Genomic DNA, 104,477 nt, shown 5'->3' on the forward strand with positions numbered 1-104,477 from the left:
CCTTAACAAGAACACAAGTTCAAGGAGGGCAAGGATTCATATTATACCGTACACACTGCTCTGCAGCAGCTAGAAAAGACAACATGCGTTCTCGTTGGTAAAGACACCAAGGGCTGCAATTAACTGAGTGTCTCCCGTGTATTTGGTGCTGGGCTAAATGTTTTACATGTACTTTCCTGTGTAAGAACTAAACTGATTGATGGATTGATTGCTGGAGCTCAGTACATTTCATAGACAAGACAGTTCAAGAGCACTGAATAGTGACCTGTGATTCGTGGAGGACGAGGGAAAGGAGGAAGAGATCACAAAAGAATTGTGGGAAGCTGCTGAGGGCCCCTAGCCAGCTCTATCTCCCAGGCCTTCACTATTCTCCTCGTTTCCATCCACTTTCATACCAACTTATCATTTAATTAGGAAACACCTGTGCTCAAGGCCCCTCCCTTCTGCCTCTTCAGGCACTTGTTCCATTTATTATTCCCCAAATCTTCACCCTCCTGCGCTGTAGTTACTACAGCTCTATACTTTCAGCGTAAAGCATGTTCGAATCCTTCTCTCTCTCTCTCGTAAAACAGGGTCTCACTGTGTTGCCCAGACTGATCTTGAACTCCTGAACTCAAGTGATCTTCCTGTCTCAACCTCCCAAAATGTTGGGATTACAGGCGTGAGCCACAGTGCCCCACCTGAAATGAATCTTGAAGGAATTATGCAGGCAAAGAACAAGGAGAGCATTAGAGCAGAAAGAAGGTCTAGCATATGCAAAGGCATGGATACCTACGGGAGCATGGTACCTTCTGAGAACAGATAGTAGTGGGCAATGGGGAACATTAGAAGATTTAGACAGGTGAGTCATAGGATAAGATTTAGTAGACTGATCACCCTAGCTGCAACGTGGAGGATGGATTTAAAAGATAAGTCCTGGGCCGGGTGCAGTGGCTCACGCCTGTAAACCCAGCACTTTGGGAGGCTGAGGTGGATGGATCATGAGGTCAGGAGATTGAGACCATCCTGGCTAACATGGTGAAACCCTGTCTCTACTAAAAATTAAAAAAATTAGCCCGGCGTGGTGGCATGCATCTGTAGTCCCAGCTACTCAGGAGGCTGAGGCAGGAAAATCGCTTGAACCTGGGAGGTAGAGGTTGCAGTGAGCCGAGATTGCACCACTGCACTACAGCCTGGGTGACAGAGCAAGACTCCGTGTCAAAAAAAAAATAAAATTCCAGCACTTTGGGAGGCCAAGGCAGGTGGATCATGAGGTCAGGAGTTCGAGACCATCCTGGCCAACGTAGTGAAACCCTGTATCTACTAAAAAAATACAAAAATTAGCCAGGTGTGGTGGCACACGCTTGTAGTCCCAGCTACTTGGGAGGCTGAGGCGGGAGAATCACTTGTACTCAGGAGGCAGAGATTGCAGAGAGCCAAGACCATGCCATCGCACTCCAGCCTGGGTGACAGAGTGAGACTCCTTCTCAAAAAAAAAAAAAAAAAAAAAAACAGTCCCAAAGCCAGGAGATCCATTCAGAAGGTTAATAACAACAGAGAGGGAGACAATACAGTTGAAGAACAAGGAATGGAGACTTGTTAGGAAGAAAAGTGAAAACATGAGGGGCCAGTGGCAAAGGAAAGAAAGGCATCAAGAAACTGGAAGTCTCAACAGACTTCAAGACCAGGCTTCCTGAGAGCAAGGGAAAGAAAGAGCTGTTAGGCTATGATGTTGTGGTCAGAACCCAGGGAGCAAGATTTCAGTCCAGCTCTCCTGCAAGAATGTGGTACAGGTGGTGGCTATGGGAGTGAGTGGCTACAGCAACAGAGAGGTTAGTCATTGCAGTCAAAGAGAACAAGGAACCAAGAGGCCAGGGTGTTGGCTGGACTACCGGCATGAACACTGAAGCCATGTGGCTTTGTGGAAAACCTGAGGTGGATAGGAAGACAATGAGTCAGCTGCTAAAGTCTTCACGGAAGCCCGGATGCAGTGGCTCATGCCTATAATCTCAGCACTCTGGGAGACGGAGGTGGGCAGATTACCTGAAACCAGTTTGAGACCAGCCTGGGCAACATGGTGAAATACCGGCTCTACAAACAATACAAAAATTAGCCTGGCATGGTGGTGTGTGCCTGTAGTTCCAGCCACTGGGAAGGCTGAGGTGGGAGGATCCCTGAGCCCAGGATGTGAAGGCTGCAGTGAGCTGTAATAGCACCATTGCACTCCAGCCTGGGCAACAGAGTGAAAGCCTATCTCAAAAAAAAAAAAAAAAAAGATAAAATAAAATAAACAAAGTCTTCATGGAGTAAAGTGACCAGGACATTGGTGGATAACAGCAAAAACACTTAGTGGGGCTTTATGTGTTACTTCAATTCCCACTCTTAGTTGAAGTACTGTACTTTTTATTCTACAGTAAGAGTATGAGCTAGAACTATATGCCCAGTACAGTAGCTACTAACCACGTGTGGCTATTTCAATTTTAAAATTCAATGCCTCTGATGTGTCAGCCATATTTCAAATGCACAATAGCCCTGGATGACTTGTGGCTCCTATATTAAAACAGATATGGGGCATTTCCATCATCACAGAAAATTCCACTGGATAGTGCTAATAACCTTCATTTTACAAACGAGGAAACCATGGCATGGAAAGCTCAGCAACTTGCTCAAGGCTAACATGAGAGAGCTGGGATTCGAATCCAGTTAGTTTGGCACCAGAACTGTTGCCCTGAAGCCTTATGTTATACATCTCAATGGAAGGTGAAATTGCTGGCTTTTTTTTTTTTTTTTGGTTTTGAGACAGTTTAGCTCTGTCACCCAGGCTGGAGTGCAGTGGCGCAATCTTGGCTCACTGCAACCTCCGACTCCCAAGTTTAAGTGATTCTCCTGCCTCAGCCTCCCGAATAGCTGGGACTACTGGCACATGCCACCATGCCCAGATAATGTTTTGTATTTTAGTAGAGACAGGGTTTCACCGTGTTAGTCAGGATGGTCTCGATCTCCTGACCTTGTGATCTGCCCGCCTCGGCCTCCCAAAATGCTGGGATTACAGGTGTGAGCCACCGTGCCTGCCCTTTTTTTTTTTTTTTTTTTTTTTTTTTTGAGACGGAGTTTCGCTCTTGTTACCCAGGCTGGAGTGCAATGGCGCGATCTCGGCTCACCGCAACCTCCGCCTCCTGGGTTCAGGCAATTCTCCTGCCTCAGCCTCCTGAGTAGCTGGGATTACAGGCACGCGCCACCGTGCCCAGCTAATTTTTTTGTATTAATAGAGACGGGGTTTCACAATGTTGACCAGGATGGTCTCGATCTCTCGACCTTGTGATCCACCCGCCTCGGCCTCCCAAAGTGCTGGGATTACAGGCTTGAGCCACCGCGCCTGGCCTTTTTTTTTTTTTTAAAAGACAGAGTTTCGCTCTTGTTGCCCAGGCTGGAGTGCAATGCCGCAATCTCAGCTTACTGCAACCTCTGCCTCTCTGGTTCAAGACATTCTCCTGCCTCAGCCTCCCAAGTAGCTGGGATTACAGACATGCACCACCATGCTCAGCTAATTTTGTATTTTTAGTAGAGATGAGGTTTCTCCATGTTGGTCAGCCTGGTATCAGACTCCTGACCTCAGGTGATCCGCTCACCTTGGCCTCCCAAAGTGCTGAGATTACAGGCATGAGCCACCATGCCCGGCCAACAGCTGGCTCTTAAAGGAAGATGAATTTTATATGACTATTGAGGCAAGCACTGGCAGTGCCAATTCAGCAGCCAAGCTTTTCTCACTTGCTAGGAAAGTCCGGATTTCGTACAGGTGTCCCCGTCCCATGTAGTAAGGGGATGAATCTAATTGGCCTAGCCAATCACGGTATTTCTATTCCCTTGGCCAGTGACCCAATCCTGGCCAATAGGACTTAAGGGGCTCCTGGGAAAGATTTTGTTCTTCTTCAGTGCCATGTTCACTTTTAGGATTGGAATAGCTGCAACCATGTTGCAACTGGGAGGGGAGATACCACTAACCAATGAGGATAAAGTCTCAGTGTGAAGAGGTGGAAAACTCTTGATGAATCAAGCAGCCCTGGACTTGCTATAGAACTCTTCATTGTTCAGTCTGTTATAATTGGATCTTCCATTACTTGCTGCTGAATGCATCCCTAACTAAGACCATAGTGAAGCCACATGGCTATAGGAAATGGAGAGTCCAAGGTGGGCTGCCTGCCTATCCTCTCACCACCACCCAGCCTATACACTTGGGAGAATAAGGGATACCTCATTAAAGGAAGAATGTTCTCAAAGAAGGACCAAGTTCCAGACAAGCCAAGAGGGGCAAGGATAGTGTGAGCTCAGGGCTTTGAGCAAGGAGAGGGGTAGAGAACAGTACAATAGTGTTAGGAAGAGGAAGCAGTGGGCTTAGTGGAGTAGGGTGGGTGCCCATCAAGGCCTGCCAAGGATGACAGGATGTGAGCAATGGTAGAGTCAGCTGATCTCAAGGCTTCAAACGGAGCCCTTGGGCTGTCACAGGCTTACTGTGGCCAACGGACCTTTACTTCACAGAAGGATAAGTTAGCAGTCCTGGTGAGTGGGCAAAGTCAAGTAACCCTGGATGGAGTCACTGTGGTCAGGATTGTGCCTCTGCGAGGAAATCCCAGCCTCTAATTACTGTCTTGCCTCTCTCCCTTCCCCTGTGCAGCCAAGCATCTTGGGAGAGTTATTCATATTCAGTCATCCCTTCCTCACCTCCTCATTACACTGCCAGCTGGCTGCCGTCCCCACCAGTCATGAAACTGTCCTGGCCCATGTCACATATAACCTCCTAGGGGCCTTGAATGGTGGCACATTCCTGTCTTTCCCTTGCTGGACCTCTCGGCAGTACTCAACACTGTTAGCCATTCTTGAGTAAGTTCTCCCCCAACTACTTTCATGATTCCTTTCTTGGTCTTCTGCCTACCTCTCTGGGTGCTCTCTTTCAGTCTCCTGTCTTCACGGGCTACTCTTCATGTGTGATCTCATCCACATCTGAGGCTCCATAGCCTGGGCAAGGCTATGTAGTATGGTGATTAAAACCGTGGCCGCTGGCAGACCACCTGTGTTCAAATCTCTGCCCTACCAGGTGGTTGCTTTGTGACACCTAAACTCCTATCAAGATGTGGATCATTACCCTCACCCCAACCCACTAGGGGAAGCCACTGTTCTGACATTTTTTTAAAGTAGGGTAATATGGGATGTACTTTTATGTCTGGCTTCTTTTTTAATTTTTTATTTATTTATTTAATTTCATTTTTTTGAGACGGAGTCTTGTTCTGTTATCAGGCTGAAGTGCAGTGGCACAATCTCGGCTCACTGCAACCTCCGTCTCCAGGGTTCAAGCAATTCCCCTGCCTCAGTCTCTTGAGTAGCTGTGACCACAGGCGCACGCCACCATGCCAGCTAATTTTTTATATTTTAGTAGAGACGGGGTTTCACCGTGGCCGGGATGGTCTCGATCTCCTGACCTCATGATCCTCCCACCTTGGCCTCCCAAAGTGCTGAGATTATAGGCGTGAGCCACCACGCCCAGCTATTTTTTTGAGATGGAGTCTCACTCTGTCACCCAGGCTGGAGTGCAATGTCGAGGTCTCGGCTCACTGCAACCTCTGCCTCCTGGGTTCAAGCGATTCTCCTGCCTAAGCCTTCCGAGTAGCTGGGATTACAGGCACCCACCACCACGCCTGGCTAATTTTTGTATTTTTAGTAAAGATGGGGTTTCCCCATGTTGGCCAGGCTGGTCTCGAGCTCCTGACCTTGTGATCTGCCTGCCTCAGCTTCCCAAAGCACTGGGATAACAGGTGTGAGCCATGTCTGGCTTCTTTTATGCAACATGTTTTTGCATGTATCCATAGTTCTTTCATTTTTATTGCTGAGTAGTGTCCCATGATGAACTATACCACAGTTTATCCTTTTTCAAATGAAGGACACCTGAGCTATAGCCAGTTTTTGGCTACTGTGAAGAAAACTGCTATGAATATTCTGTGTTCAAGTCTGTGTGTGAACATACTGCTTTCATTTCTCTTGGATAAATAACTAGGAATAGAATTGCTGAGTCATAGGGTAGGTATATGTTTAGTTTTATAAGAAACGGCCACATATTGTTCCAAATCGATGGTACATCTTACATTCCTTCCAATGATGTATGAGAGTTCCAGTTGCTCTATAGTCCCACTAACATTTGGTATTGTCAGTTTTTAAAAATTTGATCATTTTGGTGAGTATGGAGAGGTATCATACTGTGGTTATAATTTGCATTTTCTTGATAACTAAAGATGTTGAGTTCTTTTTCTTTTCCTTTTTGAGACAGGATCTCATTCTATTGCCCAGGCTGGAGCACATTGGCACAATCACTGCTTACTGCAGCCTCAGCCTTCTAGGCTCAAGTGATCCTCTTGTCTCAGCCTCTTGAGTAGCTAGGACCACAGGAATGCACCTCTATATCTAGATAATTTTTTATTTTTTGTAGAGATGGGGTCTCGATATATTGCCTGGGCTGGTCTGAAATGCCTGACCTCAAGTGATTCTCCCACCTTGGCCTCCCAAAGTGCTGTGATTACAGGTGTGTGCCACAGCACCTGGACTTGAGTACCTTTCATATGCTTATTGTCCATTCATTAGGTTGTCATTTTATTACTATAAGAATTTTTAATATATCTTGCATTCCTTTGTCCCTTCTCGGATCGATATTTTGCCTATCTATTTGGCTTGCTTACTCATTTTCATAATAATGTTTTTTTTGTTTTGTTTTGTTTTTTGAGACAGGGTCTCACTCTGTCACTCAGGCTGGAGTGCAGTGGCACAATCATAGCTCACTGCAGCCTCTAACTCCTAGGCTCAAGCAATCCTCTCTTCTCAGCCTTCAGAGTGGCTGGGACTCCAGGTGCACACCACCACACCCAGTTAATTTTTTTTTTAATTTTTTGTAGTGACAGAGTCTAGCTCTGATGGCTAGGCTGGTCTCAAACTCTGGGCTTTAAGCAGTCCTTCTGTGTCAGACTCCCAAAGGGCTGGGATTACAGCATAATGTCTTTTGATGGGCAAAAGTTTTTTATTTTGATGTTTCATTTATCAAGAAATTTATTTTATGTTATTGGTTTCTATAGCTTAAGAAAGGGCTACTTTCCTCCAAGTTATGAATTCTGTGTTTTTTCCTGAAAGCTTTATTGTTTATGCATTAATGGTTTGGGTCTATAATCAATTTTTTTTTTTTTTTTTTTTTTTTTAGTCAGAGTCTCTGTCACCAAGGCTGGAGTACAAGGCATGATCTCAGCTCACTGCACCCTCTGCCTCCCAGGTTCAAACAATTCTCCTGCCTCAGCCTCTTGAGTAGCTGGGATTACAGGCACTCACCACCACACCAGGCTAATTTTTGTATTTTTATTTTATGTTTTTAATTAATGAATTTTTTTTGAGACAGAGTTTGCTCTGTCACTCAGGCTGGAGTGCAGTGGCATGATCTCAGCTCACTGCAACCGCCACCTCCTAGGTTCAAGCGATTCTCCTGCCTCAGCCTCTCAAGTAGCTAGAATTACAAGCATGTACCAGCACACTCTGCTAATTTTTGTATTTTTAGTAGAGACGGGGTTTTGCCATGTTTGCCAGGCTGGTCTCAAACTCCTGAGCTCAGATGATCCACCCACCTTGGCTGCCCAAAGTGCTGAGACTACAGGTGTGAGCCACCATGCCTGGCCTGTTAATTTTTGTATTTTTAGTAGAGATGAAGTTTCACTATGTTGGCCAGGCTGGTCTCAAACTGCTGACCTTAGGTGATCCACTGGCCTCAGCTTCCCAAGGTGCTGGGATTACAGGTATAAGCCACCACACTCAGCCTATAATCAATCTTGAATTAATTTTTGCATATGGTGTGAGGTAGGGGGTCAAGGTTCATTTATTTCTCCCATATGGATATTAAGTTGTCCCAGAACTATTTGTTGAACGTACATTCTTTTCTCCACTGGCTGCCTTTTGACATCTTTATCAAAATCAAATGACCTTTACAGTGAGATCAGCAAGTTGGTGAAATAGGAAGTCCTGCCTCTCGTCCCCTCACAGAAACACAGATTTAACAATTTACTGATCAAAATACCTTTATGAGAAGTACAGAATCCAGTTGAGAAGTATGGTACCCCAGACAAGTAGAGAGCTGAGAACAGCTGCACTGAAATGGGTACTGGATTCCTGGGTCTGGGAGTGGGGCTTTCTCAGAGCTACCATCCTCCAGCAGTAGGAGACCTCCAATAGTCTGGTCTCAGACAGGTTCCAGCTCCAAGTAAAATCTCAGATCAATGGTGAAGAGGAGTTTAAGAATGGATGCTGAAGCCAGGCATGGTGGCATGAGCCTGTAGTCCCAGCTACTCGGGAGGCTGACGGGGAGAATAGTTTGAGCCTAGGAAGTTGAGGCTACAGTAAACTATGATCATACCACTGCACTCCAGCCTGGGCAACAAAGCAAAACTCTGTCTCAAAAAGAAAAACGAAGGCTGTACCTAGTCAACATTGAAGCAAGAATGCAGAAGTTGCACAGGGTGAGATAGGGAGGAGCACGGTGGAGTGGTGGTAAACACTAAGGAACTAGAATAAGAAATCGAACAACTGTCTGATTTTTAAAAATTATATTGAAATATCTGGGGAAAATGATAAATGCATAGAAAACTAATCAAATGAAAAATAATAATTTCAAGATAAAAGTGCATAAAAGTATCACTATAAAATAATAAACACATACAGAATTTTTTTTTTTTTTTTTTGAGACAGAGTTTCGCTCTTGTTACCCAGGCTGGAGTGCAATGGCGCCATCTGGGCTCACCGCAACCTCCGCCTCCTGGGTTCAGGCAATTCTCCTACCTCAGCCTCCTGAGTAGCTGGGATTACAGGCATGCGCCACCATGCCCGGCTAATTTTTTGTATTTTTAGTAGAGACGGGGTTTCACCACGTTGACCAGGATGGTCTCGATCTCTTGACCTCGTGATCCACCCGCCTCGGCCTCCCAAAGTGCTGGGATTACAGGGGTGAGCCACCGCGCCCGGCCCACATACAGAATTTTTATTTAAAAAGTCAAATGACTGTGAGTCTATTTCTGGTTCTCTATTCTGTTCCATGGATCTGTTTGTCAATTCTCATGTTAGTACCACATAGTCTTGATTACTGTAGCTTACAGGTCTCGAAATGAAGTGGCGTAAATCCTCCAGCATCGATACATATATTTTTCTTTTTGAGACAGAGTTGCACTTTGTTATCCAGGCTGGAGTGCAGTGGCATGATCATGACTTACTGCAGCCTCAATTTCCTGGGCTCAAGCGATCCTCCCACCTTAGTTTCCCAAGTAGCTGGGCTTACAGATGCATGTCACCACAGCACTGGGATTTTTAAAAACTCTCCAGGTGATTCTAAAGTGAGCCAAATTTTCTAGACTGAAATTTCTCTGTGACTATCTCCAGGTCTACACAATTAACTGGTTAGTATACTAGATCATATCTTTCATTCAGATCTTTATTGTTTCTGAATCCTCTTCCTCTCCAGCTCCATCATTGATGCACTTAGGACTTCACCCATTGCTCAACTGGCTCACACTACTTCTAGAAAAAAAATTCTAACTTCTTACTGTAGCTAAAATCATGCTTTGCGATTAGGCTTTCTGATACTTCATCCATCATCCTCCCCAAAAAGTACCTTAAACTTCAGCTGTCATACCATATTTGATGTTCTTCATTTTTTAAACTTTTCATGCCTCCAATGCCTTTGCCTACCCTCCAGCCTAAAGCACCCTTTCCTCTTGTTATTGGTTGTCATTTTCTTCCTCTCATTCAACATTTAGCCCAGTATCATATGCCCCTCTCTGTCTTGACCAGCTTGTCTGGAAGAGGTATCCTTCCAGGGTTCCCATGGCCTTCTGTGCATGCCTTCATTATGGGTGTTAAGGTACTGACTGTGTTGTTATTGTCACTTGTTGAGCACCCAGCTAACAAACAAGCTTCTTGAAGACTGAGACTGTGTGTATCCATCTCTTGTCCCTAGTGCCTAGCAATGTGCTTGCTAATATGAGGCACCTAATACATTTTTATTAAGTGAATGAAATCTGGGCTTGGATCTGCATCATTATTTGGGACAGATTCCTTAATCTCTCAGAACATTCTGTTTTCTTTTTTTTTTTCTTTTTTAAAAAGGAAGAAAGAAAGAAAGAAAAAAGAATGAAGGAGAGGAAGAAAAAGGAAGAGAAAGAGGGAGAGAGAATGGGAGTATTGCTTTATTGCCCAGGCTAGAATGCAGTCTAGAAATGGGAATTGAAAACCTCTTTTATGCCAATAATTGTGCTTAACAATGGAGACAGGAAGGAATAAGGGAAGAAAATAACAAACAAGCAGCCAACCAATATTTTATTTAAACCTATGAAATGCTATGCAATTACTGAGGAGTGATTTACTTCCAATTATGTAGTCATTTTTGGAATAGGTGTGATGTGGTATTGATAAGAATGTATGTTTTGTGTATTTGAAGTGGAGAGTTCTATAAATGTTTATTAAGTTTACTTGTTCCGGGTCTGAGTTCAAGTCCTGGATATCCTTGTTAATTTTCTGTCTCGTTGATCTGTCTAATATTGACAATGTGATGTTACAGTCTCCCACTATTATTGTGTGGGAGTCTAAGTCTCTTTGTAAGTCATTAAGAACTTGTCTTATGTATCTGGGTGCTCCTGTGTTGGGTGCGTATATATTTAGAATCGTTAGCTCCTCTTGTTGCATTGATCCTTTTACCATTATGTAATGTCCTTCTTTGCCTCTTTTGATCTTTGTTGCTTTAGAGTTTATTTTATCAGAGGCGAGAATTGCAACTCATGCTTTTTATTTATTTATTTATTTTTGCTCTCCGTTTGGTTGGTAAATCTTCCTCCGTCCCTTTGTTTTGAGTCTTTGTGTGTCATTGCATGTGAGATGGGTCTGGATGCAGCATACTGATGGGTTTTGGCTTTTTATCCAGTTTGAATAATAATATATATGAGTTTAATACTGCCATTTGATGCTAGCTGGCTGTTTTGCCCATTAGTTGATGTAAATTCTTCATTATGTTGATGCTCTTTACTTTTTGATCTATTTTTGGAAAGGCTGATACTGGTTGTTCCTTTATATGTGTAGTGCTTCTTTCAGAAGCTCTTGTAAAGCAGGCCTGGTGGTGATGAAATCTCTAAGTACTTGCTTGTTCGCAAAAGATTTTATTTTTCCTTCGCTTGTAAAGCTTAGTTTGGCTGGATATGAAATTCTGGGTTGAAAGTTCTTTTCTTTAAGGATGTTGAATATTGGCCCCCATTCTTTTCTGGCTTGTAGGGTTTCTGCTGAACCTGACCTTTCTCTCTGGCTGCCCTTAGTATTTTCTCCTTCATTTCAACCCTAATGAATCTGATGATTATGTGCCTTGGGGTTGGTCTTCTTGAGGAATATCTTTGTGGTGTTCTCTGTATTACCTGGAGTTGAATATTGTCCTGCCTTACTAGGTTGGGGAAGTTTTCCTGAATAATATCCTGAAGAGTATTTTCCAACTTGGATTCATTCTCTTCATCACATTCAGGTACACCTATCAAATGTAGATTAGGTCTTTTCACATAGTCCCATATTTCTTGGAGACTTTGCTCCATACTTCACGAAGTTCTCGTATTGTGTTTTTCAGCTCCATTAATTCACTTATATTCCTGTCTAAATTGTCTATTCTTGTTAGGATTTTGTCAAACCTTTTTTCAAAGTTCTTAGTTTCTTTGCATTGGGTTAGAACAAGTTCTTTTTTTGGGGGGGGTTGGAGATTTAACATTTAAATGTACTACAACTAGGTCATAAATGCAAAAAGGTGATGCTTAGGGCATAAATCCAGGATGTGTGCAGTCTCAGGAGACAAGTCCCAACTGGCCTGAAGTTGGCAGTTGTCCAGGAAGAAGAGGTCTTTGTGGTCCAGGGTGGGGTTGGAACCATAGACATGAAGATGGTGCCGGGTGGTCAAACGTATTAAGCCAAGGAGTCTTCTGGCCTTTTGTCATCTTGCAGTCAGCCTTTGACCTCATAATAATTAGTAAAGGAATGGAGACAGCGGCAAGTGGACATGACCAGTCTCTGTCCTGTCACAGGTAAAGGCTATGAACTTTGAGGTTTCTCAGCAGCAGAGGTCCTGTCAGTCCATTTAAAGGGCCACAGGACTTTTTAAATCCTCATGGATGAATATGATGCCACCAATCTCCTAGTCTCTGGAGATTTCATGCAGAGTAAATCAAGGGGGTTTTCAGCTTTCTTCACTATCAGCTTATTTTTCCATCTTCTTGAATCTGCTCACCCATTTACCATCTATCTTGCGCTTCCCAGCTTCCACAATTTCGTTGCTGTTGAGTCCTCTGTTCTTGACTTTGTGGATTTGTGTCTTTTTTACTTAATCCCCTTAAATGTCATTTTAATGGCATTTAGACAGAGATCTAAGGTCGATGTCTGTATGTATTCCATCTGGCATCTCTACCCAGAAGTGACATCTCCCAGCCAGGTGTGGTGGCTCACACCTATAATCCCAGCACTCTTCTATTTTTTTTTTTTTTTTTTTTTTTTGAGGCGGAGTTTTGCTCTTGTTACCCAGACTGGAGTGCAATGGCGTGATCTCGGCTCACCGCAACCTCCGCCTCCTGGGTTCAAGCAATTCTCCTGCCTCAGCCTCCCGAGTAGCTGGGATTACAGGTGCGCACCACCATGCCCAGCTAATTTTTGTATTTTTAGTAGAGACGGGGTTTCACCATGTTGACCAGGATGGTCTCGACCTCTTGACCTCATGATCCGCCTGCCTCGGCCTCCCAAAGTGCTGGGATTATAGGCGTGAGCCACCAAGCCCGGCCTAATCCCAGCACTTTTTGAGGCCAAGGTGGCAGGATCACTTGAGATCAGGAGTTGGAGACCAGCCTGGGAACATGATCAAACCCCATCTTGCCTCTGGGCCTCCAGGTGCACCGCGATGTGGAGGCACTGAGCCTGGATGCGCTCCTGAGGGTTGTCGGAGTTCACCGAGGGCTTGAGAATCTGCATGGACAAGCGCTCGTCCACGTTCTGCTCCAGGCCCTCTAGGGACCCCAGCGGATTCATGGCAGGAGCCCCCAGGCGGCTCCCTCCAGTCCACCTCCGGACCGCAGGCTGGTTCAGAACAAGTTCTTTTAATTCACAGAAGTTTCTTATCATCCACCTTTTGAAGCCTACTTCTGTTAATGGAATGCACTCGTTCTCCATCAGGCCTTGTTCCGTTGCTGATGAGGAACTGTGATCCCCTGTAGAGGGAGAGGCGCTCTGATTTTGAGTATTCTCTGCCTTTTTAGGCTGGTTTCTTCCTTTCATTACAAATTTATCCATCTGTCATCTTTGTAATTACCGACTTTCTAATTAGGTCTCTGAGTGGACATCCAACTTGTTGATTCCCAGCGCCGAAATCTGAGCAATCCACTGCACCGGCCAAAACAGCGGTGCTAAGATTGATGGTGCTTTTCTACCCGGGAATCTCCGGTCTGGCTCCCTTCCTGAGTCCGTCCTTCAATCAGCTGAATAGGCGACTCTGCCTTCCCGGAGCTCCAAACGTCGGCCAAAAGGGGACCCAGTCCCAGCTACTCTGCACCAAGAACCGCCACGCCGGCCACAAGAGTCACACTGGTGACCTGTGGGGCTCCTCCGCTGGGAATCTCCTGGTCTGTGCGCAACAAAAATTCGTCTAAAAGTGTGGCATCCTCTCGTTCTCTGTGCTTTCACTGGGAGCTACAATCCTGAGCTGCTAGTGATCAGCCATCTTGGATCTCTCTCCTGTTTTCTTATACACACTAGAAATAACACACATGACACAAGGTAGACATAAGTGAGCTGATACTGTAAATGAAGTCCACTGCTTGGGCCAGGGACATGCTACGCGCTCAATAAATACTGGTCTTTTCCCCTCTCTCTGCCTTCCACCAGAGCTTTCTGAGATACCCTTCTTACGCACACTTCCTTAACTGACCACTAGGTGGTGTTAGCCTCTGACTTGACATTCAGCTCCAGAGTTGCCCAATTAATGCCCCAGCCCAGGCCCTGTTATACTCAGATAGAAAAGGGAGTATTCTGTAATTTGCCGAGCCATCCAAAAAAGGAGATACCCTTTCCCTACACTAGTTTCTTTGCCCTTGTCATCATTCCAGGTATTGATCATGAATTTCAGAGAATTCCTCCATGATTCCCCACTATTTTGGTTATAATCTCAACCCAAGGATTTGAAGATGAAAGATGCCTCTTAAGAACAGATGTGGGGAGGAATAGAAGGTGCTGAGGCAGAGAGGGATTAAACAATGAATGCCATAGGAGAACTACAGGGAAGAAGATGCTTAGAGTCACATCCTGTTTCCAGAGAAGCCACCTCTAGTCCTAACATTCCTTTCACCAATCAAGAGCCCCACACACTGGGTGGAAACAAAGAAGAACAAGACATGGTCCCTGCCCTCAAGGAGTATATGGTCTAGTGGTGGATACAGAGCCTACAAAATAAAGTGCTAAACTCTGGATACTGAAGCTATCCTGAATACAAGTTTGGAACAGGAGAGATGGGCAAAGCGAGAATAATAGGAGGGCTTTTCTGAGGAGGGTAGAGAGGAGTAGGGGAACTGTATAATTGATAGCTCAGATAGAAATATACATTCTCAGCTGGGCAAGGTGGCTCACATCTGTAATCTCAGTATTTTGGGAGTCTGAGATGGGTGGATCACTTGAGGTCAGAAGTTTGAGACCAGCCTTGCCAACATGGCAAAACCCTCATCTCTACTAAAAGTACAAAATTACCCAGGCATGGTGGCGAGCGCCTGTAATCTCAACTACTTGGGAGGCTGAGGCAGAAGAATCGCTTGAATCTGGAAGGTGGAGGTTGCAGTGAGCTGAGATCATGCCACTGCGCTCCAGCCTGGGTGACGAGAGTGAAACTCCATCTCAAAAAAAAAAAAGAAAAAGAAAAAGAAAAGAAAGAAAGACTGAAATATGCATTCTCTCACCTTACAGAGATACCCTCAGCAGTTCACCTGCTGGAAATAACCCAAATGCCCAACAATTCCAATAGACTGTGGGGCATCCAAGTTAGAAGATTCCAAGTAGCCAGGATAAAAGGATGAACTAAATTATACGTCCATGCAATGTGGAAAGGGATCAAGCTAAGTTAATTGAAAAAATGCAAGTTACAGAACAGTATATATCTTATGAGTTCCTTTGTGGTTTTAAAGGATATTCACTTATATTCATATGTTACTGTTTTATTTATTTATTTATTCATTTATTTGAGACAGGGTCTCCCTCTGTTGCCCAGGCTGGAGTGCAATGACACGACCTCAGCTCACCACAACCTCCACTTTCCAGGTTCAAGTGATTCTTGTGCCTCAGCCTCTGCAGTACATGGGATTACGCAGTACATGTGCCTCAGCCTCCGCAGTACATAAGCCACCAAGCCCAGTTAATTTTTGTGTTTTTAGTAAAGACAGGGCTCTGCCATATTATTGGCCAGGCTAGTCTCGAACTCCTGACAAGTGATCCGCCTGCCTTGGCCTTCCAAAGTGTTGGGATTACAGGTGTGAGCCACCACACCTGGCCTGTATGTTACGGTTTTAAAAACTCTCCTGGTCCGGCACAGTGGCTCACACCTGTAATCCCAGCACTTTGGAAGGCCGAGGCGGGCGGATCACGAGGTCAGGAATTTGAGACCAGCCTGGCCAAAATGGTGAAACCCTGTCTCTACCAAAAATACAAAAAAAAAAATTAGCTGGGCGTAGTGGTGCTTGCCTGTAAGCCCAGCTACTCAGGAGGCTTAGGCAGGAGAATCGCTGAACCTGGGAGGCAGAGGTTGCAGTGAGCCAAGATCAAGTCACTGCACTCCAGCCTGGGAGACAGAGCAAGACTCCATCTTGTGGGGGTCAGGGAACACTCTGCTGGTAGAGGAGACCTGAGGAATTGCTGATAGAAGTTACTCTGAGGGTGCAGATGAAAAATGGGGATGTGGAGAGCAGCAAGTTTCCTTTTACTTTGATACTTTTTTTAACCACTAGGTATTACCATTTTTTTTTTTTAACCATATGAAGTTAATAAAAATACCCATTCACATTCAGGAGATATCGGGGCTGGGATGTTGCAAGTGGGAAGTGCGTGCCGACTGAGGCCAGGTTTTGGAAGGCCATGACCGAAGCGGAGTTCACATTTGACGCCAGTCTACAGACATTCACCCACTAGAAGTTCCCCAGCAAGGAAGAGACACGAGGAAAGCAGTTTTTGGAAGATTCACCTGACAGATGGGGGGTGGGAGGGAGGAAAGCCCCTTCAAGCCCTCTCAGGCTACATATGGTTGCTCCAGGTACCATTTTCCTTTCAAAGCTGTCAAACTGTCCAAGGTCCATTTCACCCTGATTTCACTTGGATCTCAATACTGGGAGGAGCCCTGGGTGGAACCTCGCAGGCATTTGGTGAGTCGCTGTAGTGCCTCTCACACAGTGTTGGGCCATGGGAGCGAGCAGGAAAAGAGGAGAAATAAGACCTCATTCCTGCCTGGAGCAACTCTCTGGCAGTGGAAATGGAGGAAATCTGAGATATATTTCAAAGGAAAAAAACGACAAGCCTCGAGCACAGGCTGGCAAGATTGGATATAGGAAGGAAAGGCCCCCGTGAGTTGGCAAAAAGTCTGAGGTTTCTAGCCCGGGAGACTAAAGGCAAGGCGGCCACCCTGCGCTGAGCAAAGCCGGTTGGAAGAAGCTAAAGGTTGAGCTCACTGTCATTAGGAGGCGAGTCCTCCGTGCTGCTCCTGTTTCTGCCAGGGACAGACTGGAGTGGGGACCTTTCCGTGACTAGCACGTAAAAGGGAGAACCGTCCCTCATCTCCAGCGTCAGTTTTTGGCAGCCGACGTCGTCTGCCCGGCTCCTTGAACTCTGACATGCAGACACCCAGAAAGTCAGACACTAAGGGAACGGCCATAAAACGCCGCCCAGAAGGGGGCAGTGGCCAGAAGCACGTTCACCGGCCCCTGGAAACCGCCCGGCGCCTGCGTTCGGCAAAGTAACATTCCTGGGTGGGCTGAGCCTGGGGACAAAGGTCCGGCACTCAGCAGACACCTTGGAACCCTACCTAGGCCTGGAAGAGGAGGTCCAGAGTCCCTCATCTTATTCCAAATCCTAGTGCTTGGAATCTAAAATCCTGACCTGGTGGCAAGCCAGTCAGAAGGTATTAAAAAAATAATAATAATAAAAAAAATAAATAAATAAATGAGCCCCGACCTCTTAGGGAAAAGGGGGTGGCCCTTCCTTAACCCCACCCGTTGGTGACTCACCTCCCTCTAAACCAGGGCCGGCCCCTCCCGCGCCCAGGGCTGGGCGAGCAGGGCGGGCGGGTACCGAGGTGGGCTCCATCCCCGAGCCCCACGCGGGCGGACAAGCTCCGGCGTGTCCCCGCGGGTGTCCCTGTTTACTCCGAGCCCGGGAGCGAGGCGGGGGCGGGTCCTCGCGGCCCCTCCCCACCCCGCCCCCTCCTCCTCACGCTTCAGCCCCGGTCCGGTCTTCCAAAGTCTCCAAATCAAAGCTCAGCCTTTCCCTGTACCTTCCCCGCGGACTGGCGGCCCCTGTCCCCACCCCGGGCAGGGGAGGCACCGTCAGGGTTCCCCTAGAAAATCGGGCCTCGACCGAGACCACCGAGTCCCGGACGCCCCCAGAGGGAGCCTGAAATCCTAGAGTATGACACCGAGTTTCAAAGGGGAGCCGCTCAGCTCTCCGCCCACAGCCCAATCCCACCCTCGGCCCCTTCAGCTCTCCGGAGCGCCAGGGAGGAAGACTCAGCCAGGGGAGAGGGCGCCCCAGGCCCCAAACTAGCTAGCGAGTGTCCAGGACCCCCACTCTCGGACCGCTTTCCAGAACTCCGAGCCCCGTCGCGGGTCCGCGTCCCCCTCCCCTGGGCAGCGCGTCAAATAGGCGCATGCGCACTCACTGGATTGCCGCGTAGCTCTTTCTACCCCCCCCACCTTTTTTTTTCCCCGCCCCTTCCCTCCCTCCCTCCTCTACCCGTCCCCTCCCTCTCCCCCATCAGCCCCCCCTCGGCACTTCAGTCCGGGGAACAGCGGTGCGAGCTTCAGGCCCATGCACTAAGGAGGCGGAAACGAAGGGAGCCCCCAGAGCTCCATCAAGCCCCCTCCAAAGGCTCCCCTACCCGGTCCACGCCCCCCACCCACCCACCCCGCCTCCTCCCAATTGTGCATTTTTGCAGCCGGAGGCGGCTCCGAGATGGGGCGGTGAGCTTAGCCCGGGGAGGGGGGAAAGAGCAACGAGGAGTGAAGTGGGGGGGTGGGGTGAAGGGTTTGGATTTGGGGGCAGGGGGCGCACCCCCGTCAGCAGGCCCTCCCCAAGGGGCTCGGAACTCTACCTCTTCACCCACGCCCCTGGTGTGCTTTGCCGAAGGAAAGAATAAGAATAGAGAAGGAAGAGGGGAAAAGGGGGACCCCCCAATTGGGGGGTGAAGGCGAGAAGTAGCAGGACCAGAGGGGAAGGGGTTGCTGCTTGCATCAGACCACACCATGCTGACCCCGCCGTGGCTGCTGCTGCTGCCCCTGCTCTCAGCTCTGGTCGCGGCGGCTATTGACGGTGAGTGAGATTCCGCGTCCCCCTTGGACCCCTGGGGGCACCCTCTCCCCACCCTCCACTCCTGCGTACGAGTGGGGAAGGGAGATGCGGGAGGGGGTGCCTTTTGTTATCCCAGTCCAGCTGACACAGCAGCGGCCCGACTGGGGGCGGGGATGGGGGTCCGATTTGGGGGATGGGGGCCCTGGGCAAATGATGCTTCCGGGGCCCCCCCAGCACAAACAAAGACCAGAGGCCTGGGTAGAGGGAAGAGGACTCCCCCTTTTTCTGTTTCTGGGAAGGAGAGGCCTTCTTTTCCTATCTCTGCTCGGGGAGGGCCTCCGCCTCCCCTACATCCTCCAACCCCCCACCCCCAATCTGAATTGTGAAGGAATCCGGATTTGCAATGTTCTGCTGCAAAAGGGGGCGGGGGTGGGGTGGGGGGGCGTTTTGCAGTGGCCTCTGAAGCTCGAAGGGGGAGCCGGGCCGGGGGTACCCTGCTGGGCAGAGGGCAGGCAGGCCCAGGAAGGCTGTGGGTGGGGAGAGGGAGGGCCCCCTGCTTGGGTGTGGAATCAGGCCCCAGAGCCCCGGCTGGAGGCCTGGGTTCTGAAGTGGGCTCTTCCCCTTCTCGCGGCCTCTGTCAGTAGCCTGGGGTAGGGCTGTGTTGAGGGACAGAGAAGGGGAGCTCGTCATACTATGTGACTTTGAATTTTCCTTCTTAATTCCTGGGAGCTTTGAGACGAAAAAACGTCAGATGTCATCTTTGGGGAAGGGGACTGGAGAATGGCCTGGAATGCTGGGGTAAGAGGGTGGAGGAGGCTGCTTTCTCCTTGACTTCTGGCTTGATCACAGTTTGGATTGGAAGGAGAGTTGGAGGTTGGATGGGATTATGGCTGTGCCCCCACAGTCCTTTAGTAAATGTGTTTATTCCCTGCACCCCCCCAATCCCCAAATCTCATACACACACACTTTGTATATTGCAGAGTTAGGCTTAGGCTAGAATTGCGTCCTTTTGGGGAAATGGGGTGCCTCTCTCCCCTTTTTCTGTCAGCTGTTTTTTTTCTCTTACTTGTGAGTCACTGGTTCAAGTCTTGCTCAAGCTTTAATCCTTCAGCTGGGGTCATGGGGGTTGGGCTGGGCTCGGTCCCTGATTTGAGAAGGGGTGGGATCTCATCCCTTCCCGTCATCTTAGCCCTCTCATCCAAGGACAGAACTGGGCCCGGTACCATCATACACCCCCTCCTCTGTCTTGCCAGACTGGGATTGGGAAAGTTTTTCTCTGAAACCAGATTATCTTCCTCCCTCTCCCCAACTTGCTTCAATTGGAGGACGAGAGTTAGAGGGTCAGGAAGTAGCTCTGCCCCCCAAAACCATATTTAGTGGCCCTCAGTTGTGCCATCTTGTGGACAGTCTGACCCCCCCCACCCCAGTTATCTGCCCAGGAGGAGGAGAGGGGTCTTGCTCTGAATATCCCCCAGACCAGCTGCATAGTCAGCCCCCGCCCATGATTCCTGTCATTATCATGTGTTTTCCTCTTGTTCTCAGCCCTGAGAGGTAAGAAGGGAAACTGAGGCAGGGAGATCGGGGTTGCAGCCGCTTCTGGGAGGAATACAAAACATTTTTGAGAAAGAAAGAGACCCATCAGGAGCCTGATGAAGGAGGGTGGCTGGAGTTAGGCAGAAGCAAGAGGGTCTCTGTGGAGAGCAGGGAAGGTCAGGAAGGGACCCAATAGCGCCACTCCGAGGGCCCTAAAGGGGTTCTATTTGCCATACCAAGTTAGTTTGGGGTGACTGGAAGAGAGAAACTGGACATGCCTCCCTTCACTATCTCTCTGCCCTTTCTTAAAATGTCTACCAACCCTCCCTCTGTATCCCCAGCTCAGATCAAACTCTATCCAAAGCCCCAGGAAGGGACCCCTCCCAAGCACACACCAATATTCCTGCCTTGGGAGTGGGAATATAAATAATCAGCTCCACCCCACTCTGGGGTAGGGGTGGTGAGAAAGGGAAATTACGTAGAGATGCAAGTTTGACTCTCTCCAGAGGCAGCCTAGGGGGTCTTATCCCTAACCCTGCCCTCCTGCCTCGGGTCCATCAACACTGAACTTCCTTGTTTGCTTTTCAGAGATTGAAAATGACCCAGGTCACCTGACTTAGTATCTAACCTTCCTCCTGCTATCACTGCCTCACTGCTTTCTCTCCAGGGCCACAGTCCTAGGCACTTTCTCACCTCTTCTGCTTTCTCTTCTATGCCTGAAACTGCCCCCAGGGTCCCTGCCCTTTGGAGAGTAATGCCACTCCCCACTAGTGACAAAATTGAGTGTACCTGCTGCTGGAGAGGTTGGAGAAAGATGGGGTGGAGAATGAGAAGAGGGACTACTGAGGCCCTGCTGAGATTGGGGAACATTTTGTAGTGGGGAGGGCACCCCCCAGACAGATACAGCTCAAGAATAAGGCTGACTTCTCCCTCCCTCCCTCCTGACCTTTGTCCACACACCCCCTTGAGCTGGCGTATTACCAGTTACTAGAGTAGGTATAGTGGAAGTGAGATATGAAGCTGGGGTGTTAGCATCCTGGATCCCCGAGAGAAAGTTCCAAACTCCTTTCTCCCTGATCAGACTCACATCCTAAATGTCTCCCCTTACCTTGCTGTCTTTTAAAGCAAGAATGTGTAAGAAACTCATTTTGGGGTTGGAGGGATATTTTGATGTTTAGGGCTGCTTCACTAGACATCGTTTTCTTCCGATCTTGTTCTCTCTTCTCTTCATTTTCACCATATATATGTTATTTTTACCCTCAACCATCCTTCCATCACCGAGTCTCCCAAAGGACAGCAGCCCAGGTCCTGGCCAGAGTCAGTTCCTGTCCAGATGCCCCCACTCTTCAAAACACTTTCCTTACCTTTTGGGAAGCACTTCCTCACTCCAGTCAAACTCTCTTTCCTCCTGCTGCAGTCTGAGCCCTCGCACATCAGAACCCCCAAGCCTAGGTTTATTCCCTCCCAGTACTCTCTTCTCAGGGTCCTCCTTACCCCTTGGACTCTCCACCTTTCAGGTCCTCCAGCCCCGGATGTGGGCTCATTGCTCGTGGGGCAACTGGGAGCAGGTGAATGGTACTGCGGGAAGGCCCCTGACTTGGTGGTGTTGGGTATGAGCGGTGGAGAACCAGCCTCCCCCTTCTGTCCCAGATTTCAGCCTGGTTAGCAGGATCCTGCATTGTTTGGAGAAGGAAGCAGTTGGCTTTGGAGTGTTTCCGGTGCAATGGCCTCAGGCACCAATATAAACCTCCCTGGGAAAGAGGTGAGGGGTGTGTGTGGAGAGTTGTCCCTCTTGCACCCCCAGGGGAGATGAGAGCCTCTCCCAGGCCTTAGCTTCCCTGGCTGGAGAGCTCCGTTTTCCTTCCTCCTACCCTCTTGACACCAGGGGAGGTAGTGGTCCCTGTTCTGGATCTCCCTTGCGTCATGTGCTGCTAGGGCCAAGACTCTGTCTCCCCAAGCTAGGACAGATCTTGCTCCCACCCTATGCTAGGCTCAGCGGGGCAGTCATTCTCTGGGTTCATCCCAGGACAACTGTGCCATCGCCTTGGCAACCTCTGGGCTGAGCCCCCTTCTTGGCTTTTCTGCCTGTCTGTCTTTCTGTCTGTCTGTCATTAGTGTGTGCTGTCTTGGCTTTTTAGAACCTGTCTGTCTCTCAGCCTCTCTGTACATCTCTCTTATTGCCAAACCTTTGTGACATTCTCTGCCCTGCTTTCTGTGTCTCTGTCACTGTCTCCATTTGCCCTCGTCCAGGCCTCTTGGTATCCCAAAAGCTTCTTAGGAGCAAGAGTCTCTCTGGGCTTTCCCACTTAGCCTCTAGCTCCCTCTTCTCTGTTTTGGCTATTTCCCCCTTCCTGGCCAGACCCCGCGTCCAGTTCAGCAGCGAAAGTTTCCTCTCCACTTTCCTCCCACTTCCTCTTTCTTCTTCCCCCTCCACTAATTTGGGGAGTGGGTTTTGGAGAGAATGTTTCTGGAAGAAAGGAACTTGATCCCATTTGTGGGCTAAGAGGGAGAAAGGAGGTGTTTCAGAAGGAAGGAGGGAGGTTAGACTTCTGGCAGAACTTCCTCCTGACCAGGAGACCGAGAACAGGAGAAAGAAGTAAGGAGTGAGTCAAGAGCTTGGAGTTTTGACTCTGGTGAGCATAAGCCATGTGTGTGCGACTGGGGTGGGGGAGAAGGAGGGAGGCTTAGAAATGCCGGGTGAGTGATGTGGTGACCTCTGGAGGCCTTCTGGGGGTCTGGCTTTTATTTATGGGGAAAGGAAAAGCTGGTGGGCGAGGTCGCAGGTCAGGCTAATGTCCTGCTGCGTCAATATTGACTCAGAATGGAAGGGGAGAGACCCTTTCCCTCCCCTGGCTGTCCAAGCCACCCTGTCTGTCTGTCTGTCCAGGCCGCAAAGCAGAGGCCCAGACTCAGGAATGACAAAAATGTGTCTGAGCCTCACTGAGCTTCGGGAAGGAGCCACCGGGCAACACCCAAAATACATAAAATTCAATGAAAACCTCTCCATTTGGGTTTGGGAAGCCCTTGCTGCCCCACCCCCACAGGGTTGAACATTCAGATTCCTGCTGGCTCTGCCCCCTCACCCCCATCGGGCATCCTCCCCCAACTCTGTTCCCTTAGCTATATCATGTAGTTCCCTTTAGAAACCCCCCCCACCGCCACCTATCTCAGAGGAGAGCCTATCTCTCCTGCTGTGTCCACTCCTAAAAAGGGCCTCAAGGTCCCTGTCAAGCTTTTGCAGTCCCTGAGTCTCCTTGTCCTTTAAGCAGCACCTCTAAGGTCTTAGCTCTCTTCCTCGGCCTTGCTCCCTCAAGGGGTATCAAAGGATGGGTTCCCCTCTTCTGGAGAAGACTCCTTCAGGGTTGGACTTCCCTGTCACCCTCTCTGGCCAGGCATTCTCACCCTGCTTCCCCACCCCACCCCCAAGGGCCCAGAATGGGACAGAGGATGACAGCCAAGGCTTAAGCAGGGCAGTGGGGTCTGTGTTGTGTCTGGACGCACACCCAACTCTACACCTCCTGCCCTGGCTCCAGCTTGGTGGCCCTGGGGGCCATGGCTGGGCTGGGTGCCTGGGTTTGGTGGGGGTGGGGCAGGGTGTTGGCCAAGTTAGCATGGCAGTCACATTCATCTTCAGGCAAAGCCGAGAACAGACAGCCCCTGTGTCCTGGTGTTCTTCCTGCAACCTCGCTCTCTCTCCTTCCCCTCTAGTTCTCTTCTCCTTCTCCTGCCTGTCTACTTCTTCTGTCCCATTCTTGTTCCTCTCTGTCTCCTCTGTGCTCTTCCCTCCTCTCTGAGGTGCCCTGAAGGCCACCCCTTACAATCCTTCACCCCACTCTCAGGGCCAGAGAATGACAACGTTCTCCCCGCAATTTCCCTTCCTTGTTTTTTTTGGGGATTTTTTGTTTTTGTTTTTTGAGACAGTCCTGCTCCATCACCCAGGCTGGAGTGCAGTGGCGTGATCTCTGCTCCCGGCAACCTCCGCCTCCTGCTAATTTTTGTATTTTTAGTACAAATTTTTGTACTAATTTCCTGCTAATTTTTCACCGTGTTGCCCAGGCTGATCTCGAGCTCCTGACCTCAAGTGATCCACCCACCTCTGCCTTCACCCCACAAAGTGCTAGAGCTACAGGTGGGAGTCACCGCGCCTGATCAGTTTCCCTTCTTAACCTGGCTCCATCCCATGGTCAATGAGGAAACCATCTGCTCAGTTGCTAGTCACTCTGTCCCTCATCTATGAGATGGGGGTTGCAAGGGCACCCACCTCACAGGGTTGTAGGATCTAAGTGAGTTAATAGGTACCGTGTTTCCAATCAGTACTGGAGCTTTGCACGGTGAAAAAGGTTAGCTCCTATCAGTCAGGGAGACCGGGTTCTCATGTGGGCTAGGTAGCCGGGAAGGCCTTAGTTGCTTCTGACTTTAAGGCACTGTTGTTCCCTCATCCAAACTGTAGGGCCACAAAGGTGGGTTTTCTGGGTGCTGGATTCAGACACAGAAGGCTCTGCTAGGGGAGTGGGGTTGGCTTTGCCTCTAAGCAGATTGTAAGTCTCCTACCCCACCCCCACCGCACCTCCCTCCCAGTTCTGAGTGAGGCTTCCCTTGGCTGTGTAAACTGCCCCAAAGTAGGTTATTTGTTTCTTTCTTCCCTCTCCCCCTGAAGGAAATCAAAGACAGGCCTCAGCCTTCTCACTCCAGATTTCTGGGGCCTTTTCCACCAGCCCTGACAGGAAGGAAGTTCTTTCACGTATCTCTCTGCAATCCTTGTGCTGGCCAGGCCCTTGGGAGATGTGGCCCCCTCCCCCCATGCTGCAGTGGGATAGGGGCCTGGGCCCTCCTCTTCCTTTCACTTGCCCCATCCCCCATCCCCTCCCTGCAAGAGCACATCTGGTTTGTGAATCTCTCTCATTCCAGCTTTTGGAGTTTGCCAGCTGCTGTTTCCTCTGTGGAGTTCAGGCCAAAAATGGGGGTGGGGGACAGCGGGGGGACTCAGTGAAGGCTAAAGGAGGGGGCACCATGGCTGGGATGTGGAATAGAGTGGAGATTAGGCAACCACCTGGTGACCTCAGGCCGTAGCTGGGTGCTCTGCCCCTGGGAGGAGCAGGGCATGGACCAAGTGCCAGGTGGGGGAGGGAAGAAGTACATCGGGGCCTGTGGGTGGCACGGGGGTCTGTTTCTGGGCTCCATACATCCCATCTGCCTCGGAGTCCCATTCCAGCCCCCCTCTTCCCCCTCAGCCTGCCACGGCTGGTCAGGGGAAGCTGACGGTTCTCCGGCATGCTAACTAGGCTGGCGGGCTACGTTTCCCGGGAAGACCTCACAGCTGGCCCAGTGGGGCAATGAACTCAGCATTATCCACCTCCTCAAGGGGCCTTTATTCCAGGCTCAGGGTGGGGGCCAGGGGAGGGGGGCCTAGGGGGGAGCCTGGCTAGGCCATCCTTGATGTGTTTCCTGAACTCGGTCATTTTGGCCAGGGGCCTGAGTGCTGTCCGCTCTGCCAGCGATGAGGGTTAGGAGGGAGGACATCTCAGTGAGGCCCCCATCAGACTCCCTCCCTTCTAAGAGCCACCCCCACCCCCGCCACATTTTCCTTATACTTCTGTCTCTGCCCTGCATTTGTATTAGTTGAGTACAGCTGTCTTCTCAGGAGACTGTGGCTCCTGCAGGCAGAGGGTCATCTCACCCTTCTTGGCATCCTGATGCCTAGTGCAGTGCCTGGCATAGATCTGGCCTTCAGTGTGTGCCAGCAGAATAGAAATGTGATGACACAGGCTGAGGAAAAGGCACGAAAGGCCAGGAGACTGGGAGCCCAGCCTTGGGTGGGGGAGAAGGGGTGGGTGACTGTTCCTCCCGGGGAGGATGTGGTGATAGAGGTTGGGAGGAGTGGGAATGGGAGGACTGATGTGGATTTCACTGGTTCAGAGCTTGGAGTCAGCTGAGCTGGTTTGAGTCCTGGTCTTGTCACTTGCCAGCTATTTGACCCTGGGCAAGTCACCTGGCTCAATTTCCTCATCTGTGGAATGGTGGTATTAGTTGTCTCCACTTTGTCATACTGTGGAGGGGATTAAATAAGATCATACATGGAAAAAAACTGCTTTACCACAGTTCCTGGCACATACTGAGCCCACAATAAGAGTTAGTTGTCACTATCCTTAATTCCTCCTTAGAGGATGAGGGAAGAGAATGGGGTAGGAATGGAAGAAGGCTGGTGGGGAGGAGAGGGTAGGGCCAAGAGGTCCTGAATATAGTAACTAACTAGGTTGACTGGGCTGAAACCAGTTCCTAGAGTTCATTTCAGCCATCCCCCTGCCTCTGCTCCCCATTCTGTCATCTTGAGCAATCTTTAGGGCCTCTTGCCTCTAAGGATGTCTACTGAAAGACCCTCTGAGGTCTAACCAAAGTAGGCTGTGTCTTTAGAGAATGGAGAGGCCGAGGGAGGTGGATCACCTGAGGTCAGGAGTTCAAGACTAGCATGGCCAACATGGCGAAACCCTGTCTCTACTAAAAATACAAAAATTAGCTGGACGTGGTAATGCGTGCCTGTAGTTCCAGCCACTAGGGAGGCAGAGGCAGGAGAAATCACTTGAGCCTGGGAGGTGGAGGTTGCAGTGAGCTGAGACTGTGCCACTGCACTCCAGCCTAGGGGACAGACTGAGACCCCATCTAAAAAAAAAAAAATGGGGAACGGAGATGGAAGCAGGGCTCTCCATCTGCCCATTCCTGCGCAGCCTTACCTTCCCCTGCCTCTGCTAATACCATCTCCATGCTACTACTATGTGTACCAAGGGCATCCCTCTCCACAGCTCCCATCTGGGGGCCTAGTGATTAAGGATTAGGAAGGATGGGGTGATGAGTCGGGGACCAGGAGTGTCCCAGAGGCAGAGAAGCAGCTCTGGGCCTCTAGTGGGAGTTAGAGGAAGAGAAAGAGAAAGCACATCAAAGGCCTAAATGCACCCCGCTTCTCCACCACTCTGTTATCAAAGCCAGGGGGTGCTGGTGTCTGATCAGAGTAACCAAAAATAGCAAAGGCTTTGACCCTGACTGCTAGAGACAGGCAGCCTAGGGGACTTGGAGGGTGCAGTAAAATGTGCTTCTGGATCCTCCCCTACCCCGCCACAGGTACACAGTGTCTAGGAACTACCCAAAGCCACCCCTGACACCCCCAGGCATATAGACCATGGCTCAGGGTCTGGGCCAGATGGAGACTGATGCTAGGGAAGGAGGAGGAGTTCTAGGAAACTGTAGGGCCACAGAGTTGGCCTCCATCCTTCATTTATACCCCCTTTTCTTTCCTTGCCCCTAGCCCCTAAGACGTGCAGCCCCAAGCAGTTTGCCTGCAGAGATCAAATCACCTGTATCTCAAAGGGCTGGCGGTGTGATGGTGAGAGGGACTGCCCAGATGGATCTGACGAGGCCCCCGAGATTTGTAAGTACTTTTTCTGGATCATTTTCCCCAAACCCTTGATGTATCCCTCTTCCTTTGGCAGGTGTTGGGACAGCTGATCTCTAGCCTGGTGTGGACCTTGCTCAGTGATTCTATTTGTCCATGACACAGCTAAAACTGTCCTTTACCCCTCTTCAAAGTGCTTGGCATGGTGCCTGTTGGGCTTAGAAATGGCACCTCAGCTTTATCCCTCGGGTGCTGCACCCCAAGACGGTGTTCTCCAGGCTGGAGCTTCATAGAAGAAGACCCGGCCTCCCTTTCCTTCCAGCTCTTCCCTCATTCCACCTCTCAGCTTTCCTGACCCTTGATGAGTGGCCTCAGGTCTTGTCAGATCCTCAGATCGTCTTCCGTCATTTGGCTCCCAGGCCAGAGGCCACTGGCACTTGCTCAGCCCTGTACCAGAAGCCGCACCCCGTGCTTTTCCCACCACCCCCGCCTTCCCCTGCCCCCAGTAAGTGGTGTAATCGGAGGCAGCTGTTTTAACTGGGAGAAAGGTCCCCACCCAGCTTTTGCCCTGCCAAGGGGAGGTGGAGAACTTGGTGGGACCCCAGAGTCCTTGGTAGCTGGCACGATCCTGGGGGCTCCACCTTCAGCCTTTCCCCTGCTTGGTTAATCTGGGCCAGGGTCAAAATGACCCTGGATTCCTAGGTCTGTTTCTGTTCCCTCTCGTGGGCTTTATCCTGCTCCAGTCCCATCTGGCGTCCTCTCCCCACACCCCTACCCATAATTATCAGGGGTAATTTTAGGGCTGGAAAGGGAGCCACTAGTGGGCTCTGCCTCACCCCTATGCTCTGCCCTGGAGGACAGGGGCCAGGGTATTAAGTGAGTGCATCTATGGCAGCGTGCTTCCAAGAGCCTGGAGTCTCTTCTTGTCTGATGCCACCTGCACCCCCATACTTCTGACCCTGATGCTTGGGTATTAGAAGTAAAGATAGTCACGCAGAAGGGCCAGATCTGGCTCTTTTTGTTCATTCTTCCTTCAGTTTGTTGTAAACCTCCCCTTACATGCATTACCACTCTGTTCACGCTCATACACCCTCCTGGACCTGTAATATCACACACAGACCCACTTGGCACTGATGTGCCCACCTCTCACCCAGACAAAGGCACAAACACATTCTCACAATAACACAGAGTCACACTCAAATGTGGATGCAGAAACACACCCTATACTCAAACAGATGTCCCCAGACACACACACCAACTTAGAGAGACATACACACAAACCCAGACTGATTCACAAAAGGACATGGAAACTCACATACTGAGGCCAGAAGCACCAGCATACAGAGAGACACACAGTTGCACTCTCACTACACACTGCTAAATGTTCTACAGCCACACGCTCAGTTGTCTGAGCAGACTCCTGCCCAGGCACACATGGGTCATCGACACTGTCACTCACACACAATGTCCAGGCTTGGGGGCCAATGGACAGTGGTCTCTCTATCTCATTCATCCTCTTGAGCAACAAAGGAAGTTCCAGGGATATCATCAGTTGGCTACAACCTTTTTTTTTCAGAGATGGAGTCTCACTATGTTGCCTTGGCTGGTCTCAAACTCCTGACCTCAAGTGATCCTCCTGCCCCAGCTTCCCAGAGTTCTGGACTATAGGCGTGAGCCACCATGCCTGGCCAGACCACAACCTTTGATTTCTCCCCAATCCTTCTATCGGGCCTGTTGCTTTGGGGTTGGAGGTTTAGAATAGTGCTGTTCAATAGAATCGAACAAGCCACATGTGCTGTTTTGTAATTTTCTAGTAGCCACATAAAAAAGGTTAAAATGAACAGATGAAATTAATTTGAATATTTTATCCAATGGATCCAAAATAGTATCACTTTAGTACAGTATATTCATATAAAATCATTAGAGATCTTTTGCATTTTCAGGTATTAAGTCATCAAAATCCAGTGTACATTTTATATTTACAGCTTGAACTTGCTGCCTTTCAAGTGCTTGATGACCACATGTGGCTGGGCTATGTATTGGACAGTGAAGATCTAGAAGATTTGGCACCACTCTTGGCCCCGGGTTCTGCAAGCTGGGAGCTATGAGAAGGAGTTTTCTTTATCATTTGAGTTTCTCTGCCATGGACTCTGCTTCTCTCAGCTCATCAAAACCGTTTTTTGTTTGTTTTAAGACAGTCTCGCTCTGTTGCCCAGGCTGGAGTGCAGTGGTGCAATCTCAGCTCACTGCAACTTCTGCCTCCTAGGCTCAAGCACTTTCCGTGCCTCAGCCTCCCGAGTAGCTGGGACTACAGGTGCATGCCACCATGCCTGGCTAGTTTTTTACATTTTTAATAGAGATGGGGTTTCACCATGTTGGCCAGGCTTGTCTCGAACTCCTGACCTCAAGTGATCTACCTGCCTCAGCCTCCTGAAGTGCTAGGATTATAGGTGTGAGCCATCACTCCTGGCTTCATCAAAACCTTTTACTGACCCCAGTCATCATCAGAAACCAGGCTGTCCTCAGCCTATCTCCTGAGCGTAGAATGTTGAGGCATTGGGGTTCATAAGCATGGGTCACTTAGGGGGTGGACTCTGCTGAAGGCCTAGTTTCTACCTCCACCTGTTTGCCTGCAGGTGTGTGGCTACTGTGGGGAGTGTCATCGGAGAGTTCCAGGTGGAAGAGTCTAACCAGCCCTGAGACCTCCTGAGATCTGAAACCCCAGTCTTAATTCATTTCCCCTCACCCCCAGTGAACAGCTGGCCAGACAGCCACCATAGCCAGCTTGTTCATGCCCATGCTTCTGTCTGCCCTCAGGTCCACAGAGTAAGGCCCAGCGATGCCAGCCGAATGAGCATAACTGCCTGGGTACTGAGGTGTGTGTTCCCATGTCCCGCCTCTGCAATGGGGTCCAGGACTGCGTGGATGGCTCGGATGAGGGGCCCCACTGCCGAGGTAAGGACTTTTCCATTCTCTCCTGTCCTGTGTGGTTGCAGCATGTTGTCAGCCCACTTTCCGAGGACTGCCCTGGCACCTTCAGTGGGGGTGAGGCCTTGTCCTGGTCCCTCACCTAGATTTGCCTTCAGAGAGTGGATGAAATTGTTGGGCCCCTTGGGCTTGGAGCTTGGTCAGACAGCCCTGCGGACCGCAGCCATGGGCCCTAGCCTGGGCCCTTCCCTCTGACTGTATGTTCTTGGACTAGTCACTACCTCTTGCAGTTGCAGTTTTTCTTCTGTGAGATAAGAGATCAGTGTGTTCATACTTTTTAAAAATAGTATGATCCTTTCTTCAAAAGGTTTTCTGCATGAAGCCTGAGTGTGACCATAGAGAGGAGCAGAGGTGCTGTGACTAAAGCTTAGTAATCTAGTCTAGTCCACCTGCCGCCCCTGCAGTTGCCCTAGAAGGCATCCCCCAGGAGCTGCAGGTCTTTGGGGGACCCTGAAGCTGCCTTGGTCCCCCCCTCTCTGACAGCCTGGACTGTCTGAAGTGGTTGAGAGGAAAGCCATCCAGGCGGAGGTGGGAACGTCAGAATGATAAGTCAGACGGCTTCCGGCCTGTGGCCCTGGTCACCAGCTAGGCAGTCTTTCCCCCGAAGGTCTCTGTGGGCCATGGAGAGTCCGGGTCACAGTGCGGGCAATTTGAGGAGTCATGTCGGGGGAGGCAGAGCCTCAGGTCTGCATGTCAGGGAATAGTGACTTCTCCCTTCTCTTGTCCTTGGGGTCTGGGCCAGCAGCAAGAGGCTGGCTTTGAGAGGCCATGAGTGTGGCCCAAGGGGAGGGGCTGTGCTTGGGTGTTGGGGCAGTGTCCTGTGCTGTGTGCCCGAGAAAACATCTGCCTGTGGGAGGGGACTCGTCTGGATCCTGTTCACTAGGAGCAGGGAGGATGGAGCAAGGGAGTTTGTGGAAGATTTTTCTCCCTTCCTTTGGCTGATTTTGCATGTTTTCATCTGAAGCTCCTGGGACGGGATGCAGAATGCGGGCCCACGGGCTGACTTAAATGACCATGCATACCCCTTCTTATCAGGTGGTGCATGTTCAAGCTTGCTTCCTTTTGAGTACCTTTATGGTCTCTAAAACAACACAAAACCTCAAAAACCTCAGGTCTGAACTTCCTTCTCCGATATTACAGAAACTGGCCTCCTTATCCCCTCACCCTATACCCAGAAAAGATTCTCTTTTCTAGGTTTTCCAGAGGAAGTGATATTTCCCCACTCTGTGGAGTTAGGCTGGGCAGGCAGCACATATGGGCTCTCGGGTGGAAGTGGGGAGGAGAAAGAATAGCTGAGGGCCTGGCCCCCCATCCCAACTCTTCCTGGCAGGCTTAGTGCCTCTAAACGTCTTAGCATCTTGGGCGGCTCTCTCTCCTAGGTGGGGGTGGAGGGGGAAGCCAGGGTGTGAGGCCGCTGGACAAAGGGGTCTTTGTGGCCAGGCCGTCTGGCCCCACGCAAGGCCATTAACTGGGTCGCTGGTCTGGGGGGGCAACTGCTCTCCCACCTCTCCCCCCTCCTGTCTCATTCCCTTCTGTCTCCCCTGTGGAAGTGGGTCAGTGGCAGGAGAAAGATTAGAAAAGAATCCAGAGGGAACCAGTTTTGCTCCTCCTTCCTGTCCTCTACCTGGGCCTTAGGCCTTCTCTCTGAGGCCTCTAGGGCTCTGAGGATGGGTTAAAGGGGTGCTTCCAGGCCAGAGCTGGGATCCTGTGGGGACAGACACGATTCCATGCCCACTCTTCAGGCTCAGCTGAAAGTAATATTGTAATCCCCAGGCAGTGCAAACGAGAGGCATATGAAAGGGATAAGACTCACCAGTCCCTCTTCCTGTTGACCCCAACAAAGTATCAGAACCCCTCTCCATGGGGACAGAGGTAGTCCAGAGCAGCTGGAACAGGGACATGTGGGTTCTAAGCTATTACTGGCTGTGTGACCTTGGGCTTGTCTTATAGCCTCCCTAGGCTTCAGTTTCCTCACTTATGAAATATGGTAGATACTTCCTAAGGCCCCTTTGATCTCTGACACTGCAGCCCTTAGAAGTGGTTTCTGGACCAGGCCTGGTGGCTCACTCCTGTAATCCCAGCGCTTTGGGAGGCCAAGGCAGGTGGATCACCTGAGGTCAGGAGTTCAAGACCAACCTGGCTAACATGGTGAAACCCCGTGTCTACTAAAAATACAAAAAAAATTAGCCAGGCATGGTGGCACATGCCTGTAATTCAGCTACCTGGGAGGCTGAGGCAGGAGAATCACTTGAACCTGGGAGGCAGAGGTTGCAGTGAGACGAGATTGCACCATTGCACTCCAGCTTGGACAACAAGAGTGAAACTCCATCTCAAAAAAAAAAAAAAAGTGGTTTCTGAAGGTTGACTGGGGTTGGGGGAAGGTTGTGGCCTGTGTGCGGCTTCCACGTCTGGCAGCCTGAATGTGTGTTTCTCCTGACCCCATACAGAGCTCCGAGGCAACTGCTCTCGTCTGGGCTGCCAGCACCATTGTGTCCCCACACTCGATGGGCCCACCTGCTACTGCAACAGCAGCTTTCAACTTCAGGCAGACGGCAAGACCTGTAAAGGTATGTGAGTGCATGTGCCTGTGTGCACGTGTGTGTGCCAGCGGCCCGGTGAGGTGGGCAGAGGGGGCAGGGGGCCTGGCTGGAATAAGAGAAACTAGAGTGAAGGTGCAAGGGAGGGGGCGCCACCACTCCAGGGCATGACTGTGAGCCCTAACCGTTCACTTCCACCAGACTTTTAAAAATTCACCTTAAACTTATAGCTTTTATGTAAATTTTTCTGTTGTAAAAAATTAAAGCATTAACAGATAAAACCAAAGTCCCCTTTGACAAATCCCCCTCAATTCTGGTCCCTTTCCCTTCTCCCTGGAGTTTAACTCTATTATCAGCTTGCCCTTTCTCTTTCAGGCCCCTTTTTTGCATTTGTCTGTACATAATCACAAAAAATATAATTGGAAGTACTGCTTGTGTGTGTGTTTGTGTATGTGTGTGTGTGTGTGTGTGTTTTGAGACGAAGTTTCACTCTTGTTGCCCAGGCTGGAGTGCAATGGTGCGATCTCGGCTCACTGCAACCTCTGCCTCCTGGGTTCAAGCAATTCTCCTGCCTCAGCCTCCCAAGTAGCTGGAATTACAGGCATGTGCCACCACGCCCGGGTAATTTCATATTTTTATTAGAGATGGGGTTTCACCATGTTGGTCAGGCTGGTCTCGAACTCCTGACCTCAGGTGATCTGCCTGCCTCAGCTTCCGAAAGTGCTGGGATTACAGGTGTGAGCCACTGCGCCCAGCCGTGTGTGCTCTTTTTCACATAATGATATTTTACTGTATGTATTGTTTTCAATGTTTTTCGCTCATCAGTATGTTCCACATTTTTTTTTCGGTGTTAGTATGTAAAGATCTACATCATGGCCGGGCGTGGTGGCTCACGCCTGTAATCCTAGCACTTTGGGAGGCTGAGGTGGGTGGATCACCTGAGGTCAGGAGTTCAAGACCAGCCTGGCCATCATGGTGAAACCCCATCTTATTAAAAAAAAAAAAAAAAAAAAGATCTACATCATTCTTTTAGAAACCACTGTGATGTATGACTTTTACCACAGTTTACTTGGCCACCTCCTTCTCGATGAGTAAGATGTTCCTAATTTTTCGCTGCTACAAGCAATGCAAAATTTTCTGTTTTAAATTTGCCTCCCTTGGGTCTTTGCACAAATGCCAGCTTCTCAGTGAAGCTGTCCCCCAGACCCCTCTAAAATCACACCCCTGCCATCTGCATTCTCTATCCCTGTTCCATTGGACTAGCACCTCTAACATATACTTTGTTTCATTTGTTATAGTAACTATATTTCATTTATTATCCGAATATAAGTTTCATGAGGACAGGATTGTGGGTCTATTTTAAGGTTCTCTGATGTACCCCTGGCACTTGCCCCATAGTAGGGACTCAGTAATCTTCCCTGCATGAATAAATGACATGTGCGTTTCCTTAGAGTGGATTCCAAGACCGGACTTGCTGGGTGATAAGGTTTGCACATTTCATGCTGTAATAGATTCTGCCCAACTGTCCTTCAAGGTAGCTATAAGGATGGACACATTGGTCATGTCTGATGGGCACTCACTTCTCTGCCCTTGTCACACTGGAAATGACCACATTCTTGTCCTTTCCCTGGCAGATTTTGATGAGTGCTCAGTGTACGGCACCTGCAGTCAGCTATGCACCAACACAGACGGCTCCTTCACATGTGGCTGTGTCGAAGGCTATCTGCTGCAGCCGGATAACCGATCCTGCAAGGCCAAGAATGGTGGGTGGGGTTGCCTATGGCCACAGTGCTAACTAAGCCCTCTCAACGCTCTTCCGTGGTGGGTGGTGGCCTGAGAGGTGGTCCTAGAGTCCCGGCTGTACTGACTCTTCTCTTCCACATCCCCAGAACCAGTAGACCGGCCCCCTGTACTGTTGATAGCCAACTCCCAGAACATCTTGGCTACATACCTGAGTGGGGCCCAGGTGTCTACCATCACACCTACGAGCACGCGGCAGACCACAGCCATGGACTTTAGCTACACCAACGAGACCGTATGCTGGGTGCATGTCGGGGACAGTGCTGCCCAGACGCAGCTCAAGTGTGCCCGCATGCCTGGCCTAAAGGGCTTTGTGGATGAGCACACCATCAACATATCCCTCAGTCTGCACCGTGAGTCACCTGCTCTCAGCTCGGAGGGCCGGGGAGGGCAGGGGAGACGGGTAAGGTGGATCCTGTCTGCAACAGAGGTAGGGAGTTAGGATGGCTTCTGTCCGAGGCAGGAGAAGCAGGAGGCTGGATACAATGACGCGTGTTTGAGGCAGGGACAGAACCATTGCCATGCTTCCTCCCCGCTCTCTGAGCAAGAGTCTGGATGGCTCCTGCATTTCTGGCCCAGGGCTGAGGGGGCAATGACTGGTCAATCTCCAGAAACCAGGGACTGTCCCTTCTCTGAGAGGGGGTTGTGGACTAGACCTTAGAGGGACTTTCCGGTGCAGTGGGAGCCAAGGCTAGGGAAAGAAGGAGCAGAAGCCTAAGGTGCCCTGTTAGGTTGCGGCTAAGGGTACAGAAGCCGGGGCCCAGCTGCTCTGTCTCCATGGGCCATGGTTTCCCCTGGGTGTCACTGCCAATGGACTCTCTGCTGCCATCGGGGAGGGCAGTCCTGAGGTTATTTCTCTGTGGCTTTGTGGTAGTGAATGAGACTGGGAGAGGAGCCTGAGCCACATGAGCATTTTAGAATTTCCTGGATGCTTCCATTCAGGCCTCTCCCTAGGTGACACTTCTTTGCTGTCCTAGTTGTGGAAGAAGGGGTGTCACAGGAAGGGGTGTGAGCATAGCTGGGTATAGACCCACTGCTGGGAACAGCCCTGCCCATCTCAGATGCTGTTACACCAGCAGCCTTAGTAAAGTCAACATTTGGCAGCATCACATTTCCAACAAAATGCACCACAGAGCTGAGAAGAAGAATCTGGCCTGTGGTTGAGCTGACCCCTGAGAGAGAATAACTTGATCTGTGACCTTTAGTAAACCAGAATTCCCATCTCTGCCTTGGTTTCCTAATCTGCATAATGGGTTTGAGTTTGTCTGTCCAGATCAGATTAACTGGAGTGAAAACCAGTGGTAAAGAACAGCACGCTTTGAAGTTGAGGATTGTGAGCCTTGGGCCTCTCAGGAAGATCTTCAGGTTTCTTTATTTGGCTCTTGTGATGAAAAGAAAGATCCCAGGAGGTTACAAGGGATTCATTCCGGGAGAGAGAAAGGGGCATCCCCGGGATGGTGGAGAGCAAGGGTTCTTCTGGGAGCCTCACTCTCTGTGGCCTCAGTGTGAGGTTCACATTGCGGCCTCTGGCTTTCCTGCTAGTGTCCTTGGGCTGTTGGTGTCCACAGCTCACCTGTGATCAGACATGTGTCCTCCTTGGGGTGCTGGGCTGGGGGCTGGCAAGTCTGGTTGACTGAGCTCTTGATGAGTGGGCAGCTCGGAGAACCCCATGGGCCATAGGGTGGGATTGGCACTAGACCTTATACAGCTGCCCTACCCCTGTTCCTTGTCCACTGCCCTACTCAACAGGCCTGTCTGGGCAGACAGCCCATCAGTTCCCTCCCCGGCCCTGCATCAGTGCCACACAGTGGGCTGTGGGTAGGTGGCTGTGGGGTGCCCTGGAGGGAACCTTCTCAATTTCTACTCTGGGCTGGTTTCCTTATCTGACTTCCTCCCCAAGAGAAGCTGGTATCCCTCCCTTGGCAAACAGATTTGCCTTGCCTCCCAATCTGCGAGACTCATTGGGCCCCTCAGGGGCAGAGTCCAGGAGGCTAGAAGAGTCCAAAGGGAAATGCTTGTGGGGTAAATGAGTGGGTTTCTCTTGTCCCAGCTTCTGTCCCTTCCTCCCTGCCCTCGCCCTGCTCCACAGCCCTGCCGCCTGGATGTCTGGCTGTCACCCTGAGGATGGTTGTTTTGCTCTCTCCCACAAACTAATTATGGGTCCCAAGCTGAGGATGTCGGTGTCTCTCCCCTGGTCCCCTCCCCCCACCCTACTCCCTGGTCATCCCCCTCCCCAGGAGACGCTGACTGGCCAGCCCTGGTGTGTGGGATGGCTGGTCCCAGGAACTCACCTGCACAGCGGCTGCTGGCCTGTAATTAGCTCCCCAAGGAGGATGAAGAAGAAAGGCTGCAGCTTTCTCCTGTTTTCACTCTGCCCTCTGGGGTAGCCCTCCCTGCAAACCTCCCATTCTGTGCTGTGACTGTGACCTCTGTTGGACCCCTGGTGCTGAGCCTCATGCAGGAGGGGTGCACACAGAGTGAGGAGTCTGACAATTGAGGGGTGTTTGAGCCAGCAAGGCCAGCCTGCTGGTGCAGGCAGAAGGGGGAGCCTGCCCCAGAGAAAGCTCTGGAAGCAGAAATAGAATAGAAAGAAGGAAGGAGGCCAGGAAGCGAGCCTGGTTCACATGGGTCCTGGGCCATGTGAGTCAGACCTGCTGTGGACTCCTGAGAGCCCTTGAGCCCCTCCAAGACCCCACAGTGTGTGCACATTCTTCTCAACGAGGCCAGGGCTGCCGACCCTCCTGACCCAGGCCCAGTATCATCCCCCTGGACTGGGGTGGGTCATCTCTTTTCCTCCCACCTGAGATGACCTCCCAGGGCCCACCCTCCCCTTTGCCACTGGCCCAGTGCTTTGGGGAGGTCTATGAGGCTCGAATTCCAAGACTGGAGAAGTTGATGGTGATAGCCGGAAGAGAAGGGAAGACCCTTGGCCAGCACCAAGAGCAGCCTGGTTTTCACTACTGCTTTCTCAAAGGGCTATCCATTGATTTGATTCTAGGTGATACCTGGACAAGCTTTTTTTTTTTTTTTATCTGTTATAGTTACGTTTTTATTTGATATGCATTAGGAAACTCCTATAACTAGCACTTCAAATCTGTTACTTGATCAATTGTTCAGGATGCAGTGAAATAAGAAAAGTGAGTTAATTGAAATAACTGGTAATAAACAGTAGCACAAGCTGTACATAAGCATGGCAGACATTTTGGAAGTGATACACAAAAGACTAAAGTTCTGGAAATTGAGGCCTGGGGGGATCAACAGGCCCAGCAGTCCCTGAGCCAGGAACCAGCCTGCACACTCTCACCCCCACCTCTGACCAATCTCTCAGGGAACCTCCAGCTACATCCAGCCTCCCGCCAGGCTGTCTCTGGACATGGCTGGGTGGTGCAGTCTACCTACTCCAGCCCAGCCCAGCCCTGCCTTTCCTAAGCTGAGCTCCTCTGGTCTGTATTCCCTTCAGCTTGGAGGATGCTGCCACTGTAGAGAGAATGAGGCAGAGTACAGGAGTGGGGCCCTGGGAACGTGTGTGTGCGGTAAGGGAAGGTTCTGAGGTTGTAAATGGAGGCCTTGAAGGAAATCGGGTTTGCTGAAGTCACTCAGGAGTTTGGACTGTGTGTGAAAGGATGGTCTGGAGGGGCCCTCAGGGGTCTCAGGGTTTCCCTCCCTGCACCACGCTGCATGGGGAAGAAGGAGGTGGCCAGGAAGCCCAGCAAAGGCTCCCTACGCTGCACGCAGCAAGGTTGCGAAATGGGTCCCCAGGTCCAGCTGGCCAACTTCACTTTTTCCTTCCTCTCTCTTTCTTTTATTTATTTTTTTAGTGTGTGTGTTTTTGAAATCACAACAGGAAATGGGGTAGTGATTTGTCTAGAGGGGAGGCAAAGAAAGGGCAGACAGCAGCCCCTCTGAGTCTGTGATGAACTGGCTGCTGCCGCTGGAAGGGGTGCTACCTCCCCAGTGTGCTGGGCACCCCCAGGCCCTCTCAGCCTCCCACTCTCGCCTACAGAGCACTTCCAGACTTCATATGTGAAAGCTAACCATGCCCTTCCTTGGCCTTTCTGACCCATTGGATGCCAGGCTGTTTGGGAGGGGGTGGCTCTAGCCACCCCTTTTTGGCCTTGGGCCCCCTGCATCCTGGCACTTTTGCTTCCCATTCCTGTTCTAAGTTTCCTAATCATTTAACAGCTCACTCTTGCTCCTCCTCTCTCCTGGCCAGGGCCAGTCCTGTGTCTCCCGGCCCAGATCCAGCCATGTCCTCTCCTCCCCCGCTGTCTCCTTGAGGTTGCCTCTTCACCCAGCCTGCTCCCAGCACTCCCCTCGCTGTTTTCAAGCCAAAAGAAGTAACTTAAGCAAGAGATGTATTTTAGAGCCCGGCAAGGATTTCTCAATACAGGGAAGACCCTAAGATGAGCTGAGCAGAATCCAGGCATCATCCCTGGGATCTAGGTCGAAATGCCTCTTGGGGACCTGAGCCAGGCAGGGGAAGGTAGCAGGACGTAACCTCAGGCTGGAATGACAGGCAGGAGCAGGAAGGGAGCCCAGGGGAAAGAGGTGACACAGCGCGGCTAAGCTCCAGACTGGCTGGTGGAAGAAGGAAGAGCTGAAGTTGGGACCCAGCAGGAAACAAGGAGCATGAGGCCACGTCGTTTAGTAGAGCTTCTGCCAGGCTCACCACGAGGTCTCCTTCCCACCTTCGAAGTCCTCAGACTCTCCGCCATCTCCCCAGCCCCCGGGGGAGATCCCTGGGTGGGATTACTAGACAGACTGTCCTCTCCCACTGCCTTGAGTGTCCCAAGGCCAGAGAGGGAGGATCCTGGCAGTAGAAGAGGGGGGGAAAATGAAGTCCCAGCTCTAGAACAACAGAATGTGGACTCAGTATTCAATAAATATTTGTTCAACAGATCAATACGTGTGTGTCAGGCGCCGGGGACAGAGACAAAAGGCAGCGCCCTGCCCTTACAGTATTTGTGGTCAAGTGAAGAGGCCATGATCAAAAAAGCTTGAGAGGCCTATGGAGCCTGTAACAGGAAAACTTCCTTTTTTTTTTTTCCTTGACAGAGTCTTGCTCTTGTTGCCCAGGTTGGAGTGCAGTGGTGCCATCTCGGCTCACTGAAACCTCTGCCTCCTGGGTTCCAGCTATTCTCCTGCCTCAGCCTCCCAAGTAGCTGGGATTACAGGCACCTGCCACCATGCCCAGCTAATTTTTGTACCTTTTTTTAGTAGAGATGGGTTTTACCATGTTGGCTAGTCTGGTCTCGAACTCCTGACCTCAGGTGATCTGCCTGCCTCAGCCTCCCAAAGTGCTGGGATTACAGGTATGAGCCACCACGCCTGGCCAAAACTTCCTTCTAATAGGGCAAGCTTCCTTCTGGGAGCCTGAGCCAAGTCTTGACAAACAGTAGGTGTTAGCCTCAAATGGCTCACCTGGAGGGCCTGCCCAGAGTCAGGAGGCCACAGGGCTCTTGTTGGAGGCCCAGAGGGTGACTTGGTGGAAAAGGTGGGAAAGGATGGGCTTGGAGAGGCGAGGACATGGTGTGAATGGCAGCCCCCACGTGGGGAGTGTTATCATGTGGAAGGCCCCGTGCAAAGTGCTGTTAGTGCACCAACCAGTTTTACAGAGGAGGAAATCGAGACTCAGAGGAAATAAGTAACTTGTCCGTAGCCTCAGTTAGAAGATGATGGAACCAGAATTCAAACTCAGACTGTGAGTGTCTAGGGCCCAGCTGGGCCCAGGGCCGAGCAGAATGATAGGAGGAGAGCTGGGGAGGCTCCTGGAACAAGAGCCAGTATCTAATGTGCTTGATGGGGATGTGTTAGAGGTGCAGGGACCTCTTTGGGTGCATATACACTCTTTGGGTATGTAGATGTGTTGGGTGACATTTTCTCAGGGCATAAGGCCTTCTTCCTTCCTTCTTATTTCCTTAGTTTGGAGCAGGTGACTAGAATCCTGAAGCTAGAGTCTTCTTGGGCATGAGGTGGGGCCCATGTGTTTGGGAAAGCAGCCACTATGTGTGGAAATGGCTCTTGAACAATGGGAGTGATGGAGAAGTTGAGAAAAGCTGGAGTTGTAGTGAATGCAGATGCTGAGCAGTGGGATGGGGTGCAAGGACACCAGGTCTATTCTGGGGCCTGGAACTGAAAGTCCTCTGTGACATCATGGGCAGCTGTGGTCTCTCGTCTGACTCCTACAACCCTTCCCTGCTTCCTAGCCTCCCTCTTCATGCTGGAATCCTCCGCCCCTCTGCTCCTAGACCACCCCCAACTCCTCCCACAACACATCCTCCCTCCCTCCCCTTGGGTTTATTTGAGATTTTCCTGTCCTCAGGATTTGCAGCCTTTGGCCAGAGCCCCTTCAGAAGGTCCACTAAGGTGGGTTGGCCCTTAGAAGGTGGGGCCACAAAGGGACAGCTCCCCTCTGGATGGGTGGAGCCAGAATGCTCAGGACCTCTAGGCTGAAACCTAGGACTCTGCCTGGACCCCAATTCATATGACAGAGAGGGGTGGCCCAGATACTGCCTATAGGGCAGCCCTGGAGGCAAGGTTCCTCTTCCCAATTTGAGCCCATCTCTCTAGCCTGGCCTTGGAGTGGTGGCCATGTGTATGTGTGTGTGGTGATTGTGTATGCATGTGCGGGTGTGTGTGTGTGTGAGAGAGAGATTGTGTATGCATGTGCATGTGCGTGTGTGCATGTGTGTGTGATTGTGTATGCATGTGCGTGTGTGTGTGTGTGTGTGTGTGGCGGGGCAGGCAGAGGAATCTCAACTTTAGAAGAGAGGAAAATAATGTGGTGAGGGGGGTTGGATAACAAAGGATTTTTGCTTGCAACTAATAGTCTCCAGCTGCAAAAATACCAAAAGGGAGGCCAGGCAGGCTGGGGACTCCAGTTCTTGCCAACTCCTCACCGGCCTGCTGAGTGGGGCCCTGCCTGGCCTTTGGGGAGGTGGAAGGGAGAGCGGCCAAGGGTAAATATCTGAGAGCAGGGATGATCTCTCTGCCTTCCTTCTCAGAATTGGGAGGGAATCCAGGCCACATCCTGGGGCTGAGGGGGCCGATTGTGGAGCTGCACCTGGGATGGGGGCATCAGATCTCTGCAGGTTTTCTTCCTCCTTCCTCTTGCCAAGAGAAGGGTGGATGCGGGGAGCAAGGGCAGGGTATTGCCAGCCCTAGGGCTGGGCAGTGACTCAGGGAAGCCTCAGGAAGTCAGAGAGAAGGCCGGCCATAGCTGCGCCAGCTGGTGCTGGGAAAACAGCTTTCACTGATGAAGTTCATATACATGCCAGCAGCCCCCAGACCCCTGCCGTGCCCACCAAGTAAAGGGCATGCAGCCCTGTTTGACTTCCAGCCACCCTGCTGGCTGCCAGGGGCTGCAGGCAGGTCCCCCGCTTTGGGACTTCGATTTCCTTTGGAGGCAGCCCAGCGGCATTCATTTTAATCTGTTTTCTCTGTGGTTACAGCGTGTGGGGCAAAGAATTTGGTTGCCTTACCCCTGCACTGGGCCCTCTTCCTACAGGGCCTGGGCCTCCCCACGCTACTCTTCCCCCTCTCTCCAATCTTGTGAAGACGGGACAGTACTGGGGGCCCAGAGGAAAGAGTGGCTGGGATTGGGGATGCATGAATACTTACAGGGTCAATACCTCATCCCTGTGGCCTCGTTCTCCAGGCATCAGGATGGGGTTTAGCAGAGAGGACCTGAAGAAGAAACTAGTTTGATGGAGCCCTCAGTTGGCTCCTTCCCTTCCTGTCCTGTGACTCTGAGTCAGTGTCAGGGCCCAGCCAAGTTCCTTGAGGGCTGTGTTCCTGTTGTCCTTGCCCCCACCCAACCCCCCCACTCCACTGTTAGGGAGCAGCCCCTGAATCCCTGTGGGGAGGAGGGGGAATCAGGGAGGGGTCGAGCAGAGCAGCAAGTCTCACACCTGTAGCTGTGTGGGGGCAGAGTAATCCCTCCTGGGTTGAGTATGGGTAATGGAGGATGAAGCCCAAAGCAGGTAACCCAAAGATTTTTTTACCTGTTGGGGAAACTGGTGAAGGTGGAGCTCCAGGCAGGGGTCCTGGAAAGTCACTGCCTTAGGAGTTTCTCACTTTGCAAGAGGCACCACCTCTGATGGTGGTGGTTGAAGGGGGCAGTGAGTAGATGGAAGCCAGTGGTCCTGGAAAGGAGGCACCCAGAGGAGGCCAGCGGGGATCCCTGTCCCCAACCTTCCTGCCTCCTTGACTTCCGGCCACCCTTGCCCTGCCTCTCTTTCCTTTGGCCCTTCTTAAGCCTCTTCCATCTCCTCCAGAACTGTGCCTGAAACTGAGTCTAGGCACCTGGGCTCCATCTTCTTCCCTGACTCCCATCCTCCTTAAGCCCCACCTCTTTCTGAGCCATGCCTCAGTTTACCCTCAGGGTCCTTGGATGGCCCTCCTCCTAGACTGTCTCTCCTCCAACCCTATGACTTAATCCCCACCTCTTCTGACCCTCCCCAGGACGTGAGGACATTGAGCAATAAGGACATTGCAGGAACAGGGGACTGGGGCTGAGAAGAGGAAGTTTGGCCCATGTCACTGGTGCCTAACCTTTTGTTCCCATGGACCTTCCCTTTTGCATCTCTGTAGAGCTCATATTTTGAAATACTTTCCTCTCAAACTGGGTTTATTAGTGTGTACCCTGCTTTTCCATTTTAAAAATATGTGCCATATTTACAGCTTCCAGTCACTTCCAGGTTAGCATGAGATAACTAGATTTACCATAGAAAGTAGAAAAAAGTCCAGCAAAAAGCAAACATGTGTAATGTTTTGGTAGCTTGAGTGATCTTATCTCAAGTAAAAGCAAAGTAAAAGAAAAATATGTATCTCTATATATATTGGACTGAGCTAGTGGACCTGTGCTCTCTACCTTTTGGTGCCCCAAGAAGATGGTCCCTGTTAAAGGATGGACTAGAATTGGGAAGCCTTTCAATCAACCAGCCAGCCAGCATTTACACAAGGCCTCCTTCATATCTACCGTGAGCTCAGCATGGGGGTGTTTCGAGAGAGGGCATCCAGAGAAGGTGGGCTTCCAGGTGTGGGTTCTCACTAGCGAAGGGTGGGCATCTCTGTAAGAGGGCCTACCCCACCCCACGGCTCTTTCATTCATACTCTCCAGACGTGGAACAGATGGCCATCGACTGGCTGACAGGCAACTTCTACTTTGTGGATGACATCGATGATAGGATCTTTGTCTGCAACAGAAACGGGGACACATGTGTCACATTGCTAGACCTGGAACTCTACAACCCCAAGGGCATTGCCCTGGACCCTGCCATGGGGTGAGAGTGGCAGGCGGGGTTCTGGCCCTGGAAGGCGGGAGGCTGAGGCTGTAGTGGGAAGGAGGTGCCCAATATCCAGACTCCATTTAACAGGCATCTTCCCACAGGAAGGTGTTTTTCACTGACTATGGGCAGATCCCGAAGGTGGAACGCTGTGACATGGATGGGCAGAACCGCACCAAGCTCGTCGACAGCAAGATAGTGTTTCCTCACGGCATCACGCTGGACCTGGTCAGCCGCCTCGTCTACTGGGCAGATGCCTACCTGGACTACATCGAGGTGGTGGACTACGAGGGCAAGGGCCGTCAGACCATCATCCAGGGCATCCTGGTGAGGGAGCTACTGTCTGAGGTTTTTGTGGGGGAACCGTGATCCGGAGCCTTCTGATGAGGGGGGAGCCTCTGCAGGGAAACTGTTCTCCGAGTCTCCTGGTAAAGGGCATGATGCCCCAGCCCTCTAGTGGGGTGGGCATGAATACCTCAGAGAAAGGTCAAGACATGGCTTTCACTATGATGGGAACATTTAGACACCACTTCTGTTTACTTCTTTTTTCTCATGTGACCCTTATGATAACCCCTAGCTGACGAACAGGGAGGTGGTTCAGTTCCCTTTCAGCAGATGAAAAAAGCACGATCAAAGAGCTTAGGTGATTTGCCTGTGGTTGCAAAGCCGAGTGATAGCACTGGAACCTGGTCTTGAAGGCTTGCTGGCTTGGAGATGCTACCTCCATTCTGGAATAATTAGGGTGACCAACCAGCCCAGTTTGCCTAGGACTGTCCCAGTTTTAGCCCTGAAAGTCTGGTAAGCCAGCAAACCCTTACCTTTGTCTTAGGCAAACTAGGACAGTTGGCCACCGCAGATAAGCTATGTGGGTAGTCAGGGCTGCTACACGGCTTGCTTGGGACAAGTGTGTCCTCTTAGCTGTCATAATAGGCTAAGAATGTCCTCTGTGGACAGAGTTTAGAGCCCGACTCTAATTCAGTCTAAAATCATTAAAGCATCTACCATGTACCTAACTATGTGAAGGGCAGGGTTCCTGCCCTCAAGGGGTCTGAGTAGAGTGGGTGAGGTAAGTCCACAAATAACCATGCCAGACACAGGACAGCAGTGTCACAGAGAACATGTAGAAGAAAACATCTCTGGTTAGAAGATTCCAGAAATTCTTCAAAGACATGTTCTGTAAAGGGTGAGTGGGATCTTGGCAAGCAAACATCTTCAGAACAGGTTAGTCCAGCCAGAGGAGACAGGAGTAAAACACGGAGTTAAAAAATAGTGGGGCCGGGCACGCAAGCCACACCTGTAACCCCAGCACTTTGGGAGGCTGAGGCAGGAGAATTGCTTGAGCCTCGGAGGTCGAGACCAGTCTGAGCAACATAGGTAAACCCCATCTCTACAAAAAAAAATTTTTTTTAATTAGCCAGGTGTGGTGGCATGCGCCTGTAGTCCCAACTATTCAAGAAGCTGAAGCAGGAGGATCACTTAAGCCCAGGAGGTGGAGACTGCAGTGAGCTGTGATCATGCCACTGCACTCCAGCCTGGGTGACAGAGTGAAGTCCTGTCTCAAAATAAATAAATAAAAATAAAAAACTACAGGATGAATTAGGGAATGCAGGTCATGGAGTTTGGAGGAAGCTGAGGGGATCTCCAGGGCGGAGGGAGGACCCCCTGTCATCTTGTGCTGTCCATTCTTGCCCACCCTTCTCAGATCGAGCACCTGTACGGCCTGACCGTGTTTGAGAATTATCTCTATGCCACCAACTCGGACAATGCCAATGCCCAGCAGAAGACGAGCGTGATCCGTGTGAACCGTTTTAACAGCACTGAGTACCAGGTTGTCACCCGGGTGGACAAGGGCGGTGCTCTCCACATCTACCACCAGCGGCGTCAGCCCCGAGGTGAGCAGGGCTCCATGGCTCCTCCAAAGCTGGCTTTACCCCACGATGGCTCTGGGCCCTTGGGATCACAGAGCCTCTATGGGCCCTCCTCTGGTGACTCTGGCTTCTTTCATGTCAGGACTATCCACTCGGGCTACCTGCCCTGGCCCCCCAGCTTCCCCTGCCAGCCCCCATCCACCCACTCGGCCTCCAGATCCCACTCTGTTCCTCCCAGTCCCATTGCCAGTCTGGAGCAGGAGCACCTGGCCATAGGCAACCCTGGGACTCTCTCCCCTGAGTACTGAAGCCCTCTGTCCCCAGCAAGAGTCTGAAGCCTGGGTTGTAGGGGGCAGAGGATTTCCACCCCTGTGGCTTCCAAATCCTAAAATGGGACAACAGGCACAAAGACCACAGCAGCAGGGGGTATGGTCAGACTCAGGAAGCCTTCTCAAGGCCTGGCACAGGGGCTCTGAGGGGTCCTGACAGCTCTTCACCTTGCCCCCAGTGAGAAGCCATGCCTGTGAAAATGACCAGTATGGGAAGCCGGGTGGCTGCTCTGACATCTGCCTGCTGGCCAACAGCCACAAGGCTCGGACCTGCCGCTGCCGCTCCGGCTTCAGCCTGGGCAGTGATGGGAAGTCATGCAAGAGTGAGTGACAGGGAAGGGGGTGCGTGCCCACTGGGAGGCAGCGGGAGGGTCTCCTCAGGTGTCCCCCATAGCCTGGCTGCATCTGTCTGACATGCAGGGAGATGAAGGAAGTGTCCCAACTGCTAGTGAAGGCAGAGTTGGGACTTGAATCCACATTCGAAAGAAGTACTTTTCTCACTCCCCCACACTGGATATGCAGAAAACTAATCTGATTCATTCAGCAAGTGTTTAGTGAGTAGTGAGCACTCACTACACGTTTGGCACTGTTCTGGCCATCAGGACTCAGCAGTGAACAAGATAAATGTTTTCCCTGGCCTCATGGAGCTTATAATCTAGTTGGGGAAACAAATAAATGTAACTTTAGGTGGTAATAAGTGGTTATGAAGAAAATAAAGCAGAGAATAGCCAGGCGTGGTGGCTCATGCCCGTAATCCCAGCACTTTGGGAGGCCAAGGCGGGCAGATCACTTGAGGCCAAGAGTTCGAGACCAGCCTGGCCAACATGGTGAAACCCTGTCTCTACTGAAAATACAAAAATCATCTGGGCCTGGTGGTTTGTGCCTGTAATCCCAGCTACTCGGGAGGCTGAGGCAGGAGAATCGCTTGAACCTCGGAGACAGAGGTGGCAGTGAGCTGAGATGGCGCCACTGCACTCCAGCCTGGGCGACAGAGTGAGACTTCGACTCAAAAAATAAAAAATAAATAAATAAGGCAGAGAATAGAGTTAATGAGGACAGCAAGGGCCTCTCTAAGGATGTGGCGTTTGAGCCAAGCTCTCTGTGAAGTGAAGAGGCCATGTAACTCCCTTAGGGAGGAGCATGTCTGGCAGAGGGAATCAACAGTGCAAAGGCCCCGAGGCCGGCGTGAGCGTGGCAGGCCGGCTGGACAGCACGAAGGCCAGCGAGACTGAGTGGTGTGAGGGCAGACAAGGAGGGAGCGGTTGGATTTTATTATAACTGGGATGGGAAGCTCATGGTGACATTTGAGAATGGAAGTGACTTGATTGGATTCACATTTGTCTAAAAGTCACGCTGCTGCTGGGTGGGGGACGGGCAGTAGGGAAGTAGCCAGGAGACTGTTTCAGTGTAGTGGGCAAGAAGTGATGTGGTTTACATTAGGATAGTAGCAGAGGAAGTGGTAAGCAGTGATCTGACTCCAACATATTTTGAAGGTACTCCTTTTATGCCACTGATTTCATGACTGATCAGTGGGCACTTAGCTGAAAACCTGCTATTCTTTTCTCATTTCCTACCCCTGGAGTGCAGAGGTCAGACCCTGGGGGTGTGGTGGCCAGGACCCAGTGTCCTACATGTTAGCGTGTATGTGGTCAGTTCATCCGACCCAGAGCCTCACCTCCCTCTTGTCTCCTGACCCATCACAGCTAGAGCATTGCAGCCCCTTGGCTGCAGCCCCTGGGTAGGGATGATGATCGTGTGTGTGTCTCACTGTACCCTGGCTTGTGCCTGCTCTAGAGCCGGAGCATGAGCTGTTCCTCGTGTATGGCAAGGGCCGGCCAGGCATCATCCGGGGCATGGATATGGGGGCCAAGGTCCCGGATGAGCACATGATCCCCATTGAAAACCTCATGAACCCCCGAGCCCTGGACTTCCACGCTGAGACTGGCTTCATCTACTTTGCTGACACCACCAGCTACCTGATTGGTCGCCAGAAGATCGATGGCACTGAGCGGGAGACCATCCTAAAGGACGGTACGGGCTCCTAGGGTCGTGGCCCATGTGGATTGGAAGCGGGCGGGGGCCCAGGCATCTGTTTCTCGGTGCCCTCTCAGCATGGACGGTCCCCTGCTGACCGGCTGGCTGCACTGGTTGGCATGGAGATGAGGGGATAGACAGATTGACCCCTGCGTGACCCCCTTCTTGGCTGAGCCAAAGAGGCAGGAGGATGGATGGGTTAGGCAGCATGGGCCGTCCTTGCCAGCCCTTGGGAAAACTCAGGGTCTCTCTGCCATTGGCTCAGAGCCCTGGAGCTGTACGCAGCACACAGCCAGGAGAGAACTGAGGTTGTGAATTGGAGACGGCCTGCCAGATCAAAACAGGGCACACCCACATGTGTGTGCGCACACAGAGTCTGTGCAGCTGACCTTACAGCCACCAAAAGTGACATGCTAACGTGTCCTGAGAAAATTGTTTTGTGAATTGCATGCAGGTCTTCCGTCCGAACTCCTCGGGCAGGCTCACAGTGCATTGTCTTTTTAATGTCTGTGTGAAGGATTCTGAGCTGTACGAGTTCTACCCCAAATCTGCACTTGTCCCCCAGGATCAGGCCGCCTCCCTATCAGTCTGGCGGGTGCCAGTTACAACCTTTGCCCCGCACCCCATCCCCCACTGCAGCTCAGAGATCAGCAGTCAGCAATCATATTGTAAGATTTTGGGAAAATCAAACGTAACTCATCAGAAAAAGATTGGGGTTCCCTATACCAAGAAAACTGCTATTTAAAGGACACTTGGAGTGAAGTGCTTGGCTAAGTGAAAGATCACTTCCTAATTTATTAATTTTGTTAGTTCAGTATTTTTAGGCCTAGAATGTGATGTCACACTTGCACCCAGAGCCATGTGTCTGTTGCTTCAGCTCTCCACCCAGGCACAGGCCAGATGCCCTTACCCAAGAGCCCACATCAGCCATGTAGTTTACCGTCTGCCATGTGTGGTTTTGAGAGGCTGGCCCCAGTACAAATGGCAGCACACAGGGCCTTCCCCTACTCTTCTTCCAGCCTCCTGTCCCTGCCCCCACCTGCCTGTCTAGAGCCCCAGAGGGTCCCTGCACTCCCTATGTAGCCCAGGCTGCTCAAAGGTACCTGAGTCCTAGAAGGCCAGAGGCAGGCAGCTTTGAACTTCCTTTGAAGCTGTTCATCACCAGCCCCTCTCCCCCTATAGGCATCCACAATGTGGAGGGTGTGGCCGTGGACTGGATGGGGGACAATCTGTACTGGACAGATGATGGGCCCAAGAAGACAATCAGCGTGGCCAGGCTGGAGAAAGCTGCTCAGACCCGCAAGACTTTAATCGAGGGCAAAATGACACACCCCAGGGCCATTGTGGTGGATCCACTCAATGGGTGAGTCCTCCCAGGCCTTGGAGTGGGTGGAGCCAGGAATGTGTGGGCCTCAGAGAACTGGAAGATGATATGGACAGGGAAGCAGGGGAAGGCAGCCAAGGCGGGGCGCTTTAGCAGGAATGGGAGGCTGCAAGGGGAGAAGGCATCCCTGTCTTCAAGGAAATGGGAGTGATTCCTTAAACACAGAAAGAAATCTGATCCTGTCACTCCCAGCTCAGAGCGTTCTACCAGCTCCCCTTACCCTGAGAATGAGGCCCACGTTCCTTGTCAGGCCTGCACAGCCCCAGAGCGTCTGCCTGGCCCTTGTCTGACCTCATCCGCATCTCGCTTCGCACACTTGAAGTTCTGTCCCCACTGCCTGCTGTCTGTTCCTCAGGCAAGCACCCCAGCTCCTCCTGTCTCAGGGCTTTTGCTCTTGGAGTTCCTTAGCTTGGAACTCCCAGATATTTGCAGGACTGGCTCCTTTGTTACATCAAGTCTCACTCATGCCGCCTCCTCAGGGTGGCCTTCTCCATCACTCTCCTGACACTCACCCCCACCTACAGCCTGGTCACTCTCCACCCCATCACCCTGCTTTATTTCCCTTTTGGCCTTTGTCACTCTTCATGTAACCTTGATTGACTTGTTTCTTGTGGGATGGGAGCTCCATGGGAGCAGGAGTTGGCTGCCTTGGTCTCCACTGCATTCCTGAATGCCAAAACTGTGCCCAACTTACAGGCACTCAACAAATGCTTGTTGAATGGAGTGAATGAATGAAATGTGTGGTCCAGGGATAAGCAGGACAGGAAGACTCCTGTGAGGAGCTCTGGGACAGCACTCTTGGATTGGGATCACGGGGGAGGCTGTTGATGGCAAGGGGGGCCCACGTGGTGCTGACCAGTCGCTGCCCACAGATGGATGTACTGGACAGACTGGGAAGAGGACCCCAAGGACAGTCGGCGAGGGCGGCTAGAGAGGGCCTGGATGGACGGCTCACACCGAGACATCTTTGTCACCTCCAAGACAGTGCTTTGGCCCAATGGGCTAAGCCTGGACATCCCAGCTGGACGCCTCTACTGGGTGGATGCCTTCTATGACCGCATCGAGACAATACTGTTCAATGGCACAGACCGGAAGGTGGGCAGGCATGTGCCTGTGTGTGAGCGTCCGTGTGTGTTGCTAGACCACGCTTGCATGTGGATGAGGTTCTGTGTGAGTATGTGGGCATTTGTGCGTGTCCAGGCCTGTGTGCCTCGTGTATGTTTATCTATAGATGTGTACATCTGTGTGCCTGCGTATCTTATATGTTGTGTTATTTGTTTGAGGATTGCTTCCATTTGTGTCTCTTTGTGTCTATCTGTGTCAGTCTGTGAAGTTGACTGCCCATGTGCTGGTCTCTGAATACACATCGTGTACACCTCCTGATGTGTGCATAGGTGCACAGCATGCCTTGGTGTGTGTCTACACTCTCTGCAAGTGTGAGGGCCGAGGGGTGGCATTTCTGTACACTTGGTTGTTTGGGTTGTCATGTGCTTCATGAGTTGTGTACGTGTTCTAGTGTATAAGGCCCTTCATGATATGGCCCGGCTCCCTCTCTAGTTTTTTCTCCCCACTGCCCGCATCCCAACACTCTTTGAACAAGCAGCACTAGACAGCTTGTTCCTCCCAGCACACGTCACAGAGCATCTGCCCTCTGTGCCATTACTCATGCAGTTCATTCTGCATGGAATGTTCACCCCAGCTCCTCTTCCCCTGGCAAACTTCTCAGGGGCCACCTCTTCTAGGATGTCATCTCCAGATTCCTCTCCACACTGGATCACCCATGTGTGCCCTGCATGAGACAGTGGGTAGCTCAAGGGCAGAGACCATGTTGTATTCACCTCTTAGTACCTACTACAGCTCAGCCCCTAATAGATCCTGGTAAATGTTGGATGAATGGATGAATACTGACCATCTGCTCAGTTGTGTGTGTGCGCGTGCGTGCGTGAGCGAGTGTGCGTGTGTGTGAGCATGTGAGAGTGTCTGTATATGCGTGTGTGTGTGTGTGTGCATGTGTGTGTGTTGGGGCACTATGAATGAATATGAATAAGCCCAGGAGAGAGCCATATGGACAACCTCTCCATCAGCATCCTTGCTGGATCACTCGATCACCTGCTGGCTTCAGGATCTACCATCCCACTGTGTGCAAAGTTATCACCCTCAGGGGCTCCCAGGCTTACAGGGTAAACAAAACCAAACCCATGCCCAGGACCTAGACGAATGAATATACAAAACGGTGATCTCACAGGCCTGCCTCAATTTTCTTCCAACTCCTTAGTAACATCCTCTCCGTCCCTAGATTGTGTATGAAGGTCCTGAGCTGAACCACGCCTTTGGCCTGTGTCACCATGGCAACTACCTCTTCTGGACTGAGTATCGGAGTGGCAGTGTCTACCGCTTGGAACGGGGTATAGGAGGTGCACCCCCCACTGTGACCCTTCTGCGAAGCGAGCGGCCCCCCATCTTTGAGATCCGAATGTATGATGCCCAGCAGCAGCAAGGTACCCCCTTGGGGCTGGGGCTGGGGCCAGCGTGGGACCTAGAAGTGGGGGTGGGACCTAGGCAGGGATTTGAGACTCCCCTGGGGGTGAAGGCACTTCCCAGGGATCCTAGGCTCTTACTTTTGAGGCTTCTGAGAAGAGAAGTCCCTCAAACCAGTCTGATTCTCTGTTCCCCATTTCCCTTCCTGCTCCATGTCTGTGTCTCCTGTTCTTCAACATGATCTTCTTCCTCTCCGTATTTCCTCTTTCTGTCCCCTTATCTTAATGTGTCTCCTCCCCTATCCCCTCTCTGGCCTCTCCTGACTTCGCTACAATCAATTCCCTGTCCTCCTCCTCCCTTTGCCGTTCCCCACGGCCCCTCCCCACAGTTGGCACCAACAAATGCCGGGTGAACAATGGTGGCTGCAGCAGCCTGTGCTTGGCCACCCCTGGGAGCCGCCAGTGCGCCTGCGCGGAGGACCAGGTGTTGGACGCAGACGGCGTCACTTGCTTGGGTATGAGGGGCCTGGCTGGTGGGAGAGCAGATCCCAGCAGGAGGACACCGCAGAGAGGGGAGGGGAGGCTTCAGGGTCCCAGTCAGAGATGAAGGAGGCAATGAGGGACCCTGAGGGGGCCAACAGGAAGCAAGGGAGGAGGTGAGCAAAGGCTCTGGGGGCTCAAAAGGAGTTTAGGGAAGACGGGGGGGCTGGGAGGGACTTGCGAGGGGATGACGATTAGGGGAAACTGAGTGAAGAATGAACAGCTATGGATAGAAGGAGGAAATTATCCTTTACTTCTTTTAAATGTTTCCCCATTACTAAAGTGAAATAATAGTAGTTCCAAATATTGGAAATCACTTTGGGAGGCTAAGGTGGGCAGATCACTTGAGGGAATTTGAGACAAGCCTGGCCAACAAGGCAAAACCCCATCTCTACTAAAAATAAAAAAACTTAGCCAAGCATGGCGGCAGGCACCTGTAATCCTAGCTACTCGGGAGGCCGAGGCAGAAGAATCACTTGAAGCTGGGAAGTGAAGGTTGCAGTGGCGAGATCGTGCCACTGCGCTCCAGCTTGGGTGACAGAGGGAGACTCTGTCTCAAAAAAGAAAAATTAAAATTAAAAAATATATATAATATATATGTTGGAAATTAGAGAGGAGAAAAAAGCCCAAGTCCCACCAGTGAGCACCACCGTATTGATAGCATTGTGATAAGTGAACACCACCACCGTATTGATAGCATTGTGATAAGTGAACACCATTCTTTTTTCCTCGGTGGGGGGGTTGTATTGTCTTTTATATAGCTGTAATCGTCTTCTGTCCTTTTTGGTTCAAGTGTCACAGAATTTTCTGTGTTATTATTGCATGATTTTAACAACCCTTGTTTTTTATAAAAGTAGGTTTTTTTTATTGCATTTTAGGTTTTGGGGTACATGTGAAGAACATGCAAGATTGTTGCATAGGTACACACATGGCAGTGTGATTTGCTGCTTTCCTCCCCTTCACCTGTATCTGGCATTTCTCCCCATGCTCTCTCTCCCCAACTCCCCACCCCCTGCTGTCCCTCCCCTATTTCCCCCCAATAGACCCTACAAGAACAGAAAATCAAACACTGCATGTTCTCACTCATAGGCAGGTATTGAACAAGTAGATTATTCTTATTGTAAAACCAAATAAGTAAGACCGGGCACAGTGGCTCACTTTTGTAATCCCAGTACTTTGGGAGGCCGAGACGGGTGAATTACTTGAGGTCGGGAGTTCGAGACCATCCTGGCCAACATGGTGAAATCTCGTCTCTACTAAAAATACAAAAATTATCCAGGCATGGTGGCGTGTGCCTGTAGTCCCAGTTACTCAGGGAGGCTGAGGCAGGAGAATCGCTTGAACCCGGAGGCAGACTGCAGTGAACCGAGATGGCACCACTGCACTCCAGTGTGGGCAACAGAGCAAGACATTGTCTCAAAAAACAAAACAAAAAAATGAAATAAGTAAATAGTATATAAAAACATAAAGTAGAAAGCCCAGATCACTCCAAATTCCACCACCTGTAGATAACCACTGTTACCATTTGGGGGAACAACCTCCCAGACATTTCCCTATGATTTACTTTCATGTAAATGGAGTCCTGCTGCACATACTGTTCTGTTTCCTGTTTTTTCCACTTGACAGCATGTAATGAGTATGGAAGCAGCATTTTTTTTTTTTGAGCAGAGTTTCGTTCTTTTTGCCCAGGCTGGAGTATGATGGCACGATCTCAGCTCACTGCAGCCTCTGCCTCCCAGGTTCAAGTGATTCTCCTGTCTCAGCCTCCTGAGTAGCTGCGATTACAGGCATGCACCACCATGCCCAGCTATTTTTGTATTTTTAGTAGAGACAGGGTTTCTCTATGTTGGTCAGGCTGATCTCAAACTCCCGACCTCAGATGATCTGCCCACCTCAACTTCCCAAAGTGCTGGGATTACAGGTGTGAGCCACCGCACCCAGCTTGAAAGCAGCATTTTTAATGGCTAAAATATATTTCATTTGGTAAATTTCATTTAATTTACTCAACCGTTTCTCTACTGTTGGATGTCTAGGTTGTTTCCAGTTTTCTGATATAATCACAGCCCACGTTTTCTGAGCATGGACTGTGTGCTCGGCACTGTCGTAGGCGTCTCCCTTGCAGTAATTTGTTTACTCCTAAAAACATCCTGGTGGGAAAGGTGGTTTTATTATCCCCATTTTACAGATGAAGAAACTGAGGACCAAAGTTAGAGCAGGATTTAAACCCAGGAAGTTTAACCCAGAGCCCATTTTTCAATCATGCCTCTCCTATTTCTCACATCGTCATGCCTGCCCATATTCTGGATGGTTTCCTTACGACAGAATCCCGGAAGTGAAAATAGGTGCAGCCATAGTGTGCAGCTGAGAGGGAGTGGCTGGGGTCAGGTGAGGGCATTGGCATAGGGGGTTAAGGAACGGGTTAGGGGGGCCAAGGCAATGGGAGGATCATCCACATGGAAGTTGAAGTCACCAAGAATTGAACCAGGAGTGATTTTGGAGAAAGTGCCAGTGAGCCAGGAGCTAAAAATCTTTACAGATGGCATGGCTTGGGAGCCTTACAGAAGTAGAGATTAGCATGGAAGCATCGTGTAAGGGGAAGAACAGTCCAGGGACCAGCAGTGAGCAGCAAGGAGGACACATACCTCCAGGCCCACAGTCCATGGAATATGGGAGGGGAAATTGCCACCCTGGGGCCATGGGAAGTTTCAGAGATTGGGAGATGGGTCAAACTAGGCAAGTGCAGGGCTGTGAGGTCTGGAGGCCAAGCTGACACAGGAGCCCCAGCTTGTGGAGGTTACCAAAGCACAGACAAAGGAAGTAGTGATTTAGCTGCTAATGGGCCAAGACAGATAGTGGTGGTGAGGCGGATGTGCTGGGGACAGAAAGGGTGGAGCCTGCGCCGTTCTGGTGCCTGTCTTCACTCTTGCTGGTGGGGTCAATGAAACTGTGAAAGAAAACGTCCAGGGACCGGGGCAGGGCCCTGGGGATTCTGGAGATGACTTCCAGGGGCGGTTCATGGAGAAGGCAGGGAAGGAATAGGGAGAGCCTGTTAGGTAGGGACAGAGGTATAGGGGCTGTGGGCTCCATTGGACCCCATTTGATTCTCAGGCCACACTGAAGGACAGCATGTATTAAGTAGAGTAAACATCACTGTTGTTGCTTGGGAAAGAATTGCAGTTTCCGTCCAGATAATTTATTCATAAAGAATTATGTACTAGAAAAAATTACTGTGTTATTAAGAAATAGTAAAATAAACAAAAATGATACAGAGGGCTTAGCACCTGTCCCAAGACCTGGGTCTGACTCTCCCTCATGCTCCTGTGGTGCCCACAGCGAACCCATCCTACGTGCCTCCACCCCAGTGCCAGCCGGGAGAGTTTGCCTGTGCCAACAGCCGATGCATCCAGGAGCGCTGGAAGTGTGATGGAGACAACGACTGCCTGGACAACAGCGACGAGGCACCGGCCCTCTGCCGTGAGTCACCCGCCCCACCCCGCCCCGCCCTGGTGGACGGCAGGCCTCCAGGGCAGCTGGGCTCTGGCGGTGCCTGTCCTGGGGCAGGAAGCTGGGGGAGGGGCCCACCCTCTTGCTGACCCCTGACTCGTTCCCTCCCCAGATCAGCACACCTGCCCCTCAGACCGATTCAAGTGTGAGAACAACCGGTGCATCCCCAACCGCTGGCTCTGCGATGGGGACAATGACTGTGGGAACAGTGAAGATGAGTCCAACGCCACTTGTTCAGGTGTGGAATGGGGCTCAGAGCACACTAGGCTCCCCTCGGTCAAGGACGCAGGGGAGACGAGAGGGCCAGGCCTGGGAAAGAAAGAAAAGAACCCAGGGACCAGGTTCGCTGGCTCATGCCTGTCACCTCAACACTTTGGGAGGCTGAGGTGGGAGGATCACTTGAGCCCAGGAGCTCCAGATCAGCCTGGCCAACATAGTGAGACCCCATCTCTACAATAAATAAAAAATCAGTCGGACGTGGTGGCGTGCACCTCTAGTCCCACCTACTTGAGAGGCTAAGGTGGGCTCTTAAGTGAGCCTGGGTGGTTGAGGCTACAGTGAGCTGTGGTTGTGTCACTGCACTCCAGCCTAGACAACAGAGCAAGACATATCTCTAAAAAAAAAATAAAAGAAATAAAGAAAAGAACTTAGGGCAGAGGGGATGGAGCTCTGAGCAGGAGGGGGATCTGCTATCCCCTTCCTGGCCTGGGAAGCTGAGAGGCTGAGCTTGCAGGGGTTGAGCACAGCTCCAGACTGGAGAGGAGGAGCAAAGCAGGGCAGATCTCCTCCTGGGAAGATACCAGGGACCCCTTGAGAGACAGGGTAAGGCACCCAGTGAGACCACAGAGATGGTTTTTAATTCTCTAAGAGAAATGGTTTTGGAACCTTGGCAATAAGGGACTCCAAAGGCAGAGAATAATAGGGAAGAAGAGGCAGTGAAGAGAGGGTTGGCATAACAAGTACTCACGCCCATCCCTGCCCCCTAGCACGCACCTGCCCCCCCAACCAGTTCTCCTGTGCCAGTGGCCGCTGCATCCCCATCTCCTGGACATGTGATCTGGATGATGACTGTGGGGACCGCTCTGATGAGTCCGCCTCCTGTGGTAAGAGGGATGGCAGAGGGAGCCAGGCTGGGCCTGGGGGAGGGGCATCCTGAGAGCATGCTGGGTGGGGGTGCAGGAGACACCTACAGCTCAGTACCTGGGTGGCCTTGAGCAAGTTAATCTCGGTGGCCTCTGTGAGTTTTGCAAAATGGGGATGATAGTAGCTCCATCATCACAGCATTGTGTCTCAGCAAACTCATGCAGGAAAAGCACTCGGCACAGGTCCTGTGTCTGCTGACTCATGGGGATGAGTGAGTGGCGTTTCCAGCCAGGGCACTGCTGTGGGGCCTTCCCCACCCTGCCTGACTGAGCTAAAGGCTGCTGGTTATGGGAGGGCCTCTGCACTCACCTGCTCAGGGCTGTAATGCTGTGTCATCTTGAAGGCCCTACTCAGCTACTCTTCCTCCTTCACAGCCTATCCCACCTGCTTCCCTCTGACTCAGTTTACCTGCAACAATGGCAGATGTATCAACATCAACTGGCGATGTGACAATGGTAAGAGCTTGCTCCCTTCACCTGCCGATTCCTAAGACAGCTCGAGGCCACAGCCAGGTCCTGCAGGGAAGACAAAGGGTTTCAGAATCCAGTGGGGCCTCCCTCCAGGACACTGAATCCCTGCTGGGTTGCCTGGGAGAAAAGAGGAGAAGTCAGAAATGCCAGGGGGGAGCCGCAATGGACTGAGGGGAGACCCTACCCATTGCCTTTTAGTGCCATTCCTACCCCAGGCAGGGCCTGAGCTGCCCACCCTCTGCAGGGCTCAGGGGCCAAAAAAGACCAGTGAGATGGGTCAGAGAGGCAGAGCGAGGAGAAATTGACGCCTGACTCCTTTCTCCCTGCAAACCTCCATCTCTTGGAGTCCTTGGTGCACCCCTTGGGCTCTGGGCTTCAGGCTCAGGAGCCCACCTGGCAGTGAGGCATGGACGAGGTGATGTCAGCTTTGAGCCACCTGGGTGATTGTGCTTGTAAATGTGCGGGCAGGTGACCGCCGTGTGTGGCATCTCAGGCTCTGTTGCGTCTGTGCTGTGTTGTGATGTGCTGCCCCAGTGGCTCCTGTCCCAGCTGACGTGTGAGCGGCTGTGTTGGGTCAGGGCCACGTTGCCCCTCACCTTTGCCGTGTCTCGTGTGCCAATGGTTGCCCCGGCGGTTTCTGTGTTTCAGAGAAGGATTGTGGGGACGGCTCTGACGAAAAGACCTGTCCTGAGCCTGCCGGTCAGTGCATAGAAGCACATGCACCATCACCCAGACCCCAGCTGGCCCCAGCCCCCACAGCTTCCCCAGGCCCCCACTCCAGAGCTGCTATGATATGAAGAAAAAGCAACAGAGGAGGGAGAGCAGAAAGCAGAGGGAGGAAGCAAACAGTGGGCGGGAAAGCAGCAGAGAGGGCACAGGGAGCCTCTCAGAGGAAAGGAGATGACAGAGAGATGGTGACAAGAAGGCCAAAGTGTAGGGGAGGAGAGAGAAGCAAATCCAGCTGGAAAGAGGCAGGACATCATCCAAGCCGCAGTCTCCACCACGTGTCCCATAAATGTGAGGGTCAAGACAAGCAGCCCCCACCCAAGGCCAAGAAAGCAGGAGCTTCCTTGAGCCAGCCTCAGCGAGCTAGGTCCAGAAGTGGCTCCCACCCTTGCCAGCCACAGGCAGGGCCCCTGTGAGCCAGGCACCCAGAGCACAGTACCTAGCAGTGCCAGGCTCAGAGTAGACCTGTAAAGCCCATCCCACCCCATTAGAGAGGCCTTATCTGCACCCCACCTACCTCTCTCCCTCCAAAACTGGAGAAACGCCTGCCTTTCCCCCAAAAGCAAGCAGACCTGTTCCTACATCTGTCAGAAAGGGGAAAGGAACGTTTCCTGTCCCCTACTTCCAGCCTTTCTGAGCTTCATCGAGGGGCCCTCCGGGAACCTCCCCCTCTTCCCCGTCCCAGCCACTCCTCTCTCTGTCCCACCACATGGGCCATGGTGCATGCTGCAGTCTATGCAGTTTCTGTGTCTTTTCTGTTTGTTATTTTCCCAGTGTGGGGGTTGGGGTGGGCCGAGGGTGGGATCTGGGCTGGGGGCCCAAGCTGGGATCATAGAGAAGGCTGCTCCACCAACTCCCTCTTTGCCTCTCCCCTTCTTTCCTCCCTGCAGACAATGACTGTGGGGACAACAGTGACGAAGCTGGCTGCAGCCACTCCTGCTCTAGCACCCAGTTCAAGTGCAACAGCGGGCGCTGCATCCCTGAGCACTGGACCTGTGACGGGGACAATGACTGCGGAGACTACAGTGATGAGACGCATGCCAACTGCACCAACCAGGGTGGGCACCGGGGGCACGAGGGGTGGGGATGAGGTCCAGCCCCCTGCATCAGACACCATCCATCTGTCTCTCCAACCCTCTGTGCATTGGCCACTATCTGGGAGCCAGAGGTATCTTAGGCATGGCTCTTGTCCTTCAGGAGCTCCCAGTCCTATGGGAGGGGGAGGTTGCTGACAAATCATTGCCACACACTGTTAAGATCAGGCACTTTGCAGTTGGCGGCCTTGGGTTTGAGCTCCAGCTCTGCAGTTTATTATCTGAGTGGCCTTGAGCAAGTTACTTAATTTCCGTGGGCCTCTGAGTTTCGTCTGCGAAGTGGGGTAATAATAGCACCAACATGACAGCGTTGATGTGGGGGTTTAGTGAGATCATGCACGAAGAGCGCTCAGCACAGGGCCTGTGTTTGGTAAATAGTAGCTTGAGGAAAGGATGCTTCGGGCAGGGATGAATGAGCACAAGGAGACGAGGAGGGAGAGGCTGGCTCCACAGTGCCCCAGCCTCTCGGGCCCAGCCTCAGGGGCAGTGGGGGCCTCGTTTCCTGGAGGGACGGGCCCTCTCAAGGATGCTGGCTTCCTAGCTCTGGCCTATTATTACCATGGAGGAATGTAAACTCAGAGTTGCCTTGGCTTCAGGAGAAATCAGATGTGCAAATTTTTATGTGAAAACTACCAAATTTTTAATACTACAGTATTAGTCGCTCTCGTCTCACAGTTCTGGAGGCTGGAAGTTCCAGACCCAACTGTCAGCAGGGTGTGTTCTTTCTGAGGCTGTGCAGGAGAATCTGTCCCGAGCCTCTCCCCAACCTTCGTGGTTTGCTGGCAATCTTTGCAGCTGCTTGGCTTGTCGAAGCTTGACCCGATCTCTGCCTTCGTCTTCACACGGAGTCTTCCCCATGGGCATGCCTGTCGCCAGATCCCCATTTCTCCTTTCTATGAGGACACCTGACATATTCGATTAGGATCCACCCTTATGATCTCATCTTAAGCTGACCATCTGCAAAGACAAAGGATTGTCAAATAAAGTCATATTCACAGGTGTTATGGGTTAGGACTTAGCTCTTTTTAGGAAACACAATTCAAGCCATACCAACTGGCAGTTGATTTTAGAAGTTTTAAAAGGCTGGGTGCAGGCCAGGCATGGTGGCCCATGCCTGTGATCCCAGCACTTTGGGAGGCTGAGGTGGGAGGATCACCTCCTCCCCTCCCCCTGCACTCAACTCCAGCTGTGTGGCCACCCTGATGTTTTCTGAAGTGCCAGCATAGTCATGTCTCGGAGACTTTGCAGTGGCTGTTCCCTCTGCCTGGAGTGTGCCTCCAGGGATCCTTGGCTCGCTCTTACTTCATGCAGGCCCCTGCTCCGATGCCTTCTGCCCAGAGGCCTTCCTTGACCATCTTACCTGACCGATCACCCCCATCCCTCTCTGGCCTTTACCTGGCTTTGTCTCCATAACTTTATCAATACCTGGAATTAGAGTCTAGATTTGTGGATTATGTCTTGTTAGATTTATGGGTTATGCCTTGCTAGATTTATGGGTTATGGCTTCAAGACCAATCTGGTCAACATAGTAAAACCCCATATTGGAAAAAAAAGAAAAAGGGCTGGATTCGGTGACTCACACCTGTAATCCCAGCACTTTGGGAGGCCGAGGAAGGAGGATCACTTGTTTCCAGGAGTTCAAGACAAGCCCGGGTAGCATAGTGAGACCTCTGTTTCTACAAAAAATAAACAAAGTTAGCTGGGCATGGTAGCACGTGCCTGTTGTCCCAGCTACTCAGAAGACTGAGGTGGGAGGATCACTTGAGCCAGGAGGTTGAGGATGCAGTGAGCTGTGATCTTGCCACTGCACTCCAGCCTGGGCAACAGAATAAGACATTTTCTCAAAAGAAAAAAAAAAGAAGTTTTAAAAAAACTCCAGGCCATACTGTTCCTGCAGGCCTCATCTGCCATGGACCACCAGATTACGGCTTCTGCCTTATAGAGTTAGAGCACATTGCCACGCTGTAGGAGAAGACTGGACAGTGTTGAGTGTCCACCATGAGCCCCGCCCTGAGAGGGAGGACAGAGAAGGCCACAGAAAGCTTGGCAAATAGTAACTGCATCTCCAGGGCCATCTCTGCGAAGGAGAGGGTGAGGGGCACAGGTGATATCCCTTGAGGTTCTGAGAATGAGCCTCTGGAAGCTGTGTGGTGTGGTGAGAAGAGCTTCCTCCCCTCCCAGATAAGCTGGGCAAACTTGGGCAAGTTGCTTCCTCTAAGCCTGGGCATCCTCCTGTATGAAATGAGCTGAGGTATGCAAGGCCTGGCGTGGGAGAACAAGGTGTCACTAATAGGAGTACTTCACTGTGGTATTAAGCCGGGATGGTCTGGGACCATCCAGGAGGAGGTGGGTTTAGATTGCGGAAATGGCCAGACGGGAGAGTCTTCCAGTGGGGATGGCATGGTCTGGAGAACGCGGTCATCAACGGGGGTGAAACTGAACACTTCCGTAGGGTGATAGTGGGGCCAGATGGGGCCATTCAGACCGAGGAAAGCCTTGTGCAGGGACAGTGGGGAATGAGGCTGTCCTCAAAGGGGGAAGATGATGATAGCAGGTGAAAATCAGTCAGAGGCTTGATTTGGGAGGCACTGGGAACCTTTGAAGGATTTCGAATTTGGAAGGTGCTGTGATGTAGGAGGTGATTTCGGAACACAGCCCTGGAGGGAGATTAGATGGAGAAGAGGTTTGGGGGTGCCAAGAAAGGAAAATCAGCTCAGAGACTGCTGCTGAAAGTCCTAGCATGAGATGAGAGCATCTGTCGGGACCAGGGCAGGGAGGATGGAGAAGTGGGGTGCCTATGGCAGCGTGAGTGTGGGGCCCGGCCGGGCGGTGCTCCTGCTCCTCTCCCGGCCTCCTGAGTCATCTCAGCACAGCAGCCAGAGTGATTCTGACAACATAAGTCAGATCATGCCCCAGCCCTGCCCTCGAGCCTGTACTGGCTCCCTGCACCCTGAGAACAAATGTCAAGCCCCTCCGCATGGCTGCAGGGCCCCCTCCCTACCCCTCTGACCTGCATTCCTGCCCTCCCCTCCCCCTGCGCTCTACTCCAGCTGTGTGGCCACCCCGATGTTTTCTGAAGTGCCAGCATAGTCATGTCTCGGAGACTTTGCAGTGGCTGTTCCCTCTGCCTGGAGTGTGCTTCCAGGGATCCTTGGCTCGCTCTTACTTCATGCAGGCCCCTGCTCCTACACCTTCTGCCCCGAGGCCTTCCCTGACCATCTTACCTGACCGATTACCCCCATCTCTCTCTGGCCTTTACCTGGCTTTGTCTCCATAACTTTATCAATACCTGGAATTAGAGTCTAGATTTATGGGTTATGTCTTGTCTCTTCCCCCATTAGAACCTAAGCTCTGTGAGAGTAAGGACTTTGGTTCACTGCTGGCCCTGGGACAGTGCCTGGCACACAGGAGGCACTCAGTAAATGTCTGTGGCATGAATGAATGAATGAAATAGAGGGTTAAGTGGGAGGCATCTGAGCTATGGCCTAGCAAATTGCTTTTCCAGTCGAGATCTCCTGTGTCAGTGCGGGGATTAGATGAGATGATCGCGGGTTCCTGGAGATATGACGGCACCTGACTCTACTATTGAGTTGGTGCTTCCAAGGAATGTCAGCAAGTCTTGGCGGACCTCCAGGTCTGCCTCCACTCATAGCCCCGGGCTGCGCATAGTGGGGTGGCGGGTGCAGAACTGGAGAGGGCTGACCTTGGCAACCCCTCCCTCCTGAGGCCCTCCACTGTCCCTCTGCAGCCACGAGGCCCCCCGGCGGCTGCCACACGGATGAGTTCCAGTGCCGGCTGGATGGACTGTGCATCCCCTTGCGGTGGCGCTGTGACGGGGACACTGACTGCATGGACTCCAGCGACGAGAAGAGCTGTGAAGGAGTTACCCACGTCTGCGACCCCAGTGTCAAGTTTGGCTGCAAGGACTCAGGTGAAGAGGAGGGTTGGAGGGCACCTGTAAGGGCACAGTGTGGGCAGGAGGAGACCGTGTTGAGAGCAGAGTAGCGGCAAGGGGGATGGCACTATGCTGTGTGGATCGAGGCTGGGGACGGTGCAAGGCAAAAGAGAGTCCAGAGGAAGCTTGTATATCATGGGTGGGGCAGGCACGAAGGGCAGGGCCCGCATGGAGGACCCAAGGAGCTGAAACCCTTGCTGGAGTTGAACTTCAGCACCTCCGGTGGCAGATTCCTGCCTTCTTTGTTGCCTATATGAATTTGACCAAAACAAGCCTCAGTGTTCCTCGTGGACCCCATAGCGTTACAGTCCTGACCCTATTAGCGAAGGCCACGGGGTCTGGAAGGAAGGGCAGGGAGAGCCCCAGTTCCCAGGCCTGGCCCTTCATCACGCACCTGCCCCTCAGCTCGGTGCATCAGCAAAGCGTGGGTGTGCGATGGCGACAACGACTGCGAAGATAACTCGGACGAGGAGAACTGCGAGTCCCTGGCCTGCAGGCCACCCTCACACCCCTGTGCCAACAACACCTCGGTCTGCCTGCCCCCCGACAAGCTGTGCGACGGCAACGACGACTGCGGCGACGGCTCGGATGAGGGCGAGCTCTGCGGTGAGGCCTGGCCCAGGGGAGAGTGGGGAGGGTGGCTGGGTAGGAGTCTGGGCCAGGGCCGGTCTCGGGGGCACGGTCCTGAGTCTAGGAGAGAGCAGCTCTGGCGGCCCAGCAGGCAAGCAGCACCCGGAGGGGTCACCAGCAGCTTGTGTGGACCTGGTGCTCCCCATGGTGGTGTGCTGGGTGAGCCATGCCATTAGAGCATTTAATTTTTTTATTTTTATGTTTTATTATACTTTAAGTTCTTGGGTATCTGTGCAGATCGTGCAGGGTTGTTACAGGTATACACATGCCATGGTGGTTTGCTGCATCCATCCCCCCCATCACCTACATTAGGTATTCCTCCTAATGTTATCCCTCCCCAATCCCCCCACCCGCTGCTATCGCTCCCTCACCCGCCAAGAGCAGTTTAGGCAGAAGGCATACCTGGGAGCCAGGTGCTCTGTCCTCTGCATTTTACAGATGAGAGCACTGAGGCACAGAGGGGTTCCATAGTGGTCCCCAGACCTGGGCTAAGGTCCACAGCTCCTAAACTGCTGTGGAGACACGGACTTCTCGCCCACATGCAAACCACAGAGAGGTGCGGAGTGGTCTTGTGGATGAAGGCACCAGGGTTGAGGGCTGATGGTCAAGGCAGGCTTCCTGGAGGTTGTGGGGATTGCATGGCGTTCCCAAGGACAGACAGAACTACCGTGAGTGAGAAGGCACAGGGGCAGGTGTGGTGGCTCACCTGTCATCCCAGCACTATGGGAGGCTGAGGCAGGCAGATCACCTGAGTCAGGAATTCGAGACCAGCCTGGCCAACGTGGCGAAGCCCTGTCTACAAAAAATACAAAAATTAGTCAGGTGTGGTGGTATGTGTCTGTAATCCCAGCTACTCAGGAGGCAGAGGCAGGAGAATTGCTTGAACCCGGGAGGCGGAGGCGGAGGTTGCAGTGAGCCGAGATCCTGCCACTGGACTCCAGCCTGGGTGACAGAGCAAGATCCTGTCTCAAACAAACAAACAAACAAAAAGAAGGCAAGGGGAGGAGGGTGCCCATTCAAGACCAAAAGAAATGAGATTGGGGGAGTCCAGGAGTCAGGGAGAAGCATGTGGTATGACTAGGGGACAAGGAGCAGAGCAGCCTTATCTGGTCCTCTTAACCAGGCAGAGCTCCCAGCTCCTTGGGAGGGAGGAGTAGAAGATAAGGCCACAGGGACTGGCTGAGAGAACTGCCGACAGGCCATCAGTCAGGCTGGCAGGTTCCAGGGTGTGCCAGAGGATCCAGGGCAGGATAGGCCCTGCAGCACCCTACCCGAAGCCCCTCCAAATCAGGAGAGCTCAGCACGAGGGGACCTGAAGCCCCTCCAAATCAGGAGAGCTCAGCACGAGGGGACTGGACCTAAGGACCTCCTAGGGAGGCAAAATGCTGTAGCCCCCACCCTTGGCCCAAGAAGGGAGGGACATATCAAGACCAGACAGAGATATTGAGGGGTGCTCCCTGTGGGAAGGGCAGGCGTGGTGCCAGCTGGTGGGTGCAGGGGTCCCAACCCTGGTCCTAAGGGAGCCCAGGAAGTCCTGGGCTGAGGCTCAGCAGTAATGGAGATGAAGGGGGCTGTGGGCAGGGCACGAGGACTTGGTTCAGGCTGCCCAGGACTTGGGACCCGGCAGGGCCCTGCTTCTGCCTCCTCTCATCTTCTGACCCTGGGTCTGTTCCCTGCCTGCCCCTCCCCCAGACCAGTGCTCTCTAAATAACGGTGGCTGCAGCCACAACTGCTCGGTGGCACCTGGCGAAGGCATTGTGTGTTCCTGCCCTCTGGGCATGGAGCTGGGGCCCGACAACCACACCTGCCAGATCCAGAGCTACTGTGCCAAGCATCTCAAATGCAGCCAGAAGTGCGACCAGAACAAGTTCAGCGTGAAGTGCTCCTGTTATGACGGCTGGGTCCTGGAGCCTGACGGCGAGAGCTGCCGCAGCCTGGGTGAGACGACGGTGAGGTGTGGTGGGGCAGGCCGGGGCAGGCCCCTGAGCTGCAGTGGGCTGGGCTTGGTGGCCAGGTGCCAAAGGCTGAGTTATCCACCCGAGCCCCCGGTGCCCGGACCAGCAGAGACCTGCCTGCGCCCAGACAGGGTGGCACGCAGGCAGCTAGCCCCCTCCTGACCCTGTCACATCCCTCCCACCCCAGACCCCTTCAAGCCGTTCATCATCTTCTCCAACCGCCATGAGATCCGGCGCATCGACCTTCACAAAGGGGACTACAGCGTCCTGGTGCCCGGCCTGCGCAACACCATCGCCCTGGACTTCCACCTCAGCCAGAGCGCCCTCTACTGGACTGACGTGGTGGAGGACAAGATCTACCGCGGGAAGCTGCTGGACAACGGAGGTGACTACCGATGGCTGCGGAGGAGATGCACGAAGATGAGGCACAACACTTAGACGCTAGGGGCCACGGGTCCCATCCAAGTGGCCCCAAAGCAGAGGCTTAGCTCCCCCATCCCCCACACTTCTGTTAATTGGGTTAGATTTTGCTGTGGGTCTCCATGCCTGATGCCCCGTAATTATCGTCAGCAGAACTGCCAGCCTGATAATTAACAAAATGATCGGCCTTACCTTGGAATGGCCTGGAGCTCTGCTCCCCAGATCCTAGAATTGCAGGCTTGAAAGGAAAAAGCCACTTAGGAGAGGCGTACCTGAACCCTGCCTGCTGTCCCAGGCAGCGTGGCACACCCCAGACTTCCTTCAGTCACACTCGATAGTGCCCACTGTACACATGGGGCAGTGGGCATGTAGCAGTGATCAAAACAGGCTGCTTTCAGCTGTGTGGTCAAGGAAGGTCCCCTGAGAAGGTGACATCTGAGCAAAGACTTGGAAGAGGCACATTTTACTAGAGAAGTTTGTATTTTTGTAATAAGGAAAACTTGAAACCATTACAAATGTCAATCAACAAGGGGAGGCTAAGTAAACTGTGATGATATTCACACTGTGCAACAGTCTAAAACAGCGAGGCACACACATAATGTATTAGCATGGAAAATCTTTATGGCAGTCAATTGAGCTCAGGCAGTTAAGGCTGCAGTGAGCCACGATCATGCCACTGCACTCTAGCCTTGGTGACAGAACAAGACCCTATTTCAAAAAAAAAAAAAAAAAAAAATGCGAGGGAGACAATAGGAGTCCTACTGTTGAATGTGGGTACATCAGAAACTTTGGCAGAGATACCAGGGTTGAGGGTGGGTCATTGAGGGCTCCTGGGATTTCACACATTCATGCACAGTTTTCCAGGAGATGCTAACCTTTCACTGCCCTCTATTCTCCAGCCCTGACTAGTTTTGAGGTGGTGATTCAGTACGGCCTGGCCACACCCGAAGGCCTGGCTGTAGACTGGATTGCAGGCAACATCTACTGGGTAGAGAGTAACCTGGACCAGATTGAGGTGGCCAAACTGGATGGGACCCTCCGGACCACCCTGCTGGCCGGTGACATTGAGCACCCAAGGGCGATCGCACTGGATCCCCGGGATGGGTGAGGACCCTGCCCCACCCTCTCCTGTCCCCATAGCACCCCCCGAAGTGCCATTCAGCCTGGCCAGAGACACCTGACTCCTCAGTGCCATTCGCCTCCTCCCACCCTCTACATAGGATCCCACCACAGTCCCTCCCTGAGGTCCCCAACTGTAGCCCTCCTGACCCTCCCCACTCCCCAGGATCCTGTTTTGGACAGACTGGGATGCCAGCCTGCCCCGCATCGAGGCAGCCTCCATGAGTGGGGCCGGGCGCCGTACCGTGCACCGGGAAACGGGCTCCGGGGGCTGGCCCAACGGGCTCACCGTGGACTACCTGGAGAAGCGCATTCTTTGGATTGATGCCAGGTCAGCGCCCTCTACGCCCTGGGGAGGCCCAAGTCTGTGGCAAAAGGACAGGGTGGGGTGGGACCTGCGGTGATGAGGGTGGTAAGAAGCCCCACAGGAACCAGGAACAATGGCAAAGGACTGGGCGTAGGAGAAAGACAGAGGGGACTGGGGAGGCTGGGCTGAGGGGAGGGGGCGGGTGGAGGAGGAAGTAAGGCCGTCAGCTGTGGTTATTCACGCTGTGCCGTCCTCTCCACTCGCCAGTCCTCTCCACTCTGTCTCCTCTGCTAGGGCTGTCTGCCCAGAGGGAGGGGAATCTGCTTTCTAACTGGTCTGCCCAGGGACGTTGCCTTTTTCTGACTTTCATCAAAGCCTTGAGTGCCGACAGGAGCCCTGGGGAGAAGTGACCGAAAGATTCCCTTGGGGCTTGGGAATTGGGGCCTGAGAGCTGAACCCGGGACCTCTTGGGTTCTCACACCCTGGTCCTTCTGTCTGTCTTCTCTGGCCCGCAGGGCTTAGGGCAGGGAACGGTCTTGTGCTCTTCGGTGGGAGGACTGTGGCCAGGGCACAGAGGGTGGGCACCTGGGCAGAGCTCTGAGGGCTGAGATCCCAGCTGGCATCCTCATTCTGCTCTGTCATGCTCTCAGGTCAGATGCCATTTACTCAGCCCGTTACGATGGCTCCGGCCACATGGAGGTGCTTCGGGGACACGAGTTCCTGTCGCACCCATTTGCAGTGACGCTGTACGGGGGGGAGGTATACTGGACTGACTGGCGAACAAACACGCTGGCTAAGGCCAACAAGTGGACCGGCCACAATGTCACCGTGGTGCAGAGAACCAACACCCAGCCCTTTGACCTGCAGGTGTACCACCCGTCCCGGCAGCCCATGGGTAAGGGGCCCGGGGCCTCCAGCAGCCAGAGGGAGCCAGCAGCCTCTTTGGAAGCTCTAGAAGCTCTTAGAAGAGGAGAGGAGAGGGCAGTGAGAACAGGAGCGAGTCTGTGCTGGGATGGCAGGGGCGCGCTGGCTGTTGACAGAGGAGGGTCTAGCAGCAGTGGGTGCTGGAACAAGGGGAGGAGAATGGGCGAGGAGGGGGTGGTCCACCCAGGGAGCAGCGAGTCACAGGATATTCAAGCTTCTTCTCTTCCCCACCCTGCCCCCAGCTCCCAATCCCTGCGAGGCCAATGGGGGCCGGGGCCCCTGCTCCCACCTGTGTCTCATCAACTACAACCGGACCGTGTCCTGCGCCTGCCCCCACCTCATGAAGCTCCACAAGGACACCACCACCTGCTATGGTAGGAGCCCCTCCCTCCAGAGCCAGTGGTCAGCTGAGGCTGGAGGGAAGGCTGCAGGCCCCAGGCTCCCGGTTGTCAGCGAAGGCAGTCCCAGTCGGGAGCATCCCGATAGGAGTGGCTCCAGAGACAGCCACTGTGAGAAGGGGCTGCAGGTGTGCCGGGGAGGCTTCACCCAGCAGGGCGTGTCCACGGAACCAAGGGCCTTAGCAAACAGGTGGATCCAGAAGAAGGCAGGGCCTGAAACTGGGTGGGCGGGAAGGACGGAGGCAGGGACTGCCCTCAGTGACCAGCCGGTGCCCCACAGAGTTTAAGAAGTTCCTGCTGTACGCACGTCAGATGGAGATCCGAGGCGTGGACTTGGATGCCCCCTACTACAACTACATCATCTCCTTCACGGTGCCCGACATCGACAACGTCACCGTGCTGGACTACGATGCCCGCGAGCAGCGTGTGTACTGGTCCGACGTGCGGACGCAGGCCATCAAGCGGGCCTTCATCAACGGCACCGGCGTGGAGACAGTCGTCTCTGCAGGTCCTTCCTGGCCCTGGACGCCCACCAGTGGGCATGGGCACCCCCACCCACCCCTTGCTCCCAACCCTGGTCTACTTGGTCCGAGTGGTGCTTCTCCCAGTCTTGTTCCCCCTCAGTGCTCCAGCCCTGGTTTCCTGATCCCTCTTCTCCAGAAAGCACACTGGCTCCCCTCCTGACCCACCACCCAACTGACTCCCTACTTGTGTCCCCAGACTTGCCAAATGCCCACGGGCTGGCTGTGGACTGGGTCTCCCGAAACCTGTTCTGGACAAGCTATGACACCAATAAGAAGCAGATCAATGTGGCCCGGCTGGACGGCTCCTTCAAGAACGCAGTGGTGCAGGGCCTGGAGCAGCCCCACGGCCTTGTCGTCCACCCTCTGCGTGGGTCGGTCTAGGGCCCAGGGCGGGGGAGCATGGGGTGCAGGGCTGGGAAGAAGAGAACCCTGACCCTTCCCTCTTGGCCCCCTCCCCCCAGGAAGCTCTACTGGACCGATGGTGACAACATCAGCATGGCCAACATGGATGGAAGCAGTCGCACCCTGCTCTTCAGTGGCCAGAAGGGCCCTGTGGGTAAGAGCTTCCCTGCCCACCCCCACAGCCCTTCCTTAGTTCCTTGACTAGGAGCTGCTTGCAGGATCCCTCCGTTGCCTCTCAGCCTCCCTGGAGCCCCAGCTTAGTGCCTGTTCTTACCACCTGTCCCCCCATGCCCCCCACAGCCACACGCCCTCACATACATCCTCTGCTCCCATCCCTGGATCCCCAGCCCCGGGCCAGACTCCCTGGCAGTGACACCCCGCTTTTCCAGGCCTGGCTATTGACTTCCCTGAAAGCAAACTCTACTGGATCAGCTCCGGGAACCATACTATCAACCGCTGCAACCTGGATGGGAGTGGGCTGGAGGTCATCGACACCATGCGGAGCCAGCTGGGCAAGGCCACTGCCCTGGCCATCATGGGTGAGGGCCGCTGGGCGAAGCAGAGATGGTGCGGAGCAGGCCGGGCCAGACCCAGTGGGAGACGGGGTCTGGCTTGGGGCAGTCTGTCACCCTGTGGGGCGGGTCTGATGACTTAGGGCCAATGGACCCTTCAGGAGAGCTGGGTGTGGGGCCTTCCCAAGGGTCTCATCCCCTCCTGCTGCCCCAGGGGACAAGCTGTGGTGGGCAGATCAGGTGTCGGAGAAGATGGGCACGTGCAATAAGGCTGACGGCTCAGGCTCTGTGGTTCTGCGGAACAGCACCACCCTGGTGATGCACATGAAGGTCTACGACGAGAGCATCCAGCTGGGTAGGCACGAGGCCGGGCGGGGCCTCAGGGGCAACAGGGGAGGCTCCGGAGCTGCAGGCTGCAGGGCCGTGGGGCAAGGGAATGAGCGGGAAAGAAAGCAGGTTAGGCTGTACCCACCACCCAAAGGGGCTCCTTGTTTCCTTCCCGCAAAGGTGCCTTATAGGCTCCCAGCAGCCCTGGTCACAAGGCCAGGGTCCAGGAGGACAGAAAACCTGAAAGCTGGGTGGGGTGGTGACCCCGTTAGGTCCAGGGTGAAGGCAGTGGCTGTCCTGTTTCTGAGCAGCCCAGGCCTGACTCTGAGGTCCCAAGGAAGGTCACCTAACCCTGTCCCTCTGTCTCCCACCTGCCCCTAGACCATAAGGGCACCAATCCCTGCAGTGTCAACAACGGTGACTGCTCCCAGCTCTGCCTGCCCACGTCAGAGACAACCCGCTCCTGCATGTGCACAGCCGGCTACAGCCTCCAGAGTGGCCAGCAGGCCTGTGAGGGTCAGTGCCTGGCTCTCCTCCCAGCCTTGTCCCAGCTCCCCAACCCTGACCCCTCCTACCCTACAGCCCCACCTTCCTCTTCTTACCTTGGGGACAAGACTGCATTCATCATGTGGGGGACACTGGACCATGAGGTGGCTATGACTCTCCAATGCCTGCAGTAGGATTTTGGAAAAATAGATGTCAGCGGGCAGATCGGGGCAGCTGCATGGAAGAGGCCTTCTTTGAGCTGGGTTTTATAGGACAAGTAGGATTTGGATGTATGGCTCAAAGGAGAGGGAACTATACACAAGACAAAATGTGTGCAGGGGCCCCAGCCAGGAGCAATGGCCAGAGTGTGGGGAGGTCCTGGAGATAAGGCTGTGAGGTAGGACAGGGCTCCTGTGTTCAGCCAGGAGTGCTTGGAAAGTGATGTTTGAGGAAGATTAACCTGGCGGCATTGGGGGAAGGAGAAACAGAGGCGGTTAAACCAGTTAGGAGGCTATTAGCAGTAATGGGAGTGTGAGGAGATGATGAGCCTGGGCTGGGCTTAGCAAGGGTTGAAGAGAAGCAATGAAACTCAGATGCATTTCACAAGAACTGATTTATGAGCTTGCCAGGGGACAGCATTTCCCAAAAGTGCACTCCTAGGAGCCTTCCTTTTTGATGTGGGTAGATTGTACCAAAAGAAACTCTGGGTTGAACAAAGTTTAAAAGTGTTTTGTGCTGCAGAACTTCTCAGAGCCTTGAATATGTTCATGTGTGCTGAGGATTTTTCAAGTGTTTGGAGTTTTCCAAAACACACTTGACCATTCATTCTTTTTTTCACGGAGTCTGAGCAACCCCGGCCCATTTGGAGATTCACTTTGGGACAGGCTATATCAAAGGGGTAAAGGCAAGGGAGGATTCTGAGCTGCATTGGTAGCGGTGCCTCAAGACCCGGAAAAGCCGGGCCAGGCGCAGTGGCTCACCTGTAATCCCAGCACTTTGGGAGGCCGAGGCAGGCGGATCACTTGAGGTCAGGAGTTTGAGACCAGCCTGGCCTACATGGCAAAACTCCATCTCTACTAAAAGTACAAAAATTAGCTGGGCGTGGTGGCGGGCACCTGTAATCCCAGCTGCTCAGAAGGCTGAGGCATGAGAATCTCTTGGACTGTGGAGGTGGAGGTTGCAGTGGGCTGAGATTGTGCCACTGCACTCCAGCCTGGGCGACAGATCAAGACTCCGTCTCAAAAAAAAAAAAAAAAAAGAAAGAAAGAAAGAAAGAAAAATAAATAGGAAAACTGAGAATGAGACTGGCTTAGGAGTGACCTTAGTTGGTTGAGTTTTAAGTGTTGGAGAGAGGGTGTGGCATAGACCAGACAGAGGGAGGACAAAGAGAAAACTAGGGTCAGGCTGAGTGCCAAACTGGAAGTCTAGATTTTGGGGTCACCTATTCCTGATTGTCTGGTCTGAACTCCCAGACTTCCCTAAGGGACTTGGGAGGGTGCAGGGTTGCTCTGGGTGGAGGCCAGCAGAGCCCAAGGTGAGAAATCCAAGTCTCTTCTGCCCTCTCCTGGTGGCTAGGGGTACTGCAGGTGGTTCCCCAGAGCTACCTGCCAGGTGAGCTTCCTCCCTGCCCTGTACTCTGGTCTTAGGCTAGAATGTGTGTGTGTTGGGTGGAGGATAGGAGTGATGGCAGTGGGGGTGGCGGGGAGATATCAAAAAAGAAGCAGAGAACAGTTGGAGGGTGACAGGAACCAAGCTTAAAGGAGTGTTGGCAATACCCATGCCTTAAATGTCCTTGTGTTTCAGGTGTGGGTTCCTTTCTCCTGTACTCTGTGCACGAGGGAATCAGGGGAATTCCCCTGGATCCCAACGACAAGTCAGATGCCCTGGTCCCAGTGTCGGGGACCTCGCTGGCTGTTGGCATCGACTTCCATGCTGGTAAGCCATTTGGTGGCAGAGGGAATTGGGCGTGACCTGGGAGCTTTAGGGGTGGTGTGATGTGCCCTGAGGGCCCAGTGAGAGGCTGCCTGACTGGCTACCCCACTCCACCTCCCCTTCCAAGCACCCGGCCCCTCCGGCAGTCTCTCACCTCTGTCCTGAGCCTTGTGAGATTTTGACCCTCGCCTTACCCTGCCTTATTGGGCATCCCCATGTCACCTCTTCCACCTCCAGAAAATGACACCATCTACTGGGTGGACATGGGTCTAAGCACGATCAGCCGGGCCAAGAGGGACCAGACGTGGCGTGAGGACGTGGTGACCAATGGCATTGGCCGCGTGGAGGGCATCGCAGTGGACTGGATCGCAGGTGAGCAGTGGGTGGGTTCGTGGGGCAGAGGACTGGGGGGGCGTGGCGGGAGGAGGAGTCGGCGGGAGCAGGAGGAGGAGCTGCAGGGGTACCTGGGGGCTCAGAGGATGCCAGTTCCACCTGTCTTTACCCAACCTCCCTGAGCGCCACCAACTCCCTCCTTAGGCAACATCTACTGGACGGACCAGGGCTTCGATGTCATCGAGGTCGCCCGGCTCAATGGCTCTTTCCGCTACGTGGTGATCTCCCAGGGTCTAGACAAGCCCCGGGCCATCACCGTCCACCCGGAGAAAGGGTGAGGAGCTGGACAAACTGGCTCGGGTCTGGCCTTGTCATTCTGCCCACGGCCCATGCTGATGAGGCCCTGTCTCCTCCAGGGTCTGGGGACTGACTCCCACTTCCATTCCCACCCCACAGGTACTTGTTCTGGACTGAGTGGGGTCAGTATCCGCGTATTGAGCGGTCTCGGCTGGATGGCACGGAACGCGTGGTGCTGGTCAATGTCAGCATCAGCTGGCCCAACGGCATCTCTGTGGACTACCAGGTTCGCTCGCCGACTTGGCCCTGGAGCCGATGGTAGATCCCTGCCTGATCCGGGGCCCTGCTCCCTGTGATGAGCCCATTCTGGGAAGACAGAGCCCAGGGGATGTCACGGGGTCTCCCAGCCCAGCCCCCACCCAGAATAGGGCTCCTGCTACCTGAGATGATGGGCAGGGATCACTCAGAAGTGGAGAGCAGGGAGTGGAGGGACGCCTGGAAGTCGCCTTGTCAGCAGGGCAGAGGGCAGGAGTGTATGCAGGAGGCAGGAGTGAGTAGGGGAGGCTGGACCGAGGGCCCCACTCTGGCCCACGAACTCCCTGCTGCCCCAGACATGGGGCTGGCATCGAGTGCAGCCTGGAGGTGAGGGTGCCTCTGGCCTGTAGGATGGGAAGCTGTACTGGTGCGACGCACGGACAGACAAGATTGAGCGGATCGACCTGGAGACGGGTGAGAACCGCGAGGTGGTTCTGTCCAGCAACAACATGGACATGTTTTCAGTGTCTGTGTTTGAGGATTTCATCTACTGGAGTGACAGGTGAGGGCTCTATCCTGGCCTCCTCAGCCCGTCTTTCCCTTCCCTCCTGGCTCCGCTGATGCCCTGCTTATGCCCTGTCCTTCCTTCAGGACTCATGCCAACGGCTCCATCAAGCGCGGGAGCAAAGACAATGCCACAGACTCTGTGCCCCTGCGAACCGGCATCGGCGTCCAGCTTAAAGACATCAAAGTCTTCAACCGGGACCGGCAGAAAGGTGAGGCCGGGACTTGGGGCTGGGGTGGAGAGGGGAGGGGGACTCTGGCCTGGGCTTACACTCTCCAGGGAACCCAGAGTGAGAGGGCTGGGAGACAAGTTAGACCCACAGAGCACTTTTCGATGGTCCGAGAGACCCAGGGATGGGGGGGGTAAAGGCTGAAGCACTCTGGGAAAGATCTGGGCATTGGGCTCTGGGCCCTGAAGGGTGGTCCAAGCTGGAATACCGAGGCAGTGGGCAGAGCTTTCGCCGAAGCCTGGATGACAAAGGCACCAGCGAGCCTTTCCCAAGGCAGGCCCTGCCCTCTATGACCTCCCCTCCCCCAGGCACCAACGTGTGCGCGGTGGCCAATGGCGGGTGCCAGCAGCTGTGCCTCTACCGTGGCCGTGGGCAGCGGGCCTGCGCCTGTGCCCACGGGATGCTGGCTGAAGATGGAGCGTCATGCCGCGAGTACGCCGGCTACCTGCTCTACTCCGAGCGCACCATCCTTAAGAGCATCCACCTGTCAGATGAGCACAACCTCAATGCACCCGTGCAGCCCTTCGAGGACCCTGAGCATATGAAGAACGTCATCGCCCTGGCCTTTGACTACCGGGCAGGCACCTCTCCAGGCACCCCCAATCGCATCTTCTTCAGCGACATCCACTTTGGGAACATCCAGCAGATCAACGATGATGGCTCCAGGAGGATCACCATTGTGGAGAGTGAGCCCAGACCCCAGGTCTTCCCCAGAAGTGGGACGTGGGGTGGGGAGCCGCACAGACTCTCACACCCAGCAGTCACTCTCCCCTGGGTCCGAATCCCAGTGGCTGCAGCTCAGCCGAACCCCACTGCACCCCTGCAGTTACATGACTCCTGACTGCAGTCAGCATCAGACCCTCTTCCTCCCGCCACTGGTCCTAGTTCTGCCTTCAGGGCTGCACAGCACAAGCCAGAGGTCTCTGTGGAGCCCAGCACTCACACACCCAGGCTGCAGAGATGGGGCTGAGCTCCAGTTACTCGGGGTTTCAGTAACTTGGGTCAGTTTCCTGCTCTCGCCAAGCCTGAGCCTTCTCATCTGCGTGGTGAGACAGGATTCCCTGAGCAGCTACGCATGAAGGCTTAGCTCAGCGAAGCTGGGGATGGAGTTTGTGCTCTGGAAAGAGCAGCTACAGTGTCAGGGCTGTCATCATAGGATGGTCTTTCAGCTCTTTGAAAACTACATCCCACTACATTTTCTCTTCTTCAGCCTGGATACCACCAGGTCCTTTGACTCATTCATTTGCTCATCTATTCATTAAGCTGGTCCATTGAGACCTGCCAGGCACTGAACCAGGTGCTGCATTTACAGGCGTGTCCTTCCAGCCTTCTCTGGGACATTTTCTGCTGCACACAGTCCAGCCCACATGTCTGTCTAAAAATGTAGCATCCGAAGCTAAACTCGGTACTGCATGCTCGCAGCTTGATCAGGAGAGACTAGCAGATCAATCCCCAGTCCCCTGGAAGGGATGCCCCTTCCCCTCTGGCTGTTTGCAGGCCACACCACAGCATGGCCTTTTGGCGGCCACCATCACTTGTAGCCACTAACACTCGAGTGTTTTCTCTGACGCTGCTGTTCAGCTGTGTCCCTCACTGTGCCTTGGTTCTTTAACCTGAGTTTAAGATGTCTGCTTTATAAAATAATCCCGTTCAGGAACTTTTTAAGTAGGGGACTCCCCAGTACAGCCCAAGTAAGATTTGATTTCCTGAAATCTACATTACACTTAACTCAGCAGAACTGCACCTCCAGAAAAGTACAACCACACCGGGAAGACCAATTGCCCTGAGTGGGGAGACTGAGGGAGAGGGTCGGGAGGTGGCCACGGGTCATTTGGGTGGGGACAGCAGAGGTCGGGGGCAATGAGTCAGACCCTGGTACCCTTGAGCGCTCTCTGCTGCACCTCATTCACTCCCATACCCCACACTTCCCCTCCAGCCAGGAGAGCACGTGCCCCAGCCCATCTCCACGGCTCCTGTGCAGGCTGCCCTCTGGTCCCGCTCCCAACCCACAACTGCTCCTGTCTCTTCACAGACGTGGGCTCCGTGGAAGGCCTGGCCTATCACCGTGGCTGGGACACTCTCTATTGGACAAGCTACACTACATCCACCATCACGCGCCACACAGTGGACCAGACCCGCCCGGGGGCCTTCGAGCGTGAGACTGTCATCACCATGTCTGGAGATGACCACCCTCGAGCCTTCGTGTTGGACGAGTGCCAGAAGTGAGCTGCTGCCTGGGGATGGGGGTAGCAGGGAGAGGTGGGCCTCGGGACCCAGGCAGACCCAGGCAGGTGTGCAGGAGAGGTGGGCCCTCCCCTGAGCTCCACTCTTCCCTGCTGCCTAACCTGGGGGGAGTTGCAAAAAATTCCTAAGCTTCAGGTTCCTCTTCTGTGATACAAGCCTGCTAAGATTTCACAAAGGGATGCTCTGCCTCTGTGACTGATTCATTCATCAGAGCGTCATATTGGAGGCACAGGGTAGGGCCTCTAGCTCTGGAATCCAAAGCCTCAGGCAAAGAATGTTCCTGGAACTTCTTGTACGGAAGCCTCAGGCTGGGCCTGTCAGGCCACCTAGCTGGGCTGAGCAGTCACCCTTGTGGGAAGCATGGTGACTGGTACAGGGCTGTACACGGTGACCATGGGTATCATGGAAGCGGTTGATTGGCACAGAGCCTGGAATTGGGAAAGACGTGGAAGGCCAGCTTGGACGGGGAAGTGATGTGAGCGAAAGTCTGAAGAAGGGCAAGTTCAAGGCATGGAGGAGAGAGGGGACCTCCGCACGCCATGGGGCATAGGCAGGCCCGAAACCAGCCAGGAGTGAGGTCAGGGAGAGGAGAGGTTAGGAGCACAAGCCAGGAAGGGGTGGGAGGAAGCACCTGGGGGCGGGTGCCCTGGAGGGTCCACCCGCAGTCAGCCCGCTCTGTCCTCCCACGGGCAGCCCTCATCCCGGCTGTTTGGACCTCTAGTGACCCACCCCCTTGCCTTAGGGATCCCAGCCCACATGTAAACAACATGTTTTTCACAATAATTCAGTTGAAATGTTTTTCAAAAGCTTTATTAGGAAATGAAGAGATAAACACAACCCACAGCTGCTCTATAGAGTTGTGAGTGTCCCAGACCCAGACGCCCCCACCAAAGTCAGTCACGTCCAACCTGGTTCAAGGGCCCTCTGTTCCCTCCTGCCTCTGTCGTCCGGCACGTCTGCAGCTGATGACGAAGTCCAGTCCACCTTTCCATGACCATTGGCCACTTCAGCTGTCTTACCCCTCATGAGCCTGGAGCCTCCATGGAGGGTCCAGCTGGGCTGCCCCCGGAAAGCCTCTCGCTCCCTCCCGCCCCGTTCCTGGGAAGCAGGTTCACCAAGCCCACAGTTGTGTCACATGGAGGAGATTGTTGACACCAGGAGGAAAGCCACTTCTCACCGTGAGTGTGAGTGGTTTTACCTGAGGTGTGGGAGTCCCCAGTGGGGACTGACAGGCCAAGTCCAATCTTGACAAGGCAGGAAGATGACCGGCCGCAGCCCAGGACACCCATTTTCCCTTGTGACAGCTAGAGGGGCAGGCCATCTCCCTCCCACCTTCCCAATTCCAGAGCCATCGTGAACCCCTGCCCGCCTTGAGGCCCTTAAGAGCAGAGCTTCTCGGGATTTCCAGCTCTCTGGAATCCCCTCCCACATGGTGGGAGCTCCCTTTCCCCTCTGGGATTTCCCTTCTGGGATTTCCCCTCTGGAATCCCCTTCCACACTCTTCGTGGAAGTCTTTCTCTTCTCCTTTCCTTCTCTTTTCTCTACCTAAATAAAATCACCTTTCTGCAACAACAACAACAGCAGCAGATCAGAGCTTCTCATGAGCTCACCGAGGCACGGGGCAGCCCATGTCTCCCGAGGGGCAGAGCAGCACCATTTTCCTACCTGAGCCCAGCAGAAGGCAGATAGTTCAATGGTGCTGGAGACGCTGGGGGTGGGCAAGAAGGCTGCGACCTGGAGAGGTCTGAGGAGACAGGTTCAGAGGCCAGAGGACAGACCTGTGGCCAAAACGGTGGAGGGGTGGAGGTGGGAGGGGGCTAGGGGCACTGGGGTGGGGGCGGGGCATGTCCCGTTAGGGAACTGGAAAACGGAGCTGGTTTGCTTTTTTTTTTTGAGATGGAGTCTCACTCTGTCACCCAGATTAGAATCCAGTGGCATGATCTTGGCTCACTGCAAACTCTGCCTGCTGGGTTCAAGCGATTCTCCTGCCTTGGCCTTCCCAGTAGCTGAGATTACAGACACCTGCCACCATGCCTGGCTATTGGCTAATGTTTTCTGCTTTTTTTTTTTTTTTTTTTCAGTTTTTGTGTTTTTAGTAGAGACAGGGTTTCTCCATGTTGGCCAGGCTGGTCTCGAACTCTTGTCCTCAGGTGATCCCCCCGCCTCGGCCTCCCAAAGTGCTGGGATTACAGGTGTGAGCCACTGCACCCAGCCTGGAGCTGGCTTTTGTGTGGCTTGGTGGTCTCAGACTCTACTGTGCATAAGGATGGCCTAGGAGCGAGAAAATGTGGGGTCCCCTGCTCCATCCTGGGCCTAGCTGAGTGCCAAGCTCTGGGACCGAGGGCCCAGGACTCACCACCCAATGCTGGTGGTCCGAGGACCATTCTGTCACACCCAGGGTGGTGCTTGACAGCCCCTGAGACCTTCCACAGCCCCCTCCAGCCTCAGCACCACCCTACAAGGAGCATAATTGGGGGCTGGCTGTTCCCGTTGCCTCCTTGACCAAGGCTCAGAGGGCAACAGGCTCCTTCGAGGTCGGAGCAGGTATGAGGCAGAGTAGTGGCTCCAACCCCAAACAGGGAAAGGCCTCAAAGTACGGAGAAGGGTACTCTTGAGATCTCCTTGAGGATAGGACCCACATACCCCAGGACCTGGGACACACGCCACACTCAGCTCCACAAGGGCTTCCTGAATGATCTGGAGGAGAGCCAGCCTCCCTGCACAGAAGAGAGCAGTTAAGAATAAACTCCTGGGAAATACTCACATAGCGTGTGCCATCTGTTCTTAAGATGAGATTAACTTCTTCCACTCTTACAACCACCCTGCGAGGCAGGTGGTGCTACCATCCCCACCTCATAGAGGAGGAAACTGAGGCACAGGGTGGTTAAGTAAGTTGTCTGAGGGCACCTAGCAGGTGGGTGGCGGAGCCAGGGCTGGAATCCCAGAGCTGTCTCTTTTGGCTGCAGTCTCTCTTCTCAGCAAATAGACGGTCACTGCCAGATACTGCAGTGTGCATATCTCACGCTTGGCCCTCATCTCCTCACACTCAGCCACGTCGTGCGTGAACTGTGTGTGCAATAGTGGGGCTCTTCCTGGGCATCGGGGCACTGTTGGCCTCGATGGCTCTGAGGTTGCCTTGCGCTGGTGGGCCTCTGGGTTCCAGGTGCCTACGCATCCTGGCCTGTGCCCTACGTGGCGGATTTTCGGGCTTTGCCTCCTGAGCCCTGACCCTCTCCCCGCAGCCTCATGTTCTGGACCAACTGGAATGAGCAGCACCCCAGCATCATGCGGGCAGCACTCTCGGGAGCCAATGTCCTGACCCTCATCGAGAAGGACATCCGCACCCCCAACGGCCTGGCCATCGACCACCGTGCCGAGAAGCTCTACTTCTCCGATGCCACCCTGGACAAGATCGAGCGGTGCGAGTATGACGGCTCCCACCGCTATGTGAGTCTGCGGGGTGGGGGAGGGTGGGTGGCTGAGGGGAGGCCAGGGCCAGGTCGGCCGTCAGCCAAGGAGGAGGCTATCGGGCACAGACACAGTGGGAGCAGCTGGGAGGAGGTGAGTCCCTCCAGGCCCTAGCCTTGGGCAACCCCACCCTGTCCAGCCTGCTCCTCGTCAGCTAGATGAGGCAGATGGCAGGATGCCTCTGCGGGCCCTTGTTCTGTCGGATGCCAGGCCAGGCTGCGGTCTGGTGGAGACTGGGTGAGAGGCTCGAGCAATGCCGTGACAGTGATGACGCTGTCTCCACAGGTGATCCTGAAGTCAGAGCCTGTCCACCCCTTTGGGCTGGCTGTGTATGGAGAGCACATCTTCTGGACCGATTGGGTGCGGCGGGCAGTGCAGCGGGCCAACAAGCACGTGGGCAGCAACATGAAGCTGCTGCGCGTGGACATCCCCCAGCAGCCCATGGGCATCATCGCCGTGGCCAACGACACCAACAGCTGTGAGTGGGGCCGCCACCTGCCTCGCCCTGCTGCCTGTCATGTCTGCGCATACAAACACACACACTACACACACACCACACACAGACACACATGCCACACACCCCCCCCACATCTCACACATGCCACACATACTACACCACACACACTACACCACATATATATCCCACATACACACTACACACCCCCATACACATACCACACCACACACCACATACACACGCCCCAACACACACACACCCCCCACACATACCATACCACATACACACACCCCCCCACACCAAGCCACACACACTACACACACCACATACACACTCCTCACACAACACAACACACACACCACACACACCACACACACTCCACATACCAAACATACACACCACACACACACATCACACACAGGACACACACCACACACACATACCACACACCACACATCACACCACACTCCACATACATGCACACACATACCACACATAGCACACACACCACATACACACCACACCTACACACATCACACACACAACACATACACAACACAACACACCCACATACACATACACACCACACCTACACACATCACACACACAACACATACACACCACACACACCCCACATACACCACACCACACCCACACACACCCACACCACACACTCCCCCACAAATACCACACACACATCACATACACACTCCCACACACATACTATACACCACACACACAGCCCACAAATACTCATACTACACCACACACACCACACCACATCACGTACACACACACCCACATACCACACACACACCACATAACCACAGTGCAAACACACCACAACACAACACACATACCACACACACCACACATACACACCACATATACACACAATACATACACCATATACCACACACACCATACTATACACAGGACACACACCACACATGCCACACACATACCACATACACACACCACCACACACCACACATATACCACATACCACACACACACCATCACACACACACACACCACATACACAAACTCCACACATATACCATACACACTGCACCACACACAAGACACACCACAACATATGCCACTCCACACACATACCACACACACACCACACAGGACACACGCCCCCACATGCACAATCACCACACACACACTGCATACACACACACCACACCACACACACAACACATACACACACCACACATACTACACTATATACACACACAGCACACACACCTCACCACACACACCACACGTAGGACACACACACATACACCACACACCCACCACAAACACACATCACACACGCCACATACCACAAACACACACCACACACAGGACGCACTCACATACACCACACACATACACATACACACACACACACCGCACACACACTTGGCTGGTCCTGTTCACCCTAGGCCTCCATTACACAGACACACACAGCTGTACACACCTTTGAAACTGCAAAACCCCCAGTGCTCCTACCCTTTCTCCCCAAGACACCTGTGCACACAGATGGACTCAGCACAGGCCTGGCATCTCCACATCACACGCACACATTCATGTCACCCCCGCCCTTCAGGGCTCATCCATGCCCTTGGTGCCCCCACCACCCACCCTGGTCACTCCCTTCACTTGGAGCCACACAGACACTCGAGAGCCTGGGTGTATGCGCCCTCAGCAGGCACGAGTACATGCCCCAGTGCCCCCACCACAGACCTGCAGCTTTCCCAGGCCTCTTCCATGTGCCCTGGGGCTCTACTGCACCCGTGATCTCAAGGCCCTCAGACTGGAATCTCCCAGAAACACTTCTCAGAGCCCACAGTGCCCTGCCTAAAAGCACACACATCCTCAACAGCACAGCTGATGCAAACCCTGTGCACCTGGCCCTCCCGCAGCAGCCATCCCCATGCCCTCCCCGCTGGCTGCAAGTGCTGTGCCTGCCATGGCCATGTGGAGGCTTGGGAGCTCCAAGAAGTTGGTGAGTGGGTGGGCGCGCTCTGGGTGCATGCATAGCAGAGAACACTCTGCAGCCCTGTGCCCACCCTGTCTCTGCTCAGGTGAACTCTCTCCGTGCCGAATCAACAACGGTGGCTGCCAGGACCTGTGTCTGCTCACTCACCAGGGCCATGTCAACTGCTCGTGCCGAGGGGGCCGAATCCTTCAGGAGGACCTCACCTGCCGAGGTGAGAGAGGGAGGGAGCAGGATGGGCTGCCAGGGAACCCGAGCAAAGCACACACCGGGGATGGTGACCGTCTCCCCCACACGCTCCAGCCCAGCCCCACAAAGCCTTTTGCCAAGAAGCTGATGATGACCTCAGCTCCCGGGGGGAGGAGGCGTGGGCACTGGGGCCCACAGCTCTGGCTCAGAAAGCTCCCTCCACCTCCCTCCCCAGCGGTGAATTCCTCTTGCCGAGCACAAGATGAGTTTGAGTGTGCTAACGGCGAGTGCATCAACTTCAGCCTGACCTGCGACGGTGTCTCCCACTGCAAGGACAAGTCTGATGAGAAGCCATCCTACTGCAGTAAGGAGATCCCTCCAGCCCCTGCCTCTTCCGGGCCCAGAGCCCAAGTCCTCCTCCCCCAGGCCCCTGGCCCTCCAGCTGCCGCCTCAGCCCCTGCAGGGTGGAGCAGGATCAGGACCCAGCTTCCTGACCATGAGTTTTGGGAGCTCATGAAAGGCAAAACCACCGTTAGCCTGGACTGGGCCTTTGGGTTGTGGGGAGGCGAGCTGGACATGTGCAGGACGTCTCAGCGCAGCAGCCTCTTTCCTGCGCGTATGGCTGATGCCCGGCCTCCTCCACCTGCAGACTCCCGCCGCTGCAAGAAGACCTTCCGCCAGTGTAACAACGGCCGCTGTGTGTCCAACATGCTGTGGTGCAACGGGGCTGACGACTGTGGGGACGGCTCCGACGAGATCCCCTGCAACAGTGAGTAGGCGCACTGGCATAACCCATCTGTCCCTCAGTTCCTGCCCACTCTCTCCCTGGCTGAGCTTTGTCCTTGGGCCCCATGGTGTCTAAGGTACTCTGTGACAGGCCAGGGCAGGTGCCATGGGCCAAGAGCTCTGTCCTGCATCCTCCTGGCCCCCAGAGAAAACTCTGGGCTGATGGTACGGGGCGGGTCCTGTTCTAGAGACAGCCTGCGGTGTGGGCGAGTTCCGCTGCCGGGATGGGACCTGCATCGGGAACTCCAGCCGCTGCAACCAGTTTGTGGACTGTGAGGATGCCTCAGATGAGATGAACTGCAGTGAGTGATGCCCTTTGCTGGCACCTCCCAGGCTCCTCCCCATTGCTTGCTGCGTCTCCTGCCTCAGGCCCTCCTGCACCTGCCCACGTTCCTTTCTGCCTTCCCTCAGCCCCCTGGCAGCCTCCATCTCCCTCAGGCCCCGTCCCCATCCCGCTCCTGCTCCTGGGCTCCCATGGGGTTCCAAGAGGAGGCAGTGAGTAGACGGTGCAGACGGCGCCCCACTGGAAGGGCACCACTCAACTTCTGGAAACACATGGAGGCGCCTTAGGGCTGGCAGCTTCCCCAGTGGGGGGGGGGTGATGCCAGGGGTTGCGGGGGAACCAGGTATTACCCTCACCCCGTCCCCCACCAGGTGCCACCGACTGTAGCAGCTACTTCCGCCTGGGCGTGAAGGGCGTGCTCTTCCAGCCCTGCGAGCGGACCTCGCTCTGCTACGCACCCAGCTGGGTGTGCGACGGCGCCAATGACTGCGGGGACTACAGTGATGAGCGTGACTGCCCAGGTGGGCAGTGGCAGGTGTGTGGTGGGTGGTAGCCTGTGGTCAGCAGGGCTCTCACACCTGCCTCACCCCCCAGGTGTGAAGCGCCCCAGATGCCCCCTGAATTACTTCGCCTGCCCCAGTGGGCGCTGCATCCCCATGAGCTGGACGTGTGACAAGGAGGATGACTGTGAACACGGCGAGGACGAGACCCACTGCAGTGAGTGACCACCGCACCTACTTAGTACTCTGAAAACCTGCTGGGCCCCTCCTCCTAGGGCAAGGCCCCCCATGGGAAGGGCACCCAGGGCTTTCACCCCTGCCCCATACCCCACCTCTGGAGCTCAGACTTGGGGACTCTGCCTGTAGCTGCTGCTGACCCCCCGCAGTGGGGTGCCGTGGGCATCTCTTCCTGTCCTTCCCATGGCATCGGCCTGCCCAGGTGGGTGACCCCCGCCCTTCCCCATCTAACTATGGCTTCCAACTGCCCCAGACAAGTTCTGCTCAGAGGCCCAGTTTGAGTGCCAGAACCATCGCTGCATCTCCAAGCAGTGGCTGTGTGATGGCAGCGATGACTGTGGGGACGGCTCAGACGAGGCTGCTCACTGTGGTGAGGAAGCTGGGACTGGGCGGGGGGAGGCCCCTAGGGACGAACCCCACCCAACCCCACCCCCCACACAGACACCCCTGCAGATGGTGGCGCAGCAGCGAGTGCGTGCCTCCTCTGCTGACCCTGTTCCGCCTGCTCTGCCCACTCCTAAGTCTCTCAGCGGCCCCCTCTTCCCCTACAGAAGGCAAGACGTGCGGCCCCTCCTCCTTCTCCTGCCCTGGCACCCACGTGTGCGTCCCCGAGCGCTGGCTCTGTGATGGTGACAAAGACTGTGCTGATGGCGCAGACGAGAGCATTGCAGCTGGCTGCTGTGAGTGGCAGGGTGGAGGGGAGCGGGTGGACAGCAAATGGCCACAGTCTCGCTTTGCAGATGGGAACGCTGGGTGCAGGAGAGGAAATGCCTGGCGGGGGTTGCAGGGGCAGAGCCATAGCTGCAGCCCAGGCATCCAGACTCCCTGTCCAGTGCTCTGCCCACTCTACCCGGAGAACCACAGGAGGCCAGGTGGGGCAGTCAGCCGTTGGTCGGGCAGGACTGAAGGGCCGTGTCCACCTCTGTCCACAGTATACAACAGCACCTGTGACGACCGCGAGTTCATGTGCCAGAACCGCCAGTGCATTCCCAAGCACTTTGTGTGTGACCACGACCGTGACTGTGCAGATGGCTCCGACGAGTCCCCTGAGTGTGGTGAGCCCCCGGCGGTGGTGGGAGGGGCCCTGCCCTCCGCTGCGTCAGGGCATCAGCCTCACAGGTCCCTTCCTCCCCCAGAGTACCCGACCTGCGGCCCCAGCGAGTTCCGCTGTGCCAATGGCCGCTGTCTGAGCTCCCGCCAGTGGGAGTGCGATGGCGAGAATGACTGCCACGACCAAAGCGACGAGGCTCCCAAGAACCCACACTGCACCAGCCCAGGTGGGCCTCAGACCCGGCTCCCCTCTGCCCCCTCCCCACAGACTGCCTGGGACCCCGCTGACTTACCACCCCCACCCTCCGCAGAGCACAAGTGCAATGCCTCGTCACAGTTCCTGTGCAACAGCGGGCGCTGTGTGGCTGAGGCCCTGCTCTGCGATGGCCAGGATGACTGCGGCGACAGCTCGGACGAGCGTGGCTGCCACATCAACGAGTGTCTCAGCCGCAAGCTCAGTGGCTGCAGCCAGGACTGTGAGGACCTCAAGATCGGCTTCAAGGTATGCCCAGCCCTGGGGAGGAGCTTCCACACCCCAGACCCACCAGGAATGCCTTTCTCTACCACCTCATTCATTCATAAATCCCCTAGACATTGGGGATTCAGCAGTAAATGAGACAGAAACCTGCTCTATCTGGCAGGTAGAGCCAGCAGATTTGCCGACAGATGAGATACAGGGTGTGAGAGGAGTGAGGCATCAAGTAAGCAGGAGATACACAGGTCTGGAGTTCAAGGGAGAGGCCCAGGCTGGAGAGGGAAGTCTGAGAGTTAACACCATAACGATGCTATTTGAATCTTTGAGTCTGGATATGATTCCTAAGGGAGCAGTGTAGGTGGAGAATAGAGGAGTCCAAAGTCTGAGCCCCGAGCTGAGCAACAGCCAAGAACAGGGAGGTGAGGGGATCAGCAGAAGAGCCTGAGAAGGAGCAGCTGCTGAGGCAGGAGAACAGCCATGGGAAGAAAGCGTTTCCAGCGGGAGGGCATGTGCAGCTCTGTCAGATGACGCTCGGGGGCACACGGGAGGAGGCCTGGACTGCGAACCCTGGGTGCAGAAACATCCGTCACCGTGTGGAAATGCTGCAGCCTCACGCACCTGGTTCTGTGTGACTGAGGGCCAGACGGCCAGCTGGGTGGGCTCAGTATCCATGTGCTGCTGCCTCTGGCGAGGTTGGGCAGAGGGGATTCAGGTCTCTGAGCCAGGTCTGCAGGGTGGAAGGCCCAGACCCTGCCACACACCCAGCCCGAGGCTCCCTGTGCCCGCAGTGCCGCTGCCGCCCTGGCTTTCGGCTGAAGGATGACGGCCGGACATGTGCCGACGTGGACGAGTGCAGCACCACCTTCCCCTGTAGCCAGCGCTGCATCAACACCCATGGCAGCTATAAGTGTCTGTGTGTGGAGGGCTACGCGCCCCGCGGCGGTGACCCCCACAGCTGCAAGGCTGTGACCGGTGAGATGTGTGCTTGGAAGGCATGAGGTGACCCAGGCAGTTGCGGGCTGTGTGGAACTGCCCAAGCAGCAGAGCTCCAGACAGGCTGGAGACCAGGGCTGCTAGAATGTGCCAGGAGCTGAGGCAAGATTCTCTGTCTGCAGACGAAGAACCATTTCTGATCTTCGCCAACCGGTACTACCTGCGCAAGCTCAACCTGGACGGCTCCAACTACACGTTGCTTAAGCAGGTGCCAAACCCAGGCCCTCCTCCCTGCTGCTCCTCTCCCAGACCCAGCACAGCCTCCCCTGCCAGTCTCCCCACTTGGGTCCAGGCATCCCTCCCCAAAATGCAAGTGTGGCCCCTGCTGCCACAACAGACTTCTGCTGTCCCCCACTCTCCAAATCCAGGGCCTGAACAATGCCGTTGCCTTGGACTTTGACTACCGAGAGCAGATGATCTACTGGACGGATGTGACAACCCAGGGCAGCATGATCCGAAGGATGCACCTTAACGGGAGCAACGTGCAGGTGAGGCGGGCGGCCTTCGGCCACCAACACCGGGCCGCCCCAGCTCGTTCTGTTTTCAGATCATCTCCCCCCCACCTCTACCCAGCCAGACCGCTTCCTTCTCACTCACTAGTCACTATGTGGCTGCTGGCTCTAGCTGCTCCCTCTCCTCCGGTCCCAGACAGCAAGGAATGGGAGATTTCTCTTACTCTTCCCCTCACTGCTGGCCCCTCATCTCCCTAATTATCAGGAAGTTCCCCCTGAGGTCTGGCCAAGCCCTGTGGGGCTTGGGGTGTGTTCCCATTCACCTAGAGACCCCTCTCCTAGAGCTTCTGCTGATACCCACATAGTGTCATGCCCAGGACTAGGTATTTTACTTCCATGGTTCTCCCAACAAAGCTGGCAGAGGGAGCTCTACCCCATTTTACACATGGGGAGGCTGATCCTCACAGAGGCTTGCAGGTCCTCCCCAAGGTCACCCAAGGCTCTCCCTCCCCCGCCCCTTCCTGCAGGTCCTGCACCGTACAGGCCTCAGCAACCCCGATGGGCTGGCTGTGGACTGGGTGGGCGGCAACCTGTACTGGTGTGACAAAGGCCGGGACACCATCGAGGTGTCCAAGCTCAATGGGGCCTATCGGACGGTGCTGGTCAGCTCTGGCCTCCGTGAGCCCAGGGCTCTCGTGGTGGACGTGCAGAACGGGTATGTGGCTGAGGAGGGTTGGGGGAGCCCCTGAAAGCAGCCGGCACCCTCAGCATCCAGGTCCAGCCTCCATGCAGGCCACCAGTGGGACGGTTTACAGCATCTCTGGGGGCTCACTGCCTACCCACCGCCAGGTACCTGTACTGGACAGACTGGGGTGACCACTCACTAATCGGCCGAATCGGCATGGATGGGTCCAGCCGCAGCGTCATCGTGGACACCAAGATCACGTGGCCCAACGGCCTGACGCTGGACTATGTCACTGAGCGCATCTACTGGGCCGACGCCCGCGAGGACTACATCGAGTTTGCCAGCCTGGATGGCTCCAATCGCCACGTCGGTCAGTGCCCCAGTGAGGCTGTCCAGGCGCAGCACAGTCGGTGGGGATGGGGGTCTGAAGTGATAGGGGATCAAGTTTTGGGGGCAAGAGTGGACATAAAAAGCAGAAGACAGGCTGGGCGCAGTGGCACACGCCTATAATCCCAACACTTTGGGAGGCTGAGGTGGGTGGATCACCTGAGGTCAGGAGTTCAGGACCAGCTTGACCAACATGGAGACACCTCGTCTCTACTAAAACCTCAGCTACTCAGGAGGCTGGGGCAAGAGAACTGCTTGAACCCAGGAGTTGGAGGTTACAGTGAGCCGAGATCAAAACACTGCACTCCAGCCTGGGCAACAAGAGGAAAACTCTCTCTCAAAAAAAAAGCAAGCAGAGGACACAGTCTGAGGTCACCCACTCACCGAGGCGTGTGGTTCAGAGGACCTGAGGGTCTTCCCGGGCCTGGCCACCACCCGGCTCACTTGGGAAGGAGGCGGAGAGCCCTTCGCTTGTATACACAGTTCTGGAGGACAGGCCCCAAGAAGGGCGGGGTGGGAGGCCTGAGATTGGGAAGTGCAGCACTCCCCACTTACCAAGGGGAGCCCTGCACTGGCAGGTAGGAACTTGCCGTGAGGCAGTCTGGGTTTGAACTCCAGCTCTGACACTTGTTAGTTGTGAGACCATGGGAGGCCCCTGAACTGTCTGGAACTGGGGCTGACACCCACCTCTCAGGGTGGTGGTGGGGCTTGAGGAGGTGGAGTGGGCCGGCACCCTATCCGAGCTCTGGCTGACCAGCGCCGTGCCTGCCCCTCGGCCCTGCAGTGCTGAGCCAGGACATCCCGCACATCTTCGCACTGACCCTGTTTGAGGACTACGTCTACTGGACTGACTGGGAAACAAAGTCCATCAACCGAGCCCACAAGACCACGGGCACCAACAAAACGCTCCTCATCAGCACGCTGCACCGGCCCATGGACCTGCACGTCTTCCATGCCCTGCGCCAGCCGGACGGTGAGCAGACCAGGGGTGGGAGCAGGCGAAGGGTCGGGGTCCCTGGGAGCTCCTGCTCACCCCTTCTCCAGCATCAACCATGCTCTCCTGGCCACACACTGGGAGACTCCAGGAGGGTCTAGACAGGGGATGGTCCGGCTCTTGGGAGCTTCAGCCCAGCCTGGATCCAGCCCTGAAGTCTGGCAGCAGCAAGGCCCTGAGGCCAGTCAAGTGGGGGTCTGGGTGCCGGCCTCCAGAAGCAAGACAGGCCCTAGGGAGGGAAGCACAGAGGAGGTGGGGAGCCGGCCTACAGGCCTGGGCTGATCCTGGGACTTTAAAAGAATCCTCTCCTGTCTCTGGCTTCAGCTCCCTCCTAAAAGAGGCAGGGTTTAGACCCACCCACCTCTGTCCAGGATAGAGTAAATGAGGCAGCCTGTGGAAGACTAGAAAATGTCACCAGCGAGTGCTGCCCATACTCTGCCTGCGGCTCCTGGCCCAGGAGCAGCCATAGACTGGGTCTCCCTGGCCACTTTGTGACCACGTTTTCTCTGGCAGTGCCCAATCACCCCTGCAAGGTCAACAACGGTGGCTGCAGCAACCTGTGCCTGCTGTCCCCCGGGGGAGGCTACAAATGTGCCTGCCCCACCAACTTCTACCTGGGCAGCGACGGGCGCACCTGTGTGTCCAACTGCACCGCCAGCCAGGTGAGGCTGTCCCCCAGACCCCATCACCAGTGTCCGCTCCCCAACCCCCAATCCTCCTTGGACCCCAACACCTGCTCTGTCCTAATGTCCTCATGCATCTGGTTTTCCCACGCTAACACCCCGACATTTCTTGCCTACCTCTTGTCTCCCCACAGCAATACTTTTACCCCCGTCACCTCACACAGACACCTCCACACCCTAACCTTGACCCTCCTCACCATGCCCTGGCACTGCCTTCCCCACTCTGCCCCACGCAGCCCCACGCCTGGCCTTCCTGCACTCGCCATAGCCCAACCTGCCCCGGAACACCCTGACCCCCGCAACTTGTTTGAAACATCCAAGTCCCTCAAAAGAAAGACTTCTAAGTTCCCCAGACCCCCACCAACCCCTCTTGCCCCCGCCTGCCCTCCAGTTTGTGTGCAAGAACGACAAATGCATCCCCTTCTGGTGGAAGTGTGACACCGAGGATGACTGCGGGGACCACTCGGATGAGCCTCCTGACTGTCGTGAGTGCCTGCTAGGGGTGACAGGAGGTTCCTCAGCTGTGTCAGGGGCGGCCTGGCTCCTGAGGCTTTGAATGGCCACCAGAGAGGCTGGGGCTGCGGTGCCCTGCAAGGGGACCTGGCGGCGCCCACCCCAGCTGCTCTGACGCTGAGCCTCCCCCCTTCTCCGGCAGCCGAGTTCAAGTGCCGGCCGGGACAGTTCCAGTGCTCCACAGGCATCTGCACTAACCCTGCCTTCATCTGTGACGGCGACAATGACTGCCAGGACAACAGTGATGAGGCCAACTGCGGTAAAGGGCTGCCCGGCCACCCTCCCTCCTTTCCCAGCATCTTCCCCACCCCAGGATTTGGGGCTTTCAAGGTCAGGGAAGTTGCAGCCCATGTCAGCTTGCTCTCCAGGCTGGATTCCTTCAGCTCAAGCCTGCGCCCTGCCCGATGAGGGATGGGCGCCGTCTCCCTGTCCGTGAGTCCTCCCTTTGCCACAAATCACCCCCTTCTCCCCCCACAGACATCCACGTCTGCCTGCCTAGTCAGTTCAAGTGCACCAACACCAACCGCTGTATTCCCGGCATCTTCCGCTGCAACGGGCAGGACAACTGCGGAGACGGGGAGGACGAGAGGGACTGCCGTGAGTGCCGGAGGCGGCGGCTTGGGGGATGAGGAGCAGCATCAGGTGGGGGACGGTGGGGGGAGATGACACGGAAACAGGGCAGGTGGAATCTCCCCACAGCTTCGAGAGGCTCTCAAACAGCTTTAGTAGTTGGACAACACAAATTATATTGGGTGTAACTTGCTTTGCTCATAAAAATCACTGTGCATAATATAGAGATAGAGAAATCCAGAAAATAAAAAGCAGCAAAAGGGGATAAACTGTTCTTCCGGGCCAGGCGCGGTGGCTCATGCCTGTAATCTCAACACTTTGGGAGGCTGAGGTGGGTGGACCACCTGAGGTCAGGAGTTCGAGACCAGCCTGACCACCATGGCAAAACTCCATCTCTACTAAAAAAACACAAAATTAGCTGGGCGTGGTGGTGGGCGCCTGTAATCCCAGCACCTAGGGAGGCTGAGGCAGGAGAATCGCTTGAACCTGGGAGGCAGAGGTTGCAGTGAGCCAAGATTGCGCCATTGCACCCCAGCCTGGGCAACAGAGAAACTGTCTCAAAAAAAAAAAAAACCAAAGTTGTTCTTTCCTCCTAAGAAGTTGTCGTTGTCAGGACCAAGGCCAGGGCTTGGAGGAGGAAGTAGATGGTGTGAACTGGGGTGGTGGGTGTAAAGGAGGGCCCTCATTCTCTCGCCACCCCACAGCCGAGGTGACCTGCGCCCCCAACCAGTTCCAGTGCTCCATTACCAAACGCTGCATCCCCCGGGTCTGGGTCTGCGACCGGGACAATGACTGTGTGGATGGCAGTGACGAGCCCGCCAACTGCAGTGAGTTGCCTGGCCTGGAGCCCAGCTCCCTCCCCAGTGTCTGCTGCTCCCACCACCCCGACAAGCGACTCCCTCAGTGGCCGCTCTCACGCCCTCCCCACCCTCCTGGCACACTCCCAGAAGGAGCCTCATCCTCACCCTGTGCCCACCCGCTTACAGCCCAGATGACCTGTGGTGTGGATGAGTTCCGATGTAAGGACTCAGGCCGCTGCATCCCAGCGCGCTGGAAGTGTGACGGAGAGGATGACTGTGGGGATGGCTCGGATGAGCCCAAGGAAGAGTGTGGTGAGCCGAGACCCCGCTTCAGGAGGAAGGCGGTCTACCCGGGTGGGAGGCATGGCACCCCGGCAGATGGAGGGCTGGGGGCCGCCACTGACTGGTCAGCGTGGCCCTGATGCCAGGCTTCCTGGGGCTAGGGAGGGAGGTCTGGCTGGAGCTCGCTTCCCCACATCCACCCGTGCCCTGTACCTCCCAGTTTCCTTGCCCATGCCTCATCAACACATACCTGTGCAGAGTTTTCCCTGCCCACCCTATGGGATCCATTCATCTCCTCCCCAAAGCAGCTGCCCATGCACCCCCATGTCTCCTGTCCCCAGACCTCCTTGTAGACCCCACATCTCAAAACACCGCTGGGCTCCCCACGGCCGACCCTTCCCAAGCTGAGATGCCCACCCTCCCCGCTGGGTCAGGCTGACTACGCCTGGCTGGACCCTAATGTCTGCCCCAGACCTGTCCCTGACTGCCCTGAAACTTACCTCCTCCAGATGAGCGCACCTGCGAGCCATACCAGTTCCGCTGCAAGAACAACCGCTGCGTGCCCGGCCGCTGGCAGTGTGACTACGACAACGACTGTGGCGACAACTCCGACGAGGAGAGCTGCAGTACGTCCCCACCTGCCCAGCCCGAGAGAACCCCTCCCAGGCCTGGTCCTTGCCGCGCCACCCTCCTGCCACAGGCCGAGCCAGAGCTGGCGGCCACCTCCCAGGGCAGGGGCAGGAGCCACCCTCCTCACCCACCCCACTCCATGTCGTGTATTTGAGTTTGTGTCATTTCACCTCATCTCATGTTTCTCTCCATTTTCACACTGTCCTCTCGGGGTTGCAGAGGTAGGTGTCTCTGATGTGCCCGTGCTCCCACCACACCCCCACCTCTGCCCCAGAGCCCCCTGTCCCTGTGCCGTGCCCCTCCCCATCATCCTTGACTGGCCTCTCCCCAAACCCTGGTGCTTGTCTTAGTGGTCTTGCCCCCCCTCCCCTCCCCAAATACAGTTTGTCCTGAGAGCAAGGCCAGGCACCTGTGCCGTCTCTGGTGTCTGTCTCATGGGGTAAGTGTGGGCACCCTCTGTGCCCAGCTGTTCCACAGGGGCAGCCAGTGGACTCTGGCAGGCCTGGCTTAGCCTCTGGGTCAGTCAGCTGCGGACTTCAGAGGCACAGGGATGGGCCTTGGGCTGGGAACTGTGGCACTGCTGAGGCCTGGAGTCCTTGTGCCCACCCTCCTGGGCCTGTCTCCCCCTGTCCTTCCTAGCCCCGAGACCCTGCTCTGAGAGTGAGTTCTCCTGTGCCAACGGCCGCTGCATTGCGGGGCGCTGGAAATGCGATGGGGACCATGACTGTGCAGATGGCTCGGACGAGGTGGGTGTGGAGATGAGAAGGAGGGAGGTGGCGTCAGAGGCGTTCTGGCAGGGCTCAGGGGTGTCGAGAGCTGACCGGCTGCCTGCACCTATGCCCACAGAAAGACTGCACCCCCCGCTGTGACATGGACCAGTTCCAGTGCAAAAGCGGCCACTGCATCCCGCTGCGCTGGCGCTGTGACGCAGACGCCGACTGCATGGATGGCAGCGACGAGGAGGCCTGCAGCACTGGTGGTGCGCCCCTGGCTTGCTCTCCCTGGGTCCTCTCTCTGCTGCCTGCCCTGTCACGTGGCCCAGTCATTCACTTGTTCTTTCTTTTCTGTATTCATTCTTCATGCAACAAATACTCATAGAGCATTTACCACGTGCCAGGCACTGCATAGGTGTTAGGGACGTAGCAATAAACAAGACACAGGGTCCTGCATACACATTTTTGTGCAGGTTGTGCCCAGCTCAATGCCATGTGGTCTAGGGGACCAGTTGAGCTGAAATCCAGCAAACCTTGAGGGCTGTGCCTGTCTAGACCCCACCCCACAAGTCTCTCCTCGACAGTCTGCTGCCCCAGGAAGAAAAGCCCTACCCATTTTCCCTTCCCGGGACAGTGAGACAGTGCCTGTCCCTGGCTGACCTACCTGGCCTTGGCAGCCCAGAGGGGGCAGGTGAAGCCCGGGGTGAGGGAAGACTCGAGCCTGGAGCAGAAATCCCAACTGTGCGGGGAGATGTCCTGCCTCTACAGGGGTGGGAACCTGGTCTCCCACTCCCAGCCCAGTGCTGTTCCCTGTCCCCGCTGTGGAACTACACAGCCCAGTGCCCTGGCGTGTACCAGAGAAGGAGTGCCCTCTGAATCCCTCTGGACACCCCCCAAAAATGGCCTCTTCTCCCTAAACACCAGAGGAAGCAGTTTTGCCCCACCAAGTAGAAAATTAAGAGACCTGGCTCCAATTTGGCTGTGCCACTGCTTGCCTAGTGACCCCTATGAGCCTGGAGCCCCCACCTGTGGAGAGAGGCTCTGGGTGGGCTCATGGCTCATCCTCTTTCTCGGCTCCCCCGGCTCCAGTGCGGACCTGCCCCCTGGACGAGTTCCAGTGCAATAACACCTTGTGCAAGCCGCTGGCCTGGAAGTGTGATGGCGAGGACGACTGCGGGGACAACTCCGATGAGAACCCCGAGGAGTGTGGTGAGATCTGGGGCGGGGCTCCCCAGCTCCCCTGTGTCCAGCAGCCACCCCACCAAGACTGATTCTGGCTCTGTGTCCCCCTGGCTGCCACAGCCCGGTTCGTGTGCCCTCCCAACCGGCCCTTCCGTTGCAAGAATGACCGCGTCTGTCTGTGGATTGGGCGCCAATGCGATGGCACAGACAACTGTGGGGATGGGACTGATGAGGAGGACTGTGGTGAGCAGGGGGCCGATGGGAAGCCTGGGGGGCGCCAGTGTGCGCAGGGGGCGCAAATGTGGGCTTTGTAGGAGCTACGTGGGGGTTAGGATTAACCAGGAGGACTCGCCCAGGAAGGGGAGGAGCCATTGCTGGGATCCTGGGGGCTCTTTGTTGGGAAAGAGAAGCCCCTGGGGGAGGCTCCAGGGCCTGCCTGATGCCCCAGGTCTCATAGGTGGGGCTGGGAACCCGAACATTTGACCTGCTCCCCCTGCAAGCCTTGTCAGTTAGGAATTGGGAGCCCCTGGTATCTATAGGGTCTCTGTGGGAGGAAGGGCAGGGGTGAATACTCAGGGCCTAAAGCCTCCCCCCTCCTCAGAGCCCCCGACGGCCCAGACCACCCACTGCAAAGACAAGAAGGAGTTTCTGTGCCGGAACCAGCGCTGCCTCTCCTCCTCCCTGCGCTGCAACATGTTTGATGACTGCGGGGACGGCTCCGACGAGGAAGACTGCAGCATCGGTGAGGCCCGGAAGCAGACGGCGCGCCCACAGGGAGGGGGGCGGGGGAGAGATCTGAGCCCCTGCCTTGGGTGGCTCGGGCAGGGGGCATCCACTCTCTGTCCCCTACAGACCCCAAGCTGACCAGCTGCACCACCAACGCCAGCATCTGTGGGGACGAGGCGCGCTGCGTGCGCACCGAGAAAGCAGCCTACTGTGCCTGCCGCTCGGGCTTCCACACCGTGCCCGGCCAGCCCGGATGCCAAGGTAGGAAAGCGGAGTGGAACGGGGGCGGACACCGCAGCCATGGACCCCCATGACCTTCCCTGTAACCTCCAGACATCAACGAGTGCCTGCGCTTCGGCACCTGCTCGCAGCTCTGCAACAACACCAAGGGTGGCCACCTCTGCAGCTGCGCTCGGAACTTCATGAAGACGCACAACACCTGCAAGGCTGAAGGTGCTGCAGCCGCCGGAGGGCAGAAAGGCTCGGGGGGAGTGGGGAGACAGGCGGCCGGGATAGCAAACGGGGCCGACTTGGAATGGAATGTCTTCCTGCGGACACCTTGCCCAGACAGGAAGCTCCAGACTCCTAGGTGCACCTGCCTGGGCACAGGGCTGGCCCGAGGAAAGGGGGCAGGTCCTGAGGCCAGCTCACTGAAGGAGTCTAGGGTGCGGCAGTGCTCTGAATTACACATGCCTCCTCACCCACCACCCCCAGGACGAGAGCACACTCAGACATGCATTGCACACTCACAGTCATGGGGTCTCACCTGCACATTCCCCACACGCTGACACCCACCTGTGCCTTGTGCATACCTGTGCACATTCACACACACCCCTGCACACACATACCATACACGCACACTCCCACCATGCACACCCATGCACACCCACATGCTCCATGCCAAGCACACACACCCCACGTGCCTACACACCCCCGAGCATGTGCCAGGCGGTTTGTAGCAGAGAGCATGGTGATGCCATCCAGAGGCTGTTTTCTGGCTGAAAGGAGCAGGTTGCAGTAGATCAGGTCAGAGGAGGAGAGGAGGAGGTTCAGAGGTGTGGCTGGGGAGCCTGCAACCCCAAGCAGGGAGGTTAAGCAGCAGCTTCTGGCCGGAGCAGATCGTTCCACCAGGAGAGAGGACACCGTTCGTGTGAGAGGAGCTGAGCTGGGTGCAGTGTACATCTCCATCCCACAGCCCCAGCCCTGGCCTCTTCTTCCTCCAGGTTCTGAGTACCAGGTCCTGTACATCGCCGATGACAATGAGATCCGCAGCCTTTTCCCCGGGCACCCCCATTCAGCTTACGAGCAGGCATTCCAGGGTGACGAGAGTGTCCGCATCGATGCCATGGATGTCCATGTGAAGGCTGGCCGCGTCTATTGGACCAACTGGCACACAGGCACCATCTCCTACCGCAGCCTGCCACCTGCTGCGCCTCCTACCACATCCAACCGCCACCGGCGACAGATTGACCGGGGTGTCACCCACCTCAACGTGAGTGCCCAACCTGGTGTGGTTGGAGTGGAAGCATCCCATAGAGCACACAGTTCAGAGCAGGATTTGAAAAGGGCAGTGCTGGCTGGGCAAAGTGGCTCACACCTGTAATCCCAGCCTGGATCAAGACCAGCCTGGCAACATGGTGAAATCTCGTCTGTACTAAAAATACAAAAATTAGCCAGGCTTTTCCAGGAGTGTGTAGAAAGAAAAAAAAAAAATTAGCCAGGCATGGTGGCAGGTGCCTGTAATCCCACATACTTGGGAGGCTGAGGCAGGAGAATTCCTTGAACCTGGGAGGTGGAGGTTGCAGTGAGCCAAGATCTCGCCATTGTACTCCAGCCTGGGCGATAGAGAGAGACGCCATCACAAAGAAAAAAAGAAAGGAAAGGGCTATCGGTGCGAGGGGCAAAGGGTGAGAGTGGGGCAGGGCAATCTCAGGATTGTGTTCCAGGCATGGCCTGTGGGAAGACAGAGCAGTGGGAATGGTCAGCAGCTGGCTCTGCTGCAGGCAGCCCAGGGCACGATGGGCAGGCAGACAGTCCCCCGGCACCGGTCCCCCGTCATTGCCACCACCCGACATATACATCTTAGCCGACTCATTTGACGTATTTTGGTGTCACTTTGTTTATCAATAAAATCAGGTGATCATTGCCATCATTCAGGCTTCAGGGAGGGCTCACCAGCCACTTGTGAGAGCCACAGGTCTGTACATAAGCTCCGTGCCAGTTGAATCTCTTTAAAGCCAGGGAACTGGCTGTGAGCCTGGGGTGACGTTCCAGCAGGGACAGGCTGGCAGAGTGGTAGTGGGGGGTAATGTCGGGAAGACAAAGCAGTGGTCCCTGAACCTGTGGCTTCCATTCAGATTTCAGGGCTGAAGATGCCCAGAGGCATTGCCATCGACTGGGTGGCTGGGAACGTGTATTGGACCGACTCGGGCCGAGATGTGATCGAAGTGGCACAGATGAAGGGCGAGAACCGCAAGACGCTCATCTCGGGCATGATTGACGAGCCCCACGCCATTGTGGTGGACCCACTGAGGGGGTGGGCAAGGGCCCTGGGTGGGGGGGCCTCTGGGCTGGTGGTAGGAAGCCACTGGGATGGAGTCGGGGGCTGCACCCACAGGCGTGCCCTTCCCTCCCAGGCCAGCCTGAGGACAGAGTCCTTCTCCGGCCCTTGGGCCTTCTTGGCCGTCCCTGCTTGGCCCTCCCCGTGCTGCCTCTGCCCAGGGCCCCCAGCTAGGCTTGCTCGGGTTGGGACCTGACCTCTGCTTGGCTGGTTGTCATGAGCAGCCTCGCTCTGCCCCGGGGAACAGCTCTGCCAGCATCTGTGGCTCTGAATGAGCACACTGTGGCTTTAGAGGAAAAGCCCCTCAACCTGCTGGAATGCAGATTCCCTTCTGCTTCTCTGTAAGAGGACAGAATGCCCTCCTCCCAGTCCCCAGCAGTCCCTGTACCCAGACCCGCAAGCTGGTGTCCCGCCTGGGCCTGCCTCAGGCCTGCCCACATTCACCCCTTCTCCCTCCCCAGCACCATGTACTGGTCAGACTGGGGCAACCACCCCAAGATTGAGACAGCAGCGATGGATGGAACCCTCCGGGAGACACTGGTGCAGGACAACATTCAGTGGCCCACAGGTTCGTGGGGACAGAGTGTGGGAGGAGCAGGGGTGTGGAGGGGCCTGGCTCGCAGAGCCCAGTCACACAAAATCAAGGGATGGGATGGGGCTTGGACTGGGATGGGTGGATAGGCTGCAGAGGCTTTTCCCAGAAGAGGCGCCTGTGAGTGGCGTGTGAACAGGGTGGAGCTGTCCCAGGTATAGAGGCAGTTCTGCTTTCCACCCCCAGCCTGGGGACGGGAGGTCAAGCCCTCACAGTGCTCTCTGACTACCCAGGCCTGGCTGTGGATTATCACAATGAGCGGCTGTACTGGGCAGATGCCAAACTTTCAGTCATCGGCAGCATCCGACTCAATGGCACGGACCCCATTGTGGCTGCTGACAGCAAACGAGGTCAGAGCCCGGCAGCAGCCTGTCCCCAGCCCTGCCATCCTCCCTACCAAGCCAAAGGCCCCATTTCAATGCCTCCCATCCTTTGTCATTGACCCCAGCAATGCTGTAGTACCTTCCAGGCCTCTCCAGCTGGGCTCCCCCTGAGTCAGGCCTGAGGCCCACCCTGACCCTCTGGACTACTTGTTCATTCATTGGTTGGGTTGCGTGGAGGCAGCATAGGTACATTAGGAACTTAGCAAATGAGGGGAGAAGGAGCAGAAGTCAGCCGTGACCCCAGAAGTCTGGGGATGATGGGACCTTTTGCCAGTGGTGGCCACAGGAGGAGGAACAGGTGCAGGGAGGGGAATTTGGTCTGGATATGTTGAGTTTGAGGTGTCTGGGAGCCACGGGTGCCAGTGTCATGGACAGCGTGGCCAGGGCCTGAGTGACCCTTGGGTCCCCTCTGACTCTACCCCTTCCCCCAGGCCTAAGTCACCCCTTCAGCATCGACGTCTTTGAGGATTACATCTATGGCGTCACCTACATCAATAATCGTGTCTTCAAGATCCATAAGTTTGGCCACAGTCCCTTGGTCAACCTGACGGGGGCCCTGAGCCATGCCTCTGACGTGGTCCTGTACCATCAGCACAAGCAACCCGAAGGTGCGGGTGGAGGGAGAGCCTGAGCTGGGGAAGGGGAGGCCTGTGGGCATTGAGTCTCCAAGCTGTGGCCTTGGGACCTGGTGGGGAGGGGTCATCCAGGGCTCACAGGCCTCAGAGAAGGGTCCTGCTAAGCATCCTCCCCACCCCACCCATACCTGCAGTGACCAACCCATGTGACCGCAAGAAATGCGAGTGGCTCTGCCTGCTGAGCCCCAGTGGACCTGTCTGCACCTGTCCCAATGGGAAGCGGCTGGACAACGGCACGTGCGTGCCTGTGCCCTCTCCAACACCCCCTCCAGATGGTACGCTCATGCCCTCCCAGTCCCCAGCCGTGCCTCAGGACCCTCTCCTTCCTGTGGCGCCTGACTTCTCCTACCTTGCTGCCCGTCCCTCCCCTCCTATTCCCGCGGCTCTGCCGCTTGACTGGCCCATCCTGCAGCTTCCCGGCCTGGAACCTGTAACCTGCAGTGTTTCAACGGCGGCAGCTGTTTCCTCAATGCACGGAGGCAGCCCAAGTGCCGCTGCCAGCCCCGCTACACAGGTGACAAGTGTGAACTGGACCAGTGCTGGGAGCACTGTCGCAATGGGGGCACCTGCGCTGCCTCCCCCTCTGGTATGCCCCCTCATGCCGCCAAGCCTGCTTCTTGCCCCTGGGCCCCAGCCCCACCACCCGCTGCCCCACCTCAGGCAGATGCCCAGCCCCTGCCTCGCCTCCAGCCTCCTCTCCATGACCCAGCGTCCAGGCACTCCGGTCTCTGCCTCCCGCCCGGGTCCGATCCATTCTTTTGCTGTAGGGCCAGGTGGTCCCGAGGGCCACAGTCCCACTCACACATCTTCTCCCACCAGGCATGCCCACGTGCCGGTGCCCCACGGGCTTCACAGGCCCCAAATGCGCCCAGCAGGTGTGTGCGGGCTACTGTGCCAACAATAGCACCTGCACCGTCAACCAGGGCAACCAGCCCCAGTGCCGATGCCTACCTGGCTTCCTGGGCGACCGCTGCCAGTACCGTGAGTGAGCCATCCCTGGGCCCCAAGGCAGGCGGGAGGGTGACAGAGGACCCCAGAGCATGGGGTAATGGTCCACCTGTGCCTGGGACCCACAAGGGCCAGTTCAGGAAGGGAGGCCTTTTGCAGCTGAGCCAGGCCCAGGTGGCTGGCACTTCCCCACAAAGATGCAGTGCACTCCCAGCACCAGGATTATCCAGACAAAAAAGCTGTACTCAACGTATGGAGAACCCACATGAGGGTGGGGTTTGAGGCACTTCCTCTCCCTCCCCAAACACAGGGCAGTGCTCTGGCTACTGTGAGAACTTTGGCACCTGCCAGATGGCTGCCGATGGCTCCCGACAATGCCGCTGCACTGCCTACTTCGAGGGGCCAAGGTGTGAGGTGAACAAGTGCAGCCGCTGTCTCGAAGGAGCCTGTGTGGTCAACAAGCAGAGTGGGGATGTCACCTGCAAGTGAGTGGGGCCCTCCTCCACGGCTCCACCCTCCCCGGCCCCTACCCTGTCCCAGCCCTGCCCAGCCCTTCCTCAGCATCCCACACACACCTCTGCCAGCCCCAGCCCCAGCCTCTGATTTCTTCCTACAGCTGCACAGATGGCCGGGTGGCCCCCAGCTGCCTCACCTGCGTTGGCCACTGCAGCAATGGTGGCTCCTGCACGATGAACAGCAAAATGATGCCTGAGTGCCAGTGAGTTGGGCCTGGGCTTCACCCAGGCATAGAGCATCCCTCCCTTCCCCAGATCTGAGCAGGGCTGCTGGGCGTCAGCGCCCATCCTCCATGCCCCATCTCCCTGGCAGCAGTGGCTATGGAGGTTATGCCTACTCAGCCGTGTTCCTCCTTTCCGCAGGTGCCCGCCCCACATGACAGGGCCCCGGTGTGAGGAGCATGTCTTCAGCCAGCAGCAGCCAGGACGTAGGTGGCAGGGGTGGGCAGGCAGGGCCGCCGGGACCTAGAGCAGGGGGACCGTGTGCCTCCTGCTTTCATGAGCCTTGGTGACTCAGTGTCCCACCTCTTCCCTCCAGATGTGGCCTCCATTCTCATCCCTCTGCTACTGCTGCTGCTGCTGCTTCTGGTAGCCGGAGTGGTATTCTGGTATAAGCGGCGAGTCCAGGGGTTAGTCACAGGGAATCTGGAACGTTCTGGCCATTATTTTGCCATCCTATAATAATGCCACCTCCCAATAATCTCTGTCTCCTTATCCTCCTGCCTCTCCTCAGGGCTAAGGGCTTCCAACACCAGCGGATGACCAACGGGGCCATGAACGTGGAGATTGGGAACCCCACCTACAAGATGTACGAGGGTGGAGAGCCTGATGACGTGGGAGGCCTCCTGGATGCCGACTTTGCCCTGGACCCTGACAAGGTGGGCTGGGCGGTGGACAGGGCGGAGGGCCACGAGGCTGTGGGTGGCCTAACCAAAGGTGTTGGGTTAGGTGAGGGGGTGGAGGAGGAGGAGGGGGTGAGGTGACCTGGGCCACAGGCCCAGCCGCTGAGCCCCACCTGAACCCTGTCACCCTGCAGCCCACCAACTTCACCAACCCCGTGTATGCCACACTCTACATGGGCGGCCACGGCAGTCGCCACTCCTTGGCCAGCACGGATGAGAAGCGAGAACTCCTGGGCCGGGGCCCTGAGGACGAGATAGGGGACCCCTTGGCATAGGGCCCTGCCCCGTCGGACTCCCCCCAGAGAGCCTCCTGCCCCGACCAGAGAAGTACTTCAGCGAGCCCCTCCCCAGCCAGCCCCTCCCCGGCCCCGCCGGATGTATAAATGTAAAAATGAAGGAATTACGTTTTATATGTGAGCGAGCAAGCCAGCAAGCGAGCACAGTATTAATTCTCCATCCCTTCCCTGCCTGTTCCTCGGCACCCCCATCCTGCCTTCAGGGAGGCAGGCAGGGAGGGCTTGGGGCTGCACTTCTATCCTCGCACCAGAACGCACCCACTGGGAGAGCTGGGGCTGCTGACCCCTCCCTGTATAAGACACTTTGCCAAGGCTCTCCCCTACTCCTGCTTACCCGCTCCCACAGCTCCCTGAGGGCTAATTCTGGGGAGGGAGAGTTCTTTGCTGCCCCTGTCTGGAAGCTGTGGCTCTGGCTGAGGTGGGCAGGAAAGGATGGAGTGTTTTATTTCTTGGGGAAGGCCACCCCAAACCCCAGCCCCAACTCCAGGGGCCCCATGAGATGGCCATGCTCAGTCCCCCTCTCAGACAGGCCCTCCCGATCTCCAGGGCCCCCATTGAGGTTCCCAGGGCTGGAGACTTCCTCTGGTAAACATTCCCCCAACCTCCGCTCTCCTGGGGATGCCGAGGAGGTGGGCCACACCGAGGAAGGGCAAGCGGGCAGCCCCGTTTTGGGGACGTGAACGTTTTAATAATTTTTGCTGAATTCCTTTACAACTAAATAACACAGATATTGTTATAAATAAAATTGTAAAAAAAAAAAAAAAAAGCCAAAAAAAAAAAAAAAAAGAAAGAAAAAAAAAGCCACTGGTGTCTGCCTGTGTGTAAGAGACGCTGGGAGCTGGGGCTGCACTTGCCTGCTTTGGCCACCAGAGGGAGACCTGCTCCGTGCTGGAGACAGACGAGCTAGTTTTCAGTGCCCTTCCCTCTCCATCTTGCTGTGCCCAGGAAGCAGGTGGCACTGGACTTGACAAGGAATATCTGCTTCTCCTGGCTGTGTGACCTTCAGCCGTGACTTCGCGTCTCCGGATCGTGTGTTCCTTCTGGCTCTAGGACACTAACTCAGATCTGTTTCTCTGCATTCACTTCTACTGGACACCA

At 54.4% G+C, this 104,477-nt stretch overlaps 1 protein-coding gene across 1 annotated transcript; it reads left to right on the forward strand.

Annotated features, from left to right (window-relative positions):
• Positions 1-18,070: 18,070 nt before the first annotated feature.
• On the forward strand, positions 18,071-104,145 carry LRP1 (LDL receptor related protein 1). Its single transcript, XM_012469702.3, has 89 exons — positions 18,071-18,609; positions 27,419-27,541; positions 30,323-30,460; positions 32,941-33,060; positions 34,665-34,793; positions 34,920-35,183; positions 43,952-44,114; positions 44,222-44,444; positions 45,820-46,009; positions 46,494-46,637; positions 48,109-48,345; positions 49,531-49,711; positions 50,605-50,827; positions 52,029-52,230; positions 52,599-52,724; positions 56,083-56,223; positions 56,366-56,491; positions 57,240-57,356; positions 57,771-57,851; positions 59,483-59,650; positions 63,435-63,617; positions 64,047-64,247; positions 65,964-66,209; positions 66,414-66,611; positions 67,546-67,750; positions 67,932-68,096; positions 68,723-68,967; positions 69,239-69,370; positions 69,675-69,902; positions 70,115-70,289; positions 70,380-70,474; positions 70,710-70,859; positions 71,047-71,187; positions 71,541-71,675; positions 73,449-73,580; positions 73,815-73,949; positions 74,115-74,244; positions 74,367-74,493; positions 74,873-75,024; positions 75,114-75,238; positions 75,565-75,942; positions 77,289-77,478; positions 80,743-80,947; positions 81,254-81,446; positions 83,507-83,632; positions 83,843-83,971; positions 84,257-84,376; positions 84,582-84,695; positions 85,048-85,197; positions 85,271-85,393; positions 85,667-85,783; positions 85,965-86,093; positions 86,346-86,468; positions 86,550-86,690; positions 86,775-86,965; positions 87,727-87,910; positions 88,054-88,139; positions 88,300-88,419; positions 88,911-89,098; positions 89,233-89,438; positions 90,240-90,428; positions 90,963-91,111; positions 91,524-91,617; positions 91,788-91,904; positions 92,123-92,242; positions 92,920-93,042; positions 93,202-93,327; positions 93,807-93,923; positions 94,567-94,673; positions 94,774-94,906; positions 95,730-95,849; positions 95,943-96,065; positions 96,424-96,564; positions 96,675-96,809; positions 96,882-97,001; positions 97,772-98,040; positions 98,906-99,084; positions 99,570-99,676; positions 99,934-100,050; positions 100,515-100,691; positions 100,853-100,993; positions 101,131-101,304; positions 101,538-101,699; positions 101,977-102,151; positions 102,283-102,384; positions 102,545-102,609; positions 102,720-102,810; positions 102,915-103,059; positions 103,218-104,145. The coding sequence occupies exons 1-89, from the start codon at positions 18,543-18,545 to the stop codon at positions 103,356-103,358; spliced, it is 13,635 nt and encodes a 4,544-aa protein (XP_012325125.2). The 5' UTR covers positions 18,071-18,542; the 3' UTR covers positions 103,359-104,145.
• The last annotated feature ends 332 nt before the right edge of the window (positions 104,146-104,477 follow it).

Source organism: Aotus nancymaae, unplaced genomic scaffold, assembly GCF_030222135.1.
Source record: "Aotus nancymaae isolate 86718 unplaced genomic scaffold, 86718_ANA_hifiasm-v0.15.2.pri h1tg000016l, whole genome shotgun sequence".
Taxonomy (NCBI): Eukaryota; Metazoa; Chordata; class Mammalia; order Primates; family Aotidae; genus Aotus; species Aotus nancymaae.

Bases quoted from the DNA above. Each gene is read 5' to 3' on its own strand.
- LRP1 (XM_012469702.3), top strand. From the start codon at position 18,543: ATGCTGACCCCGCCGTGGCTGCTGCTGCTGCCCCTGCTCTCAGCTCTG. The intron at 33,061-34,664 runs GTATGTGAGTGC...TTTCCCTGGCAG, and splicing joins AGACGGCAAGACCTGTAAAG to ATTTTGATGAGTGCTCAGTG. The intron at 52,725-56,082 runs GTATGAGGGGCC...TGGTGCCCACAG, and splicing joins AGACGGCGTCACTTGCTTGG to CGAACCCATCCTACGTGCCT.